Source organism: Polistes dominula, unplaced genomic scaffold (assembly GCF_049000335.1).
Source record: "Polistes dominula isolate Pdom_NZ unplaced genomic scaffold, Pdom_raw_medaka contig_32, whole genome shotgun sequence".
In the NCBI taxonomy this organism is placed as follows: domain Eukaryota; kingdom Metazoa; phylum Arthropoda; class Insecta; order Hymenoptera; family Vespidae; genus Polistes; species Polistes dominula.
In genome coordinates this window covers 1931855-2066705 of record NW_028300880.1, presented here as the reverse complement: position 1 = coordinate 2066705, position 134851 = coordinate 1931855, and the positions used below count along the sequence as shown (strand labels likewise).

Genomic DNA, 134851 nt, shown 5'->3' with positions numbered 1-134851 from the left:
CTTTTGAGAAAACTTGCTTGCTTGCTTGGATGGATCATCCACTGATGGAAAGGACCAATGACCGATCGAGAACCCATGGAAGGAGCCAATCCTACCATAGGAACGTTAAGTATCCAGGACTCTTAGTAAAAAGCATCAAACGATGCCGCCGTCCGACGTTCATGGAAAACTGCATTCACCCTCTCTCTCTCTCTCTTTCTCTCTCTTTCTCTTTCTCTCTTACACACCTTGTATCCTCTAACAATTTTGTGTTTCTTTTTTCTTCCCCCCCCCCAACTCTTTCTCTTTCATTCTCTTCATCGTATTCCTTTCCCTCCAACCACCCTCCTTTTCCTCATTCATCGTGAGCCAATGAAAAAATTACTTTCACAATCCTAATTCGGATTTATTCTATAATTTATTAGTTTTATTATATTTTTGTTAAAAGAAATATTGATTTGTTTTTTTTTTTTTTTTTATGTATGATTTGAATGCATGGGTTTTTGGTTAGGTTTGTTATAGGGGTTTATTGTATTTTAAAATGATTTGATTTTTATTTTATATAGTAGGTCCTTATTTGTCCATTTTAATATATAAAATTTATTATTGTTGTTTAATATTATTTTTAATTAATTTATAAGTTGGAAAAATAAATTGAAATATTTGTTTATACTATTCCAACAATTTAAATAATATTCCACATAAATTTAATATACTACGAAGAGTATGAAGAGTATAATAAAATAATATAAATAAATAATATTAAATAATATAAATAAATAAAATAATAAAATAATATAATAATATAAAATAATAGAAATAAATAGAATAAATGGTATAAAATAATTATATATTTAATTACTACACACAGATACACATATATACACATACACATGGACTTACATACATATAACCGTGATTTTATATTAAAATATTGTAATTATTTTTCAAATTTGAAATAAAAGAAATAATAATGATCGTAGAAAAATCATTCGATTAATTAAAACGAACTAAGTTTTATACTCTATACGAGTATATCACCCCTAATTCGTAGTATCAATTAAATCGATTAAGTTATTTATTTTTATTATACCCCCACTCCCTTCACTCTACTATCCAGTTTTATTTCTATTTATATTTTTTTCTTCTTCTTTCTCTATGAAGTTCTCTATGGAACTTCATTGCACGTTTCCCATCCCATTTAATTTCTTTGATAGACCGTTAACGTTTTATACGAGTTTCATAATTATCTCATCCCTTAAGTATTAGGTTTTCTTTTTTTTTTTACAGCATTGAATTCTTTCATTAATTCCAAAAAAAAAAAAAAAAAAATCTACTGGTATGTCATTTTTATTAAAAAATTTCATTCCTCCCCGCCCCCCTCCTGTTCCCATTTAAAAGACGTTTGAATTATATTTTCAACGATTTCTTCAAATAAAGTGTGTCGAAAGTATTTTTATTTTTCCTTTTTTCTTTTTCATACACAACCTGAATAATTTATTATACTATTATACCAAATTTATTTTTTTATAAATAATTTTTATTTTCTTTTTTTTTTTTTTGTAATTTTAATTTTTACGAGCATCTATTAAAATTTATTTTAACACAATCCCGTTTGTATCTATATGGTCTTCGTGTGTGTATGAGTGTGTGCGTATTTTTATTCGTATGCATATTCTTTTGAGAATGTACACCTTGCAATCTTTAACGACTGCATTCTTGCCGTCGCATCCATCATGTGCATCAAAGTTGAAAGCAGGATTACTGAAATAAAGACGATCGAGAGATACGATTAATAAAAAAAGAAGGTTAACTACTTTTTATACCATAAATGATATACTTATAGTTAATACGTCATCATTCATTAGCGTACTTGTAACTTAATTATTTCCTTCCCCCCTCCCCATCCTCCATTGCTATATTTTTTTCTTTCCTTTTTTTTTTTTAATTCAAAATTACTTTTCCTTCATACGATAAGATCTTTTTGAATTCTCGTATTTTTTGATAATAATTATCTTTGTCCTCGTTATTTAGTTAACATAATATTTCTCTTAATTAATTATACGACTATAGGTATATGTTTTTTTTCTGGCTAATATTTTTATTAATATTAATACTCAGTGATTGATATTTTTTTAAATAATTTAATATTTAATTAAATTTAAAATAATGTGTTCTAATTTTTTATTTATATATGTATTTATTTGTTTGTTTATTGGTTTAGACAATGAAATAAAATTACTAATCAAATTTATTTTAATAAATTAAATCATTCAGATAATCTTTTTATTAATTTATTAATATAATTAAATTTAAAATAATATATTTTATAATATTTTATTAATATATTTATTTATTTATTTGTTCATTTGAAAAATAAAATAAAATTACTAATCAAATTTATTTTAATATAGTAAATAATTCTCAGATATTTTTATAATATAATTATTATTATATATTTATATATTTAATAATATAATAATATAATATGATAAAATAAAATATTAATAATAAAAAATAATATAATAAAATTATATAATAATAATTTAATAATATTATTTTTTATTAATAATATTTTATAATTTATATAATAATAATAATTTTTTATTTCAATAATTTAATATAAAATTAAATGTAATATAATTTATTTTAATTTTTAATTTATATATATTTATTTATTCATTTATTTATTTAAAAAATAAAATAAAATTGCTAATCAAATTTATTTGAATAAATCAAATAACTCAAATTCATTTAAATTTTCTCGTATTTCTTGTTTCTCTTGTTTGTTGTAATTGTTGTTATTTCATTATGATATTTGTTAAATGATTATAAACGTTATATTATTATTGATAATTAATATTAATAATTTAAACAAATAGAAATAATAAAATAAGTATTAAATAAAATCATACGATTTGTAAACGATTGAAACAACTTGTACCGAGATAGGAATATAATATCTCAAAGAGAAAATTACAGGATGATTCTAAGTCAAAGTTGTGTCTTATAGTCGAAAAGGGCACGCAACATTTCTCCCAACGTGTACTTAGCCCTTATTAGTAAATAAAAGACCGATTATCGGTAAATAAGGGACATTAGAGCGTTTATTAAAGTCTATTATAGTATTATACCAGTCATTCTCTAAGCTAATGGGTCTTTAATCCTAATCTCGTTAACGCATATACCTGTCTTTTAATTACAACAATTCTAAATCACTTTAATTTACACATACACACAAATACACACACATATAAATAGACACAATCAACGTACAAACGTTAGAACAATTTTTATTTTAATTATAAACACAAATAAAATATTTATTGCGTATTAGAAAATAAATATTAGTAAATATTTTTGAAAATATAATTATACCAATGCAAAATTATTGATATATACATATTTAAAAATGTACACACAATCACAAACATATATACAATAGACGTACAAACGTTAGAACAATTTTTATTTTAATATTAAACACAAATAAAATATTACAAAATAAATTTTAATAAATATTTTTGAAAATATAATTATACCAATGCAAAATTATTGATATATGCATATTTAAAACTTTTTACTTGTATCTAAAACTTGATAAAAAAAATTAATTCGTACATAAAACAAATGGAATAAACAAATATTTGAAAAAAAAAAAATATATGTTTAAAATAAATTCGAGTAATATATTTTTCTTAATTTTTTTTTCTTCTTCTTCTTTTCTAATAAGTCTACGACCTTAACTGTAATTTCATGCAAAATAAACGAGGACAAAGGATACTTTTAAATACGTATATTTCAAATACTTTTCTAATTTTTTTTTCTTTTGTCTTTATTCTTTTTTAAATTTATCGTCGTTTAAGTAAACTACCATGATAAGGTTAAAACCCATTGGGTCCGGTTATTTTCTTCGACAAATTAGTCTTTAACAATAATTAGTCAGTAAAAATGTGTACACTTTGGTATCGTTTAGTATATTGTTTCGATAAACTGATATACACACACACATATGTCTGCATATACATGTGTGTATGTGTGTGTGTGTGTGTGTGTGTGCTATCATTGAACGTTTTAAATATGACGTTTTAAAACAACACAATCGATTGAAAATTACTTTCTCGTTGTTTTTTTTTTAACATTTTTTATTAATTTCTCATCTATTAAGAATAAACAAATTAGGAAAGAAAAAAAATAAAAAAGAAAAACAAGAAGTTAAATTTAAAAATATTTCCAGTAAATTATGGCCTGTGTAATATTATTATTACATTAAATTTATTTATATTTAAACGTTTTAAAAAGAATTTGTTCAACTGTCTCTAATAACACCCATAGAAACTGGTCAACTTGTTTTTTTTTTTTTTTTTATCGTATCACCAACTTATCTTGGTCATTTAATATAAGTAAGTAGATATTTTTGTTTTTTCCTTTCATTATTTTTTATCTAACCGTTAGTCATATTGTTTATTATTATTATTATTATTATTATTATTATTATTATTACTACTAATATTATTATTATTATTATTACAGAAATTGATATGAAAATTTGTATATTTGTGTAAAGCTCAAGTATAAACGCTGATTTATTATAATATTTTCAATTATTTTTCATATTTATTCATTTATAAATAAATATCATGAAATATTTTTGAATGTTATGTTTATATAAATTAATACTAAAATTATTATTAATGAAAATACATCATTTTCATAACATCCTACCTTTTACATTTGTTATTTATGTTAAATATAGTCTTGTCATTCCTAATGATTGCTCTATTGCAATTAAATTTTAAAACGAAAAAAGAAAAGAAAAACAAAATAAATAAATAAATAATAAAAATTATTATCAGAAGTCTTCCGGTTCCGTAACAATTTCAAAACACGATGTATATTATACCTCAGTAATATAATACTTCAAACACAGAGAGATGAAACATCATAAAACATATTAAAAATTACCCCCTCTCCCCCCCCCTCCTCCACCATAAAACTCTTCCCGTACGTATTCCTCTTGATTTCAAATCCCATAGAAAAAAATTTCCAAAAAGAAAAATGTAGTAATAATAATAATAATAAAACGAAGAAGAAGAAGAAGAAGAAGAAGAAGAAGTTGAACGGATCCGGTCTTTCGTTTGACTTAAACCCCATATCCCTCCCCATCCCCCCCCCCCACCCGCCTCTTCCTTCTGGTTAATCTTTCGCGGCGTGTGTCGTATATATTTATAGAGACAATAAACCGCAATTATGACCACCATAACCGACTAACTAGCCGCCTCTTATGTCAAGGATTACCCAACTTTTATTTTTTTTTCTTTTGTTTTTTTTTTGTTTTGCTTTTATTTCTTTTTTTTGCTTTCTTTTCAACTTCCAATCGAACAACCCTTAACCACCCTGTACCACATCCTTTGAGTTCTCAATTCTTAGAAATTTCTTCATATAAGGAGACTTAAAGAAATAAAACAATAAAAAAAAAAAAAAAAGAAAAATTTATAAAGGAAACAGGTAGCTTGTTAATAAATTTCGTAGAAATCGGTTCTAACCTATATTTGTTTGTTTGTTTTTTTCTTTCAAACGAAGCATTTAAAAAATTGTCGTAGATATAAATGTTCTTGTCTTTTTTCTTTTTCTTTTTCTTTTTCTTTTGAACACAAATTGCAATTTGATGATTTTTTTCAACAATGTCGTTACTCTTGTATTTTCTTTATTGTTTTTTTTTCTTTTTTTTTTTCTAGATAAGAGAAAACTAACAATAAATTATTAAAATGAAAATAATGGAATAACGGATGGTTTTAAAATAATGAAATATAATATTAATTCTGAGCTTTCAAGGAAAACTTTTCTAATTTTTCAATTGTCTTAATGTAACCAATTATTTCTTTAACTTTGAAATATTTTTTTCCATTTTAAGAAAATAATTATAAATCTATTATAACATTGACTTAATATATTTATGGGTAAATAGAAAATTTTGTATTTTTAAGAAATAATACAACAAATTTTCATTGGACAGTAATAATTATTTGAAAAAGTTTATGAACTTCAAAACAAATCAATTGTTTATTAGTAGATGAAAAAAAACGTATGTAAAAATACGATAAAATAATTAAATATAAATCGCGATTTGTTTATTCGTTAATATTCAATTCATTATCTTTAAATAATAACCTTAAAAAAAAAAATAATTTAAATTTTGTATAATTTACTTTAAAATATCTATATTACAAAAATAAACATATTAAATATAAAATAAATGTTAAAAATCTAACATCTTATAACATATAATTAAAATATTAATTAACAAAAATTAATATCTTACACAATAAATAAATTCATTGCAAAACTTAAAGAAGTTAACAATTTCGTTTAATCCCAGTACAAATAAAACTTCTTATGAAAATTGTCTACATTGAAACATTCATCCCGAAAAAATGATATTTCAAAAACTGTTTAATCAATTGTCTCACATCGTAGTATTATTTTTATCATTTTTAACAATTTGTTTGTTATAAATATTAATTAAACAAAAATATGATTAACGTAATACAAGATGACCACCTATATGCGATCTCGTTATATTTTAACGACAAGCAACAGAAATGTTGAATCCAACGAATCAATCTAACGACGAGCAACTACTCGTTCGAATCAGAAGTAAAGTCAGGATAGTTATTCATTTATTTTCTTTTTTTTTTTTTTGCTTCATTTTTTCATTCCACGTGTATCATTGTTTTTCTCTCTTTTGCTAAAACCACGTCTGTTTCCCTTACTGCTTCGGTTAGAAACGGATTTAATGATTATTACTGCGTCGATGATTGCATCATAAAACAACATATTGCTCTACCTGGAACTCAACAGAGATACGATGAAACTCACAAGCTTAGGTAGAGAGAACTACTACCTAACATAACCTCGAAGGGCGATAATAGAGTTGCCCTCGTTTCCGGTTTATATACATCAACGTTATATTGTATATAATTTCACTTAAATCATGAATACTCTCCAAGTTTTATCTGAAATAACTAAAACATTTATTTGAAAAACATATTTTAAATATTGAAATTTGATTAGAACATCAATGAAGTAATATATGAATTCATTTAGGTATGAAATTGCAATTTTATTAATCTTAAAAATTTGTTTTTATGTTTTTAAAGTGATACAAGTACTTTGAAAAATATGGTTTTGATAACAGTGTTTTTGTATTTGATATAGTCTACTAAATCAAGTTGCAATTTCATATTATAATTATATAGTTATTTTAGGGTTTAACTAGTTAGTTAACTAGTTATTAATGCAGTATAGCTATTTTTGTGTTTAACTATTAAGTTAACTAGTTATTAATGTAGTATAGTTATTTTAGGGTTTAACTAGTTAATTAAATAGTTATTATTAGGAAAACGTATACAATATAATAAATATAATTTTGATTAAATGATAAGAACATCAATGAAGTAATATATGAATTCATTTAGATATGAAATTGCAATTTGATTAATCTTAAAAATTTGTTTGTATGTTTTTAGAATGATGCAATTACTTTGAAAAACATGGTTTTGATAATAATGTTCTTGTATTTGATATAGTTTAGTAAATCAAGTTGCAATTTCATATTATAATTATTTATTTTTTTAGATTATTAATATAGTATAGTTATTTCAGGGTTTAACTAGTTACTTAACATTATAAAAATATCTACAATAATATAAATAGAATTTTAATTAAATAATTAGAACATCAACTAGTTATATGAATTCATGTAAATATGAAATTGCAATGTGATTTTTCTTAAAAATTTGTTTCTTTATTTTTACAGTGATACAAGTAAAAATTTAATAAAAGTAAAATCTAATAAAATTAAAAAAAAAAAAACAATAAATAAAAAAGAACTAAAATAAGCTTTAAAAAATTATTCAACAAAAATATATTTGAATAAAATTCAAACAAAAGAATTACAATTTAATTAACAATTCTATTATTGAACAATTGCAAATGAAATCAAATAAAAAAATAAATAAATAAAGTAATAAATAATAAAGAGATTAAAGTAAAACATCCTAAGAATAGAAACACTAAGAAATAATGTAACTGGTCTAAGGTCTCCGATTAAACGTCGAGTATTATTAAAAAGTGTACAATTACAGTAATATACATCCAAGCACTGATTATACCACTGGCAACGAGTTCTTACGCATTTACTACACTCCTTGTGTATCCTAGATCTATGTGAAGCGTTAAAAGTCTTACCCCCTGAACTCACCTAACACGCAATCATAAATATAATATCGACTTTTGCACACATATGTACTTCCCTAAGAACAACACTATATTACAAACTTGAACACAATTTAACCCTTTTTTTTCTAAACACCAACCCTAATTCATTACTATCTTTTTTTTTCTATCACACATACACACATACACGTATATTCATATGTGAATATGAATTATTGAATATAAATATGAAATCATATATGCACTGATGAGCCCAATTATAAATCATTTTTTAAACATTAATTTTAATTCATTACTATCTCTTTTTTTATCATACACATATACACACTTATCTGTATTTTTATATGTATTAATATGAAATATAAAAATATGAAATAAATATAATTTAAATGTTAATATTAATCTAAAATATATAAATATGAAATATACATATGCTTATAATATAATTAAAATATTAATATAAAATATAAAAATATGAAATATAAAAAATATGCAATCATTTACATTGATAAATTTAAATTCACATTTGTTCTTAAAAATATTTAAATTTAGAAAGAATTTACAAAAAAAAAAAAATATCATGTGGGCAGATCACACGTGTTAGAAGTGAAATCTTCGACAATCTAAGTTTCGAGAGAATGAGACGACTGCAGAATATCAGGAGTAGGATAATTGTAGGGTTTATTTGTTATAATATTATTATTATTATATTATTGTTATCACATTCAAAAATTATTATACGTTTTATTGAAAACATATATAAATAGATGACATATTACACAGTAAGCAAGTTTTCAATTCAAAAAAATTAGACGAGTTGCTTCTGGTAACTAAAAAATGCATGGTAACTAAACAGCTCTGTTAGTGTAGTAGTATAGTAAGGTTTTTTTCGAAAAGTAGTGAGGTTTTTTCCGATAAGTCCGTAGGGTCTTTCCGATAAGTCCGTAGGGTTTGTTTAATTAGGCCTCGTAGAAGAGTCTCGTAAACAAGCCTCGTTAAAATGCCTCGTAATCGAGTTTCTTATATTTACAAACTTCTCTATTTTATTGAAAAATTAGTATAAATTTCCTAAAGACGCAAACATTATAATTAAAAAACATGTCTTTGGATATTTATAAAAAAAGTATTCTACAATGTTGTCTAATTCTTTTTCTCTCATGTATCTTATAATCAATTTTTTTTTTTGTAAAATTTTGCAGACAATACAATTATTTTAATCTATATATATTTCATAATCATTAATAAGAATAATATTTACGAAATAAATAATTTAATATTAATTTTTCAATAAAATAGAAACATTTTTAAATAGAAAAGAAATGACACGTTTCGTAAAAAAAAAACAGACCACGCACCTTCTTTCTTTATTTAGACCGTCGGTTCGTTGGGGCCTTATTCTTATGTCGCATACCTACGTGCTTATCTCTGTTTATTCTTCTACCCTTCTATCGCTCCTACCGACAATTAGGTTTAGTATCGAAATAATATGTGTCCACTCTTTGTAGTATGCAGTCGCACACAAACACACACATATACAACCAGAAGCGATAACTACGAAGCATAGCATAAAGAGAAGACCGAGAATAGGAAAAACTGTACAGCTATATTCCGTCTCATTCCCTCGCAGTCTAAATCCTATGTTTGTCTCTTTTTCTCTCATTATTTAGTATGGCAGCCGTTTCATAGCTTCGTTACATAGCTCTGTTTCCGTTATTTACTTTTCAGATCACTCCCATTCTAAAGAAGTTTTCACTTAAAAAAAAAAATTGTATTCCAATTATGTATGCACAAATGAAACGTTTTAATCAACCCCATCAATTTTAATTATCAATCCTAATATTTTTTTCTTTCACTTGTACATACACACACATGTGCATATATATGTATGCACATAAGGATGTACATTATGGTTGTATTTGTTTCCCTTGATCAGAATATAGAAGGTTCAAACAATTATGCTAATAAGTTATTAAAAAAAGAGATAGAATGAGAAGAAATATTCGACACCTTAACTTCTTTGTTACATACAATGTATTCTCTTTATTCTTTTTTTATGTCTTTTTTTTTTCTTACTTTACTAACTTACATTAATTATACCACCACAACCGTATAACACGCTCGCTCTCGCGTTTTGAGAACGTGACCCCGTGTATCGTAGCTCGACAACATCCGCCCTGAATTAATTGAATACTTTACACGCGAACCCATTGCAACCCTCGTTACCATCAGAAGTTACCACAGACCATCGGAAGTTCGACTTGAAAAATGATTGGTTTTTTTTCTTCTTTTCTTTACATATTCATAAATAATTTTATTTTTATTTTTTTTTTTTTATTAAATATTCAATCGAATTCTAATCATTTTGTTAGATTTTATTACGAATTATCGACGTTTCGATTGATTGTAAATTGTAAATGTGATTATCAAAAAATTTGATTTAGAAAAATGATCAACTATTTTTTTTGTTTAATTATTCATAAATAATTTAATTTTTTCTATTAAATGTTGAATTAAATTCTAATTAAAGTGAAAATTTCTTTAGAATGGGTGTGATTTGAAAAAATGTAACGGAGCGGTAGGCGGCGATGTAACGATGCGGTAGGCGGCAGTGTAACAGAGCAGCGGGCGTCTATGAAACAACCACGATACTAAATAGAAAGAAAAATAAATAGAAAGAGAACAAATAAACAACATGTGTACAGATCACACGTGATAGAAGTGAAACCTTCAGAAAACTAAATTTCGAGAGAATGAGACGAATGCACAGTATCAAGAGTAAGGTAATTGTAGCATTTATTTATTATAATATTAATATTATTATATTGTTACAACATTCAAATAATACAATAATTATTAGATAATTATAATATAAATAAATTAATATTTTTTTATTCTATTAATATCGAATTAAAGTCTGATTGTTTTTTTTTATATTTTATTACAAATTATCAAAGTTTAGATTCATTGTAAATTAAATTATCGAAAACTAGATTTGCCAAATAAACGAAATATTAATATTAGAATCATAAATAATTATTAAATTAACATAAGATATATTTTATGAGATAACTATGATTTAATTATCAAAGAATTGTGACATACGTTTGACTTGATCATTTTTCGAATGTTCATTTATTTTATATAAACTAAATAATAATAAAGTATATCTTCAAAATACACAATAAAATAATTTATTTTAAATTTATCAAATTATTTGTATACTTTCCTAATAAAAATTAACATTAATTATTTAATATTTTACGTAACATTAAACCATCATTTTAAGAATAAACTTTCTCAACTATATCTTCAATGTGACAGAATTTTCATACGTGTATATGTGTATAATGTATAACACATTTAATTAGTATATAACTTATGGGCATTTACCTTTATAATATGTGTGTAAAGACTCCATAAAAATGTCTTCTTAATTATCAAAGAATCGTGACAGGTGTTATCTTGATCATTCTTCGAACGTATATCACTTTCCACTTATACACAAACACTAACGCACACGCGCGCATCACTATATGCATATAAAATAACTAGAAAAATTCGTCAATTTATAAACGAAATTAATTGAATATTATTTCTAATAAAATGTACACCACACCACACACACCTCTCTCAAACTAAACGTAATAACTGCGAAGTGTACCCGAAGATCATCGAATTACCTTCCGAACGAACACGAAGGTCAATGTGTTTACAAGTTCAACGTTTAGATTCTTAATAATATAAAGCAATAATATTGAAGTATAAGACAACAGCTGTGGTATGGGTAACGTATATATACATAAACAAAACATTGAACACGAGATCGTGATAACAGTTTTTCGTTTAATTTAACCTTTACTTTCTCTTCCCCTCTTCTCATTCGTCTTACTTGTTTCTATCTTAACAGACGTGTTCTAAAGTGCTTCTAATACGGGTAATATACATTTTTCTTATCACATTTATATTAAATCTATAATGTTTTATGTCGTTTTTTATTTGTAATGATGTTCTTTACTGATTCGTGCGTGCATCAGAAGTACATACACTTGTACACATATGAATATCATTTGCATAGAAAATTAACACGTACCCGTATAATTTGATATAAATTTGATATATTTTTTTTGTTTATTTAATACCGATAGATTATTATCGTTATCGAGTACACATCGTTTCGTAGTTCTATCGATTAATAGTTTTCTTTCCGGTGTCGTAGAAAACTCGTCGTAATTAGATTCCAAGATTATATGTTAATTTCAATGTAAACTTATATATATATATATATGTTAAATTATTAAATTGTTTTTTAAGGTAACTAAGATTGTATCATTTTAATATTTTGTGAATTGTATTGTGATTTGATTGAAGTGAATATTTGTATACCAATTTCAATTGCATTTTGAAATAGTTGAAAATTATTTGGAAAAAAAAGAAAATACGTTTGTGCTCGGTTCAGTCGAAAAAGAAATAGAATAAATTATTATTATTATTATTATTATTATTATTATTTTGTTCTATACTATTGTTAAAAACGAAAGCAGTGGCAATAAGAAACAGACTAATTGCGGAATTAGCATATTCCTTGAAATATTTCGACAGCACGCGATGTACCTGGGGGCTGGTTCCATGTTTCTTCAAAGAATTTTACTATCCTACCGAATTCACCATTAAAACTATAATACTATTCCAAATTTTATTCTATATTTTTAAATCTAAATCTCCCATACGTTGAAATTTCACGTATACGTTGAAAAAAATGATAATTAATTAATTTTTAAAAATTCGTATTATTCTATTAAAATCAATCTTTCATAATATTGAATATCACATTAACATTTATTGATATATTATCAACACATAATAATTAAATTTTAATTAAATATATCATTTTTTGTGTTTTTAAAATTACAGGTACACTCATATCAAGATTGTTTGTTTCTAATATTTTATTAATTAATATTAATTAATTTATTAATATTTACTAATTAATATTTTAAATTTACTTTTCAAATTGAATTATTAAATTTAATTGTATAATTTAGTTTATTTTTATTCTTCTCGATAAAAAAAGAGTAGTAATACTAGTATCACTAGGATTATAATAGTTGCAATATTGAAAATACTATTTTATTAATTACTATTAATTAATTTAATAATATTTATTAATTAATATTTTAAATTTGATTATCAAATTGAATTATCAAATTGAATTATAATTTAGTTTATTTTTATCCTTCTTATTAAAACAAAAATAATACTAGTATCTCAAGAATTATAATAATTGCAATACTTTGAAAATACTAATTTATTATTTAATATTAATTAATTAATTAATATTTATTAATTAATATTTTAAATTTGATTATCAAATTGAATAATTAATTTTACATAGTATTTGTTATCTTCTCAATAACAAAAATAAAAATAAATACTAGTATCACTAGAATGATAATAGTTGCAATATTGAAAATACTATTTTATTAATTACTATTAATTAATTTAATAATATTTATTAAATAATATTTTAAATTTGATTATCAAATTGAATTATCAAATTAAATTGTAATTTAATTTATTTTTATCCTTCTTATTAAAACAAAAATAATACTAGTATCTCAAGAATTATAATAATTGCAATACTTTGAAAATACTAATTTATTATTTAATATTAATTAATATTTTAAATTTGATTATCAAATTGAATAACTAATTTTACATAGTATTTGATATTTTCTCAATAAGGAAAATAAAAATTAATACTAGTATCACTAGAATGATAATAGTAGCAATATTGAAAATACTATTTTATTAATTACTATTAATTAATTTAATAATATTTATTAAATAATATTTTACCGAAATTTTAGTATTTAATTGAATAATTAGATTTAATTGTAATTTAGTTTATTTTTTATCCTTCTTATTAAAAAAAAAGTGATACTAGTATTATAGGAATTATAATAGTTACAATACTGAAAACATATTAATTAATTTTATAATATTTCTTAATTAATATTTGACCGAAATTTTATTATTAAATTGAATAATTAGATTTAATTGTAATTTAATTTATTTTTATCCTTCTTATTAAAAAAAAATACTAAGATTAGTATCTCAAGAATTATAATAGTTGCAATACTGAAAACACTATAAGATGACTCAATCTACGTGTGAAGAATAATTTTAACATCGTTATGTTTTTTTTTTTTTTTTTTTGTATAAATAACCGAAGATTTACGCCCTAACAATGATATCTTTTCATCCTACGTAAATACGTAGGTGTAAGTTATCAATACACATGTATGAGTGTATACGTGTATATAAATGATGGTGCGCCATAAGTTCTCAAAAAAAAAAAACGTAATAAGAAAACTAAATTGAACTCTAGTATATATAGATGTGATATATATATATATATGTGTGTTTGTGTGTATGTGTGTGTGTTCTTCACTATATTTCAAAAGTCTTTAACAAGAGTAAAAGATAGAGTGATCTTATCTATCATTATGGTTGAGCTATTACGATGATCATGTGATCATGCTATTGTCCTGTTAGGTGTCACCATCTCAACCTTTCGATCAATCGTTTTAGCAAGTTAATATTATCGTGGACTTCCTTTCTTGAATCATATTTATACTTTGATTTATTTATTCATCTTTCATTATTCATACTTTTGTAATATACATATATATATATATATATATTTTTCTTTTTTAAATTAAATACAAACGTTGAACCAATGATTGATGATAAAAGGTTATGCTTTTTTTGTAAAAGGTTTTCAAAAAAAAGAAGAAAGAAAAGGTTAATCAATTTTTATATTTTATTTAATAATTAATGTCTCAAAATCAAATCATTTGGATTTATTTATTCATTTTTTATTATTCATACTATTATAATATATATATATATTTTTTATTAAATTAAATACAAAATTTAGACCAACGATTGATGGTTGAGGTTAAGTTTTTAAGTGTTTTGATTCTAAAATAAAAGAAGAGAAGGGTTTATACACTTTTATATTTTATTTATTAATGAATATTTCAAAATTAATTCAAATTGATTTATTTATTCATATTTTATTATTCATACTATATATATATATAGATATATTTTTTATTAAATTAAATACAAAAGTTAGATCAACGATCGATAGTATAGGTTATGTTATTTTTTAAAAGTTCGTAAAAACAAAGAAAGAAGGTTTAATAAATTTGTATATTTTGCTTATTAATTAAATATGTCAAAATCAAATTAAATATTATTTCATACAATAATATTTACAACAAAATAACATTTTCATTTCATATATATATGAATTTTATATTATATATTTTTTGTTAATTCTATTATTAGAAATTTAATTACGACCTACAAATGACCGCAAATTCAAAAAAAAAAACCTAATACGTTAATGAACAATTAAACGAACAACGTAGAACTGCAACACGGTGGAAATAACAATCGAATTATCTATTGAAAAATTATTAATAAATATATATAGATATATTTTTTTTCCTTCCTTTTTAAGTATTTTTTTTTTATCCTTATACTTTTCTTCTTCATCTTCTTCTTCTTCTTCTTCTTCTTCTTCGTTTTTAGTATTCTTATTTTTTTTTTCCTTTTTTTTTTTTTATTCTTCTAGACGTAGCTGGAAGATGGTTGCAAGTGTCCTACGTTTCCCATCCGCGAGTTTCGAGAAATCGTAAATCGTAATGGGCATCAACTATCTGTAATTACTGTAGATTGCGATGATATCGATTATTATTCCGTCTTATTCTTGTCTCGTACAATTCACAAAGCTCATCCATCCATCCATCTATCCATCCATCCATCCATCTATCCATCCATCCATCCAAACGTTCGTCTTTTCTACCATCTTCGAGATCCACAACTCAACTTGTGCCGTTATTGTTGTCTCGTATATGAAATAAAAAATAAAAAAAAAATGATCGGAAGATTAAGACGAAGGTATTGAAAAGAATGAAATAAAGAATGATAGGAAAAATATGAAAGATAAGATGAACAAAAATAAAAAAAAAAATTTAAAAAAAGGATAAATAATAGATATAGAAAAATGATATATAGCCACCTATGTACACACACACAAGCACACATATATATATATACGTATATATACGTACCTAAAAACATATTTAAAGTCCTTAGTGTGATAGGCACGAAAATATGCGGTTAATAATTGGCCGATTTTCCATGGAAATAAACAGAGAGAAATATAATTTGTTTGTAATATTACAAGATATCTTCATTGATATCTAATAATGATCGATAATGATCCAAGTATGAGAATATTTTTGCTTTATGCAACTCTAACTTTAACAATACGTTCTTAATTTTTTTCTCTTTTGTTATTTTGCAATTTTTATTTTCTTCTTGTTTTTTTTTTTTTTTTTTTTTTTTATTTATTTCCTCTATCGTATTATTTATCTATCAATACCAATAGGTAGGAGGATTATTAGCCTAATTTATTCGCGAGTCTATATTTTAAATTAGTAGTCGATTATTATCATTAGTTTAATTAATTTAACATTGAATTTATTATTGACACTAATGTATGATTATAACTAAAAGAATAGGAATGTTAAATAAAATTAAAAAATGATTAAAATCTATGAAAATATATAAACAATTTTTATTTGAATAAAAATTACAAAATCGTATGTAGAATCAAGTGAAATGAATTAATATAAAATTAAATTAAATTAAATTAACAACGATTGATTTAAAGTTACAATTATTAATTATTATTAATATATAATTTTTAATATTATATTTAATATTATTTTATATTTAATTATTACTTAATATTATATATTAATATTATATTATATTTATAATATTATTTTTTTTTTATATTTAATTATTATTTAATATTATATTGATATTATATTATATTTAATATTATTTTATATTTAATTAATACTTAATATTACATTATATTTAAATATTATTTTTATATTTAATTATTACTTAATATTATATATTATTATTATTTTATATTTAATTATTACTTAATATTATATTTAATATTATTTTATATTTAATTAATACTTAATATTACATTATATTTAAATATTATTTTTTTTATATTTAATTATTATTTAATATTATATTATATATTACAAATAAATTCTCTACACGAGTGTTTGGATATTTGAAAACAAAATAATAATCAAGTTTCTTATTAATATATTTACATTATTTATTTATTCATTTATTTATTTATTTAATGAGATACTGTTTTTTTTTCTTTTTTTTCTTTATACGAGTATTATTAAATAGATGGTTTTTTTTTTTGTGTTGGTCGGATTTACAAATCGGTAATTTCATCGTTCGTACACGTCAATCGAGAAAACTTTAAAGTCCGGTCGGCTTTCACTCCGCACCATTTACGATTAAACCCAAGATTCTCCATCCTTTCTTTCTTTTTTTTTTTTTTTTTACTTCTTCTTCTTCTTCTTCTTCTTCTTCTTCTTCTTCTTCTTCTTCTTCTTCTTCTTCCTCCTCCTCCTCTTTTTCTTTCATCCTCCTCTTCTTACAAGCAACGGTGCACCTGCAACATGAAAGGACGCGAAAACGTGATTGCGATGCTGCAAACTCTTCTCTTCGATCATCTCGTGAGTATAAAAAAAAAAGTTTTATTTATTTGCAAACAATAATATATTTATATTATTTATAAATATCATATCAAAACATATATATATTAATTATCTGATAAACAATTGAACTTGTACTGAAAAATAACAATTATTCGTACAATTAATTTTTTGAACAACTGAACGAGAATCTAACCTAACAAATTAAATTTTAAAAATATAATAAAATAATAATAATAATAATTTATAAGAAAATTTATAACCTCCTATTTTTTTTTTTTTTATAAATTATCAAATAATCGTTTGAATTTACAAACACAAATTATATTTAAAATAAGTCAATGAAATATCTTTAACAAAATAAAATGAAGTTCTCGAAAATGTTGAATAAATTCGAGTTGAATTTGTAAAATAAAAATATTATATAAAATAGTTTCTTTTTATGGTGAAAGGAGGGTACATTTTGCAAAGGAAAAAAAAAGAAAAAAAAAAGAAAGAAAAAAAAGAAATAACACAAGCAAGTTCGAAGAAAAATTATGTAGGACAACATTGGTGTGTTGTTTGTAGAGAAACGAGAGTCCAGCAGGTGATGAGGCACGCGATTCGAAAATTGCTCTCTCTCTCCCTCTCTCTCTCTTTCTCTCTTTCTCTCTCTTTTTTCTCTCCCAAGAGAGAGAGAGAAAGAGAGAATCGACAAAGCTGCACGAATTCTTCGACTAATTGTCAATTCTTCACTTTCCTTCAAACGAAGGGTTTTCAACTCACCCATTTATACATTTCTATCCATTTATATGTAAACTAATACATTTAAAACATATACACACACACACACATACATATAATGTGGGTTCAAAAAACGTCTTCGAAAGTTCTCAAAAGTTAATAATAATGGAAGAGACCTTTGGAAACATCGATGGGTCCCAACAATTTCTTGGATTTCAACCATCATGCCATTCTCACTTCCCACGTCTTACACCATAACAACCCCATAATTTTCTTCCTAAATCTAAGAAAAGAATATCACTGAATATTTTGTTTTTAATATCTTACAGTAATTTTTTACACATTTTAACAAAATAATTTAACATTGTATTTAAATTTATAAGAATTTGTTAAGTAATAAGTTTGTATTTAATATAATAATTTATTACAGGTTATTATGTTTATGTTATTATATTATTAATATTTTTATATTAATAATATTTAATTATTTTTTAAATATATTGAATAATAAATTAATTATAGTAATTAAATTAAATAATTGTATTACTAGTTAGTAATGTTTAGATTAGTATTTAGTTAATTAATAAGTTTGAGTTAAAATATTATTTTACAAATTAATATATTAACAATACGTAATATTTTTATATTAATAATATTTAATTATATTAAATATATTAAATAATAAATTAATTATATTAAATAATTGTATTACTAGTTAGTAATGTTTAGGTTAGCATTTAGTTAATTGATAGTATTTAGGTTAGTATTTTAGGTTAGTGTTTAGATAATTAAAAAGTTTAAATTAAAATATTATTTTACAATTAAATAAATTAATATTATGTAAATTAATACATGTCTCAATTTGTTACAATTGAATGCTAACCATTAGTAACCTTTCAACTGTCAAAAATTACTGTATAAGTTACTAACTTATGATTAACATATAAATATTGATTAAGTTAGTAACTTAAAACCTTGTAAAATAGTATTGTATGAGTAAGTGAGTATTTAGTTGAACGTTAACGAAGACAATAATTAAACCGACGTTTATTAAACTGGGATGCTGGATTATGAAAGGTGGGGTATAGGTTAGGTTATGATACGATAAACCAATTATCTTGATAGAAAGAAAAACTCAGGTGTAATTATAAAAGAAAAGGTGATTATAACTTCATCCCGTCGCTTTCGAGTTAACACTATTACGATCATTCTTTTTTTTCTTTTTTTTAATACGATAGTTTTTTTTCGGTGTTAATATTTTTTATTATTGTTGTTGTTGTTGTTAATATCATATCTGTGTAATAAAAGTATTATTATTATTATATATTATTATTATTATTATAAGAATACCGTGGGATATTGACCGGGAATGAAAAGAATGATCGTTAAAAGTTAAATCGATTTTTCATTATAAAAAAAAAAATGATTCAATTTTCTAATTCAAGGCGTGTTTGGTCTAAATATTTGAACTAACTTGTTAGTCGAATTAAAGATCTAAATTATCATCGTGAAAGTAAAGGAATTATGATATGATTTTGAAAAGTGAGGTTAGGATTGACAGCGGTGTTGGTAAATGCGTCGGTTGTATCTTTGGTATAGTGAAATTATGCGAAGTACTGTTATTTGATAATTTCTATGATTTCAATGGCAGAATATGAGTATGATTATTGATAGGGGATTTAAACATGGTTGTTTATCGAAGAAAACAGATGTTTGATGTTATCATTTTCATCTATAATTTTATTGATAAATATTTCACCAATATTACATTCATTATCTTACATGATTGATTCATTAAACGAAAATTTCATGTAAATAAAATCAATGTTTTATTATAAACACTTTTTATTAATAAATTATTTTTAAATTAATAATGTGTATGTTTATATGTATGTGTGTTAGATAGAAATGTATTAGTTTCTTAATTTTTAACATTGAGTCAAAATATTTGAGGTATGTGTGTACCTAAAAGTTGAAAAAAGAAAGAGAATGAATAAATCAATGTTTATTAACAAATAAAATAAATTAATCCTAAACCATAGTAATGTGTATACGTATGTGTGTGTGTGTGTTTGTCATATAGTATGAGATTTCTAATTTTTAGCATTGAGTGTGCCGAAATATTGGACAGAACCGACCACTTGTTTCTCTTTAAATAAAATAACAAAAATATTGAAGTATGTGTATGTTAAGTTGAACATATATAGAGAGAGTATGTGAAAGAGGGAGAGAGGGGGGAGGGAGAAGAAATGCCTAACCTCGATCGAAGAGAGGGAGCCCCACCTCTATGAGAACGATGCCGCGTCGGGACAGGCCCGTCGAATGTTAAGGAGTCGCTGAGGGACGCTCTAGAGGTGAGGTGAGGTAAGGTGAGGTTAGGTGATTGCGGGGAGGGTAGGAGGGAGGTGAAGAGAGGGTGGAAACGGTGGTAGTGCTGTGGTGTTGGTGAGGAGGAGCGGCGTAACCTCGCCTAAGCTAACTTCACCTCCACTCTCGGAGGCCGACGCGCGGCCACCGATCCCGCGTATGATTTCCAGCAGGCCCCTCATTGGTTGACTGCTTTGAGCGCGGTTACCGCCTTCGCCATTAAACAAAACTCTCCGAAGAAGAAGAAGAAGTAGAAGAAGAAGAAGAAGAAGAAGTAAATGTAGATGTTGATGTAAAAGTTGATGTTAAAAAAAGAAAGAGAGAAAAGTCAAATTAAAAATTCATTCCGATTTCTTTTTTTTTATGTTCAATAAATTTGTATCTTTTTATCTTCGATATTTTTTTGTTTCTATATTCGCAAGAATTTATTTTGTTTCAACGTATTCTGATTTTGTTTCTTTTTTGTTTTATACGAATCTTGCAATTTTGTAAATTTTTTTATTAGATTTGTTCATGTTTGCATTTTAAATTTAATTTTAGCATTGTTAAAATCGAATGCATTTATTAAATGATAATTTTTATATTTTAAAATTAATGGAATGAAATAAGAATTATTGTAATGATAATGTTTTCTAGGTTAAGTCTGCCATTTTAAATTTTCAACATTAACCGTCATGGCGGACCGATATCATTCCCATATACACTGGAAGTATTAGTATATATACATCAACTATTTTATTTATATATTTCTATGCAACATGCGAGGATAGTTAACGTTACTACGGTCGCGTGTACTACGTCGTATTATAGTGAGTTCAGGTGTAAGATAGGTCGGTTGTGACGAGTGCATTCGGAGCATGACGTAACGCAACGACCTCGTATACTCATATCTCGGTTAATCTCATCATTAGTGTTTATCATCTGACGATAAAAGAAAAGCAAATTTAAAAAATAGTTTCAGATTTAAGGGGGTGTGTCAGGAATCCTTTGAAACGAAAAAAATAATACAAAAATGAAAAAACAGCTGGTTGGCTTACAAAAACCGAATGAAGGATGGGGGTGCATCGTCAATTTTCTTCCCAACAGATTCGCGAATGCGTTTTGCGATAGAACGATCGTCTATCTCGTTCTTTCTTCCTTTCTTTATTTCTTTCTTTCTCAGTGTGTCGGATCTTTTATCTTTTTCTATCCTTTGGCCATGTAATTGATATTATTATGGGCCTTCGGTGAGGCCCTCCCATTACGTTATAAATGTTACACGGCTCGATTACCACTCTTCGTTCCGTACATGCTTACATTGTCCGCGAACAATGCTGGACCCTCTTCCTCCTCCGCCTCTTTATCTTCTTTCTCTTTCTTATAGTAGTATAGAAGAAGGAAGAGAGAGTACCCCAAACGGGGGAAAAAAGGGTTAACCCTCTTGGGCTTAACTCGTTCGAAGATACAATGATAACGATACACTCGTTCAAATTTATGTTTGTTACCGTTGCTGTGGTTATGTTCGTATTATTTCTTTACACTTTTATAACAATTCAAGTAACAACAAAAAACATATCTATATATATATATATATATATATATATATATATATATATATATATATATATATATATTTATATATAATAATTATTATTAAATATCTGATAGACGTGTAATTTGCGTGAGAAAAAAATTCAGTTTGCCCGTATTAGACACGTTTTCTTTTATTATCCTTGTAATTCCCATTCACCTCACCCCCAACCCCTACGATCATGTCCCCCATCTCAGTTCACCCCCCGCGACCCTTCCCCCACTCTCCCTCGGTTAAAAGAACGTTCGAGAAAGAAATTTAATATGCAATTTAAAGATCGATATCGAAAGTGATTACGATCGATATCGAATATCGATTAAAAACTAAAACCGATGAGAAATTTCGTACCTTCGATACGAAACGCCATTTTGTGGATAAGTTTTATGGCGGTATATACAACCTACCAGCACCACCACTACTACAACCATCACCAATACCAGTGCGCATCTCGCAGCTATAGTTTTTTTATTTTTTTGTTTTGTTTTCGTTCATCCTCCCTCTCCCCTTTTTCTTAGGCTCACCCTTAGCCCCAACCAGCCGTTTGTCGCCCTAATTATTATTATTACCCCCGATCTCGTCGTCTCGCTCGCGCACGTAGTTTTTAGGTTATTCCTTTTTTTTACCGTTCCGTTCCGTTCCGTTCCGATCTTTGGTTGTTCATTCCTGTTGTTTTGTTTTTTCTTATGGTTTCGTTCCGTTCCGTTCCGTTCCTTTCTCAGTTCTTCTCGCACCCTTGTGCCTATCTCTTCTTCTTTTTTTTTTTTTTTGATTTTGTTAACCCTCCTCCCTCGCGAGATAGATTTCGGTCCAGCCAATTAGATTTTTTTCCTTGGTCAAAGGAAAAGAAAGAAAATAAATTCGAAAGGCACCCCGGATCTCGCTCAACAACTGGTGTTCTCCTTCCTCGTAAGTACTTAGGTATATCGGCGAATCTAAAGGTAAAATTATTGGAGATGAAAGAGTGAGAGAGAGAGAGAGAGAGAGAGAGAAAGAAAAAGAAAAAGGGAAGAAAATTTTTGGTAGAAGGCGCGGCGACCAACCTGTTTAATCCTAATAATAATTCATCTTACCTTTCCCCATTCCATCTTCCACGTTCCCCAATACCATCTCCCTAAGATCCATTATCTTCTTTCGAACTTAACTGTGCGAATTTACGATTAAGTTATGCGAGTTATTTATTATGCAATATTGTCTTCCTTTTAGAATATTTTTTTTTTCTATTTCTGTGATTTGTCTATGATTTTAAACAAATTTTTGTTTTTTATAGGTTATGTTGAATTTTTTGTCTATGATTTGCTAAAAATTTAGAGAACAAGTATACTAAATACATTGTTTAGTATTAATAATTCATCAATGTGTAATATTTTATCATAAAAGAAATTGTTTAATGGATAAATCGTATTTATAAAAATATTATTTAACAATTATAACAGATATCTATCATATAATTTGTTGCAACGTTCATTGTATTTAAAGTTAACCTCTAAAACGCGTACACAAAATTGTATTTTAAATTAATTAAAAAATAATTTAATAATAATTTTCTTTTAATGAATTATATATAATAATCAAACGTTTAAAAAGAAATTGTTTAATGGATAAATCGTATTTATAAAAATATTATTTAACAATTATAACAGATATCTATCATATAATTAGTTGCAACGTTCATTGTATTTAAAGTTAACCTCTAAAACGCGTGCACAAAATTGTATTTTAAATAAATTATTTAATAATTTAATCATTATCTTCTTTTAATGAATTATATAAAATAATTTGACGTTAACTTCTTTTTATTCTTTTTTTTTATTTTCTTATTACAAAATACTATATTAATCTGTACAATATTTCAATATGGATACTGTTTAAGTAAAGATACAGGTAATGTATTCGTGCAATTTTCAGTATGCTTCGATAGAACGTGTTTAAAAATTCTTTCAAGAAAGATGTAATACCAAGGTAAGAACGGAGACAGATGTTGTTGATAGGTAGATAGACAAAGATAGAGAAAAAGGTATATACGATGCAAGGGTGCAGTTATGTCACTATTAAAAACGCATTAATCCTGAATCCGTAGGCTTTATACATACCACATTGACTACTACGAGAAGAAATAAATGCTGGATTCACTCACTCACTCACTCTTTCTTTCTTTCTTTCATTTTTTTTTTTTCATTTTTTTTTTTCATTTTTTTTTTTCTTTTTTCTTCGTAGTACAGTTCGTAAAGATTTCAAGAAGACGTTGCTCGCGTTCGCCAGTTACCAACTGCTGCAGTTGCTGCATTATTATCGCACTCACGGTTTTTTACCCAACACAACGGCGACAACTTTAAGGAGTGGAAGATTTCGTACAACTAATTACACATTCTTTCTTTAGGGATATATTCACTTTTCGTGTCCATTTGAAACAACTACTTCAACAGACGTGGATACGTAAAAGTGTGACGTGTAACTTTATATTTAACAATATGAAATACAAATTTCTTTTTTTTTCTTTTTCTTTTATCATCTTAAGGTAGAAACCAAGAAGAAAAAAGAAAGAAATCATTTTGTTTCGAGTTTAATGCAGTTGTAAATGTAATTGTAACGATGTCAGTATAATTTTTCGTATAAATCTTTGGAATAACGAATTGTATAAATAGAATTACGTTACATGTTTCACGTTTCACGTTTCATGTGAGAAATTTTCTCCAAAAAATATAAAAAACAAAATTAAATTTTATCTAAAACAAATTGTACGATTCGTTGAACAGTGTAGGCAATTGATATAACCTCACATTTAGAAATACCAAAAATAAAATACAATTAGATTCTAACCTTAAACAAAAAGTCCTTGCAATTGTTGCAGAACGAATACGAAAATTAGAAAAAAAAAACATAAATTACATATTTAATTTAATTCCAAAACAACCCTTTCAAATATTGCAATGTAGATACGAAAATTCAGATAGAACAATGTAGGCAGTTGGTATAACCTCACATTTAGAAATACCAAAAATAAAATACAATTAGATTCTAACCTTAAACAAAAAGTCCTTGCAATTGTTGCAGAACGAGTACGAAAATTAGAAAAAAAATACAAATTAGATATTTAATTTAATTCTAAAATAACCTTTTTAACTATTGCAATGTATATACAAGAATGCGGATAGAACCAGAAACAAAGTTAGGTTATGCAATGGAAGACAAATTTTCAAAATATTCTCTTACGCCATTACGATCAATCAATCAATGAATGCATTTAGATATCCGTAAAGAAAAGAAAGAAAGAAAAAATTGAAAGAAACCTTCTCTTGAAAAAAACAAAAAAAAGAAATTTCCAATTCAATAGATATGAAATATATTGTAAAAATGTTGATCAATTCGATGAAATGTTAAAATACATGATGGTTGACGATAAGAAGATAACAACTCAGTCAGTCAACTGTATCCCACTCCTCTTCCACCCCCATCACCCTCCAGCCCATCTTTTTCTCTTCCTGAATCCTCTTTCCCTATCCCAGAACGATAAGAATCCATAGAATGAGTGCAATATCGCGAGCATCATTGACGACTACGACTACTACGACGACTACGACGACGTTGCGTTAGCATTCTCGAAAAGCACAACGGAAGAGTAGAGAAGAGAGGAAAAGCAGTGGAAGCTTCTAAAGTACTTGCCTACCGTCGCTAATGGCACTTCTAACAGTGAGAGAGGGGAAAAGAGGGGCAGGGGAGGAGGAAAGGAAGGATTTTAAGCTCGTTTCGCGAAAAAACTGTTGATTTATTTTCCGAAGGAATTACTTTTTACAACGTTGACGGTTCTTCTTCTTCTTCTTCTTCTTCTTTTTCTTTTTCTTTTTCTTTTTTTTTTCTTCTTTAAATATATATATGTATATATGTATTAGTAACGATCATAATCTTTATCTATCGATTTTTTCATTCTTTTTTTCTTCTTTTTTTTCTTTCTTTATTATTTCAGTCAAGAGGGCGTGGATTGGGAGAAGAAAAATAAAAACAGTGTTTTATTTTTTTTTTTTTTTTAATCATTGTTACATTTCTTCTCTACTTTGTTTTTCGTTTTATTCGTAGATTTTTAAAACAAAGTTTGTAATAAAAAAATTTAAAAATTACTTTTACCGTAATTCATTTAAACAGCAAGTTTTTGAGATATAGGTTAGTTTGATTTATTTTTTTTATTTTTGATCAATTATAATTTTACTTTCGTGTTACAAATGTATGTTGCAATGTTTTTAAATTTGTTGAACTACATTGAAAAAGAAAAAGAGTAAGAATGAGATGAAAAATGTAAGTAAAAATTCTACCGACTTACGTGAAATATTTGACAAGCACTTTTAAAAAGAAAAATGGTTGACATAATCAAAGAGAAAGAAAAGAGAAAGTAGTAAAAGGGTACACGGAAGGTTGAAAAGAAAAAGAAAAAGAAAAAAAAAAGAAGGAAAGAATGAGAGAGAGAGAGAGATAGATAGATAGATGGATAAACGGAGTTAGGGAGGTCTAATTATTCTTCATGGTAAAGAGACTACGTGGAAACGTAGAGTTGGCTTTGTCGGTGGTTTAACGAAGCGTCGAAAAGCCGCTTTAATCGACGAGACTCTGACCTAAATAAATATTCATGAGAGTGTAGTAGAATGGGATGATCCAACAAGTATTCAACCGAAATAATATCCTTACGAATATCAAGTTACAAATTTTGATAATGTTCAACGTCACAACCATAACCCCAATTGATTTGATATGAATTTATTATTTATGATTTCTTCGATGAATCCAAAAAAAAATAGAGTGGAGGGTCATGGGGTCTGAGAAAAATAATCCACTTGACAATAATAATAAAAACAAAAAGGATAATACTAATTTTAATATAAAAAAAAATATAACAATGGCTGTGTGATGGAAGAACGAAGCCTTGGGTCATCCAGTTTTGGACCATAAAGAATATCGTCTGATCGATTAACATAATATCTCTTCTTTCGTATTCAAAACGGGCGACCACTAGGGTCCCAATAATGATATACATATGGTGTATATATATATGTATATATAGGGTGACTTTAGATCCATGTTTATACTAATGCTAGGTCTCTAAGATCATAATGAGCCCTAAGATCGAATTAGGATCCGACTATCTACGTCTACCCCTATTCCTAATATCTCATTTCTATCGTTACCTTTTCATTTTTATTTTTATTTTTGGAAACAGACTAGGTGATAGGAATATAAAACTCAACGTTGACCCAACCGTTTTATTTATAATATTTTTTTCCTCCCCCTCTGTCGTTTATTTATTCCGGTAATCATTTGATCGTAAACCGTTTCGAAGAATATCATCGAAGAAATTTAACTCCTGTCTGATTAAAATAGAAGAAAATAAGTATTATCAAGAGTACGAAGATTATTGTCTTCCATGTATTACTATCTGTTGATCTAACAGACCTATACACGTATACACATATATAATACTGAAGTATAGTAATTTTATTGCTCGTAAAGTTCATACGAAATGATGTCAAACTGCAATATTATTTTCTACCAAGTAGATTTGAATCTATCAATGATTTCTTGATAAAGATGAAGGTGTATGAAAGGGGCCCTTATTGGGGAGTGGGGTTAGCAGAGTTTGACGTGATTGGTAAATAAATATATTACTTCAGTGAAATGGGGCCTAGTGGGGAAAGAAAAGTAGCACAATTTTTATGAAATTGAAAAAGGAATTAGTGGGGAAGGGCAACTGATAGAATTTTAAGCGAAATGGTCTCTAATTGGGGAGTAGGGTTAGCACAGTTTTACGTCATAGTTAAAAATATATTTTATTAGAGAGAAATAGAGACTATTAGAGAAGGGCAACTAACACAATTTTTCGCAAAATGGGGAAAGGGGTTAGTGGGGAATAGCAACCGATAAAATTTTGCGTAAAATGGGCCCTTATTGGGAGTGCGGTTAGCACAGTTTTACCTGATAGTCAACAAAATATTTTATTTAAATGAAATAGGGCTTAGTGGGGAAGGACAACTGGTAGAGTTTTGCGTGAAATGGGAAAAGGAATTGGTGGGGAAGGTCCACAGATAAAATTTAGTATAAAATGGAGCCTGATAGGGAGTGGGGTTAGCAAAGTTGCGTATGATGCTTAAATAAATATATTATTTAAATGTAGGGAAGGATAACTGTTAAAGTTTTGTGTAAAATGATGGGGAATTGGTACTGGCAAGATTATTGCGTGGGATAAAGAAAATAAAATGAAAGAAAAAGAGAGGGAAGACAATTATTTATCGTAGCGAGTTTACCACGGTCCACCGACATACTTGAAATTCCAGGGCACCGATTATTACGTAGGATCGCGTAGCTCGCGAAACACGAGGAACAACAACACACTAACCGTAACCGTACTTATATTATCCCCCCTCCCTCATCCTCCCTTCTTATCCTTGTATGTCCGTTGTTTTCTGTTGTCCTCCGTTTCAAGTATTTCCCACGATTCATCGAAGAGAAAGATTTATATATATGTATATATATGACATACAACTGTACACGCGTTTCTTTTCCTTTCTTTCTTAACTTTTCATTTCTTTTCTTCTTTGTTTGCTTTTTTTTTTAAATCAAGGTCCTAACAATTCTACGAAAACACATGCTTACAATTGCATGTAAGACATTTGTTGGTTTTATCGAACAATATCGTTGTTTTCTCTTTTTCTTTTTTTACTTTTTTACTTTCGTAACTAGTTTTCATTTTTATAAGGTTGTTTTTTAAATATTTGATTTAGAATTATATTTTTTTAAATATAAGTATTGTTCCATAATAATTATTTTCATGAATGCTTTGCATATTTAATTATTATTATTATTTTTTTTTTAATTAATTTGTTAAGATTAATTCATTTTATTTGTAATTTGTAATTTTCTTTTTTATGAACAGTTTTTCGTAACTCCGGCAATTTGTAGTTCACTTTTTATGATTTCTTTATTTTGTTGAATTGTTTTATTTATTTTTGTTTTAAATTAGATATATTAGATAATTGTAGAAACGATTTTATTGATTAATTTAAATATACTCGTGCTTAGATATCTATTACCAATATCTAGTTCAATAATTATCATGAATATATATATATTTGGACATGCGAACCTATCAATTATCCAACTCGATTTAATTGCCATCTTTGTGTTCTCGATTATCAATCGAAATATCTGTTATTTAGCTAAAAATTAAAATTCTATTATCCAATTCGATCAATTGCAATTCTCGTATCAATGATATGAAACATTCGAACCATTACCGTTGAATATTTTTTTCTAAATGACATTTCTTATTCAATTTTTTCATGTTCATCATAAAATAATTCGAGTTAAATTGCAATTAAAAAAAAAAAAAAAAAAATGTTAGATTTATTTAATTCTATATATAGAGATTGAAAAAGATTATAGTTAAAGATTTATTGTTATTCTTAAGAGGTAACATAGAAAAAAATGCGTATCCTCTCGCGAAAATTGCGTAGTGGCTGTCTTCGAGTTCGACCGGATTACAGGGGTGGCAGAGTTGAATGAAGGGTGTGTAGGAGGGTTCGGCTACTGAGGGATCGTTGTTGCCATGACGACATCAACCGCTCACTACCCCTCGTTGCACCAGAGGGATCCCACCAACCCTCTGTTGGAGGACACGATCCATATCTGCAAAACCACCTTTCAATGGCCATTTTGTATACTTATACATATATATATACCTATATATACATCTATATATATTCAATAATTCAGGATAAAAATTGCATGCTTCATACCAAAACTGAAGAAACATTTTTCATAATTTGTATTAATAAAATATTTAATAAAATAAATAATATAAAAATATCTATATAATATTTATTAAAAATATTAATATACATATATTTATATTTTTCATAAATTTATTACTATATATTTTATTTTGCTAATAGTATTAAATCTTACAAAATATTATTAGCATAATTATTATTGTAATTAATTGAAAAAATCAATGCATTATTTTATTGGATATTTTTTTGAATGGTGTACTAATGACGATACTAAAATTTGTAGGAGTAATCATGCATCATGCATCATGCCATGCATGCAAGATACAATTACATCTTTGTTAATTTATATTATCCTGATTATCTGTAAAAACAACAAACCTTTATGAATATTATGTGATATATATAAAAGTTATATTAAACTACCCTCTCATGTTGTGCGAGATAGTCGACACGCGATAATAATATTACTACTCTAAACGTAGTTGTGATTAAGGTAAATGGATTACTATGAATCTATGATATAAATCATAACAATAATTCAATTGTCTATTTGTTGCATGAATTTTTTTCTATTATCTTCTTACATTTTGAACTTTCACAATTTATGATTAAAAAAAAAACAAAAGTAGTGTTTCTTTTATTTTCAACATAACCTAAAATTTTAATACTTTGTTAGAAAATAGATAGAAACTAAAGGTACTTAGTAATAAAAAACAATTGTTAGCAGCGCATTAGTAAGAAGTTTCTAGAGTGCAATGAGAAGTACCGTTCGACGACATTTTAAAGAGCCCTTAAAAAAGCACCCCAAAGACCACTTCTCGTGAATCGCGAATATAGGGGTGTACTGTGGTGATACTTTACGTAGGATGAGTTTCCTACCATGATTTTATATGACAAAAAAAGTACCATCATTCAATATTTAATAAATTGTTTAATTCATTTCTTGAATCATTGTCTTCAATCAAATTTATTTAATCAATTGACACATTGATATTTAAAACAATTATTTTAATGTTAAACTTTTTCTTGTATGATTTCAATATTTGGAATGTTATAGATCGGTATGGGTTTGCGTATTGGTTGAAATATTTTAATTATTAACATTTATTAAATATTTAATTTATTTAATTATATATGTATATAATAATAATAATTTAATTAATTAATATATTGTAATTAGTATAATATTTGTTATTATTATTTTTTATATTATTTAATTAATATATAAAGATTATTATTTTTAGTAATGACTTTTATATTTCTTATTTTTTATTCGATTAATATTTTTTTAATAATTTTAAGGTTAGAATGTTTTAACGTTCTGTTACTTTAGTTAATTTATCGGTAATTATACATTTGATAAATTTATGTATGATTTTTCTATATGTTTCCGATGACGACCTTGGTAAACAAACGTAATTCGAAATATTATACCCGACGAAAATCACTTTGCAAACATGGTGGGGTAGGTTATAAGACAATACCGTCTTGTAAACAACATTGACATCAGTCTTCCGAGAATATTCAAAGTAGTTAAACGTGTAGTACGTATTCGTTTAAATTATCATCGTTTCTATTATTTAAAATAAATTCAAGCAAGTATAAATAATTAATTATTTAGTTTCTATCGTTTGTTTAACTAAGGATGTATAATATAATCACTTTTTTACAAAATAAATTATAGATGATTGATATTCATATTTAATAAGAATATAATCGAATATTATATTTATTTTTTTAATATAAATAATATATATTTTTAACAATAATTTGATGTCATATACAGTCGTTTAAAAAATTCTTAAAGATTGATATATTTAATTTAGATTGAATATTACTCAAAATTGGTTACAAATTGTTATCAAATATACAATAATTTCGATAGATCATTTAAACAAATTTCTATCAATTTAAAATAATTTCAAATGAATATTTTTCAAAATAAATTGAAAATTTTCAATTACATTACAAACGTAACGATTAATCTAACAAAAACATATGAAATAATAAAACAAAATATTACCAATACTTTCATACAATAAATATATATGTATATGCGTACATACGTGCGTGTATATGTGTATAGTTTAGAACGCCATATTTAATCCTGGCACCCTAAAAATATATATATATACGTTATAGTTTGTAAAATGAACTGCGTGGCGAATAGCCATTTGCGATGAAGCCAGAACTCCACACCCCGGTTAGGAAGGTATCTTTGGAAGTATGCGCAGACCTATGTTGAAGGGCAAAACTTGATGCACACGCATAGGGCTCCGATAGTATATACAACTATAACTATCTCGCTTACGATCGCTAGCTTATACAGGCTGAGACGAGAACGTAGCACGTCATTACGTTGCCCCCCAAAAGCAAAAAGGACCGTACACCTCGGTACCAGGACGACCAATAGCCGTTCGCGTGCTAATGAATCCAAAGGGGCCCAACCAATCCCGTTGCTAGCCCTATGTTCACGATCCTAACCCTCTTCGATACTCGTCCTTCTTCGTTTTATCACCGCTAGTCTCGTTTCTTCTCATATTTTCTATTTCTACGAAATTTTGTTTTTTATATTTCGAAAATTTTCTTTTATTTTCATTATTTTTCTCTGAGTCCTATGATTTTTTTTCTTCTACTTTTTATTGGTTAGGTTTACTGAGGTTTTTTAATTCGTATTAAATGTCTTATTTGATTGTTTGAAATTTTTAGGTTATATTTTCTATGTTCTTTTAGATATAATTCTAACTTCAATTGGTATTAATAATTAATAAAATATATATAGATATTTATTCCTTAATCACAATTTTATACTATGCATACTAAATTATTTAAATATTATTATAATTACAAATACAGTATAAATACAAATAAAATTATATATCAATTAAACAAACTAACAATAATAATTATGCTAAATATCTCATTAAATCAACAATTATAATGCCAAATAATATACTAAAAAAAATATATATATATATATAAATAAAAAAACAATAATTTCAATAATTTGTTCTAAATAATTCAAAGTTATTTCTCAGAATGTTTTTGTATTATTTCCGTGATTTTTTTTTTTTTTTTTTTTTTTTTGAAAAAGTTTCTCCTTCGTAACACGTTTTAAAGTGCGTGGACATGGATCGTAGTCGTCGTTGTGTAGAAAAGAGAACGAACGAGTGGTTATGATTGTATGAGTGTGCATACAATCGGTGCACCGTACAACACAACAGGCAAGTGCATCGCGTACCGGAGTCAGAGAGCTGCTCAGGGCTATCATTATGGCGGCAGTAGACACTCCCTCCTTATCGCAGGTTTCCAACGCTAGTACCGCTCGAACGAAACGCTCGCCATCATTATATTTTCCGCGGCGAGAAAGAACGCACACGAACCAACAACTCTCGGTATATACCTACGAAACATTTCTCCTATATATTCCTCTCTCTCTCTCTCTCTCTCTCTCTCTCTTGCATACACACACTCTTTCATTTCACCTTTCTTTCTTTCTTTCTTTCTCTCTTATTCTATGCGTGTCTCATTTCCTCTTTCTCAGATATCTGATTGTGAAACTATTTCGAATCGATTTATTTCAAATACGTTTACTTTTATTTTTATTTTTATCTTTAATGTTTAATGTTTTTAATCATTCGTAATTAATTAATTTTTGTTTGAAGTAAAAACTTTTTTTAGATTCGGGGTGATTTGAAAATTGTAAAACGGAAATACGTCATTAAAAAGAGACAAACATATATGTATATATAGGATTTAAACCTGCAAGAGAATGAGATTGAAGACAGTATACGTTTGTTTTTTATTTATTAATATTATTATTGTATTATGTATTCTTTTTTTTTTTTTAAATTATCTCAAATGTATTTGTTCCTTTGTCTTTCTTTTTAATGTTCAATTTTTCATAATTAAAATATGATAACTTTCTATATTAATTTGGTTACACTTAACCTTTACCTTTGCATTTTTATTTTAGAACATAAAAAGACTCATGGTGAAGGGTAATTTTATTTTGTTTTAATTAAATTTGATGAATTTGGTTTTTGTTTATTAATTTAGAATTAACGTTAACATAAAAACATATGAATTTAATGAATTTAAGTTATTTGTTTTAGGTTAACCGTGTTACATATTATAGATAACCTCAAAAACTTCAACCCTGTAAATTTTCGCGCCAAAATTAATGACACACCTTAAATACCGCCAGGCATCACACAATTAAACTAAAATTATGTACAAATTTTCAATGTTACTGTATTTTTTCCTTCCATGTCTCTTAAACATTCATTTTTGATTGAAATTGGTTAGAATTTTTCGATTAACCTATACTTTTTCTCATAGTTTCCCCCACCCCTATTTGATAGATCTTTAAAAAGTTAGCTACAATGTTCGTAATTTATTTTTTTTATAACATCGTTCGATTTTTAGTCCCATAGGATTAAAGTTTGTATGTTTTGTGGTCTTGAAAGAATATACTTTTGCGGTGATCGATAATATTGGAAATTATCCTAACAATTGGTTACTGCGGTTTCTAAATGGATGACCAGAATATATCTGTCGAGAATTATTTTATTCGTAATTTTACATATTGATCATCTCGCATAGATAATAATTATTTATTAAATATTACGTTTATTTAACTTTAAAATTAATTTGCATTTGTAAGATGCATTAACGACAAATGCAAACGCGTTTGTAAGATTTTTAATTAATTTTTTTCTTTTACAAGTTTAACACATTAACGACAAATATTTTGCAAATAATTTCAACGAAGTTTACGCGATTGATTTTTGTTTTAATTTTTGTTTTTCTTTCACGTTCATACATTTTCAAATGTAGTATAATATATTAAATAATTTATGGAAATAACCCTGAGTCATTTTAAAAATAATATTAAAAGTTAGAAATATATATTATTGTTAGGAAGTTTGCGCGTTAAGAGTTTTTCTGTGAGTTTGGTTTCGTGGAAAAAAATTAAAAAAAATAAAAGAAAAAAGCTTATCCTTCCGTGTTTCCTCCTTCGACTTTCCGTTCTCGCTTCGTAAATTGCTCGCAGGGTTTTTTTTCCTTTTCTTTTTTTTTTTTTTTTTTTTTTTTTACGATGCGTTTTCAACGATCTGCGGTTTCGATAGGTCGGTTTACTACGTTCAAAAGCAGTTATTCTTTTCTTTTCTCTTTCTTTTTACATTTCGTTCCGTTTTCTTTATTTTTTTTCTTCTTCTTCTTTTTTCTTTTTCCTTTCACGATCAAAGAATTGGATCTTGATAACGTAGAAGATTGAAACGAATCGATTCCGATCACGAAGCAATAAGATTTGGCGACTTTCAACACGGAAATTCCTCGATCATAATCTTAACAAGAATATCGCAATTCTAATAATAATAATAATAATAATAATAATAATAATAATAATAATAATAATAATAATAATAATAATAATCAAAAGAAATATTTGCAAATGTAATAATGCGTGAAATTAACGAGAATTCTTTCACCCGTGACATTGTTACTCATGTTTTGTTCTTTTTTTTTTCTTTTTTTCTTTTTGCACAATAGTTTCTCATTTGCTATAATATTCACGCATTTAGTTATGACTCGTTGATTTATCTTTCACTTCATTATTTTAAGGTTAGTATTTTTACTTGTACGTGTAAAGATTTATGTTTTAAATCGATATTTTATTTTGTTTTGGTTTTTTTTTCTTTCTAATAATTTATAAAAGAGTTTTTTTTTTGTAGAACGCTTTCGCATCATTAAAAAAAAAAAAAAAAAAAAGGCAAGATATTAAAAGTTCATTCACACGTGAGTTTAATATAATCGTGTGCATCCATCTTTATAATTTCACGCTTGCCGCTAGCCAACGAGATAATTTCAACGTTTTTAGTATTAAGCGTAACACAGTAAGCCCCCGAATTAACGATTAGAAATTTTTTATTTTAATATATTACTACTCCTACTTCTTTTTTTTTTTTTAAATATAATTTCTAACAATTCCCACAAATTATATCCCATACATTAGTAACGATTACTATCTTTCTCTTTATACGAATATTTAACGAAATTGTTAATGAAAGTAATTGAGATTTTTATATCTTTTTCTTGTTCTTTTTGTAAGTAATCGTAAATAAATTCTAATGAGTAATATGAGTATTCATTTATTCGATTTAAATTAAGGTTATAATTTTTAATTGATCAATTTGTGTCGATTATTATACAAAAACAATTGCGTGCAATTAATTTCAATATAATTTTGTTGAAAATTCAGTTTTACAATAAAAAAATAATTCAATTATTTTGTCCGAATTCGATTATGTTACTATATAATACTAATTGTAAAAAAATGAATTTGTCAAGCATAATAAAAGTAAAAAAAACAAAAACATAACCTATAAGAAAATGCCGTATACATTTGTAAAGATTACTTTTCAAATAATTATCCGTTGGATAAGTTTCAATCAGAAATAAATCGATTTGTAGAGGACAATTAAAGTTCGATTCGTAACAGTATTGAAGTTACTCGACAAACTTGGCAAGACTCCAATGATTGGTCAGAATCGGTTTACAGATATACAGTGATTACCATCCTTAATTGATAAGATCCAATACAATTCACAATGAAATAAGTATAGTCATCGATCAAATAAATACCCCATTCACATATATCCAAAAAAAAACAACATATATATACATATACATATACCAAAATGTGATTAAATCAGCAGACAATAATACTCACATTCGTAAAACTTTATATCACTTAATAAGTTAATTAACACTTATATAAATTCCTTATTAAATAAAATAATCATTGTCAATAATAAAATTTTTTCATAATTCACATTCCAATGAGACAAATAATAATAAAAAAGAAAGAATAATAGAAAAACCAAATTTCACTGCTTGATAACTGTATGCAAAACAAATACCAAAATGATTAATCTTATTGTAATAATATTAAATAAAAAAATGAATGATAATATTCATAAATATTAAGAAAACTTAGGTTAGAATGTAACGCGACTGTTCACTGGGGATTGCATGTGACAATCCGTTCGCATCGAGGACCGAGGAGAGACTCTATAAGGTGCTTTCCATCCCCCGAATAGCACTCGGCTCGGTCGGCGGATCCGACGCTGCAATCATTCTCAGTAATGATTGTCATTACCGGGAACAGGAGGGCGAGCGAATACCAGAGAAAGAGAGAGAGAGACAGCGGGTGGACGAACAAGCCAAGAGGGATTGGCCTGCATTGCGATTGCGTTTCCGGCTGGTCCCATTGGCCGACAAACTACCAGCGACCTTACGACCAACTTCAGGGAGGTACACTCCTATCTAACCTAAAATCATATTTATTTTAATTATTTAGAAAAGTATATAGCTAGAAATGATCTTTGATTGTTTTTGGTATTGATCATTTTTTGTCTGTTAAGTTAGAAAGATTTTATGATTACTTTTGTTTCATTTATACAAACTACTAGCAACCAACTTCAGGGAGGTACACTACTATCTAACCTAAAATCATTTTTTTTTTTAATTATTTAGAAAATAATTTAGCTTAGATTGTTTTTGGAATTGGTCATTATTGTTTGTTAGGTTAGAAAGATTTGATGATTGCTTTTGTGTCATTTAGAACTGTTCATTTTAGGATTCACTTTGTGTTTCTTTGAACATTTCTGAATCCAGTTACGTGTTTTCTTTATTTAACAAAGATACCAGGTGCAGATAGTCCTTTGTTTTGGTCTGTTGATTGAGTCAACTGAGTCAACTTAGTTTTACATTTTTATTAAAAAATTACTCCACGTTATTTTTCATTTAATCCTGAAAATCCTCAATGATCCTAAAAAAAGCACTGATAATAAATATAATTATTGTTTAAACATAGATAAATGCAATAACATTGAAAATATCGTTTGTAGTTAGTTAGATGAATACTGTTGGAAGGTTTAGACACGATTAAAATTGACACCCTCGACCTTTTATACAGTACCCATTCATTAGAATACAGTACAGTGCTTACTCGACTACGCGTGTCCATTGAATAAAATGTAAGTAGCAAATTACGCGTAGAAGCTTGACTAAGTTTTCTCAATGGAATATTAGGTCCGATTATCCTAACCCCTTTTCATTAGCTTCCATATACTCGTTAATGGTTTTTAAAATATCATCTTACATTATTATTAATTTAATCCTACCGAAAATCTATCCACCATTAATCATCCATTTATACATTTGTAAATACTAAATATAATTTATTTCAAAATCGTGGAAACATTTTAGTAGTAACCAAAGTAAGGTTAGGTCTGTGTGATTTTCAAATTGAGTAAAATTTTTGTAATAAACGTAGAGGGAGGTAAGTTGAATTGAAGTGAGGGGTGATGTTGAGTTAGGGTGATTTTAAAATTGAGCAACATTTTTGTAGTAAAAAGAATTTGAGGTTAGTTGAGTTGATGCGAGGATATAAAAAAGAAAAAGAAACAATATCAATGATTTGTAAAGAAAGGAAAAAGAAAGAATGTGTGTGTATGTGTGTATGTGAATGAATGAAGGGCTCGAAGGTATATAGAAGAGAAAGAGGACATCAAAGCGCCAGATATCACGGTGGGGCAGCCTTTCATGGCTGCCATTATCGCGTTACTTCCGCGTGGTCGAACGTCATTTGTCTCACACTACCGCGATGATTTGAGGGCAACCGAGCCACCGACCCAACCCCTCTTGGCTTGTTGAGGCCATTATGTTGCGCGGTGCGCATTCGTTGCGCTGCGGGCAACGCATATCGAATGCACTCAAGATGATCGAATCTTTATCACGCTAGAGTTATGTGTTACAATATATTGTACATGTATTTAAAGTCATAGATGAATTATTATTATATATTGTTAACGTTAAACATTTGTTTCAAAATGTTATAATTAATTGTTTAACAAAATAATGGTTTTTTTGTTTAAGTGTTCAAGTTTTATTAACTATAATGTTTAATGTAGAACATAATTAACATATTTAGCTATTATTAATTTACAGTTATTTTTAGTATGTCTGGGGATAACTTAAGTTGCAAAAATATTGGGATTATGTTTATACTGAAATATTTATATAAATTTAAACTTTTACAATTATTTATTATTATTATATATAATATTGCAATAAAGTAATATATAATAAAATATATTTTTGATAATACTTAAGAATATATATTAAATGACAATTATAACCTAAAATATTTAATCGTACATTATTCCAAACAAAATAATGAATCACTTAACATGAAATCTACTAAAATGAGTAACAAATGAAAATGTAAGAACAAGAAAAATGTTTCAAGATAAAGAATAAGAAACTCATTCCAGTGAACATAGTACAATGAAGTCTACCAAAAGTGCAACAAATGTGTATGAACAGTAACGTTTTGTCACTCTCGATTACACTCTTCTCTCATTCTTATCTTTTCTTCCTAAAACTAGAGAAAATGGTTTCTCCTTGTGAGAGTAGAAAGAAAGAAAGAAATATAGTTATGCGTGTTCGTTCAGTATGAAAAAAAGGGTATGGGGGAAAGGTGGTGGTAGTAGAACCGGAACGAAAATGAAGAAAAGCTCACGACCAAAGATCTCTGCTCGGTGGAGTCGATTATCTATCTGTCTCTCTGTTACTCTCACATTGTCATACACTTGGTTCATGCAACATTACGAAACCATTAGGGTGATGTAGTAATACTAGCAGTAGTAGTAGTAGTAATGGTATTGGTGAGATGCCTGTCGTTGTCCTTTTCGAGCTGCTGTCAACGTTTTCATCGTTGCCGCGTTGTTGTCGTTGCTCTCTCACGATTTTCCTATGGTTTCTCTTTCCCATCCATCTATCCATCTATCTATCTATCTATCTATCTATCTATCTATCTATCTATCTATCTATCTATCTAGCTATCTATCTATAGATATCTTTCTCTTACTACAACGTCAAGCAAATCTCGAATTCCGTTAACGTGGCCTGGTGGGGTGCGAGAATCCTCGTTGAAATGGGCTCCTCGTCATCATCATCCCACCACCACCACCACCACCAAGTCGTGTTGTCGGGTAGTTGTTGTTGTTGTCGTAGTCTTCACTCCCTTTCTAAAGAGCATTCCTCTTCCTTCTTCACTTGCAAAGCATATCGACAACTGCGAACGGGCACCAACCACCACTACCACCAGTAGCATAACCCATCACCACCTTCTGAAACCTCGTCAAACCTTCTCCTCTACCTTCTCTCTACCTTCTCCTCATTCTCATCCCCCTTACACCTCCTCCCCCTCTTCCTTCTACTCTTACTCCTACTACTCCTACATTAAGCACTTCGCAACGACAATTTGCGATACATTTGCAAGAGCACGCTCTGACTTCTACCAGCGGGATCCATCTTCCTCCTCCTGCTTGAAAATTTTCCTTCGAAAGGAGAGTGTTACTACTGGTATTACAATCTCTCATTCTATCTTTTGTCAAATGCTGTCACCGTTTGTCTACTTTGTCTCTTTCTATCTAATATCTATTCTGAATACTTCGTTCTCTCTTTTTTTTTGTTCATATTTTGTTGTGTTTCTTTTTTTATTTCTTCTTCTTCTTTTCTTTTCTTTGTTTTGTTTTGTTTTTTTATTTTTACGGTCACACCCTTCCAACGTTGATGAAATTTCTTTCTCCTTCTCTTTCCTACAAATGACGGATAATATTTAGTTTCAATATCGACCTGACTCAGTGAATATATATTATTATATACTTATGCTGTATAAATTATAATTTTTATCCTACAGAAGAGAGAAAGTTAGCCTTTGATCGTAGATTTTATTTTTTTTTTGTTTTGTTTTAAATCGAAATACCAAGTTCTTTCGTTAAAAAAGGGGGAATACGTGTGTACGTGTAATCCTATTTTTTATTTTATTATTAAAAAATAATTCATGTTACAAATACTCGTATATATTGTATAATTGATCGTAGATGTATATACATTAAATCTTATTTAACATATTGCGTTATAATTAAAATTATTTAAACAAAATAACAAAACGAACATTTAAATGAAAGATTGCAGATATTATTTAATTAATTTTTATTAAAATTTATTTATATCATATTTACAAACATTAACTATGTTAATTTAAATGCTATAAATTTTTTAATATCCACATTTGATCCTTCATTTTTCAGTCACCATAAAAAATCAATTAATTGCATTCCCATTTCTTGTTTATTTTAGATTCCTCATTCAAATGACAAATATTTTATTTTTATTTTTAAGAACAATTGTAACTACAACAAAAAATAATAACGTGTATCAAATTTTTAATTGTAATATAATATCTAAAAAAAAAAAAAAAAAAAATAATTAGAAAACGAAAAATGATAATAGGAATCGTATTTAACACGAAGAAGGGTAGAAGGGTGGTGGTGGTGGTGGTGGTGGTAGATGGAGGAGGGGGAGTTAGAGGGTGTTTCGAGGTACCGTGTACGAAGTCGATTTATCAGCAAGGCCAACCGTTGTCATGGGGATGCGACCCGCCCTTTTAACTCCACTTAGGGTTACCCATGCAAACCCTGCGCATGAAGTCTTCTTCGATGGATAACAGTAATCGTTTCGATTCGAGATATCGAGTTTAAATTTGACAAAAATATTACACATCAACAATATTTTGAACAATTCAATTTTTAATCAACTTAGTTACCCTTTTTTTTTTAAATAATGTCTCAAAAAAAGAAACAAAAGAGGAAATGTTTCTTGAGAAGGAACATCGGTTGATATTTAGGTTTCTCATTCTCATACACACAGATACTCACGCACACTTGTAAAACAAAAATGATGAGGATGAAGGTTGGAGGAACGGAGAAAAGAAAAGAAAAGAAAAGAAAGAAAAAACAAAACAAAAAAAGAATCCCTTCGTCATAGAAGAACAGGAAGTTGTCCTAAAAGGCACTTCTTCTCGAAACCCCCTATCCCCCACTCTCTGGTCACACCATACCACACCACGATATTCCCATCTACTACCCCTTACAGGCACGTTTAAGGACCCTTAATGATCTTCTAGGAAAGTCAACGTATTGGTTTTTGGTTCTTTTAAAAGAAAAATTCTTTTTATCGTATTCTTTCATCTCGTTCACACGAGGATTTCCTTTTGTTTCTTTTTTTTTTTTCACTCGAGATATCGATCTATGACAACTCCAACAGATCAGTCGAGTTTTTAGATCTATTTTTATTGTATTTTTTTTCTGTTTCTTTTTTCTTCAAAAAATGAAATGACAAATTGATCTTCGTTTAAATTAGATCTGTAAAAATTGGATTATTTGTAATCTAATAATGTTCAAGGACAATAAATCTTGAAATTCTTTTTTGAAAAAAGTATATAAAAAAAGTTACAGATCGGTAATTGTTCAAATTTTTATCGGAAATAATTTATTGATCTTTTGATGATCATAGGATATTATAAAAAAAATAAAAAATATATATTTACATGTATTAAATATATTGCAACTTTAAATGTTGAACTTTTTATTAACAAACGATCACATTTTTTGATTGTACAGCTATCACTTAAGATCGATAAAAATCGATCATTTTTGTAATTAATATTACGCAATATTAAAGAACAATTAATCGTGGGATTGTTATTTACAAACAACAAAAACAAGCAAGATGTACGATATGATCGGTAACTTTTATTGGTTATGTTATTATTGTCAAATAATGATCACGAATAATCATTTAATCTTACAACCGATTTTGCGGTCTTTCAGAAAGAAGAAGAAGAAGAAGAAAAAGAAAAATAAACAGAAAAAGAAACACACGTGTAGAAAATAATCGGTAATCATTTAATGCACCAATCATTATTAACAAATGATCAGAGAGAATTGGTACCATGATTATACCATCTTGATGTGAAGATCGTCAAGATATCTATTCGAAAGAATAAAGATGTAACACAAATAAATCGTATTTTAAAGAGAAAAGATGCCATATCCTTAATTACAATTACACGTCGTCAACGAGTGGGCAAATCGTCTTTCGAATTAGCTACTTCCTGTAACTTTTTCTTTTTCTTTTTATTTTTTTTTTTTACGAACAATGATCCATCCTCGATCCTAACCTATACGTTCGAAGGTCGTTTACCGATCGTTACCTTTTTTTTTTTTTTTTACTTTTATTCTTTTTTATTTTGTCCTTTCCTTTTTTTTTTTGCAAGAGTAATTCGCGACCATTCTCCCACGATTCGTACAGTTTGTATTTTCCATGAAAGGTATCCACGAGGCACTCCTACTTAATTGCTGTTTATATCGGGCAACTTTTTTTTTCTTTGGTTCTTTCGTTTTATCTTCTTCTTTCTCTTTCTTTATTTTTTTTTTTTTTTTTTTTTTTAAGCTCACAATCTGCTACCACGATTCTCTTTGTAGATACCAGTAGTTGCATACGTATGTATAAATGGGTATGGGTACGTATGCGTTACGTATACTTACTCTTGTGTATACTAACAGTCTGTAGAGTACTGCAATGTAACATCAAAGGAACCTTCGCTCGTGTTTCCTGTAGATTCCTTCCTTTGTCATAGGCTACTACCGTATTTTTAACCTTTGAACTAACACTTCAGTTATTTCTCTTTCTTTTTTTTTCCTCTCACACTTTTGTACATAGTTATTGTCTTTTTTATAAGACGTATTTACCTGAGTTTCGTTACTAGCGTGATAAATATTACGTCTTACGCTAATTTTCCTATTAAACAGTCTTCTTTTATTTTTATCTTGGATTGAAATAATTGTAGATTGTTATCAAGATGTTTATGAAACTTTTATATTTTTAGATCAGTACAAAATTTAATATCATGAATTTGGAATAAGTATAGTAATTGAAATCAGTTTTACATTACATTAATTTTATTTGTTAACATATTATTTTGTATTCCTTGTATTTATATGATTGTAAAAGGTGTATTTGTATACAGCAACTTGTACAAGTTTAAATATTAGTAATAGATATAGAATCATGAATTTGGATTAAGTATAGTTATTTAAATCAGTTTTACATTACATTAATTTTATTTGTTAACATATTATTTTGTATTCCTTGTATTTATATGATTGTAAAAGGTGTATTTGTATACAGCAACTTGTACAAGTTTAAATATTAGTAATAGATTTATTATCATGAATTTGGAATAAGTATAGTTATTTAAATTAGTTTTACATTACATTAATTTTATTTGTTAACATATTATTTTGTATTCCTTGTATTTATATGATTGTAAAAGGTGTATTTGTATACAGCAACTTGTACAAGTTTAAGAATTAGTAATAGATTTATTATCATGAATTTGGAATAAGTATAGTTATTTAAATTAGTTTTACATTACATTAATTTTATTTGTTAACATATTATTTTGTATTTCTTGTATTTATGTAATTATAGATTGGTTTTAAGGTGATAACTAAAAGTTAGATATTTATGCAACTTTTACAGGTTAGACATTAGTATCAAATTTAGTATCTTGAATTTAGAATAAGTATAGTTATTTATAAATCAGTTTTACATTACATTAATTTTATTTGTTAACATATTATTTTGTATTCCTTGGATTTATATAATTGTTAAAGTTTGTTTTGTATACGGCAACTTGTACAAGTTTAAAAATTAGTAATAGATTTATTATCATGAATTTACAATAACTATAGTTATTGAAATCAATGTTATATTATTATACATTAATTTTCTTGTTAACATATTTTTTTTGTATTTTTTAGATTTATATAATTATATATTGTTATCCAGATGACAACCAAAAGTAACAGATTTAGTATTATGAATTTACAGTAAATATAGTAATTGCAGTTAATGTTACATTACACTAGTTTTCTTGTTAGCATATTATTTTGTATTTTTTGAATTTATGTAATTTTTAAAGCTCGATTTTTATGCAACAACTTCTATAAGTTTAAACATTACTAAGAGATTTAGTATCGTGAATTTGCAATAAGTATAATTATATTGAAGTTAATGTTACATTACGTTTGTTTCCTTGTTATCATATTTTTTTTTTTGTATTCTTTGGATTGACTTGATTATAGATTATTCTCAAGATAAAAAAACATGAAGGATATTTTTATGTAACAATTGAAATATATATTAAAAAAAAAAAAAAAATTACGGTATTGTAGATAAATATAGTTATCTTGTATTTTACAAGCATGATAAAACATAGAATAATCATTTTATAATTAACATTTTTTTCTTTCTATTTCTCTTGTTTACTCAATTTACAGATCATTACATAGATTGTTAAGTAAAAAGTTAACATTATCTATTTAATAATATAAATTAAACTAAAAAAAAAATGCTTGAATACGTCATAGTGAATTAATAATAAATATAGTTATTATATCATTTAGATAACTTATATTTATTTAAAACGTTTTAACAATTACATTAGATTATTATTTTACAATAAATGTTGGTATCCAATAAACATCATTCAATTAAATTAGTCAAATATTAGTATGTAAATTTATTCTTACCTAATATTATCTATTTTAATAATATAAATTAGACTAATGATTAAATTATACAGAATTAGTAATAAATATAGTTGTAAATCATAAATAATATGTTTATTTTTAAAACGTTTTAACAATTATATTAGATTAATATCTTCTAATAAGTGTTGTTATCTAATAATCATCTTTTGATTGTATTACAACTTGAATATAAGTATGTTAATTTATCCTACAATGTAGTATAGTATAGTATTAAGGTAGGAGTAGTAAGAAAGAGAGTAAAGAAAATAAATAAAGAAAGAGAGATATAAAGAAAAGTGAGAAGAACCCCCTGCTGTGTGTTGTCGGCTACCTGGCTACCAGCTATATTTTCAAAGTCTGCCTAAGGCCTTCGCATTCATCATCATGAGACCACCTCCGGTGACACACGACGAATCGAGATTAATACCAGCTAGTCTACATTCAAACTTGAATATAATTCAAACCTTATCTTCTATATATAACATACATATGTATATATGTATTCAAGTACTTGGATCAGACAAAAATATTCTTACTGATTTTTCAACATATTCTTTTCTTTTAAAACCAATACATTAACCTCATATAATATCAAGTATATTTAATGTACTTAATGGTTAGGAGAGTAATAGGAATCAAATAATACATAATTAATACATTTATTCATGATTTTGTTCTATACAAAATACAAATCAAGTTTTACACCTAAACAATTGTCAATTGATTATCAATAATCATAAATATCATAAAATATGGTATTAATTTTATTCACAGTTGTATCAAAACGTGCTATTTAAATAATTAACATTCCTGTCATTCTTAAAGACAAGACGTATTTATAATTATAATAATTATTGTAATCAACTCGATCTATACATTGATCTTCACGATAATTATATTGATAAAATAAACAGATCTTGTTTAGATTATTTGTTTATTAAAACCTAAATATAATAAGACGAGAGTCAGATGCTTATGGTAAAACAAAAAAATAAGTTATTTTCTTGAAGTAATAATAATAGCTGTTAATAATGATTAAGATTACGATAACCATGTTGGATAAAGTATAATTCGCGATAATATCTAATAATATTATACGGAAAAGATTCACCGCGTGCGAAACCGGTTGATGACATAAGAACCTTGTCACGTTTTAAGATTGATGCACGACAACGTAGTTTACCCTTTTTGCGCTCCCGATATCGTGTATCAGCTAACTATACATATACATACACACACACACACATATACAAATATATATATATATATAAATATAATACCTACTATCTCGTACGTGTAATTTCTGATATGCATAAACAAGATTGATGATGAGTAGTAGACCCCACGCTTATGTTCAACTTGAAATATTTTTTTCCACGACAAATAAATAAATAGAAAAATAATATGAAATAAAAATTAAAAAAAAAAAAACAACAACAAAACGAATAAGAAAAAGATAATACAAGGTAGTTGTAATAAAAAGAACTAAAAAAAAAAAAAAATGTATGAAAAATCTTTTCACAGCTGGTAAGAATATACCTTGAGGATATTTCTTACGACGTCAAAAGAGAATAAGAAAAATGCAAAAAAGAAAATGAAAGAATGTGAGAAAGAGAGATAGATAGAATTAATCCTTCTTCTTCTTCTTCTTCTTCTTCTTCTTCTTCTTCTTCTTCTTCTTCTTCTTCTTTCAGAATTTTTCATCGTCGACAGAAGCAAGAAGCAAAAGACCGTTTCCAAAGACTATCACATAATTATACTTCTCGATTCCATCGTTGGTGGGCATAACAAGAAAGGATTGCAACGAAAAACCTAAAAAAAAAAACAAAAACAAAACAAACTCGATAAAAATGATTATTAATGATACACCCCATACACAACAAAGTTATCTTTCTAAGGGACAAAAATTAGACCATCATTGTACATCTCTTTTGTATTCTCTCGTACAATTTTGTAGGATTTTTTGTTACCCCCTCTCCTTCTTCTTTTTATACTGAAAATAATCATTACTACCAATAGGTAAAATGTGATTACTAATTTAACTCGGTCAACGATGGAACGAAACGTAAAATATAGGAACGTTTTGTTAGACGGGGTGGGAATGGGACAGGGAGGGGGGCAGATACGCAAATGAACTGCATCGAATCATCGTCAACCCTTTATTCCCCCCACCACAAGTTCTTCGAACCCCCTCCATCGAACATAACCTACTGTTTCTTCTTCTTTTTTTTTTAAAGAAATTGAGTTTCTGTTAAAGTTGAAAAAAAAAAAACGACGAAAGAAAGTCTTTGAAAGGATGATAGAAGAGAAAAATGAAAAGACTGAATAAAAAAGTAGAGACACAAAAGATCGTTGCGCTGTTTTAGTTACGCATTAGGTCAATAATTGTTCCATCTCTTTCTATCTTTCGTATGAAGTAGAATTTACGTATCCCCTTTTTTCTATCTATGATAATGAAGAATAACGTCGCGTATTTTCATCCCTTTTTCTTTTTCTGTTTCTTCTGTTTCTTTTTCAACTTGTTCATTTTCTTCTTGATCGTGTTATTCTTCTTCTTCTTCTTCTTCTTCTAAAGATCTCCACCATCTCGCGTTTCCGCTTGAAGATAACCCGCGGTGTGTCCGTGAAGATTCACGGACGATGATGATGATGATGATTAATCGTCGCACCTTTGTCTCGCGATAATGAGATTTTGGCTTACGCAACTTGACTCCACCTGTGCGAGCATATTTTCCCCCTTCTCATGAGTTTTATCTAAAGAAAAAGATAAAAAAGAAAATATATATATGTATATACATGTGTCTGCGTCTGTATGTATGTATGTATATATGTTACACGTATAGAATGAAAATAAAAGAGAAGATATAAGAGGATTTTTATGGATTGTACGATTGATTTTATGGGGTGTTGAGTAGATAAGTCACTTTTAATTATAGTTAAGTTTAAAATTACTTATTATATTTCTAACACGATTTTCGTCATCTTTTAATATGTCCATTAATCTTCTGTTATTTGTCAAAAAAAGAAAAAAGAAAGAAAATTTGTTAATTAAAATTCAACCATACAATCCAATCTTAAAACTAACCTATTATTTTCTATCATAATAGACCTAACCTCAATAATTTTGATCTCACGATATTTTTATATAAATGTTTCATATATCCAACAATCGGAAAGTATAATTGAAATGTACGAAAAAAAAGGTATTTACTTAACTAGGAATCATTGTCCTGTTGTTGACTTTCTTTTTTTTTTTTATTCTTTTTCCACGTTAATTCTATGAAACAAGTGAAAGGTCCCTTTACTTTAATTGTAGCAACACGTGTGTATATGTGTGTTTCTTTTTCTCTAATATAAGCGGTATGCGAGAGCTGCTAAGCATAAAAGGAATTACTGTTAGGGAAACAGGCGTGTGCATAAGAGGACACACTGAGCTTGTGGACTCTTCTTTCTCTTTCTTTCTCATTCCATCTCTTTCTTTTTCTTTATGGTGACTCCGAAGCAAGGAAGCGTGGAACATTTGACTACGGGCTGTCAGAGTGTCAGCCAAGCCCATCCTCTTTCACAACGTAGGAAATATTGTAATTGCCTTTGAGGAGTTTCCTCCGTGACATACACCGACGACTTGGTGTCTTATCCGATTCGATTCCCAAGGGGTTCAGAAACCTCTCGACCTTGAAACCGGACGAAACTTGGATCAACGACTCTTTTCGGTTTCTCGTACTTTACTTTCTCCAATTTTTTAGGTTATGTCTTCTCTTTTTCTCTCCCTCCCCCCCCCCACATTCTTGTTAATCAATTTGCATTTTAATATTCCAATTAAACTGTACTGAGTTATATCGGAAATATAAATCTTTCAAATATTTTAAACGTCGAATGATTTTCTTTTTCGGTTGCCCATATTTATATTAGTTTTTTCTAACCTAATTGATCACTTCTTTTTGAATAATGCAATATTTGAGTACAGTTAGGAATAAAATGCAACCCTTAAAAGGTATTGGAACAGCTCTATTAACATAATTTAATTACAATTCAGTAATAAACTAATGGTACATGGTAGAATTGTGGTTCTTTGAACTTTATTGCAACGTATTAAAAAAAAACCAAAACAAAAGATAAGCAATATCAATGAAGTTGTTAACATATCGATACAAATTTATATTCAAAAGATGGAAAATTTATTTGAATAAAGCAAGGTGGGGCAATTTTTCAAATTTGTTTATTCCACCCTATCCAGTTGAAGGTCAGGGCTTGCATTTTAAGAACCACTGGTGTAAAATATTGTCGAAGAAGTTTCTTCCTTTCCCATAGACGTAGATCGGGAACATGAATCACGTGAGACATTGGTAAAAAAAAAAAAGAAATAAAGAAAGAAAGAGAAAGAAGACATGGTGGCATGCCGAGGAACATGGGACCCGCTTGTAGTGGCATGTCGTTGGACCGATTGTTCTCTTCTTCTCATGCCTTTTCCTGAAACAGAATCGCCAAGTTAAGAGATTCATTCGTTGGCTTTGGCGGATGCAACCAAAGCGATTCCTTGAGCATTGCAATCGATTGTCCCGATAATATCAGCCTCATTTGTCAACCCTAGGCAGCCCGTTTAAATGCAAATAAGTAACCTTAAAACGATCTTACAATTGCAAATGTTCAATAAGTATACCACCTAATTATTATTTCTAAAAAAGAAAAACAAAACAAAACAAAATTTAGAATTTCTTTGAGGTTATGTTCGTGCTTCTAATTCTTAGGTTTTTTAGAACAACGATTCTAAAAAATAAATGTAAAAAAACAAGGAAATTATTGTTGTTTATCGGCAACGTTTCATCTTTTAACGCGAATCCTCAAGTTTTCGTTTCTACTACCGATCACGACAGCACACGCGTTTCATTTTCGTTTTAGTTCTTCTATGTTTTGTAGCCAGCCGGGCCTAAAGGCGTTTGAAGAATGACTGATGTGGGACGAACTGAGAAGCAAACCCCCATGCATACATGGGTCTATAGGAGTGATGGATATACCATAGAAAATGAATCTCTAGATCGGTTATATAAAAATAATAAATTAACTTAACCTCGCGGGGGTTCTACTACTATCAAAGAACTGCCGCCATTGTCCTCGCTTTTACCATCTCGGCTACTGTTAATTAACCTTTATATATGTGTTGTCGAGATACTGAAGATCTCTTATTTCTTATGGTAGAATTATTATCTCTTTCTCTTTTCATCTTACTCTTTCTCTCTCGATTTTTCATTTTCAATATGTCTCCTGTAATCAAATTATTCTTCATAGGTCCAGATTTTTATTTTTTGTTTTTTCAAATGGGGTTAAATGTAAAATATATTTGGTCACATATTAATCATTCATTCATTTTTTTTTGTTCTGTTTTTATTTTAATATTCATAAATTGAGAATAGAATGAACTGTTGGTATGTTTAAGGTTAGGTGAAGTAATTTTGACTAATCAACGAGTTATGATTGCATCCAATTGAACGTGTTTTATAGGTTATCAATGTGATATTAATTGAATTCATGGTTTTAATCTTTAAATTGTCATTTAATATAAAATTATAAAACCAATTTAATGACACAAAAAATTTCATACAATCAAAAGGCATATTTCATTTCGTAGGTCCTACATTTTTGTTTCTTTTTAATATCACGATGATGATCAAATATCAACAAATTAATTCAACAATTAGATAAATGATTCAAATTCAAAAAGTAATAATTTATTTTCAAGATAAAAAGAGATAGAAAGAGTTGTTGGATGTTAGTGGGGATGAGTAGGGTGAAGGTGGGGGTGGGAGGGGAATTTAGGTTGGATGCTGGCAACGTCCGCGGCTCGATTGATTGCACTGCAAGAAGCCAAAGCCTTTACCTTCCCACCGATGGCTACTACGGGTACGGATGCGGACAGATGGACGGACAGACGCACTGTTATGCGTTACAGGTGGTGTTGAAAGTTGCCAGAGGCAACTCCCTCTTCCTTGATCCTGCAGGAACGCGAGATCATTGTGCGTTGGTGCTATCGTTCCCTACTACCTAGTAAAACGCCGACGGTTTTTCTGAGTCTTCTTCTCCCCACCACCCCCATCCCCATCTCCACCCTACATTCCGACCAGGTTGGATATCCCTAAGGGTTTATTTTACTTTTCCGTCAGTAATACCTTGATCCTTGTTTTAAAACATATATACAGTATATGTACTTTCGTTTACAATATTTCCGATTATTAAATCATTTGGTTTTATTTCGAATTAGTATGGGAATATCGGTTTTATGGGACACTTGCTTTAAAATTTTGTTTTTTTTACTGTATTTAAATATATTTCTTTTTTTTAGAATATGGGTAGTTAAAAATGGTGATTAAAAAATATATTAATTTAAAAAATATTTATGGGGTCTGATTATATTTTATTTATTCAATGTAAAATAAATTGAACAAAAGTTGAATAAGAAATAAAAAAAATATAAATAAATAAAAGTACAGAAACGTTGACAAAAATTCGTAGAACACGTTGACAACCCTTTGAAAGATAGGAAGGGTTAGCAAGGGGGAGTTGGGAGAGGTCGAACGTGCGGAAAAGAAGAGGGAGGGAATAGGAAGAAGGGAAAAGGAAAGAGAGAAATAAAAGAAGAGAAAAAATGAAAAAAAGAAAATGAGAGAGAGAGAGAGAGAGAGAAAGAGAGAGATAGATATATAAAGGTATTCAGGGTGGTGAAGGTAGCGGCGTCGGCCACATCAAAGCATCCACCGACTGCTGGTCTTTCAACGTGTACGTTTACGTATATACGTATATACATATATATGTATTTGTGTAAGTGTTATGTACGTGTGAGATCGACTACTCCTGGACTCTTCGATGGAGTTTCGATTCCGGTCGAACCGGTGAACACGAAGAGGCGCGACCATTCGTGCTTCCTGTATAAGAATATAACCATGGTTTTAATACATATTGCATGGTTTTAGACATAGAATTTATATCGATAGACATTGCATTAATCACTAGTGATTTATTACTTATTTTCTTTACTTTGATATATATCTAATTTTATTTTATTTTTTTTTTATAGATTTTATAATGTTACGAATATAGGTTAGGTTTTTAAATTATGTATTAGTTTATGGTTATTTTAAAATTTTTTTTTTTTATAATGATTAATCCAATTTCTTTGATTAGGTTTAGTAGAGTTATTAATGGTATATTTTTGTAGGTTAATAATTGTTTTTTTTTTTGATATTACATTAAATATTGATACAGTACAATTATTTTTTATTGATTTTTCTATATTCTATTTTATTCGTTGATTAATATTTCATACGCTTAAATTATATACTATATAATATACAATAATAGTATAGTATTTATTTTGACTAGGTTAGTTTTACAATTAGTCTAGGTTATATTTTCTTATATCTAAATTACAGTTTTTTTTTGGTATATTACAGTAATAATACTGTAAAAATATTTGATAACATTCATTGTATTTTTCCTATTAATGTTTTGTTAAATATAAGATTACTTTAATTGGATAACTTTTGATCGATCTAATAATAATAATAATAATAATAATAATAATAATAATAATAATAATAATAATAATTGAAGAACATTTAAAAGGAAACTGATTTAAATTTTGCCTCATTCGAAATCCAAAGCGTCATGGCGCTTGGTGCGTCAAAAAGATTACGGTAACTTGGCGGTGGGAAGTCGTAACAATAGTAATTTGCCGTAATAGCTCATCCGCATAGTAGAAACACTTCGTGTAATGCTCGTGTGTGGGCGCACAGTAAGTAGTTTGGAGAACGTTAGAATTTGTTCGCGACACAACACGAAGATGCGTCTGTGTTTTCTTAGATATAGTAGTCACCAAGACACTCACCTAAACTCCAATCAATTTCAAACGATATTAACCTCAAAAAAAAAACATACAAAAAAAATAAATAAATAATTCCTATTATAATCATAAATATTTAATTAGTTTTTTATTTCAAATCAAATTTCTTCATTCTCGATCGATACAACCAAATAACGAATAATTTATAATTCAAATATTAAGAAACAAAATTATCATAGAAATTTGATTAACTCTTTAAGAAATGAAAATGAAGTATAGGAAAGAAGAAATCAGGTTGAACAAAATAGAATCCCATCGATCGAGGAAGATTCGAAGGACTTGATCCTGACCACCATGGTGGATAACTCTCGATCGTAAAGTAACCGAGGCGCAGAAACTCGACGAAACGTGCAATTGAAGCGTCGAGCGAGCGTGATTACCGTCATCAACGAAGTTCAAATACCGGTGTAAACGCTTCGCACTTTCGACTCGCTTGGATATGCGATTGTACAAGATCGTGAGCGGCTAACACACTTTGATCAAGAATTTGCATTTGCTATTGGGAATCGAATAACATTAAGTTTTTATATCTTAACAACAATATTTTTACATTATAATAAGCCTAAGTGATTTGTTTTTTCTTCACTCCTTTAAATTCCAACCTCAAAATCATATTTACAATACGGAGTAACACTTAAATGTAAGTACAATACAATTTTGTATTCCAGTCATTTGAAATATGTTCTAAGAGTTGTTTTATATTGGTATTTGACAGTCTGGAATTTTTTGAATCATATAAAATTATTCTATTATCATTTTATTGGATTTAATACAAAATGATGGGTTGTTGATGTAACTACATATTGTTTTATTATATTATTTTCAATTGAATCATTTTTATTATTTGTAATTTAGTTTCTATTTAGGATTTTGAAATTATTTGTTGGGTTTTTAGTTTTTGCATTTCTTTTTTTTTCTTTTTACAACTAAAAATAACAAAGGTATCTTTTTCTTTTTAGAGAAATTAGAACGGTGTGCAATAATTTGCATACCGTTTCGTTTCTCTTTATCTTTAAACTATGCATAGTATAAACACTTTAACTGTCAACTTACGTTTATTGTTGTCGAGAGCGCGCTAAGTCATTCGATTTAATACGAACCCACTTACAAGTTGAACTTAATGGCTAAGGTGATCGCGAATGTGGACGATATGCGACGTATCGCGTTTTATGGTCACGCAAAACTTGTCTGACTTACCTTACTTTTTTTTTTTTTAATTTATTTCTTTTAAGTATATAATTTTTAAAAAAATAATTTTCGTTCGTATAACAAATAAAATGTTTCAAATAGTTTAACAACAATTATTATTACGAATCTAAGTAAACGTAAACTGAGATACTTCAAATTTATTTAAATAACAATATTTTTCTTGTTGTTCTTTTAACAATTAACACTTTGTTGAATTTTAACGTTAAATTATGATAATCATATCTTTTGAGGTTATGAAAATTAAATTTCGCGGTATTAAATTTAAAAAAACTGATATGAAATTGGTAATTAATCGATCTCGATCGAATTGCGATACATCCTACGCCATCTTCATTCTTATCGCGAAAGTCCACTAGTTTGAATGCTGAATTATGTTGCGTGCTGACCTCTCTCGGAATTCACTTGAACTCTTTTACCCGCAAATACAATCGTTCAAATTTTGTCCGCGAATTTTACTCACTGTTCATTTATATAACTCAAATATTGTTTGTTTATTTTTATATTTCTTACATACACGTTCAACATATAAATACATACACATACACACATGCACACAGTTGAATAAATTTAATAAAATTAAATACGTATCATAAACTTAATAAGAATAATAATTTAAGTTTCTAACACTTGTAATGTTGATGTGAAAATATTGTAATACTTTATAGAATTTTGAGAAGGTGTTTAAAGATTAAACAGATCAATTTAGAATCCTTAAAAGGATTTCATCCATTTTTATCGATATAATTTAAGTTAGATTGGTTAATTATTCCATTTGAAAAGAAGAAGTCTTAAGAATTCATTTTCTTGAATTTTCACACTCTCAGTCGCATTCTCTTCTCTCTTTCTTTTCCTCTCTTTCTCTCTCTCTCTCTCACTCTCTTCTAGACGATTCACACGGAGCTCGCAATTAACGTCCGGTAAGCTGCTTAATAATATAACGGTCAATTTGCTACGATTAGCTGGCCGGTAATGATAGCTCCCGGAGATAATTTATTGTTAATTATTCCCCGTATGCGTATAATCCGCTCGCGTTCATCAGGCGTCGACAACTAAATTGACAACTAATTGAAATATTGCTCGTGACCATAATCGAGCGAGGGATGATAAAATAAAAACGACGACACAACAACACAACAGCAATAAATAAAAAAAAAAAAAAAATCAATGAGAGGGAAATTATTACGAAAATAAAAACAAAAAAGAACGAAATTAAATAAAATAAGAAAAATAAAGGATAATTTTTTAAAAAGCACATACACACACACACACACACATACACACATGCTCATAAATATTCTCCTTGAAAAGATAACCATCGGATTAATTTTTCTCTTTTCATTTTTTCTCTTCGCAAATGACGAACGAAAATAAAAACTTTTGACTGAACTTGTTCGCGTTTATTTTTTTTTTTCTTTTTCTTTATCGATGCTTCTTTTGCAAGGTTTTTTTTTGTAATTAAATTGTTAGTTATTTTTTTCTGTTTTTTTTTTTTTTTATTGGGTTGAAAATTTGGTATCAAGGATGATCGTAAGGATGATCGTTCATTATTGATCGAATATAAATGTCGATCAATTTAAATATATTTAACCTAACCTAAGACTATCTCTCATATTCGACTTGTTTTCGTGTCAAAGAGAAAAAGAGAGAGAGAGAGAGAGAGATTGAAAGAGATAAGAAATCGGTTGTTTTAAAAATCTAATCCCTGAAATTATATTTAACGATCGTTACTTTCCATGTCGAACAAATTGCTTTATTATTCAGCGAGATCAAGATAACCTATTACACGTGTAATACGTAGACATATTGTAGTATTATAATACATTACATTTTCTTTCTCGTCAACAACAGATACAAAAAAAAATGAAAGACAGAGAGAAAGAGCGAAAGAAAGAGAAAGAAATTTAATAAACTTAGTACGAACTATATGAAAGTTTAATTAAATGAAAGACATAACCTAAATAAAAAAAATCAAAATATATTGTATATAATCCAACGATAATTACAATAATATACAAAACATTGGGGGGTTAGAACTTTGCAAATACAAATGAGAGAACATTTGAAGGAAGATTTCTTGAAAGCAAGTTTGTTCGATGTATCTCTTCTGTGTCTGTCCACGTAAAAGTGGTTGACCTTGAATCCATTTTTCATTCTTTCTCTATCTCTTTTTCTTTCTGCAAAGCCCCTAGCTAGCATCAAGTCATGGAACTGATCGACGTTGTGTTCCAAACGAAAAATCATAACAATAATAATAATAATAATAATAATAATAATAATAATAATAAAGAAATAAATAAATAAAAAAAAAAGTAAGAAAGTAAGAGAAAAAAGTGTAGAGAAAAATAAAATGGATGAAGAGAGGGTTCAAAGAAAGATCGAGGGAATCAAGGGAAGGGATAAAGGGTAAAAAGGGTAGGGGTAAAAGAAGAAGAAAAAAAGGAAAAAATAAATAAAAAAAAGAAAAAAAAAGAAGGAAGAAAGAAAGTATCTGGCATTACACGAGGCGAGCATAAAGTTTCCTTGAATTATCGCGTTGGTTGGCATGCCTCGAGAAAGTCTTACGTGTTCGGGGAAGCAATGCTCCTGCTGGTACGTACGGCTCCGCGAGATGGTCGGAGAGAACCGTAGATCTAAACCTATACTTACCGTCACTGAGATAATCTAGCCCTGGCCTAGCCCACAGTAATCCGCTTGGTAAGTCTTGGCTAAGGGGAAGCCGCAAACTCGTGCCGAACGACCTCGCCTTATACTCCTTTTTTTTTTTTTACTTTTCATTTTTTTTCCTTTTTTTCAAACTCTAAAGTATCGAGAACGTGATTCTTTTTTTATTTTTTAGTTTATTTCATTTTTTATAAAACAAAGTAAGAAAATGTGTATCTCTGTTTATTCAAATTCTAGTTCTGGTTATCATTGAGGTTAGTTTTCTTTTTCTTTTTTCTTACGTTTGTTTTTTTCTTTTTTCATTTTTTTTTCAAATTCTAAAGTATTGAGAACGTGATTCTTTTTTTATTTTTTTTTTTTTTTTAGTTTATTTTATTTTTTATAAAACATAGTAAGAAAATGTGTATCTCTTTTCATTCAAATTTTAGCTGTAGTTATGGTTAAGGTTACTTTTCTTTTTCTATTTTCTTTTATTTTTTTATTTGTCTTTTAAATTTTAAAGTATCGAGAACGTGATTCTTATTTTTATATTTTTTAATTTTTTTTTAATTGTATTTTATTTTATTTCTTATAAAAGATTTGAAATTGAAAGATTTCAATTTGTAATTCAAATTTTATCTGTGGTTATGATTAAGGTTAGTTTTCTATTTTCTCCCTTTTGTTTGTTAATTTTTGTATTTTTTTTTTCAAACTATAAACTATTGAGAACGTAATTTATTTTGTATTTTTGTATTTTATTTCATTTTATTTCTTATAAAAAAATTTGAAATTGAAATATTTGGATGTGTCATTCAAATTTTAGTTTTGCTTATCATTAAAGTTAGTTTTCTTTTTTTTCTTCTTTTTCATTGAAGCAATTTTTTAAAATGCAATATACGAGTTTAATAAATTTTTAGTTACATTGGTTTTAATTGAAATGAATTATAAGTTCTAAAGAATGATGTTACAATGATAAGTGTTTCAGTTAAATTGCAATTATAGATTTTCGTTTTAAAATTCATATTTATAACATTATTTTTTAATATAATTAATCGAGAAGATTCAAATTCGTGCTATGGTTATCGTCATTGTCAATGTTTCTTATTTTTTGATGCAATTTTTTAAGTCAAAGATATGAATTCAGATTTTGTTACACTAATTTAAGATTAGATTGAATTATAGGTTATAAAAACAATGAATTTACTTATCCAACAATTTAATATAAATTATAATAATAGAATTACTTTAAAAACCTATCAAAATCTTCTTATTCTCCTAATATATTCGAGTTTTGCATACAAAACAAAAAATTGCATTGCAATTACATATTTTCATAACAATTGCGTTACATTAAGAACACAATAGGTCATCTTCTTTTCGTATCATTTGCCTTATTAATAAATCATACGTTTCATGATAGAATGTATTTAAAATTTCAATTACAAAAACCATATTTAAATTCATCTCTTAAAAAAGTATAATTCAACATGAATAATCATCTTCATTTCTAACCTAAAACATTAATTTCTATATTTACCATTGAAAATGAAACACATTGTCAAAGTTGTTATTAAAAAAAAATCATAATGAGTTATAATTATTAGAAAATGATTGAAAAAAAAAAGAATGTTTAAACATTGATAGAAAAAAAATATGATAGTTTTATAAGAAACACATTGTATAAACTCGTCAGTAAGGTACATGAATTCTTGACTCGTGGGTGGTGTAGTATTCCATGGGTGAGAACGTTATACGACCAATGGGATTCGAACGTGGGTGGTTGTCGGGCCCTCGGCTTTTCTCGAACAACTCCTCTCTCTTTCTCTACCTTTTACCTTCTACCTTCTACCTTCGCGTGGGTGTACTTAACACGGGCCGCAGCGTGAGCTATCTTTCAAAATGGTGGTCGGCATGCCCCCTTTCGAGGCTCACTCTTATAGGTTGAATGTAACATGAACTTGAACCGCCATTGGTTAAACACATTTGTTTTCAACTCTATTAATATAAAATCTGAATAATATTCTTTTCAATTCTTCTTTGCATAAACATAAAAGTGTCACAGAATAATTTTTATTTATTATAATTAAATATTAATGTAAAAAAAAAAAAAATCCCAATAAATTGCAATACACGTCAAATTATGATACAATTATATTCAATAGGTTGACATATTTTCTTTCATAATTTATAAAACAAATCACAAAACATCGAATGAAAAAATAATTTATTAATTATTCGTAAAAATGTGTATATATAAATTTTTTTATTTGTATTAACGTATTATTACAACTACAACAACAACAAAAAGCAATAGAAAAAATATTTACGTGAGAACAGAATAAAAATGAATGACGTAAAAGAATGCACAAGTAAAGTAAAGTAAAGTAAAAAAAAAAAGAAAATGAAATGCAAAAAAATGGATTATTTTTTTTGAAAGGAATGATTATCATTGATTGACATTTGCGACAAGATACGTGATCTTTATCTTTATCTTTGGTAGATCGGTAGGATCGACACGAGGCAACCGGTGGCATAATTAAACGAGATGATCCGTGACTAGCATGAATGCGTGACTATCACCGCGTAACGAAACGTTCTTCCGCAATGGCAAAGAAAGAAACAAACAAAACAAACAAACAAAAAAGAAAGAAAAATATAAAACTTGTGGAATACATTTTTCTCGAATTTTAATTATCATTAATATGCATGCTTGACCACGTAATCCTAAGGATACAGAGATAACTCGTCTATGGATATGGATATATATATATATATATAATACATAAACATGTACATATGTAAATATGTATATAAATATATGTAGAGCAACGTGTATTATAGGTGTGTCAAGATTAATATAGGATTACCCTTGTTCCGGGTTCATGTTGAAACATTTTTTAATGTTTTTTAATTTTATTTTATTTTTTATTTTATCTTTTGGTTTGTTTTTACTTTTGAATTCAACGAACTAACAGTGGTGAAATTATGATTGGGAAAAAAGATAAGAACAATTGATCTTTCGTTTCATAATTATTTTTATTTTTATTTAGTTAATTAAATAAGTACATATTTTTTTTACAATATTTTTTACATTAATTTATTGATATGTTCATTTGGTTGAGATAGTCTTCTCCGTGATATCTGTAAAAGGAAAGAAAAATTATAACGCAATTATATTATTTGAATTTAATAATTTAATATAACATATTATTTTTTATTATATTATTAAATCTTAACTATTAAAATTAAATATATTTATTGTAATATATAATATACAGAGAGTTTTAAAATAATAATTTGTAAATATGAATTATTAAATTATTTATTAATGTTAAATTTAAAATATCTTTTTGTTTGTTTTTGTTATGTTAAAATTTAAAAAGTTAAAACAGGTTTAAATTAAAATTAAATATATTTATTGTAATATATATAATATACAGAGAGTTTTAAAATAATAATTTATAAATATGAATTTTTTTAGTAAATTATTTATTAATGTAAAATTTAAAATATGTTTTTGTTTGTTTTTGTTATGTTAAAATTTAAAAAGTTAAAACAGGTTTAAATTAAAATTAAATATATTTATTGTAATATATATAATATACAGAGAGTTTTAAAATAATAATTTATAAATATGAATTTTTTTTAGTAAATTATTTATTAACGAAATTGTAACAAAAATATGAAATGAAAATGAAATGATTTCTTGTACGACTTCACACAAGAATTAATCGTAAATTAAAAATATAATTTCATTTTAAATTATTGAATGCATAAATAATGTTGAATTAATAATAAAATATTTCTTACCAATTTTGGCTGCAATTCGTTTAATAAAAAATCCTAAAAAAGACTTTACAGTTGATCTTTCAAATAAAAAGTGAGGTTAAAATGTGTCATCGATGTATTTAAATAAATTTCATCAATCTGTTCATATAAAATGTTTCAACGAAACATCAGTTCATTATTTATTCATATTTTTCTTAAAAATTTTCTAATACAACATTAGATTATTATTTTGTAACTTTACTAAAATATTCTGATAATAAAAACACGAACACTGAGTACATTAAATGTTCCATGTAACGTTAATCATTTTCACAATAATATATAATTATTATTTGATCATGTTTAATGAATTTTAATTATCATTTGATTAATATATTATTTAAATAAAATCTTAACAAAATAAATAAAATAAAAATTGTATTACAAATAAATAAATAAACAAGTGAAAAATATATTCCAAGATAATGAAATGAATCAGAATAAAATGGAATAACATGAGATTTTAATTAAGAATTTTCACACGTTCTCGTGATTCCATAAAAAAAAGAAAAAGAATAAAAATAAAAATAAAAATAGAACTATATACAAAGGACATTTAATATTCACTGATGTTAGATTAGAATCTATTCTGTTGAGGCTCGTGACTACAGGTACTATCGTTGAAACGTCCTGTATAAATGGCTTCTAACACCTCAGAGTTCCCATGGCATAGTCTTTTCCATGTAAGTCAATTCCTTGGAAACAATTATGTCTCTCGTGAGTTATAATAACCTATCATTCATCTACGATCCTATATATTACAATATTCTTTTATTTATATGTATATGTGTGCATTGGATGCACACAATATTACGTATTCACATATGTATATCATTTTTATACGAATATATATATGTGTTTTTTCTCATACATTATGGGGTGTGCCTAAAATGTTCATAGTGAAATTCATATTTTTAATAATTTTATAAATACAATTTGTTTTCAAAATAAGTATGAAATTTTTGGCAAGTCAAATTAGAAACTAAATTTGTATTTTTAGGGAATTGTATATATATATATACATATGTGGATGTAATATATAAATGTGTGGGTGTTTAGGTAGACCTGCTTTTATCTCGAACACGTTGCGCGAAATGATCATCAGAAAGACGGTTAGGCTCGTAAATCTATTGGCAGAATGTATACTCTAGTGTTTTTTGATTCAACCTATTCTTTTATTTTCTCCCTAAGACCCCCCATTCGATGATTTATTACCTAACCTCGAAATTCCTCAAGGATAACCTATAGGATGCTTCGAATTTCTTTTTAATTAGATTACAGATGGTATATATATATATATATATATATATCAAAATTATTGTGATTAAAAATACAGAATAATGATAAACATTAATTAGGTTTAATAATGAATTTTTATTGATTAGTATTAAATAAAAATGTTTTATCATTTATTACCTAACCTTCAATTCTTCAAGGACAATTTCATAGGTTACTTCAAATTAATACTTTTGTAATTAATTAAAAAAAATAATAAAATAATAAGAAACAACGGTGTGAAGTAATATTTCAATGACAATGATGTCACTTAGTTTAACAATACTAATCAACAAAATATGATCATCAAGTATTATTTTCTTTATTACATAAGATCAATTTGTAATTTACGAGGATCGTGCGAATGATACTAACTAATACCAAAATAATTCGGTATTACGTCATTAATGCATTTACAACGCAAATGATATAATAATAATAATAATAATATTAATAATGATAATAATCTAGTAATATTATTTAATATCACACGAAAGAGAGACTAACAATTTTTGTTGGAATAATTATTGATCAATAATCGTGAACGTTTATGGTGTATCGTTCAGAAACATGCGATATTCGTAATTCATTGGTTGATATCATTCGAAAAATAACAGAATAAAAAGAAGAAAGGGGTGGAGACTGTTTTTATCCTTTTTTTTTCCTTCAGCTTTTATCCTGTCGATGTAATACGACACCCGGTATTCGAGAGAAAGAAAAAAGAAGGAAAAAAAATAATAATAAATGAATGAAAGAAAGAGACAACTCGAAATGGTTGTAACAAACTGAACCATTGGTATATTATTGCAATAATGGCGCCTACCTGCTGTCAAGAATAATAAACTCGCTCACATCGGACACCCTTCTTTTCAACCTTCCACTAAGAATGACAAAATTGATAGAATTTCGTGTTCTCTCGAATGATATACACCTGTCACTTTATACCAGCACGTCGTCATTTTCAAACGTACGTCTCGCATGACTCGAATCATTTTCAAAAGAAACCAATTTAACTGGTGACCCTTAAGATGTATTCCTTTGTTAGGATTTTTCCCTTTTTTATTTTTTATTATGAAATTAGAATCATGTTTGTCTTTATACAAAAAAAAAAAAAAATGAAATCAAGAATTGTATATAATTTTTTTTCTGCAACTTTGTGTTATGCCGATTGTACAAATTGTAACGAGGATAGTTTTGTCAAATTGAATTTAATAATGATTTAATTACAAACCTTATAGTTTGTGGTAAAACATGTAAAACGAAGTTTTTCATTTGATTCAAGTCATTGGAAAATTGTTAAATGTAATTGTTATGTATTGAAATTGTATTTTTTAGCATAAAAGTTTCATAGGGTTTTATGTTGTTTCAGTTAATTGCAGTGTTTTTTAACAAACAAATTATTTTGTTGTATTATTGTCAAATAATTTCAAGCTTGTTTAGATCTCAAAATGATTCAATCAAAAAGATAGTGAGTTATTGATGTAATATTGGATTTGTATTAACTTCTGAATGAATTTTAACCTAGAAAATTAATTTTATAATGATGCTAATGCTTATAAATTATTTTCAAACAAAATCAAGTACAAGTATGTTAGTTTAATTTTAATTAACTGTAACATATATTTATATATAAGATCAGATCTAATAAGTATTGTTATATTTGTAAAAGATAAGAGAAACCAATTTTGTGTAACTTAAACTTGATTCTTAAAAAGTAATCCACACACAATACCAGTTTAATCAAAAATATAAATTTCTTATGGTATTATTCCTCTTGCAATAGAAAACTTCTCAGAAAACTTCAATATCCACTTTTTACTATGTTGCAGTAAATAAAAACAAAACAAAAGAAATGCAATCATCAAAATTTCTTGCAACATTTTTCATGGTAAATTTAAGAGAGAATATTTATATCACGTTAAAAAAAAAAAAAGAAGAAAAAAAAAAGTGAAGAAGAAGAAGAAGAAGAAGACCCCCATATACCACGTGCCCTGGGTTCTCCTTGCTCGGCTTCGGTAATAAGCCAATAAATCAGGTTGTACCTGGCGGTACAATTACGTCTTGTAGCTGAAACTCTCAGAACCCAACCCTTCTCGTAAATATTGCCCTCCATGGTATCTTCTTCTTCTTCTTCTTCCGCAGCCTCCACTTCTTTCTTTCTTCCTTCCTTCCTTCCTTTCTTCCTTCCTTTCTTTCTTTATTTCTTTCTTTCATTCTTTCTTACTACCACCATCTTCTTTTTTGTCATATTCTTTTTATTTTTCTGCTCTCTCACGACCCTGTTGGTGGATCACAAGAAAGAATTTCTTCTTATACCCCACGTGTTGTTCATGGGGTTACCAATGAAGCTCTCTTCTCTTCTCTTCTCTTCTCTTTCCACTTTGTACTGAACGTCCATTTCTTTTTTTATCCTTTTATTTTATTTTGTTTTTGTTTGTTGCTTTCTTCCAAGCTAGCCCCAACCATGGGAACCACAGTGAGAATCTTTTCTCTCTTACACTTTTCTTGTTTTTTTTTCTTCTTCTTCTTCTTCTTCTTCTCTTTAGGAACTTTAATTACTATCACGAGAGACTTACTAATTCGCTAGTGTCAGTATCTTTGAAACACACGATTGGAGAAAAAAATATATATCATCTACTTTTTGTTAAGATCAATCGATTGCTTTATTGTTTTATGTTTTTTGTTTTCTTAACATGTCTATTTAAATAGTTCAAGTAATGTAGTATAGTCTGAAAGTGTTGGTGTTACAACTTATGTCTTTATATACACTTAGGGAATCCTCTAAAGTGAGGTATCAAAATTAATATGCAAGGTATTATCTTGGTGAACGTGACATTTATTACTTCAGAGTTATATACCTTGTTATTTTAACTGTCGATAATATATCTTTCTTAAAAAGATGTTAAGTAATTTGTAAACTGTACTACTTGTAAGTGTATTATGAATAACCTAATTGCTATTAATTCTTCCTAATTTGCCTCAATTTCACAGTGATCAATAATCGTCACCTTGTTCATTTTTCTATCAACATGTTATACATGTATGATTAATATCATCATTTAGATTCATTTTTCCCAATTTGACCAGAAGAATGTATGATGAGTTTCATTATTTGTATTAAGTCATCCTAATGTGTTTAGTATTTCAATGAACAAATATTATTAACCTGTTCATTCTTGTATTCATAAAAACATGTATTAATTTCAGACATATATGATGAGTTTCATTGTTTTAATTAATTGTACTAAGAGAAATGTATAATGAGTTTCATTATTTCTATTAAGTTATCCTAATTTGTTCAGTAATTCAATGAACAATAATTATCAACCTGCTTCTTTTTGTATTCATACAAATATGTACTATTTCCAGACATGTATGATGAGTTTCATTATTTAAATTAGTTCTACTTAAAGACATGTATACAGTGTTTCAATGAACAAGACTTCATGTTCAGAAATCAACCTGTTTATTCTTGTATTTATACAAACATGTATTACTTACAAACTTGTATAATGAGTTTCATTATTGAAATTAATTCTTCCTAATTTGTTCAGTAATTCAATGAACAAAAATTATCAACTTGTTCATTCTTGTATTCATACAAACATGTATTACTTACAAACTTGTATAATGAGTTTCATTATTGAAATTAATTCTTCCTAATTTGTTCAGTAATTCAATGAACAAAAAATTATCAACCTGTTCATTCTTGTATTCGTACAAACATGTATTACTTTCAGACATGTATGATGAGTTTCATTATTTGAATTAATTCTTCCTAATTTGTTCACAGTGTTTCAATGAACACAATTTCATGTTCAACAATCAACCTGTTTATTATAATACATGAATACTCAAACAAACATGTATGATGAAGTTTCATTAGTTGAATTATTTCTTCCTAATTTGTTCACAGTGTTTCAATGAACACAATTTCATGTTCAACAATCAACCTGTTTATTATAATACATGAATACTCAAACAAACATGTATGATGAAGTTTCATTACTTGAATTATTTCTTCCTAATTTGTTCAGTGATTCAATGAACAAAAAATTATCAACCTGTTCATTCTTGTATTCGTACAAATATGTATTACTTTCAGACATGTATGATGAAGTTTCATTACTTGAATTATTTCTTCCTAATTTGTTCACAATGTTTTAATGAACACAATTTCATGTTCAAAAATCAACCTGTTTATTCTAATACATGAATACTCAAACAAACATGTATGATGAAGTTTCATTATTTGATATTAATTGTTCCAACTTGTTCAGTTTCTTACCAAACATGAATTATAATCCTTTTTGTATTTTGATAAACACTATTTAGTTTGTAGGGGGTAAAGGAATTAAGAATGTAAAAAAAGAAAAATATTGATACGTGAGAGTTATTTTAAAATCGCAAAAGTAACTTTTCTTGATCTTTTTCTCTAAGTGTGTTGGCGTGCCTAACAGAGGTAATACTTCGCGCTAACGGGTAGAAACCCGTAGAAGGAACTTCAGGCCTCGGGATATAAATCTTTTGCCGACAGATGCGCCGCCCTCGACGTTCACCATCGACCAACCAACCGACCAGAATTTCCTAAAGGTAACGCCCTGAAAAACCAGGCTCACCTTTAATGCCCATTGCATTTGCATGTCATTTCAAAATACGATTACACACGGCACGTACTCTTTGAACCAACTATAATATACTACGAATTCTTTCTTTTTTTTTCTTTTGGACTCTTTTTTTTTAGTTTTTTTTTTTTTTTTGTATTTCACAATATCTCCTTTGTTTATTCTCATTTTTATTACCTATTTTTCCAGTAAAACTTACCCACCCAATTTGCTACACAAATTATTTGCCAACTGAACGAATATTTGTGACAAAATAATTTTTATTAAAAGTTAGTTAATAATAAAATTTAAACAATTATTTAAAATGTAATGAAAAAATCATCTTAGGGTAAACACGTTTGATCTATGAATCTTCAATGTGAGACATTTTTATTCAAATGAATTTAATTTCAAACGTAAAATGTTTTATATGGAAATAATACGAATTAAGATAAATCGATTAATTGAAACGTTTAATTTGAAAACTTTAATTGACATAAACAAACGAGGAGAGAGATCGTCAAATTAGCAAGTAAAATAATGAATGTGAGCAAAGTAAACTGAAAAAGGGGGGGGAGGGTTGTAAGAAAAGGGGAGAAACTTTAGTAACTTTGCGTGATTGGTGAATTCCCTGCGGTCTAAGGTACTCTATCTATCTATCTATCTCTCTCTCTCTCTCTTTCTCTTTGTGAAGGTAACGCGTTATACTTGCATTTCTAATGAAGTTTCGCACCGTCGGACACGCGTGCATAGATGTATACGCATAAAAAGTGCATTGACGCACGCCATCAACGAATCTACTACTCCTTTGTTACATAGAATGTACGATAGATCAAACGAAAGTACACCGACATGTAATTTTATCTAACAATTAGATATAATAACATTTTTTTTTAATAATTATACCATATATATATAATATTAATATTAAGTGTGCATATATATATGTGCTTATTATTTAAATTATATTAAATTTTAAATTATTTATTAATTATTTTAATTTGTTCAATATTTTATTAAAATTATTTTAAATTATATATTAATATTTAAATTACTATATATATATATATATATATAAGTTAATACTTGTATGTTCGTTCAATATTTGTATTATAATAGATTATAGTAATTAAATAATAATTAATGTAATATATTAATAATTTAATATTAATAAAAATATGATACATTATATTAATAATATTTATTATATTTTGTTATAATAATTTTATTAAAATGTATTTTGTAATTAATTATTTTCTTTTTTCTTTTTTGTATTTTAAATATAAAATTACGATTTTTTAATTTATTATTTGATTAAATTAATTAACAGAAGATAACAAATATTTTTTCTTTGATTTATCAAACTATTAGTTGAATTTATATTAATTCAATAGAATTGTATAATAATATAATGAAATATTGAATGAATAAAAAAAAATGAAACGTTTCAATGTACTTGATTATAATTTGTTATGATTTTAATGTGTATTAATTAAATATTATTTATTGACAACCTTGATACGATAACAACGACTCTCTTGATCTTGTTGCGATATTTTAAATATTTCTATCGTGATAGGAGGAAGGTACATATATATATATATGTATATGTATATATGAATATTCAAAAGGAGAACGAGCTCGATCACTCTTTCTTTCCAGACGGTTTTAACTTATGATACGTGTATGCATTTTCATTATGCTGCTATAAACCCGAGAGCTTTCTATCATAATTCTTATTCTACCTTGATAATACCAAGTTATATATATATATATAGAATTATTATATGAATATGAGTATATTCACTTGTCACATGTTACAAAAATAACTGAAGTTAAACTGAGGATAAACAAATAAAAAAAATTATTATTTATTTATTATAATAATTTTATAAATATTCGATTTTATTTTGAAACATTTGTGACAATATATTTTTCAATTTTATTTTTTTATTTTACTGTATTTCTTTTTTTATTCTTTTATTTATTTTTAATTGTATTTTGTAATGTGTACTTTTAAAAAATTTTATATTATTAATTATTATTAATGCAATTTATAAGAATACAATTTTTTTAGTAGAATAACTTGAATAAATGGTAATTCAATTATCAAGTAATTCAATCATCATAAAAATATTTAATAAAATACAGTCTGATTATTATTTTAATTTATAAAGTATTAAAAAATAAGATTTATATAAAATAATTATATATCAAATAATTAAATCACATCAAGTATAAAAATATTATTATTATTATTTTAATATATAAAATATTAAATACATCTACACATTTACATATTTACACACAAAAAATTATGAAATATACCACAAATATAATAGATTTACATTAATATAGGATTCCATGTGAATCTTGATTTAAACTTTACTTTCATCAACAATAAAACACCATAGAAATTTTCGTGCACGACTTGGTGCACGAAGAAGGTAAAAGGGCTTAAGGTCCAGTATTGGACCCATGGAGGTCGTGCATCACAACAGTCTGGCAGGATAATAACCCCTTCTTCGAGAAGTCTTATTGCCGGACCATGAGCCAAATGATTGATAGGTACCGAACTATAGTCCAGGACACCATAATATTTCCAAAGATTCGCACTTGTGTTAAAGAAAGAATATCGGTTCATTCGTCACTGTATTTTCTTTCTCACGTTAAGAAATTTATCTCAACATTTAGCCTCCTTTTTATTTTATTTTATTACATTCAACCAAACTAAACCACAATTTTTTCAAACCCCATCACCTTCATCTAAACATACATTTTAATTCTGTACAAAAATTATATCAATGAAACCGGTTATATTAAGAATCTTGTTTTAAATAATTAATTAAAATAATTAGCATTAAATCACAATGCTATCTTTCAAATTATGGTAAACAATTTATTTGGTTTGAACCAACCATGTAATAATAGATATACAATTTTGTTTTCGCTATTTTTTGTTTAAGCAATCTGTAGGAAAATAGCGGAAGCAAAGTTGTACACCTAATAGTTGCTTTTTATTTAATTTAAAAGCACAATATTGATTTTAAATATTGTTTAGGTTAATTGTCGATTAATGTATTTAATTAAAACAAAGAAAGAAACAAAGCACCATTGTTTACCATTGGTAAAAATTGTTAAAGATGAACAGTTTAAGTTGTTACATTAGAAAAAGAAGTTTTGGTAAAAGTAGCATAAGTTTATAGGAGGTTATTATAACGAATGTTAGACATCGGTTGGTCATCGGGATGGTCTGTCTGCATGTTTCCCTCAAAACGCCAGGTGGAAACATACGGTATATGTATATCTACCGTATTCTCTCTTTCTCTTTCTCTTTCTCTTCGCATATCATTACGAAAATTGTATTCAAAAGGTGTAACGCTTGAATCGATTCCGGCCACTGTTAGTTACCACACACACAGACACATATATAAACACATACTTGTATACGGATAACACCTTAAGTGAAATTCGTATCGAGTATGCTACACGTCTGGACTCCTCCTGATTGAAGGCTCCAAGAGAAATGTTAGCTTCCAGCGTAACACATGGTTCGCGATTACCAAACGAAACAAAAAAAAAAAAGAAAAAAAATACAAGCAAGAAAATATAAACGCAAGAAACAAAAAAATCTTAAGAAGAAAAGAAGACAAGAAGGAAGTTGTAACTGGTAATCATGTTAAGAATCTTTCTACGTGTTTAGTAGTATCTGCTTTGTAATTGAAACTCTTGCGTTATAAAGTACAAATAAAATAAAAAAGTAAGGATCATCAATGGAGGTAACTTTTAAGAAGAATTTTTGAACGAATTATCTGATAAAATATTTTCTTCAGTTTTGGTTTTATAAACGAATGAACGTATGATAAAAAAGAAAATGTAATACATCGTTGCAATTTTATTTTCATAATTATATTTTCTTCGAAACGATTCAAATAGGATTACTTAGAAATCTTAGAAGTTGATCTACGATCGCGTTGGAGTTTAATATTCGAGGCGTCGGCACGTGTATCAGTTCGGTGGGTGTACCTATGGTACCCACATAGTCTAAAGAAGACTATGAGCTACCGTCGCCGGAAACCATTCTTCCAGCAACCACCCTCACGGTACCCTTTCCGGTCTAAAGACTGTAAATCTTTCTTAGCACGCTAACTCTGGCTAGAGTACTCGAAACTGCCCTATTTTCATCAGCACGATGATCTTACTGAAAGGTTAGCAAGATGGTAGTTTCTTCTATCGAACCCTCGAATCATACGAAAAATTCGAATTGCAAAAGGGAGTAACCTATACTGTCATTATTACAATATAACTTGTTATTATTTTGATAACTTTGTTTTCAAGTATTACAAACATTTTTCACGTAAAATTCATCTGGAATTGGACCAAATGTTTAATAACTTTAATTCAACCTTGTTTCTTTAACGTAATTCTAAAGATTTAATTTAAAATGTCATTCTATTTTATTGTTTGTAATTTAAAAATATAATTTAATGAGTATCCAACAGTAAACCAAACTTATCTGAACATGTAACATAACCTTAAATATTTAACAGTGAATGAAACTTATCTGAACATATAACATAACCTAAACAGACATTCCAACCGACTAGAAAAAAAGGAAGTAAAAAAAAGAAAAAAGAATATTCGATCAGCGGTCAGTAGAATAGTAACATGGGTATTGTAAGTTGATCCTTTTGCGGTGTTATATGCCTTGCGGTAAAACGAAAAAAGGGCACATAGGACGAAAACGTTCGAATCGATCCCGTCGGCAGACGCCACATAATGGGGATCGACTATAGGTACACATATACAACCATATATACTACACCCAAAACTTCTACCCATAGATATTCTTTTCTCTTTTCTTATAACTTTCTCTATACTCGATATATAACACAGTATAGTAGAAAAACGGCTTTCTTGTCTCTGGGCAAATTTCGCGAAGATCGAGCCCCGTGGACGTTCGTGGATCGCGTTGCCTCGTGGTGGCTGTTGTTGGTTGTTGGGCCCTCGAGGGGTACCGAAAACCTAACCTCAAAACGCAAGCGGATAATTGGAGATAATGTTGGGGTTTGCCGAGGCACCGTAATTGCACGAGGCCGGGCCCTTTCGAAGCATCCATCCTCTTCTACACTCAACCCCTCACCATTCTTCACCACCTAACCTCCTCCTCCTCATCCAACCACCACCACCACCTCCTCCCTCATTCCTCCCTACGCTATCTTCTTCCTCATGTTCTTTCGACTCGACTAAAACTCGATGAGGTTAGCTGTCGGTTCGTCCTGGTACGTCCGTCTGTCGAGTTCTCTTTCGCAGAACCCCCCGATAGTAGTAGTAACTCCTAATTCGTCGGTTTGTTTCGTGCGGTGCCGTGTTATTACGCGGGGTCCTGTGTAGACGGGGTCCTACGTAAGGCCCCATCGGCTTCTCCATGAGCATTCTCCCCAAAGCTCTCTCTCTCAGGTCTTATGAAGACCAGTTAGCCCTTAGGGCTTTCTCAATACAACCATTTCTTCTTTTATTCAATATTTTCTTTTATTATTCTCGTTCAACTCAGAAATGCTATAAAAATGATTGACTTCTTAACTTCGTGGATAACTCGCCAGGTCCCATCGTGCCGAAGATTTTGTTTTGTATTTCTATGTTTTATTAAGCATCATTTTGTGAACAATAATATTTCTTGTAATTATTCAATACATTTTTAGGAACAAGTGAGAAGATTTTTCACGTGGAATATGAATGATTTTAAATCATCGTTTAACATGAAAATAAATAATTCATCGGAATCTGTTGGATTCTATCATTTCATACGAACAAGATAAATTGCAATAGTTGGGATATCTTATACGTCAAAGATAGTTTATCATAGATAATCAGAATGTTCGTTTTCTTATCTTTTATAACGTCTGAAGAATTTTCCTCTTGCATCTATTTACATCGTAAATATATCATGAATAACAACCATAAATTACGTTGTCCCCTAGGTCGTAGTAGTTTGATTGAAGTACTCAATCCACTATGCATACGCATAAGTTCAACTGTTTGATATTATATAAATTATTTAATAAAACATTCTCATTCTCCTTTTATTTCAATTAAAATATAATAAGATGTAAACAAATAAACGTTTTAAATTATTCTTATCAACGAATCATTTTTTGTTCTTGTATAAACAATTAACGAAACTTTGAAAGATAATAGTAAAATGAAAAGAAAAAGAAGACAAGAGGGGGGAGAAATGGAGAGAATGAAAAAAAATTGTCCTTCGGAAAAAGGAAAGAAACCGTCGCAAAACGATTTTCAAATATAAACTCGGCATGGATCTAAACAGGGAACGGTTACAAATTAGCAGATAATCAATTAGCTCGAACTTCCGGCGTGGCTTGAGCAAACAAATGACAGAACAGAACGCGCGGCTCGTAAAATTTTGGAGTAATTAAAGGCCGGTAAAGGTGAAGGGCGGGCATTTTAGAGGCTCTCGATTCCTTTGGTTCCTTTCTTTTCTTTTCCTTTATTTTCCTTTGGTGGACAGAACGGGGTTCTTCGTCGTTTAGACTTTCGTCCTCGTATAGAAAAAAACATGACGACTCTCCTTAAAATTAAATTTCAAGGAAAGAGACAAAACCCAAAGTAAATCTGCATATAGATGGAATCTCGTTCGAGTAATAGAGACGTACGAAGAAACAAATTTCATTCGATATTAATCAAATCTAATTGTTTATTTTATTTATAAACAAATAAACAAAATTATATATTGTAATATTAATTTAATATTTAATCAAAAAATAAGAAAGAGAGAGAGAGAAATTTGGATAATCGTAGATGTGTGATGAGTGAGAATAAAATATCGAAAAAACATAACCTCAAAGTTTTCAGTTACGAAATGTAAAGGTGTATATTTTGAAGGTGGTATATCCCGTCGGCATGGATCAGAAAAGTTAAGTTTCGATAAGTTCGATTAACGGTTGGTAGAAATGTCTGATCGATGGCGCCAGAATCCGTGGAACTCGGTTTCCTTTGAAGGAGGACACAGATCGGCGGATTTGGGCTATCATTATCCACATCTGCCACGACCACGTTCCTTCCTATCGAGATACAGGGAAGAGGCTGTAATTAGGGCCTTTAAATGCCGTATATTCCGTCATTCTTACGTCTTTGTTTCCGTAGCCGCGGGTTCATCGTATCGTCGTTAGTGTTTCCTCTATTTCTTTCTTTCCTTTCTATTTTTTTCGTTTTCTTAATATGATTTTAGGGTCTAATCTACTTGAATCATTTTAGAACATCTGAGACATCAAATTGTCTCAGTTTTTTAATAGTTTCCTTCCTTTTGTTTCTCTTTTCAGGAAAATGGTAATTATATTTTCAAAATTTAACTATTTTTAGGTTATGTTGATATTATAATTATTGTTACTGTTTCAAACTCATTTGTTGCTATTTTAAAGTATGGTTAATTAAGTGTTTATTCATTAAACATTTAGAAAAAATCTTATGAAACGTTAAATTAACACATTTTTATAAATAATATCAATTTTTAAATCTGATTTAAATATTTTCTCGTAAAAAAAAGTTGCACACATCATTTTTTTTTTTGTTTTTAAAATATCTTCTATAAAATTTCTTCATTCCAAGGAAATAACAGGAATAAATCTTACCCTCCCTTTCTGATTTGTTGCGTTGATTGATCAAGGTTGACTGATTGTATCCAAGTTAAGGTATGCCGACGGAAGAAGAGTTTCGATGAAGAACAGGAGTTAGTTCGATAACTAGGAGGATCTTATCTCTTGTGCTCCCAGTTTCGAGGGTTCTTCTCCTACCTTAGGGTTTTTAAAAGGTACACCCTCGAGGTAAGAGATCATGCTTTGAGGGCGCCGCATCGCGCCAACCACGCCTACTCCACCGTTATTTACCTCCGTCCTTTTTCGCCCTTGCATTTTTATTACCCTTCTCCTTCTCCCCCTCGCCCGTTTCCCTCATCTCACTCTCTCACTCTTTTGCTCTATGTTTTCATATTTTTTATTTTTTTACTTTTTTTCAAGGAACGTGGACGTTGGTCCTTCAAGCCCGGGAGCGATAGATACCCTCGGCATCAATAACGAGTTAGGTATCTTCACTTCTATCCTACCATCTTTATGGAGAATCCATTTTTTTTTTCATATATGCTCACTCAAATTCCTTTCTATTTTTTTTTTTTTTTTTAATTAATTGCAGAAAGAAGTTTCTTTGTTAGGATGATTAGTTTGATTATTTTAGAAATACTGGCAAATATTTTAAATGTTTAATTAACACTTTTGATATTTTGTAAAAGAGGGAAAGTAACACCCCTAATTGTCCTATTAGGATGACTACTGTATTTGGTTTATTTGGGTTACTTAAATATTGCACTTCAGTTTTTATCTAATGTAGGGTTCAATTGAAGATTACAAGATCACTTATTGGACAATCATAAATGGTCTTCTTTTTTCCAATTACTCTGAGATATTTTGTAGATGGAAACATAACAACACCCTTAGTTGTCCTCTTCTGACTACTGTATTTGGTTCATTTGGGTTTAATAAATGTAATTGTTACACTTCAGTTTTTATCTAATATAGGACTCAATATTACAATATTATTTATTGGGCCACCATGAATGGGCTTCACTTCCAATTACTCTATTTGGTTTATGTTTTGTTTCTAAATACAAAATTTCAACAATCCCAATACATTTGTTGTTTATCATTACACTTTAGTTTTTATCCAAAATAATGTTGTAATATCCAATTCAAAATTATGTATTGGACAACCATTAATGGTCCTCTCTTCCAATTACTTTGAGATATTTTGCAGATGGAAAAATAACAGCCCTAATTGTCCTCTTCTAACTACTGTATTTAGTTTATTTAGATTACTTAAATATTGCATTTCAACTGAAGTTTTTATCTAACATAGGGTTCAATTCAAAATTACAAGATTAAGTTATTGGACAAACATGAATGGGGTTCTCTTCCAATTACTCTGATTGATTATTGTTTTGTTTCATGATTGTATTTAAACTTATATCATAAAATTAATATGATAATATTTGTGGTTAGAGCTCAATACAAATGTAAGATCAATTTTGAACTTAATGCAAATAACCATAATAAAAAATATATTCAGCCAACGTGCTAGAAAGATGTTTATCTTGGGATACGTTGAATATTTATAAGTAATGAATTTAAACATCTCAGGACTAGAGATACTTTATGGAGTTTAATTGATACCGCTCTCTCTGAATACTTTATGATAAAGATAATAAATTAAAAATAGTTATTACATTATATTTATAGATACTTAAACCTGTAATAAAAAATTTTCTTTATATATTATATAAAATGGTTTTTTTTTTTGTAATATACTAACATTTTTCCTCATATCTTATAAATCTAATAACCAATTTCTCTATAGAGAGAATTATTGTAAAAGTAATAATTTTCTACTTTAGATAAACATCTTTTCTATACACTACGGTCGAGATTTTAATAATTATTTCAAATAATCTTCTTTTTTATATTTTTTGATATCCTCGATGTTATTATATCCCACGCTGTCAAACGAAACCTTGATTTTTAATCTTAGCAAACAGGTTTCTCTGTTGAATAACTTAAAGGTATTATCAAGTTACACTGTTAACTACCGGTAGCAACGACCAACTAATGATCAACGTTAGAACGTCAATCTTATCAGATTTTCTAGGCTAATGTTTAGTACGTTAGAATATCAACGTGTTGAATATTTGCTAGTAAAATAAAAAGGATAATGTGTGTGTCCCCAGTACTGTTGACATCGTCAGGTTTGATCATGTCGTGACAAGTGTCGATAGAAAATTGAATGGATAAAGGATTAGTGTAATATTCAGTTCATAAATTCTAATCATTCATATTTACATATTAAATACTCACATTCTTATCATTTCTTTCCAATGACCATAAACTCTGGTTACAGAGTAAAGTATACGTTCCCCAAAATGGCGACCGGTAAGTCTTCGAAATCACACTTATCGAATCACATGTTTCACTTTCTACGATCAACACACTTAGTAGAATAAAATTGCAAATAAAACACCTACATTGATAGATGAAATTGAACTAATCGTAAGTTTGTTGATAAGAAATCTACAAATGATAAGTCCAAGGTTACCAAAATGGCGCCGGACTGAAGCAAGGAATCCATGATTGAAATGAAATCCATTCGAATGCAATGATTCAAAGGGATTCTTTTAGAACAATAATAATAACAATAATAATAAAAATAGTAACATAAGTTAGATTTTGTATGTGAAAGACGCAGGAGGAGAACGGACAGGTGTAACGCGTAGCGGCAGTAGACACCAACTGATCTCACATAACAACGGCCGATAAAATTGTTGCGTTTCCACCAAAAATTATCCTCTTTTTTCCCTCGCGGTATAAAAAGTACAAAATTGTGGTAATTTAGCCCCCACCGCGCGATACCCGGCAAGGCTCCCTCCGCTCATTGCCCACGGGGAGAGAAGAGAGAAGAGAGCCCAGAGAACATAAGAGGGATGGGAGAGTGAGACAGAAAGAGAGAGAAAGAGAGAGAGGAGAGAAAGGTAGGGGAGGAAGTAAAGGAGATGGCGAACCTCGCGAGATTGCCAGATGAAAAGAGAGGGAAGAGCCTATTTGCCCGTGACTACGACCACAGCTAACGATTATAGACATGAGACGATTATACTAGTTTGATATGATAACTTAGTATGTATGCATGTACACCAACCATTGGTCACGTTAACAGTTACATAGTCTATTCCATTTTTGTTATTACTTTATCGTTCATGTTCCAAATAAAATGGGAATTGGGTGCCACCTGATATCGAACAAAACTACTCACGATTTACTTCTAATTTACGATTCGTAATAATCGAATGTAAAACACTCCATGAAAAAATATTTTCTTCTTCGTTATGGGGAAAATAAATAATGCTCTTTTTTTCTGTTTTTCTCCGAAATAAAAGCACCGTGTAGTGTGTTGCATATCACGAGCACAAGTTACTTCTGTCTCGTGGCGTTATTCGTGTGAACTCGGCCACACGAGTGGTTAAGCCACCGAGAAGGGGCATACTATGAAATTAGTATAATCACGATCAAAATTACTCGTACCTTGGTCCGCTGGTTGAACCACCAACCGCCGCTCAAATAGCCCGCTTTGCCGTCACCAATCGGAACTCTTCAAGCGGCGGCCATCTTGCGCGAACTTGTGTGCGCCTTAGAGGACGGGAATTACCGCAAATGTGGATAATCTTGAGTTATTTAAAGTGTCCTTAGTCTTAGGAAAAATAATACATATTTTTATTTGAATATATTTCATAGAAATTCAATTACAGTTAGTTTGTTAACGATTGCATTCCTAAAGCAACAAACTAGGATCAATTATGTTCATTAACAGTTAGTTTAAATGTTTGATTAAAATCTATAATGTACATTTGTTCAATGTGTATGCACCTTAATGTACTCACCCCGGTAAAGGCATACATCATGAAAAGGTGAATCCCTCTCAGTTACGTTACGTTACGTTGCGTTACGCGTCGAGTAGGCCGTTGATTATAGTTCGTTAATTATCGCCCTGACCGCGGCCAGCCAAAATTAGAGGATTCAGAAGGTCACAACTCTCGTTCTCGCGAATTAAGTCGAGATAATAACGAAAGGGAAGAAGAAGAGGATGAGAGCTGCAATGTAAGAGAAAAAAATAATATTACATGTATCGGTGATGGTAAGAAAAAATCAAGCTCGAACATTTACGTGTAAGACGCATCATATGCGCACGGAGATCAAGTAAAAGTAATCAGGGCTTCACCATAATAGAATCCTCTGTACGTATGCGTACGATCACGATAATTTATCGAAGAAATCTTTCGTAAAATATCAAGTCAAACGTAGTTCTTCTATTTTCTTAATGACTCTACCAACGGATAATAATCTTCATGCATAATGCAGTCACCCTGCTTGCATTTTTGAACTATCCCGATATTTTATTCAATAAATGTATCATTTACTCTTCTTTATTTTATTTTATTTTTTATTCAGGATTCCTGAAAAGAAAAAAGGAGAACTAGAAGGGGGAGAGATAGGGGGTGGGCAAAAGAAAAGAATCAAAAAATACGAAGAAAGAGGTGGGTCCTGAAAATGTTGAAGATAAGAAGAAGAAAAAAGTTTATGGGAAGGGAAAAATCGGTAGCATAAAAACACCAGAGCAATTCTTCTTACCTCGTCCCTCTGTTTTTCACCCGAGGCACGAATAAGAATTAGGAACGAGTCGCGAAAGGATCGCGAAAAGGATCGCTAAAAGAATCGGGGGGCCTCACCGATTTGGAGTATACTTTTGCCTCAAGGCAACGTTCAAACTTGCTGCAGTAGGTCTAGCCACTGCACTCTCTTTCTTTCTCTTTCTATCTTTCTTTCTCTCTCTTTCTCTGTCCTCTGTAATTATACACCCATGTATACGAACCCACCTCGTTGCTGTCTCTTTCTTCCATCTCGACTTTCCTTGGTACTAGCTGTCTTCTTCTTCTTTTTCTTCTTCTTGTTTAGTTTTATTTTTATTCTTAAGTCCTTCTCTCTCTCTCTCTCTCTCTCTCTCTCTCTCTCTCTTTCTCTGGGTGTCTTTTTTTCACTGCTTGCTGATCTTTCTCTTCGTTTATGCCTCTGGCTAACTTTGCACCCGAACTTCTTCAGACTCTCTACTCTTATGATGATTATTATTATTATTATTATTATTTTATTTTATTTTATTTTATTTTATTTGCCTACCTTTGTCTTTGTTCTACATCTGAATGTAGAAGACTTGTGATTTTCGAATCGTTTCGTTGTCGATAATGATTTATCAAACAACTTGAGATTATCGAACTATCAAAACTGGTAGCAACAGGGTACAAATACAGGGTTGATCAAAAGTTATTAGAAATAACCTTTTTCAAAATCAATTTTAACTCTTTATTATTCTTTATGAAATTGTAAAGTTTACAAAATATTAATCGAAACTGTGGTACTATTTCAAGAGCTTCGAATTGGTTAAATATTTGATCCACTTGCATGAACGTGATGAAACATGAGAAATTGATTTGCATACAGGTAAAAGTACAATAGAGAAACACAAAAGGTCCTGACATATGAGGAACAGGCCACGTGACGTTTTGACCACGGAAGGTTTGCGTGCAGTGAGAAAAGCAGTCAAGCCAAAGCCAAAGCCCCGAGGAGTGTTAAAATCAGGCGTGATACCGCTTTTTGCGGGTTAACCAACGACGATACCACTATGGCATGGTTAACGGTCATGCAATATGTACTAGGTCACGTACGTATTTCATGAAAGTTCTTTCACAAATGCTACAAGTTCAGAGACCAAAGTAAAATACAACAAAAAATATTCTTCTTCTTCTTCTTCTTCTTCTTAGAAATTGATTTTCAGCTTGAAAATATTAATAAAAATATTGATATTGATCAAATCTCGTTAGGAAAGAATGAAAAAATAATCATTAGTCATGTTTAGAAACGTATCAGAAATCAGTATACATTAAATGTTGTAAACCAAAGTAAGAATATGTCTGTTCAGTTAGCCAGGTAATTTATCAGACGTTAAAGAAAGAGGGGGTGGTTCATTCGTATAGGAGAAAGTCATTCTTGATTACGACGAAGTAAGCAAGTTGGATAACACGCCGAAAGTAATCCACTTTAATCCGTCACACCTCGGTAGTCCAAGTTGAATATTGATTTTGCATTAGGACGAGGCGAGTAAACCATTTGACTTCCCTTTTCCTTACGGCAAACGCGATTATTGGGAAACGTGGGTGTATGTATATAGAGTGTACTCGCATACGTGCGTGTCTTTGGTATAAAAGGGAAAGGGTGGTGGAACACGCGAACTTTTCGAGGGTGCTGCTAACCGCAATGTTAGATTAATGGCGGATGTACTTCACTTTCGGGGATAGCCCATATCTTTCCTTCCTTTCTTGGATTTCGGCGGAAGCGAAACCGCTAGGGTTTCGTACAGTTATATATCTAAAGTATATAATACCAATATGCATACAGATCTGTGTACATGTATCCTAATTTGCTTAACAAATTATCACGTTATTACTACGAATTAGAACAACAAAAAATATAACCTAAAACTAAAAAAAAAAGAGAGAAAATATTTGAATAGAACAGAAGTTGATTTAAAAATCAAATTCATACGAAGGAAGGAATAAATAAATTATACATTGATTTCCTTATGCTATTAACCGTTTATGATTTGTACTGATGTAAGATAATATGATAAATACAGTAAGTAAAGTGAATGTTAGTTGGATATCATCTACCAAAGAAACTTAAGATCCGACAATGATCATAAGATTGATCAAATCAATATATTCCGAGTTCTCGGTTACACATTACTGAGGACAACAACGGAAGGAGTCGTGTAAGTACCTCTAACGTGAAAGCAACGTAAACTAGCCTGTAATAAGAAAAAGAAACAAAAAAGAAGAAACAAGAAGAAAAAGAATGGGAAAAAAAAAATACTGAGGAAGAGTTATGGGTGAGGTCTGTAAGTACTCTTAGAACGAGCGGCAGCTCGAACGGCCAACGATGGCCTAAGGGTTCAGAAACGAGGTGGAGAAGCAAAACGGGTAGATCCCAAGTCTCGATCGTGATAAGATGCAGCGGCGTTGTCGGTTGACAAAGGGTCGTTGGAACGCCCCTTCAGATCGGACGTGCAACCGCTTGGGGGAGGCGTCCATATTAAAATCGGCTCTACCTCATTCCACCATCTCTCTCTCTCTCTCTCTCTCTCTCTCTCTCTCTCTCTCTCTTTCTTCCTTTCACTTTCTTTCTTTTTCTCTCTTCCTGTCGCCGATCTTGTTTATTACCGTTGCGTAGGCGGCCAGTTTGCCAGAAAACATCGTATTCGTTCATCCTTCCTAATCCTTTTCTCTTCTTTTTTACCAACTATTATTTAACATTAGTATTTTTAAATTATTCATTGATATTTATTGCTTTTTCTTTGATATTTTTACTTGATTATTGTTTAATCATTAACTGCATGTTTTAAGATTAACTATCAAAAGTTTGATGATTAATTTTATTTTTTAAGGTTATATAAAATATTGTTGGCAATTAAACAAATGAAATTTAAAAAAAGAAAATACTTTTATCGTTTAACAATATAGGTTATTATTATTATTTAAAACAATTTAATTTGTATAAATTTGAAATACAGGTATCGATTATATCGATTTGTTGAATGTCCGTGACAATTATCAGTGCTGCCCTCTAGGCGTATATTCGTGGAAATACATAGTACTCTTCGAGCCAGCACGTGTAATACCTGTCGGCGACGTCAATTATTTTTATACATTTTTATTTAATTTCATTGGAATTTATTTTGTTCTTCTTTTGTTTCGTTTAATATAAGAAAATGTTTCCTCAAAGTTCGCAAAAAAGATTTTGGATGTTTAAAGATGAAAATGAATTAAATGCTTTAAGAGAAAAAACAAATGCAGAGTTCATCAATAAACATGGTGCCAATATGACTGTAAGTTTTAATTATTTTCTTAAAAATATAGTATTATATATTAATTAAGATTATTCATATTGTATTATCTATCGTTTCTAACCTCATTGTAAAATCCTAACCTTACTTATTTCCATAATACAAATTTAGGGAGTATATTTTAGTAATAAAAATAAATTAATGTTCAAATCGTTAATTTCAAATGTCATCGTTGTATACCTAAATATAAACGAATAATTTGACATTTAAATTCAGTAATAATAATAATGTCATGTTTACAGTTGACTCTGTCGGTAAAACAGAATACAGAAGTACTTTTAATATTAACATTTTTATTTAATTTTTTTTTTTTTTTTACAAAGCCACAGGAAAGAGAAGCACATTTTCTCTCAGACAATGAAGAACGTACATTACTTAGATTTTATGAATTACAACTGCGTGATTTCTGTCGTCGTTTTACACCACCAATGCCCAAAGCTACAGTTGCTACTGCGCTGCATTACTTCAAGAGATTTTATTTGAGAAACAGTGTAATGGATTATCATCCAAAGGAGATATTGGTAACATGCGTGTACTTAGCTTGTAAAGTAATTATCATTTTATACCATAGTAAAATTAGAATTAGACTATAATTAATACATATACAGTGTTATGTATTTGTCATTTTTACAGGTAGAAGAATTTAACGTATCAATATCTCAATTTGTTGCTAATATTAAAGGCGACAGAGAGAAAGCATCAGATATTATTCTTAACAATGAATTGTTACTTATGCAACAATTGAATTATAATTTAACAATTCACAATCCGTTCAGGCCAGTTGAAGGATTAATGATCGATATTAAGGTGTATTGATTGTTCATCACTGATAATAATTTATAGATGTATTTGCTAACATGTTATGATGTATTCCGTATAGACTCGATATACTTCGTTAGATAATCCAGAGAAATTGAGGCCACACATTGATGAATTCTTAGAAAGAGTTTTCTTAACGGACAGTGTTTTAATTTATGCACCAAGCCAAGTTGCTTTAGCTGCAACTTTGCATGCAGCGTCCAGAGCATCAGCAAATTTAGACAATTATGTTACTGATATATTATTTTCAAGTGAACAATTAGGAGGCATAATAGAAGCAGTTAGAAGTAAGTTATAAAATAATCAATAATATGTCATCGAATAAAGTAACATATTGTTACATGTAAATATTGCAGAAATAAGGTCAATGGCTAAATGTGTGGAACCACCTTCACGTGATGTTGTAAGAGCGATAGAAAAGAAATTAGACAAATGTAGAAATCAAGAAAATAATCCTGACAGTGAAATGTGAGTAATGCATTTTCAAACATTGACATTTGTGAAAATATGTTCTTGTATAAAATACTTTCTTTACAGATACAAGCAAAGAATGCAAGAAATGTTGCTAGAAGAGGATCTACAAGATGATGAAAAATATGCCAAAATTATACAGGATCAAGCGGCTCATGATGAAAAAACTTTAGGTGTTAATAAACTCTTATCTTCTCCATCCGCTTTATGAAATAACTCTTTGTGTTGGTATTCATCATTAGTAATACTTATAGGAATATTAAGTTACAAATATTTCTATAAATATTTTAAAATGTCTAACAATTAGATACCTACACACATTCGGATTTGGACTAAAGATTTAAAAAAAAAAAAGTATTCTATTTTTTTTTTGTACTTATGCATATATTCTAATTATTGTAATTAGATTATTTTTATTTATTTTTTTTATATTCATATTTTCTTAATATAAATGCAATTATAAAAAGATAACACGGTGATATTGAATTTTTCTAATGAACAATTTCTGTACACACTATCACACACACATATTTAACCTCTTCAATATAATAATTAATAAATTTAACTTAAGGTTCCTGATGCCTAAAATCTAATCTCTGAGTAAGATGATGCGTGGGATGACTTAGAGGAATATTATGAAAAATCGTAGATTGTTGTCCAGTTTGTAAATTACTGGGTAATGGTTGTACGATTGGCAAAGCTGGTGGTAAAGGCATTGGCGTCAAATGTTGGGGAAAAAATGTAGCACTTGGTTGAGATTGTGTTGGATAATTAAAAAACCTGTAAACAAAAATATTCATTCATTTTTATTTTGCATTAGATTTCCTTAGATTTATTTATTCAAAATTTCATTTACCATAAACGATCTCCAACAAAAATTGGCCTAGGTGCAGGTATACCCAAACTCGAGTAATATTGTTGAGCCAATAATTCTACGTCGTTGGTATATTTTCTCTTCCACTTGGTTCGCCTATTTTGAAACCATATTTTAATCTGTAAAGAAAATAAAAAATTTTTTGACTTAATGTAAATGTGAAAAAAAAATGCCCCGGGTGAGGATCGAACTCACGACCTTAAGATTATGAGACTTACGCGCTACCTACTGCGCTACCGAGGCGGGTGAAAGCGAGGGTCGAATGGTTCATTTTATTTTCGTCAGATAAGACCTAATAGTAAAACTTAGAAAATCTTTGGCTTACCCCACTGGTAGTAAAGGGTAGCAAAAGAAAAAAAATTTGCCCCGGGTGAGGATCGAACTCACGACCTTAAGATTATGAGACTTACGCGCTGCCTACTGCGCTACCGAGGCTTCTTTGTGAGCTTCTCCACGTTCATTTGATTAGATCAATTGTATTAATAATATAATTTGTTATTAAAAATAACGTTCATAGAGTTCATCATTCAAGTAATCATCAGTTTAAAATACTTCAAATGTTAATAATTATGAACTATTTTATTTATATTCATCTAATGAGATGAGTTTTATATAAAAAAAGGTTCAAAATAATTGAGCTTTGTTTTATATATAACTAAGTGTCCCGGGCATGACATTAAACTGCGTCCACAGGCCAAGAAATGGTCTTCTTTCAATCAAATGCAAATAGCATTTTTGGAAAGTAGATAAGGGTGAAAATTTAAGACACTCCTATTCCTTTAGAGTTAGATGATGAATGAATGAAGAAAACAAAAAGAAATCATCACATCTTTTGAATATCTCAAATATATCAGGAGTTATAAAATTTATGATGAAATCTACACTAAAGGGTTTAAGTTGCTTATGAACTTTTACAGATATGAGAGATTAATTGAAAAAAAAAGGTTGTATATCAATTTTAGGATTATTAACCAAAGAAAGTTACATATTTAAAATATTGGGGTTGATCGTTGTTTGATATTTATGAAACTAACATAAAAGAATGTTCAATAACAAAGGAAGTATTTCAAGAAACTTAAAGCTTAGTTACTTTGTGTGAAAAACTATAAAATGTAAAACAACAACAACCACACCTCCCAAAAAACGTATATATTAAACTATGTAAAATTATAATCAAAGACACTGTTTTAACCAAAGAAAGTTACATAATTAAATATTAGGGTTGATTGATTTTGATTTCTTTTTTCAAATAAATTTGATTTACAACCTATACAAAAATATTTATGAAACTTAACATAAAAGAATATTCAATAACAAAGGAAGTATTTCAAGAAACTTGAAACTTAATCAATGGTTGCTTTGTGTAAAAAAATATGAAATATAAAACACAACAGTAACAACCCTTCAGAAAAAATATATATTTAACTATGTAAAATTATAATCAAAGACACTGTTAGGAAGTATAAGTAATGTAAAACAAGATTAAAAAGAAAATTGATGAAAAAAAAAAAAAAGAAGAAAAACATGAGGATAATTTCCCTCATGAAGAAATCTTTAGAAGTAGCAGTCCGTTTAAAACGTGACATTCGGTTGGTAATATATCCTAATTAAAAAATCGACGCCTCTCCGGTCCGTCGCCTCGGATGGCTCATAGCATCCGTCGGTTTGCTGTGTAAGATTCTTACTTGAAGAAAAGGCTAAGAAACGATGGAACGTTCTATGTAACATCGTGCTTGCAAGAGAAAGATAAAGTAAAAGCAAGAGATCAAGAAATACATAAAGAGTAAGAGAGTAAGATGAAGAAGAAGAAGGGGCAACACAACTCGGTGCTGGCTCGTTAACTCTGAGAAATATTGTGACAGTTACGTCCGCGGTACGACACGTCTCCTTCTTCTTCTTCTTCATCTTCTTCTTCTTCTTCTTCTTCTTCCCTCTGATCCGTCGTCTGATCGTCTTCCCCCTTTTCTCCTGATCCTCCGGATAATTATCCGTCCCGTTCTAGATCTCTTGCATGAATATTTCGACCTCTTTCAAAAACAATTATCGAGTCACCGGATATTTTGTTTCAGATACTTTCTTTTACGTTTGCAACACTTTCTTATTTAATTATTATTTTTAAGGGATCATCGTAAAGCAATTAATTTTATTTTCTAATTAGTATTATTAGCAAATATATGATCAACATAATGAACAATGAACATTGTGGATAATTGTTTACCAAGTTTTAGATTTAACGTAGGATAATTTGGACATCTTATTTGGGGGGAGGGGTTTACAATTTTTAAATGATTTTTGTTTCAAATTTATTTTCAATATTTTTGAAAATAAATGATCGATATTTTGAATATTATTGGGTTGGCAAGGAAGTAATTTTAGCTTGCACCAATAGATAGCATTATGTTTGTTTCGATATTCTTTTGTTAATGTTAGAATTTTGTTCTTTTAAAGTTGGTAGTTGACACTTTTAGGTTACTATAGAAACAAATTCCGTGTAATTTTGAAAATAAATGTACAAATAAACAATTGAGTTTTGTTTTACACTAGAAAACCGAAATTACTTTCTTCCCAACCCAATAATTATCGGAATATTTTTAAACAAAAAATAAGATTTTATTTGATATTTTTTTGTTATTAAAATCACGAGATTTTAAACTCTTTAGTCTAAGGACTTTCATCAAAGAATATTACTTTCTAAGAAATGAAGAAAAAAGATTTAAAAAAGGTTCACTCTCTCTTCGTTAGATGAATGAAAGGAAGAAGGGTGGATAAGTGCTAATTGGTCTTAAAGGGCAATCCTCCCTCTTGGCGCCATTCTATCGGCGCCTAAACACATATGGTCCGTGACTAAAACTACTAACTAATAATTTAGAGTCAAGTTGATTCCCTTAGAAAAAAATCTGGATGTGCATGCAAGTTAAACTATTTCAGGTGACGTACTTTGAGGAAGTTGGTGGAGACATTATTGCGATTTATTGGTTAGAATATCCTGTCTCTGTAAATTTGGTAATTTTTAATCTACTTTTTTTCTCAAAATTTATCTTCAACTCACACCTTGCTACACATGTTATACATATTTTCTTATGAGAACTAAAAAAGATAAAAAAGGACAACATTTACCTGAGTTTCGGTTAATTTCAAAGTCTTGCTAAGTTGCAACCTCTTCGCAACGCTTAGATACTTGTTCCTTTCAAATTCAGCTTCTAATGACTTTATTTGTGCAGCTGTAAAAGCAGTACGTGGTCTTTTTTTCCTCTCATCGTCGCTAATCGCGTTGGCAGTTCTTTCTTGAATTTCTCTTTCTACACCTGTCGTAGAATTGGCTCCGCTGCTACTTGTACACGCTTCTGTAAACAAATTAACACGATCAATCAATGAATTTCTAATCAAATAATCAATATTCGAATTATTATGAAATATTTTGATAAATGTTGATAAATTGAAGAAAAAAGTAGGTGGGTAGAGAGGTTAGGAGTTTGAGGGTTGGGTTGGAAGTGGGTGTTTGCAGTTCATCGTTAATCTTTCCAATTAACTACCCTAAAATTGCCTTACCCTCATTAATCTTGAAACTTTATATCCCACAAACTTGTTTATATTTATACTTATCCGAAGTGTTACAAGACGGTGGTACAAGACAAGTCTCACGGTTTAACCATGAGGAATGTCTTCCAAGTTCTCTTTTAGTATTCTGGTAACAAGTCTGTGAGATCTTAAACGGTGAGGATCATCTTCTAATTATCTGCCCATTCGTCATCCAAAGTAAAACCGTCTTTTATGTATTCCAATAGTTTTACACATCTCGTGTTAATATTCCTGTTATTTATATACAATATTTGTTTATAATTTTTAAATAATAGACACATTGATAATGAAAATTGATAATAAATATTTGTTTTTGTAATTTGTTGTTGAATTGTAATTGCAACATTGTGTGCATCTGTTAATGGGAGATATAATTTTTAAAGATTTGTTTTTAAAATAAGATTTAAGTCATTTTGTAATGCTTATAATTTTTTCTTTAGGTAATAGAGTCTTTGAAGAATGAGAAATTTTATTTGATATTGCAAAATGATTGATAAATAAAACAGGAAAAAATAATAATCAATTACAAGTACTTTCCTTATCTTAATGTGAAGAAATATACTTTCTAAAGATTTTAAAAAATATTATTTATAATTTTGTTAGGTAATAGACTTCTTAATTAAACAGATTAAATTGTTTAAAAGTACTAACAGATAATAAATTAAATAATAAATATTTGTCAGTAAAATATTAAAGGATTCTATGAGAAAACACGTGCCCACATTTCTTAAATTATTTATAATTTTATTATAGTTAGGTTAAAAACAAATAAATGAAATCAAAATTAGATCGGTTGCTTTAGAGATGGGTAATAAATATTTCGTTAGAAAGAAAAGGAAAGAAAAATCAGTAGAAAAAAATCGTAGTTAACGTTAACCGGGTACTAATTGTCAGATGGGGGGACGTAATTGTCGCGTTTCTCGCATGTTTCTCGAGAACTTCGAACTCAGGCATGTTGTAGAAACTGGACGGAGTCATTCCGCGGCTAAAATCGTACCCGTGTCTTTGATTCGCTTGAAAGTTCGTACGAAATTGCATTCGTACTCTGTGTATATGTGTGAAAGTATCAAATCACATTTCTACCTCTCTTATACGTTTGTATATATACATTTCATGTATATATGAATGTATACATATGTGTGAGTGTATGTGTGTGTGTGATATCAGAGAAGAAGTACTTTCTCTAGTGTATAAGAGGAGAAAGAAACACGTTTGGCTCATTTGTCGTCAAGTTTCTGACTCGGTTGCATTGACGAACGAGCTCTAAGAAGAAGAAGATGAAGAAAAGGAGGAGGAAGTAAGAAAAGGGTTGTGTCGAGGGGACCAAACTGAGATGAGATAAACGGCTGCAAAAAGATACTCTTAAGACTAACGAAAGAAATCTTAGAGAGAAAAAAAAAAGTATAAAAAGTATAAAAGACTTGAAGAAGAACGTCGCGGAAATAGAACACCACGCCCTCTAGTTTACCTAATTGCTGTGAGCCACGGTGAACTTGTCTTCTAATTATTTGGTGATGAATGACATTAGAATCTTGAAAAGAGAAAAGATACGCAATAAAAGTTTTGCCTAATTTTCGATTCGTGAAGACAACGTATGGTATGGTTAATTAATTTCATAAAATATCGATTAACGTTGTATTTTGACTTCGCGTATATGTTTGTTTTAAATAAACAAAAAAAAAACGTATCGTTAATTATTCATCCGTTAAACGTTCGTTTAACATTTTTAATTAATCGTAGGAAACGTTCAAACACACGCGTATCGATATTTAATTAAATAATATCATAAATTTTCATTTCTTTTCTATTTTGATTTATAAATCCTTGATAACGTTGAATTCCATTATTAATTGACGATCATCGCAAACATAAAAATTCGTTCGATACGTTTATATTTTTAATAATAAAATAATAATATATAATAATATAAAATACGTTTATACATCTAATAATAAGAAAGATTTAAAATAAAAAAATAATACAAAATTTTAATTTTATTTAATATTAAATTCTATTTTAAAAGAAAAAATATTAAATTTATTTTAATAAAAAATTAAAAAAAGAAAAAATATAAATTGTTAATTATATTTTTCAATGTGACATTTTCGTTTCTTTATTTATCTTTTTCTCAAATGAAAAAAATATTTAATTTAATAACCATAACTACAAAAGAAATGAGAAAAAAATTTATTTGCGATATTGGAATATATTTTGTTGGTTTAAAATAAAAAATAATATGGAAATTAATTTTTTGGGCAAGCATGAAAGGGGAATAGTTATTCTCTCTTCTCGTTTCTTCAAGTTGTTCTCGTTTAAGATTTACGTATCACGTTGACGGCTTTGTGGTTGAACGTCGACGTCCCACATATCTCAGTCCGAAGCTCATGGCGCAAACGAGAATTGTCCTTTCCTTAGATCTCGAATTTATTGTGCCGAGCATTACGCCATGTAAATCACGAGAAACGGCACAATTCGGGTAGAAATTAGTCGACTTTAAAGTTTCTCGTATGAATATGCTACCAAGAGGAGGGTCTTGATACTAAACCATCTTATTAATTATACTTTAAACGTTTAACCATAATCCTTTGTCATTTTATTACCAACTAAAATTACATTGAAAACATTCGACCAATTATTTTTTTATTTTTTTCAGAATATGTTTTATTTCAAATATAATTTGTATAATTGGTTCAATACTGTTTGCCAATTCCATCTCGATTGATTGTGAAATATTTTTTTTTTAAATAAACTGTTTCTTTTTATCTTGATAGAATTAAAATATTTTCTAAAAATAAAATAGTATTCGTTATAATATTTTTTTTCTTTCAATAGGATTGGAGTTTTATTTGCAACCAATATGGCTAACCTAAAAATTCACGAATACTCGTAGGATTTTTGTATATCCGTGTAAAGTATTAAATCTAATACTTTTGACATTTTGTTCTTCAAATATTCCATGACAAATATTTAAACAATCTTATAATTATATATAAAATAAAGTTGTTTCAATGATAGAATTCGAATTTAATTTGCAACCAATATGGCTAACCTAAAGATTCACGAATACTCGTAGGATTTTTGTATATACGTGTGAAGTATTGAATCTAATACTTTTGTCATTTTGTTCTTCAAATATTTCATGAAAAATATTTAAACAATCTTATCATAATTATATTTAAAATAAAGTTGTTGCAATAATAGAATTCGAATTTAATTTGCAACCAATATGGCTGACTTAAAAGAATTCATAGTTACTCGTCTGATTCTTATGTGTGTACATGTAAAATTATTGAATTTTAAACTTCTAAAAATTCTATGAAAAATTCTTTTTACATTTACATATTTTCTATAAAAAAAAAAAAAAAAAATGTTTTCTTTCATCGTTAGAATTCGAATTGAATTTGCAACCAATATGGCTGACTTAAAAGAATTCACAGTTACTCGTCTGATTTTTGTGTGTGTAGTATAAAATTATTGAATTTTAAACTTCCAAAAATTCTATGAAAAATTTTGTTTACATTTACATGCTTTCTAAAAATTTAATTTCCATTCATCGATAGAATTCGAATTGAATTTGCACCCCAATATGGCTATCATGAGAATTCATTGGTACTCTTCAATATATTTATTTATTTATTTATTTTGTCTTTTTGTGGATAAGTGTGTGTAAGGTATTGAAGTAGTATAGTTGCATTTCCATGGCAGAATTAGCAGGAGACAGATAAATAGTGGACGAGAAGTAGGAACATTGAGTGGGCGTGGAGCCCACAGGAAGTAATGGATCAAACTCGTGAAACCATGTTCCTTCTTACTAACCTTACGTATTCGTTACTAGAAGAACGATAACTTTGAATTTAGTATCAATTACTTGGTCACCTAAGTTAATTGAGATGTTTTAAGTAACATCCACCATTTTCAAAACATTCAATGATAGTTTATTTCTTATTATTCAAAATAAAACGAAATATAATTATTATTCATTTGCAAAATATATTTAAATGTTAATTCAACATTTTTGTTTGAACAAAATAATAATTATATCGAGCATAAAATTATAATCATTTAAGTATAATCAAAAAAAAAAAAAAAAACAAAACAAAAAAAGAAAAAACAAAGAAGTGAATAATAATTAAATGCCATTTAAAAAACTGATGATGAATTTTAAATCGATAAAGGTATATTTTCAGATAATACTGATAAGATAATAATTTTGAATATCGATTTAAACAATTTATTCAATTTGTTTAATTAAATGCTTGGCCTTTCTTTTTTCTTCTTACTTTTTTTCTTTTTTTTTTTTTTGTGTGAAAAAACTCAAACGCATGCACACACGTACTCAAAGCAGATTTTGCTTTTTCTTTTCTATATTTAATGTTCTTCATTTACTGAATTATAAATGTTATAAATTATTATCTTTTCATCATCATCTTTTCTCAATATGTCTTCATTACATCGCTGATTTAACAAGGTAGACACAAGTGTTTACCATCTGCGTATACATTAATTTCCTACTTGTTTCGAAAAGATTTTATTAGCCAAATAACATGACGTCAAATATATAAAACGAATATTTAAAACATCATATCAAAATTAATGAGAAATCAAAACTAGTGAAACACCTTTTAAAAAAAGAAAAAAAATAAAATGCAAAATATTGATAATTATAATTTGTAATAATCATTGTTTAATATTTAAAATAACAATTGGATACGTACCATAACACATTTCTGGTTCAGGTGAAGTAGAACAAACCATATCAGTATCATCAAGTTCAATTTCTTCCGCCATTGAAACCGACGAGTCGGGGCTTACCAATATTTTGGTTTCTGAATCATTTGCTGTTAATTCAAATATTTAAATAGTTTAAACAATTGTAATGTTTGATTTTTTTAATGGAACCTAATATTTATTAGACTTAATATTATTGATATTATTAAAAATATGAAATAAAAGTAATAATAAAATGTTGATTTGTGTGTAAATCGTTTGTTGTTAATTAAAAAAAAATTATAAAATAATTTAAATTTATTAACATCTATATTAATATATAACAAAATTATATATTAATTTATTATGTATATATATAAAATAATGTAAAATATATATTTATATAATTTTAATAATTAATAATTTATATAAATAATATAAATAATAAAATAAAATAATATAAAACAATATAAATATATATTATATATTAATATTATTATTATATTATTAATATATAATAATATATACAATTATATATATACATATATATATATATATATGAAATATATAAAATATTTAATATTATTTTAAATATCAAATATTAATAAATAACAACGTGTGTTTAATATATTGTTGTTTTTCTAAATAAATAATTATTAATAACAAATTTATATTTTTTTAATAACAAATATACTTGCATTAAAAAATTATTAATTATTAAAAGTAATTACAGTTACACGACGATATTTAAAATATTAAATACAGGATAGTAAAAAAAGAAAAAGAAGAATACGATATTTTAAAAGGGCTTAAGTTTTGTATCAAAATAAACATAAAATTATTATTAATATTAACAAAGATTATTCAAAGACACATCAAAAATGTATTTGACATTTTATACACCCTCTTGAGAAAAAGCAAAATATTAATATACTTTAATTATATTGAATAATTTTATTTATTATACTTACAATTGCAAACACGTAAAGAAAACTGTGCCCTTTGCAATAAATTATTGTCATCGTTAATTGGTTTCACAATAGGTGCAAGTAATCTTTCAATACTAAAAGAAACTTTCGAAAGATCAACAGCATTACTTCCAGTTTTCGAAGTTTCCGAACTAATCGTACGTTCTTCCGACATAATGAATAAACAAAATCATTTATCGTACATTTAAAATCATTTCATCTGACATTGACATCTGATCATGTCAATAGCAATTTCATTTAATTCAAATACATATCACTTAAATCTTCATAATCACACGTAAAACACTGTACTCAAATATTAACACTAAAACATCATCAACATTTCTTCATTAATTTAAATAACACACAAAAATAAATGAAAAAAAAAAACAAATTAAAAATTGTATAAAATAATTTATATAATATTTATTAAAATATAATAAATTCAATATAAATGTTGAATGAAATAAACCAAAAAAAAAAAAAGAAAAATGTAATATCGAATGTAAATTGAATCATCGATGATCGCGTCGTGATGATTCGTTCGTGAGATTAGACTCGACAGAAACGACTGTTTGTCGAGATAGTTCGAGGTGTGTAGAGGATAATATTTTTTTTTTTTTATCTTCTTCTTCTTCTTTCTTTTGATTTTTTTCTCTTTTTTTTTTTTTTTAGTCATTCTCTTTCTCTTTCTCTTTCTTGGCGACCAAGAAGTAGTCAAATTCTTCGGCGGTTCTCCAAGGCGGTGTCAAAAAGCCACGTGCTCACAACGTCATCTTAAGATTAACCAATAGCAAGTTAACTTGGGCGTAACTTGGCAAGACACGTGGGTTTATTCCAAAAAGAGAACAAGAAAATAAAAGAAAGAGTAAGAGAGTGAGAGGTAGTTTTAATGATCTCGTAGAATACGACGGTAGTAGAATCCACTAAACGGTGGTAATGAGCCGAACATAAATTTCTGTCAACTATTATACACCCGAGAAGGTCGTTTAATCAAATTTTAAAGGATCGATTTATTACTTCATTGTTTTATTACAATTTACAATTTTGATTTACGTTTCAATCAAAAAAAAAAAAAAAATATATATATATCAATTATCTTCATAAATTTCAATGCACGTTCACTTTCTTTTTATAAATTACAATATATTTCACTTTTATATTATCATTAATTATATAAATATGTATTTAAATTAAATTAATTTAAAATATTTTAATATTCATTCATTGTCAGTCGAAATTTCATATTACTTTCTTTTCTTTTAATCAAAGTTATTGAGATATCAACCAGTAAGGGTTGTTAAAACACCCAACCATTACAAAGTAGTAGTCAACATTGTAAATATTATAGTACAATAAAGTAAATATTATATAAAATAGTATAGTAAATCTAAATATATAGTATAGTAAATGTAAATAAATTCAAATTAAATTTAGTATTTTTATTATATTATTTATAATTCAAATAATTTTCAATTTAAAATCAAAATAACTTATATTACAAAAATATTTTACTTTATAAAATATCTCGAAGTATTTCATTTAAATTAATAATAAATAAATTCATCATAGATCATTATTATTATTATTAAAAATATTTTAAACAAAAGTTGTATAACATCAATTACACCATATTACAATTTACATATAAATGAATAAATTATTTGAACAATTTTCAGTATAACATAAAAACAATCTGCTCTATTTAACTTTAAACATTTCTTAAAAGTTTCTTTTTGTTTATTGAACCCCAAAAATGTATCAAAAATATTTTTTAAATATTTCACATTTTATTATGAAGATATTTAGATTTGAAAACATTTGTTCAAATAACTTAGGAATCACACCTTGTTGAATTATCCTTGTATTTTATGAACATGCAATGCATTTAATTTTATGTTAAAAGTCTTTACCTCTTCCCTTTCTTCTCACCCTCTACACATACACACATACACAAACCAATTTCCATTCGTTTAATCTTCGAATTTGAAATTCTTGCAAATCGGTTTATAGTACGAGTAATAGAATAAATCAGTCAAAAAATAAAATGTATTATTAGCTTGAATATCTCTTGTTGTTGATATGCATGATTCGTATTAAATAGTAGCATGCAAGTGAGTCAATTTATGAACCTACCAGCTGTACGATAAAGTACCATTTTAACGACATTTGTAGAAATAGGATTCTATAATTTTGTCTCTTACTATTGCGAACTATAAAAGAAAAGAAAATAATAAAAATAATATGAAGAAATTGATACAATCAAAATAATATTCATTAGTATATACGAGATGATAATTATCATGAAAATGAATCTAATTGTTAATCATTTGACATATCAAATTACTACCAAATAATTTACACATGTTATACAATAATTATGATATTTACAGCAATAAACTTTCGAGTTCCTAATGCTAATAATAATATACAATAATTATGTTTCTAATTATAGATATATTTATATACTTAAATTTGTTAAGTTTGTTTTATTATAAAAAAGAAAAATACTAATAATAATAAAGCAATTAAAATACGTGAACACAAGGTGGGGGATGATAGGAAAAATTGTAAACTTTAAAACAATTGTTTAATTGTAATTATCAATTATTTTTGTTTATTTGTTTTCTTTTTCTCTTTTTAGTTAAGTTATTTCATGAAACGTGGTAGTATCTCGTAGAAATGGTGGGTGTGTGTCTGAAAATATCACGTTACACTTAGAACAGCCGAAGTTATGTCTAATTCTGGAAGAAAGTTGAGCCCCACAATTAGAAACTTGATTCATATTGAAATTTGTTTAATTTAACGCATCATTTCATTTTTTCAATCACGATCAAGAGTGCTTCCACTTAAATCATTCCCTTCATTAGGATTACATTTGTCTTATTTTTTAATAAAATTCATTTTAAATACTCAATCAGTATTTAGACACACACACAAAAAATACTTCATAATATACAAGATAAGATTCGTTTATTGAACACTCATCTACAATATTACAATAATTAAATACATTGAAATAAAAATTAACATTCGACAAAGATAATAAGATATTACAGATATATTTATTATAGTCGGTAAGATAAATTGACAGATAAAAATGGTTTTTGCCATTAATTTGCATTTATTTAAGTTAATTATATATTTGTAAACATATATATATATATATATACTTATACATATACATATGCATATACATAAATATATATACATATATGTATTACTTTGAAAATTTATTACAATAGATTATATTATCATATAGTATAATCGTTTCTACTCATATATAGTAATTATAGTAGTAGATATAATTACTATATTAAAAAAAACATTGAAAATAGAAGAGATAACGTTATAAGAGTACGTAAATATAGTACTTTTTACAGTTTAATTAGCAAGATTTGTTACTTTCTTTTTTTTCTTTCTTTAAATTTTTTCATTTCTAACATATGTTCTCGTATACGTGAGCACAAATGAATGTTAGTGTGATTTATCACTAATAGTAAAAGTAATCAATCAGGGTGTGATGATTGCACCAAAATGGAAAATAAAAAAAAAAGAAGAAAAAAGAAACGATGAGAAAAATGGATAACACCAATAGTCAAAATTTATTATTTAGCACCAGTTATAGAAATTGATTATGCGCAAACTACATATGTATACATACATATATATATATGGATAATCTATTAATTAATTAGTTCTAAAACCATCTCGACAATATCTGCGAAATAATCCGTTCGCTATTTTTGGTCCTTATATCATCCTTTGATTGTTTACATACACATTCTTCATTTTTCATATTTAATATAGTAGACTTTCATATACCATATATAATTAGGCCGAAATGTTGTTCTTTAGTATAACGATACAAAGCTAAATACATATATATATGCACATGTATATATACACGTATATATATATGTATATATATGTATATATAGAATCAAAAATAGAACGAAATAGATAACAAAACTTAACATTTAAATATGCACATGTTCTTTTTCCGCATAATTCTTGCTCTAATGGAGATATTAAATGTATTTCATATATAAACTTTATTTTCATTCGCATATATTAATCTTTTGCGCGTTTTGATACCATTTGAATATAATTCTTTTTTGATAAAAAAAAAAAAATAATAACATTTATATACTTATATATTTATATATATATATATTATATGGATATGGATATACATATAAATATAAATATATAAATAAATAAACATATGTTATATAAGAAATATATATAATACTTACTGATGACCGTATTAAAATCTAGATACTCATTAAAAATGAAGTCGAAAGAGTCATTTAACAAATTGTTAATAATAATAATAATAATAATAATAATAGTAGTAATAGTTATAGGTAGTACACTTGGCGCATTGTAATTTTAATTCTAAATCATTCACATTTGTTGCGTCGAATTGCCATTCCAAGTATTATTTTCATCATTATCATCTCCATCAGTATGTAGTCTGTGTATATTACCTTGAGCTCTGATCGTTGCACCATTTAAATTGCTAAAATTTCGTCTAAATTGAATTAATCCCCGACCCCACCCATAAAAAAAAAGAAGAAAAAGAAAACAATAATAATAATATAAGTTATTAGATAAAGGATTTTCTAAAAAGAAATGTTGTTAAGAAAATATTAAACCTACCCTGTTGATCGAGCTATATGTTGTAAGTTTGGAAAAGTTGATTCCTCATTGGTGTTAGAAACATTCGAGGTATTAGCAGAGTCTTCGTTATTTGAATCTGTATTGCCATTTAATGTCCCATTAAAATATCCCATCAAATAATTGTATATGCCAATTACAGGAGCAAATAGAGACCACATGAAACGCGAAAAGAAACCAACATCTTGAGCCGATGTTACAGATGTTGTATTTGCTTTCGTATTATTCTGAAAAATATAAAACAGATATTTTAGTAAAAATGATATTTTTAATTCTACAATATTTTACTTATATGATATTTACAGTTTTTAACGGTAGAATTAAAATCACTGCTCCTGGAACCAATTCCAATTCTAAGAGAGTTTTCTTATCGTCCTCTTCGTTTAAATTTCTTCTAGGAAATGAAGTTGACATGACAAATTGACGGAAAGGTAAGTCAATATTTTCAGTAACATAAGTGCGTAAAACACTTAAAGTATCTGATGGTGAAAATGGTGCCATGTGAGGATTACCGGATGGTAATCTGAATTGAATTCTGGTAACAGTAGCATCAGTTACCCAAGCTGGTCGTGGATTTGATTGTTCTGCAGGTGCTGGTGATGATTGTTTAGGCTAACATTGTAAACAATTATTATAATTATATAATATGTGTGTTAGATAATATATAGATTTATATAAACGTACTTACTTGCAAAGCTAATTCCTTTTGTTTTCGTTCAAGTTTATCTTGAGCTATTTGTAATCTTACTTTTTCTCTGGCAGCATTTTCAGCTGCTTTTTCCTTCCTTCTTTCTTCTTGAGCTTTTTTCACTTGCCAATCTTGTTGCATTTGTTTCATCTTTTGTATTTCTCGTCCCAACTTACGACGTTCCAATTCTCTTTCCTTAAGTTTCTTTTCTTCCTCTTCTTGCCTCTGCTTTTTCTGTGCTTCTATCAATTGTCTAGCTCTATCTAACTTTTCCTGGTATTGTTCAATTAACAATTGATTATATTTTGTTTTTTATTTAAATAAAAAAATAATAGTAAAATTAAATTATATACCTGCATCGTTAAATCCGTATCACTTTCTTCCTTAGTTTCGTTACTGGTAGTTGGTACATCTGTTTCTTTTACATCTGTTTCCTTTACATCCGTAGATGCATTTTCTTCTGGTTTATTTTCAACCTCTGTCTTTGTAACAGTTTCTGTCAATTTTTCTGGTACATCTTCCTTTTCTGTAACTTTTTCTGTATCAGCAGTTACTTCACTGGTAGAAGTATCCGGTGTGTTAGTCAAATCTGAAGATTTTTTTTCTGATTCAATTAAATCAGATGAACTATTTGAACAATTCTTTCCAGATTTAATTAAAACAGATTCAATTTTGGATATAAGCTCAGTTGTAGTAGTACTACCAACTACAATTTCAAGTGGTATACCATTGACACCGATAAAGAATAAAGATGGTACTGGAACAAGGTGATCTGTCGTTACAATGTTTAAGGACAAATATTAAAAGATAAACAGCCTTGTTGAAAAAATTAGTTTCCATTTGATATAAAGCTGCAATGTATACAGTTAGTACTTGGATCGGTGACTAATTTAGAACACTGTGTACTATTGATTTCAAAGAGTTATGTAAAGGCTGCACAAAAGTATTGTCAAGGTCTGTAAAACCTTTAAACGAGAAAGCTATTAAGACAATGATAATCAAAAGTTAGATTAACAATGAATCAAAGGATACAAATCTGTGCAAAAAATCTGTATTGTTCGCTACCACTTTCTAATCTAACAGCAACAAAATTTTCATTATCAAAACATTTTGAAACTTCGGTAGCATTTAATACTTGTAAAAACTGAGCCGAGGCATCATCTTTTCCTATAAAAATAATTATATAAATGAGAATGAGATATAATTAGTTATACATATATATGTATATAAAAATAATCTTGATGACTATGAAATTTATTTAAATTTCTGTTAACATAACCTATAAATAAGAAGTAACATATTCACCTTCGACGAAAACAACGAAAATTGCTTTGGTTGTTTTGGATTTATGTACAGCAAGATGTATACTTTCTTCGAACCACTTCATTGTGCAAAATGAATATATTCAATTCGACTAATTTTACGATTTTTAATATATTTTTATATGCGCCTGAGAAGATTAGTTTGAACGAGGAGAACGTAGTGGGAAAAAAAATTTGGTTACTGTAAAATACTAGAAATTTTCTCCTAAGGTTAATATATTTCAAGATACAAACGAACTTTAAATGTGTCCTTTTTTCTTATATACGCACACACACATAGAAATATTTACGCATATTAAAGGTATCAAGGACTACGTGACATTTATTTAATTATTGAATATATTTGTAAAGTTACTAGTACTATTTTAAGTTGGTAGTTCGATTTAATTAATATTATTATTATTATTAGATATTATTATATAGTATTTATTGATATATTTTATATTAAGTTTAATTTATAAAATAAAAAATTTAAGTTTTTATTGATAATCGATATATCGAATTCATTAGTAACAAGTAAGATTAAACTTCGATTGAAAAGGAACCTTAAAGTTGGATCTTACGTTGGTCGAGAGAATCAATGGATTTGGACCATTCCTGTTTAGTTAGGGAATAAATAAGGATGGAGTGTTAAGAAGAGGATAAAGTAATCGTACACACACGTGTATCTTCGATTTAAATTAAAATCTTCGAAGTAATTTGTTGTTATTGAAAAATGGCGCGACTTTTGAATAAAGGTAATTTATAATTATCATTAAATTCGTTAGAATTATCGATTAATTGATAATATAATATCGACGATAGCGTTAGCGGCACGTTCTATAAATGAATATTTTGTATGTTGGCTAACCTGTCAAGTGAGATTTACGTTTCGTTTCGAATTCCTATCGTTCCGCGTGTACGGAACATTGGAACAAAATGTCGTAATGGCGAGTGCGTCTGTTCGGTGTATTTGATAGGATCGTAGTATTTCGAAGATTAAGTGTCCGTTTGACGATCAAACTAATAGACAAATATTTGTTCATTTTATTTACATTATCCAGATTATTATTATTTTTCTTATAAATATATGTAAAAAAAAGTACGGTTATCTTATCGATGATAAGGATTATACGTTTGTCAAGTATATTCTTAAAACATAGTGATTGCTACGTCGATGATTCACTCGGAAGATATGGTGGTAAACGGAGCGACTACAAGTGCATTATGAGGATTTTAATCTTGAATAAATGCATTGTGCATTTTGCATTATGATAATAGTACCGACGATGCACTTTAATTGAAATTATTTTTCCTAAATAAACGAGTATTTTTATCCAATTAATTATTCGTAATTAAAAAGTTAGTACAAAGTGATATGATATTAAAAACGCTAATGTCAAAAGTAAGATTTTCCTAAATAATGAAATTAACGCGATGAAGGTAACTGTGTGTTTTGAAAACGTCAGAGTGGTAGTCCCATGTGGAAATGGGACACTGCTTGTCAAAGATTTGATGCATGAAGCAATATTAAGATATAAAAAGGCAACTGGAAAGAATGACACTGGCATAACCATTAATAGTTTATCAACGTTGACTGGTGGTGGATTACTTGATCCTGATGATAGGTTATGCGATGTTGCTGATGATAGAGAACAAATTGTTGCACATTTTACAAGCAATGATGTTTTACATGCTGGTGGTGATGGAGCAAGCTCGGTTGGTACCAATAGTCCAGACTTTTTTCATACCGATGGAAAAGATCAAGGTTATATAATTGACACTCATATATCGGTATCAAACAGTAGTATCAAAAGAGAAGGAGCTAAACGATTATCTATGCATGCACTTTCTAACAGAGAACCTACATTAACTACGTACTCTGCTCAATCTTTACCTCGAGAATCTCGACGCAGAGAACCTTTAGGACAAGATGCCAAAGCTTGTTACGATTTTGCAAGTGCCAATATTGATCCATTGGATCAAGGAGAGATTCGTGAAATTGTGATTAAGAATGAGGCTGGCCCATTAGGATTACACGTCGTACCATGTTATGATCTTTTGGGTAATGATCAAGGTCTCAGAGTGGAAGGTATTGAACCTAATGGACGTATAGCTCGTGATGGTCAAATAGATCTACATGATAAGATAATTAAAATAAATGGGCATAATCTATTACACATACCATTTTCCAAAGTTCAAGATATCTTTAGAACTTGTATGACTGAAAAATGTTTAAAGATATCTGTTATTAAGCATAAAAAATCTCACAATGATAAATCTATTAGAAAAAATCATTCCAATGCTAATGAAAGCACAGACAAATCTGAGAACGAAGACAATGTTAAGAGATTGCAATGTAGCAATTATAATATATTACAAACAGCTAATACCAGGAAGATTGGTCGTATGATAGAAATAGAATTAACTAAAGGAAATAATGGATTGGGCTTTAGTGTAACAACACGAGATAATCCTGCGGGAGGACATTGTCCAATTTATATTAAAAATATTTTGCCTATGGGTGCTGCTGTCGAGGATGGTAGATTAAGGCCTGGTGATAGATTACTTGAAGTTAACAAAAAAGAAATGACTGGTAAAAGTCAAGCTGAAGTTGTTTCTTTATTGAGAAGTATTCCAGCTGGTGGTAAAGTTCGATTGGTGGTTTCACGTCAAGAAGAAATCGTATCTTCGAGTTCCTTGGATTCACATTGTCAAACGTCTCCTGTTAATCAACCATTAGAAGTATTAGAAGGTTCCAAATATTGGAATGCATTAGATAGATCTCCGACGAATAAGAATAATGATTTTCAAGAGAAATTAAATGTACACGATTATGAAAAGTGTACGTATAAAGCTGTCAAACCTTCAGAAGATATTGTATTGTCTCCTCGTAAAAATCGTATGATATTAACATTAGATATTCCAGTACATGATTCAGAAAAAGCTGGCTTGGGTGTCAGTGTTAAAGGTAAAACGAGTAGTACAGACGACAATACTAATATGGATTTAGGAATTTTTATCAAAAGTGTACTTCATGGCGGTGCAGCTTCTAGAGATGGTCGTTTACGTACCAATGATCAATTACTTAACGTTAATGGTGTATCACTTTTAGGATTATCAAATACTGATGCAATGGAAACATTAAGAAGAGCAATGCTTAATACAAATAGTTCAGTCACCGGTGTTATTACTCTTACAATTGCTAGGCGTTTATCATCTTATGATACTAATGATAAAAATATCATCGATAATATGTCTTCTCATTGTAAAATAGAATCTCCTAATTCAATATACATTTCAGATTCCACTAAAGTAAATGACGGTAGAGTTAAAGAAAAAAATAATTTAAATTCACAATCTGAAACACTTGATAATGCAGGATTATTATCTTGTGTAACAGCTTCCCCATGGAATCCCGTTATTGATAGATTAACAGAACAATATAATAAAAATAGTTTAAGAAATGAGAGTTATTGTATCGCGACTAATAAAACATGGATTGAACCGGTTACCGTGAGCAATGTTAAAAAAATAACTATAGGACCAAGAGAAGATAGGGTGGAATCTGTATTATTAGAAGAATCTAATAACGAATGTTCTCAACCTGCAGAAAATAAGAAAAATGTTGATGATAAAGATAGTCAGTATTCTGGTGATCCAACTTATGATAGTCAATTGTCATTAGAAGAATTTAATTCTTCGTCTAATAAATTTTCACGTGATGCTTTGGGTAGACAAAGTATGTCGGAGAAGAGGCATGCTGCCCTTGATGCTAAAAATACAGATACTTATAAAAGAAATAAAAAATTACGAGAAGGTAGAGAAAATAAAAATGTAGAACAACCAAACAATCAATCAGGAGATGTGGAAGATGGTACAAGAAAAGAATGTAAAACTGATAATTATGATAAAGGTGGTATTAAAATAACGGTAACTGAAAGTACCTCATGTGATAATAATATGAAACCTTATGATAAAAAATCAGTAGATCCAACTCAATCAGAATATGTTTATACTATTCCTGGATGTAATAATAAGTATACTTCACCAAGAAAGCATTGGCTTGTTGATGATGTTCATGGAGATATATCTAATACTAATCATTTCAAAGATGAACACGAAGGATTTTCTAATACTCGTGGGGATGTTAAACAAGCGTCACTTAATTCAGCTTTAGATGATAGATATAAACGTTCTAGAAAGAAAGGTGTAATTCGTTCAATGTTAAGACTTGGTAAAAATAGAAAGTCGCTTAATTTTGGTGACAATATCGAAGGTCGTCATGAAAGCAGTAATTATTGTAGCGGAACAATTAATTATATTGCATAATACTAAAGACAAAATAGGATTAAATAAATAATTAAGATTAATAAGTAAAACACTGTTATACATATATTATATATTTAGTAATTTTTATTGCACACAACACATACACACACACACACGTATCAAATTAAATACATTTATATACATACGTACATGCATACAAATATGACACCACCTATTCTCGTATATGCGTATATATATATATATATATTTTTTTTTTATTTACATGTACGATTTTGTCCCAAAGTGCCTTATAACGTTAATAATGAAATAAATCATTCTGTAAATAATTATTTTACATTCTCGTCTACTTTTTACATTCTGTATTAACTATTTAATTTTTCAGTCGAATAAATAATACTTAAGAACATTAATTATTTTCTTGTTACCAATATTTATAATCTTAGATTATTAAATAGTTATTGTATTAAATTAAATTGAATGGGATCCAAATAATAGTACTGGTGGGTAGTACTATAATACTTTAATAATAATGAATATATTTAATATAATATCGGAATTAATGATTATTATTCATATTTTGTTTCAGCATTTCAGATTTCATTACCAAATCAACTTTTCCTACAACAAAAGCGTTGTAAAGGGAACATTAATTTAAAAAAACCTAGACCAACGCATTACATCAAAGCATTACATCAAAAATTTCTCACGCCATTTTTTTCAAACCCTAACGAAGGCAAACAATTGATAGATTTATGCAGTAATATTAAAATAAAGTCTCAAGAAAAATACACCAATCCGTATCATGAAATTTTGGCACGAGAAGCTTTAAATTGGTTTGATAATTCTAAGATGATAGCTTTCCTTCATAAAAATTCAATCAAAGCAGAGGACGCATTTGATTTTGCTGTATTATTGAAAAAAAGAATATGTATTTGAAAGGTTATCCGTCTTCTGTTTTAAAATTGGCATTAGAAGGTACGACGTATGAAGCTTTAAATATTTTATTTCAAGCACCATTTTATTTAGTATTCAGTCCAGAAAAAAATGTAATAGAACTTGAAAAAATTGTTAAAAAGACACCAGAAGTTATTCTAATGGGTAAGTATTATATATTTAATTTTATACAAGGATGATGATTATTATTATTATTAAATCATTTTTAATTTATTATTATAGCTGGTATATTAGATGGAAAGTTATTGAACCTTAATGATTTTATACTTTATGGTAAAATGGATCTTATTTCTGCACAAGTATCTTTAGTTCAATTATTACAAAATGCGGGTGGTAATAACTTAAATCAACAACTCATTCATTATCCATCAAAATTAGTTAGTCAATTGCGACAAATTGGTACAAGTGATGTACCTTCTCAAGAAAATTAATTCTTAATCTGTTAGGTCAGATTTACAAACATTTTTAATTTATAATTTATTATAAATATTAGATTTGTAAGTGAAGCTTTAAATAAGAGCTATTGTTGATTAACAAGTAACTTGTAATAATGTTAATAATAAAAAGAAAATGTCAGTACAATAATGATTCTTATAAAACATATCATTTGCAGAGGTATTCTAGTTTTTTTTAGATTTAATACGGTTGGTAATTCATCGATTGGAATTACTCAGTCGGTAAGAATTATTCTACAATTTTCTTTGTTCTTTGAAATACAATTAGCATTAAAAAATTAAATCATAAAAATCTTAGACTATTAAATATTTTTGGACAAAAAAGTGATTAGTTTTGAAATTATATTATATATTAATTAAACTGTTATTTATTATAAAATTATTCAAAATGACAGAACAACTCTTAATTAAAAATTCAAATTCATACGATAGTAAAAATATCTTTGGAATTAGCAAATATACAAAATAATTAATTGTTAAACATTATATTTTTATATACTATATAATGTTTTCACATAGTAATAGTAACAGTATAGTTTTTATATATTAATTATTATACTAAATATATATATATATATATATATGCTTATCTTATAATTCGTATACTTTTGAATAATTAATGACAACCCTGACACAATGGATCACACTTTTTATACGCAGAACATTGACACCCTCCGGAAGTATCACCAATGCCCTAAGGTTAGTAAAATTAATTAGTAAATTTAATTCATCCATTTTGGATATTTTTTTTTTTTGTAAATTGTTATATCAATAAATAGGTTTGTAAAAAATTTGTGTTTTGAAAATAAAACTAACAATTCATTAATCAAATATTATTTAAAATCACTTGTTGGTTCAGACTGTATTTAAACATACATGCATTAAAGATTATTCGTAAAGTAATTTCATTCTTTTTTTGTTCTACTCATTGATAGTTCCAAAAAAAAAAAAAAACAGAAAATTATACAAAACTGTTCAAACTCTTTATTTAATTAAAATTAATATATATTTTTTTTGTTATATTTACGACTACGTTTTATATTTTTCCATGAGTGTGACGACCCATTACTCAGTCATATTATCATCAGTTTAGTTTTTAGTCAGAGTTTACATTAAACGGAAAGATAAGAAAACTCTAATCAAACAACAACTACCATTGCGTATTTTAAAAGCTCATAATGATGAACAAAAGTAAGCTTTTCTATAATACTTGGATTTGCAACAAAAAAAAGAGACTTGAATGGCCTATTTACCAACACTCGTCCCACAAAGGGGGTTGTTGATTAGCAGTAGCAAGGTTTTTTATGGTGTAATGTTGGTGTATGTGTGTACATGTATAAATATTGGTGGTGATTGACGATTGAAGAAATGAATTGTTAGCTAAAAAACGAAATTACTTAGCGAATAATCAAAGATAATTAAATTACTTTAGGACCCCAACGCAATCCTCGTGTTCGCCAGCATAATTGAGTTTTGCATATAGTACAAGTAATACTATCACAACCACTTATTTTCATAACCACTGCTTGACATTGAGGACATAACATTGCATCTTTCTTATCTAGCATTTGATTTATCAATATATCAGATTTTTCTATATTCGACAAAGAGGAATCAAACTGATCTTCTGCACAGCTTTTTTTATGTATCATCTATCAAAAAAAAAAGAAAAGAAAAATATACACAATTATACATAAATAATAAACTTACAAAAGGAAAGGGATGAAATACAGTAAAACAAAAAAAATATGTTAAATTGATTAATTACATTACCTTACATCGAAGACAATTTGTTTTCTTACAAACTGGACAGGTAAAATTATCAACATCTGATTCATAAATGCACCAACCAGGACAATTCGGTGTTTTGCAATGAAAAGCTGATTTTCCAGCTTTAGCTTCAGCATGGATTATTGATTTTTCTAAATATTTGTTAAAATCAATTGGATTTAGAACCTGTAAAGTTAAAGTTTGACAATGACTTTTTAATCATAGGAAATTAATTATTAATTTAATATAGTTTGAAAAAGGTTTATTGTTTTTGTTTTTGTACTTCTTTGATTTCACATTGTCCAATAGTTGCGTCGCAGGAATAATTTTTATCACTGTATGGACATTTAATATCAACGTCTGTAGAATATTTGACCGTGTTGGAAAGACATTCTCTAAAGAAGAAACAAAAAGAAATATAAATATATGAATAAATAGACAAATTTTCAATTTTAAAAATAAATATGATCATTGTGTGTCATATAGAGAAAATAAAAACAAAGGAAAAACATGAAAATATGATTAAATGACTTACTTGCAAAATGTGTGCAAACAATTCTTTAATACTAATCCCTCAAATGGTTTATAAGAAATGAAACAAATGGGACATTCGAATGGTTCGAAATTTGGCACAATATTATTTTCTGTTAATGCTACGAGCTCTTGGTAGCTATCAATTTGTACTGGATCAGTTATTTTATGTTCAGTTTGCACATTCTTAAAGAAAAAAGAAAAACAAAAAGGAACAAAAGAAATGAAAAAGATTGAATTGCGAAATAAACAATTTAATTTGAAAAAATTATTTGAGAAGATTTTGCTTTTTGTTTGTTTGTTTGTTTGTTTTTTTCTTCATCATTCTTTAATACTTACATTCGAATGGACATTATTATATTTCTTACATATTGGACATAAAAATTCGTATACATTGGAACCTTCAATAACACACCAACCTTCGCATTGAAAAGTTTTACAATGAAATATTCTACTAGTGGTATTATTACTCGATCTTTCAACGCATACCATTAAATATTTTTTATAAAGAATCGGATCAACTATCTGAAATATTATTTTTAACATGATTTTTGTTAATTTACACAATAACGTAAAATGATTTGGTAATGTGTTTGTTATCAAATTTTGTACGAAATAATTGTGTAATTTTTAAGAGTGAAGAAAAAGATATAATTTATTGTACAATTAATTTATTACTTCATATATATATGAATATTTATTTTTTATTTAAACTCACCTCTTCAATTTTATATTTTTCTTGATCAATCAATACGTAGCATTCTGGATACGGACATTGAAGTTCTACCTTTTTGTAATTAATTATATTTTTCAACAAATCTTCTATACAATATCTAAAGATAATAATTCATTAATATTATTACATTTTTTTATCTTTTTCTTTTTTTTAAATCAATTCTTACCGGCTGAAAAGATGATTACATCTATCAAGAGTAATTGTAACTCCTTCACCGTACCAAGGTAATTCGTTATTACAAAGGGGACATGTATAACATTCAATTGATTCTTCATTTTTCACCTGTAATAAATAATTAATTGAGAAATACAATTTATATATATATATATATTACAATAGAAATTAAATATATTATATTATATTTTAGAATTATTTATATTATTTAATATATTAAATATTATTTATAATATTATAATAAATATATTAGAATTATACATATTATTAATATACCTATATATATATTTTATATTATTATTATATATATATATATCTATTATAGTTAATAGAATTATTATATAATTATATTAAATATATATATATATATATATATATATATATATATATATATATATATATATATATATATATATATATATATTGGAAATAAAATAAAATATATTTAATTTACCTTAGTCATAAATTCCACGACATTTTCTTTTTTGTTATTATTACTTTTATTTTCTGTTACTTCTTCACATAAATTATTTTTCGTATTATTGGATTGTTCGATAATAGTACTCTCATGCGAGGAAGCATCATCTTCTAATATCTTGTCATTTGGTTCATCATTTACCAATGTTATCAACTCTTTGGAAAATATTTTAAACTCTTGTCCTTGCTCAGCTATTTGATGTTCATTTTGAACATTCTTAAAAAAAAAAAGGAACAAAAAAATACAATAGATTTAATAATTATTAGAATTTAAATTGAAAAAATTATTTGAAAAGTTTTGCAAACTTTTTCTTTGTTTGTTTGTTTGTTTTTTCTTTTTCTTTCTTTAATACGTTGAGCGTCATATTAATCAGTGACTGACACTAGACTTTTCGTGTAGGCCATGTCCGTCACAAGTGACCGACACGTTTAACTATTTTCAATACAAAATAACGCCTATGGCCTGACAGAAATTTTCATAAGAATTCGTGTGATACTCAACGTGTTAATAATTACTTCCTAATAGACATTATTATATTTCTTACATATTGAACATAAGAATCTTCTAATATCTTGTCATTTGATACTTTATATCCTATTTCTACAGTTTCTTCCATTTGTCTCATAATTTCTTCATGTTTTTCATCAGTTTGCGTGTAAGTGTTTCTCATCAATTTGGGTTTTTTAAATTTACAATCTGTTTCCTAAGTTTATCATTTTAATTTTTTATAAGATAATTGTGTAATTTTTAATTGAAAAAAACAAAAAAAAAACAAAAAATTACAAGAGGAAACGAAAAAAGAAAAAAAAAGTTCAATTTACAAACTAATTATAATTGAAGTATTTATTATTTATATTATTACTTACATAATATTCCGGTGATCTCCTGAAAAAAAAAAACAACAAAAAATACAAAAGAAATATTGTAAAAGAATTGTATAAAATGTATATAATAATAAAATCATAGATATTTTAATGGTGTTATTCGAATAACGACAAACTTTTAATACACAAATGAAAATTAATAAATATTTCAACATCACGTTGGTACGCTTTTTATTTGTTTATTAATTGATCAGATATTATGAATAAAACTTAGATTTTTTTTTTTTATTTTTTTCTATTCATAAATATCGCAGTATGAAATAAAAACCAAAAAATAAAAAAGACAATAAATTATGAATTACATTAATAAATTAATTTAATTGAATTAAAAAAAAAAATACTCCACTCCACTTGCACTCAAAAAAAAAAATAAAATAAAATTATTAAGATAAAAAAAAAATGAAATAGCATACCTGTATTGAAGGTCACTTCTTTGTAAATTATTCGAGGAAATGCTCATCTTTAATATCTACTTTTATCTTCTTAATGTCTTCGTTTAACAGAAAACCTTTTGGGTACATCAAACAGGACCATGCGCACCATTCAACGTGGTTAAACTACGAATGCTATGATGTTATTCGGTTTCCAATATACATAAATCTTCTTCTCTTTTTTTTTTGTTCAAGCTGAATTTTGCAATGGTAAAAAACAAGAAAAAAAGAAGAAAATCATAAATGCAAAAGTATGTGTGTGAATATGTGTTCAATGTTTTCAATGTATTTGCATTAAACGATATTTTGTTATTTTCCATAGCAACAAATATTATCGTCTTTTATTTTTATTTTTATTTTCAACAGTAAGTAAAATTCATCATAAAATACATATCTTCTTTAATTATATATTCTTTTTTAATATATACTTTAATATATATATATATATATGTATGTTTCTTCTTTTTTTTTTTTTTTTTTTTTTTTTTTTTTTTTTTTTTTTTTTTTTTAGATAGAAAGAGATACTTCAGTTTATTAAAATAAAATACAAATATTCGATATTATTTATAAAATAAATATTGAAATAAAAAGTATGACAATTATTTAACGTTACAGATAACGAAATTGATTGTCCAACGAATGAATATATAAAAATGAAAATAAATATAAATTACAGTAAATTAAAAGACAAAATAATAAATAAATTTGTTGTAAAACGTATATAAAGAATATATTTTATTGTATTACAATATGTTTAATAGCAAATATTAAAAATAATTCATAAAATATTAAACGATTGTCTTCCTCTTCTTCTACTTTTTTGTTTTTTATTTGTTTTTTTTGTAAATAGAAAATGTATTAATTGTAAAAATTAAATAGATGATTGTAATATTAAATTAATTCCTCATCATCTCATTCCCCCTGTGGGTTGGGGGTGTTAGAATACACCCACAGTATCCCCTGCTTGTCGTAAAAGGCGACTAATAGGGGTTGAGTGTTAGGCCGATAACCTAACCTCGTAAAAAGCCACTCACTTATTAGGAAAAAGATTAGAAAATGAAAGCTCGACTGAATCACACTGATGTTAACTTTTTCAAGAAGATCAAGAAAACTCATTCTGAATTTGTAATATGAAGGAGTTAATTATTATTTTAATAATAATTATTAAAAATATTTACAGAAGATCGGAAATATTTTCACAATGGAACAAACACAAATACAATTCAATTGAATCGAATTTTAATCTTTACAGTATATCTATTTATATTTATATTAATATATTTCTTTTCATAATATATTTATCGTTTAAAATTAAAATAAAATTCATTATAAATTTAATTAGGTTATAATCGTATTTTCAAAAAAAAAAAAATTTTGTTGAATATTAATTTCGTGAGGTGCAGAAATAAAAAAAAAATACAGACGAACACAGATACAGAGTACATATATATATATAATAATAATATAATAATAATATACATTCTATTTAATATGTTAATTAATATGTATGTCCAGCGATATTTACAGAAATGACGTAGATGCAGAGAACAAAATACAGAAGAATTAAGAAAACTTATACAGAATACAGAAAAATGGCAGACTTTCTAACTTATTTACTTTCACATATTTGTATCAAAAATGTATTATGCCCTTTTGGAAAGGGAAAGGAAATAAATGAATCTTATTAGTCTTCAATATAACTGGAGATGGGTGGGAGCTTTCAAAAACAAAAAACAAATGTATTTCCCTTCCCCTCCCCCCAGAGATTCGTATCGTTGGTTTGAAACGCAAAAAGAAAAAAAAAGAGAATAAAAACAAAATAAAAAGAAAAAAACAAAAAATATACCATCAAATAAAAAGGGGATTCTCTTCGATGCTATGTCGATTCGAATGTTTTCACGAGAAGTAAAAATGCACAGAAATTCGATTACACAATATATATATATATATATGTATATATTTCCTGTTAGTAGTGTGTCGGCACACACTTTCATTTCCCAATCTCGTCCATTTCAATTGTACGAGGTAAAATACGTAAAGCATAACGCGTTCAATGTTAGGATTTCGAATTCGATGACAACGGGACACCATATATACGTACATCTGTTACACAACATATACACAAATAAAACTCGTTATCTATCCATGTGTGTGTGTGTGTGTGTGTGTTTAACACGTTACACGTACGATTGTTTTATTTTTTTTATTTTTCTGGTATTTTATATTATTTACAACATTTTCTACGTGTGTTACAATTAAATTAGTTTATTTCAAAGATCATTAACTTCGTAGGTTTTATAATACTGTTTAAGGGTCTATCCAATTTCAATCAATATAATTGTGGTTATTCAGTCATCATTGGGATCTTTCATTTATTTTATTTATTTTTTTTTATTGAATCTAAAGATCAATCTTAAATTTGATTGAAAGATAACTTTTGAAACATCCTGTACGTTGCAGTAAAAGTTTATAAAATTAGTAATTGTATGCAATTTCAAAATTAAATTTTATATTTGATTAATTATTAATATATATTTATGAAATATAAAAAATATTTATGCACATTAGTATACTCGTGAGTTTACAAAAATTAACAATTTATTACAATGAATAAGATGAATGGTATTATAGGTTATGATTAAAAATGATATTTTATGGTGTATCCCTTTATTACAAATCTTATTAATTATAAATGGATAATGACGTGTGTTTAATTGTTCTCATTGTTTCTCTCACATTCTTTGAAATCAATGTATACAATGACGTGTTATTATGAATCACCTAACGTCATTAGAACATCAACAGCAATAGTAGTAGGTTGACTTGACGTTTTTGAATAGATAAAGAAAGGTGCATTGTGTTTGTCCAGGTTGATAAGGTAATAAGCAGAATACTTCCAATGGTTCTCAGTGACAGTAATTGCAACGAGGATGACACTTGACTCCATTTTCTCCGCACCTACAGCCTCCGGATGTGTCACCCTTACCCTTTGGGGTTTGTGAAAGACAAAAAAGGATCGATACAAGAAAAATGTTATATGTATATATATATATGTATATATGTTTCATAGATATTTTAAAGTTATTTCTTGCAAATGTATTTGAACTTACTCCTGGTCCCCAACGTGGTCCTCGAGTTACCCAACATATTTCTGTTTTACACATTGAACATTTCAACCAATCGCAGCCCCACTTTTTCATGAGAACAACTGCACAAGTAGGACAAGCCAATGCTTCACCCCTGTCAACCATTTCTTCAAGCATTGCTGCTGTCCTTCGAGATTCTTGATCGGTTTCTTTGGATAATCTTAATTCTTGTTGATATTGTTTACAATTTTTTTCCAGTATGTGCGGCCTGATGAAACACATATTAATTTATTATCATTATATTTTCTTTTTTAATTGAATTAAAAAACAATATTGTTACCTGACAGGTTAGACAATTATTGACACCACAAACAGGACAGAGAAAATTGTTAACGTCATCGTCGTAATAACACCAACCAGGACAATCAGGTGTTTTGCAATGAAATGCATTATTACCAGCATTGTTTTCTGCTTGAGCAATCGACTTAGCAAGGTGTTGCTGATAAACTTCAGCTTCGACGAGCTAAAACATTTTATCATTGTCAATTTGGAATTTTTAATTAATGTTTAATTATAATCAACCAACCGCTTTTATTTCACGTTCCTGAAGCGTTGACTCGCAAGTATACTCGGTGTCCCTGTATGGGCATTTTACTTCAGCATCTTCACAATATTTTATTGTGTTTGCTATACATAACCTAAAAAAGAAAAAAAAGAAAACAAGTAATTATAGGATTATTAAGTGAAAATAATTGGGTTTTGTTTTATAATAAAACATACTTACAAAACATGTGTAAACAATCTCTAAGAATTACACCCTCACGTGGACCATAAGTTACGAAACATATTGGACACTCGATAGCTTCAGAATTTGGTATAACATCACAATTTTCTAAGGATATTAATTCCTCGTAACGTTCCATTTTCACTTCCTCAGGCGTCTGTTCTTCCTCAGGTTCAACCTGTTCCTCCTTATGACAGAAAAATAAGAATACAGAATTGGAGGTGTATAAAAATATGAAGTTTTGAATTCAATCGATAATGTTAACTCTCTTCTATTGATTCACATATTTTTTTCATTTAATTAATGTTAAGGTTAAAGTTCGAAATTGGGGAATGTCAAGATTCACATGGTGAAAGACCGAATATTTGGATTTATTTTTACTCATTAATATTTGAGATATAAATGAAGCAATTATGTGAATCTTGACATTTTCTAATTTCAGTTTTTTTATTAAATTGATAAAATCCAAAGTTAATCAATTTTACCTGTTTATCATAAGGAGTGACAGTAGTCGGTTTAACTTCCTCCTTCATCGTTATTACTTTTTCTTCCGGTTGACGTATTACCTTCTCAACCTTCGAAAGTTCTTCCAGGGAGTTTGATTTTCCGGCTTGCACTACTACGGAATCCTTTTGCAATTCTAAATAAGTTGGGGAAGAGGAGATGTGTTTTTTTTTTGTATTCTTTTCTTTTCTTTTCTTTTTTTTAGCTAGCTAGTTGGTAGTTAATTATCCAGAAAAGTGATCACTGATATTTTTATTTTTATTTTATCTTTTGTCTTATTTTTTCTTTTTCCTATTTTAAAACTTACCCGGTGCAACGAGATATAAGAAAATAGGTGAACCATCGATCGCCTGTAATTCCTCCAGCGTAGTCTCATCACGATCAGCTAAATTCTTTCCAATAATCCAACGTTGCACGTTAGTTGGTATCTCGAATTCCGTGTAGACTTTAATCTTCAATTCGGCGACCGTCATTCTCGTTGGTAGCTACGATAAAGGTTGTGTGTTGGCATCGTTTACTGAACTTCTAAGTAATGTTATTTAATAAATGACTTCACAAATACCTTAGATACCCCTAGATCAAGCTATTGGTGATGGTGGATGTTGCACAATTACACACGACTTACCTGAAGAGGTATAGGTCCTTGATGAGCCAGTTTATCTTCAATGTACATATTAACCTTTATCGATCGATCTTTTAAACGTGCTGTACGTTGTCGTATAACTGAACAATGAATCTTTAATCTTGCCAATTCCTTTGCTAATCCTGCAGCTTGCTGATGATGACCCGAAGCTATTGCTGCTTCCAATTTTCTCAACAAACGATTTATTGCCAATGTGTTCATATTATTGTTCGTTGTCTCTTCTAAAATGAACAAAAAAAAATAAATATTAAAATGTTAATCAAATAAATTCACATCTCTCTTGGGATTTGTGTATTTGATTTGATTTATTTCATTTTATTGATTAAAACGAGCTTTCTAGGTTAGCTTTAATTATGGAATTATTAATTATTGGATTATTATAGAATAAATAACCTTCTTTAGGTTCCTCGTCATAATGTATAAATGGTCGTTCGTTCGAAGGAGATATATTCGATAATCCTGGATCATTCTGAGAAGAGTGAACCCCCTTAACAGAACGTGAAGGATCTTCCTCATCACGTTGGTGCTTAGTCGTGGGTGGAACAACGGCGTTAGCGTAAAGTGATCGTTCGATTACATTCGCGTAAGTGTTTTCCTTGTGTAACTGTTGATGTTGTTGTCCCTTGGTTGTCTTGATAGCTTCTATCACAGCGAAATCACGAGGGCGAATCAATTGAAAAGTGTTTTTAGCTAAAGCCAAACCCGAGACAGCTTTACCGGATGTCCTGTAAACGACATCTTCTTGTTTCCATCCTGTAGAGGAAGAAACTGAAGAAGAAGAAGAAGTAGAAGAAGGTGAAGATGAAGATGTTGACGGTTGATTCAATCGACGTACATTTCCACTCGTTTGAGAGGAAGAGGATACTTTTTGCTTTTCAATCTCATAATCTAACTGAGGAGTTTGAGTTAATGGGGCTGCTTCCTTTTTCAATACAGATTTAGCTATGTAAGATATTTTGCTAGTACTTGGCAAGTAATCTTTGTTTATCGATAATACTTCATCAGTTGACCTAGGTTTCTTAGGTTTTGGACGTTTCGGTAACGAATGTTTCATTTCTTTTAACATTTCTTTTAAATCTGTCGTAGAACGATCTTCCATGGTGTTCAACAACGATGTCACCGGTGTCTTTTTATTTGGCTTGAATTTATTGTAAGTTGGTTCGATCAAACTACGATGAATCTCATCATCCATCGGGATCGATTTCGTCGTAGCTCGCATAATCGCCTTCTTTGCTTTCCCATCTTTCTCAGCTTCCACTAGGATGTCGAGCACTTTAGTCACTTTACTCGATATTCCTTCATCTTCTTTTTCTTCTTCATCTTCTTTTATTTTTTCTTTTTCTATTTCCTCTTCTTCTGCCTCTTCTGCTTCTTCTATAGATAATATCTCCCTGTCCTTAGGTACCTCGAGATTGGAAATTGGCGTAAGTTGAGCAACATGTTTCGGTTCTTTTCTAGTACGCAATTGTCTTTCTATTTCGTCGAAAATATTAGAAAATTCTTTTTGAGTAGTTTCGAAATTACGTTCGGATAATTTTCTAGGCTCTTTGGTTAATACATTTTCCATGCTTTTAGGGTTAGTTGAATCACGTGAACGAGATAACAAATATCCTTCACCCCCACTAACATTTCCACTGGAAATAACATTATCCTTTTTCCTATCTTTTTCCTTTCTTTCGTTGCATCCAACTTGTTCGTTCTTAGATTTCATTTTTTCTTCCATCAATGGTAGAAACGTTTCTTTAGGTAGAAGTTAAAGGCTCGTTGTTCATTCGATTTGCAACTAGCTGACTTTGTAAGAATGATATCCTACTGGAAGTTTCTTTTATCAATCTATCGTTGTTATCCTTTTTCGTTGTTGTCAATAATTTATTTTCTACTAAATCTTTACTGTCGACTTTTGTCGTCGTCGTAGTCGTAGTCGTAGTTGTAGTTTTTTGCTGTTGGGGTAAAAAATATTTGGAAATATCTTTGTCGTATACTTTGACATTTTGTCCACGATTAAATTTGTTGGAATTTTCTTTAAATTCCGTTTGTTCAACTTTAGCCTTTCTGATAACGTCCTGTTCAAATTTGGAACCCTGTTGATCCCTTCTAGCGAAAAAATTACTGTTAACAGTGACCTTGGTTATATTACTGATTGCATTGAATTTTGATATCAATGCACGTGTACCACGTTGTTTGGGGGATGAATTTTCCATAGCTGAGGCAATCATATCTTGAACGAGTTCTTCGTTAACGTCACTTGTCCTTTCGAAAGCTTCAGTGAATCTGGAAGTTTTTAAAAGCATCGATGCACGTGCACGTGCTTGTTCCTCTTGCACGATAGCTGCTGCTTCCTTGTCAAGTTCGCTTATGTTTGTTAAAATTGATAATCCTGATTTTCTTTTAACATCTCGTTTTCGTTCTTCCATCTGTTGTCTTTCACCACGATGAAAAAAACTTAATCTGGATAATGAAGTATCCATGGAATAAGCTGACGAGGATGTTAAATTAGATGACAATGATTGAGCACCGGTTATGGTTGTTTCCTCTTTAGAATCTATAGTTCCGATCGTCGTAGTTGAAGTACGAAGTACATCGGCCTTTCTAGACGTCGTGGAATCTCGAGAATGTTCAAAGACGCTACGTTTGTACCAAGGTCGCGGCATGGCCGTACAAATTGTTCCCGTGTCTCCGACAATTCGAAAATTCGTAGTATCCTGTTGAATATTTTCTAAAGTTGTAACAGTATTACCACCACCAGCTGCAGTACCACCAACACCAATAAGACCTAAATTATTTTTATTGTCTTTTTTAACAATACTTTGCTTTTCCAAATCTTTTTTCGAATGCAAAAGACCACCCTGTAATATCAAAGTATCGTTACTGATAACTTGTCCCTCTTCTTGTTTATTTGTATAATATTCTTTCGTATCCATTCCAACATCTGTGGTGATATTTGTGAGATTTCTTTGTAAAGACAAAGAACGGGATAAAGTATCAAGATTTTCTGGAGGTCTCGGTGCTGGTCTCTTTCGTCTGTTGCTATTTTTTGATGGCGCTACTAAGACAACCACTGGTGGTGGTAGTGGTGGTAGTGGTAGTGGTAGTACATCGACCTCGGTGATCTTTGTTGATAATTCTTTTTCCTCCGGTGGATTAGGTGCTCTTCTTTTACCTTTAACGTGTACCTTACGTCTAACTGCGTTTATTTCTATACCATCCAATTCCTTTTTATTTTGATTATGATGATGATGATGATGATGATGATGTCTTATTCTCAAGGAACCGGAAAGTGGTCTTTTCTCCGGTAATGGTAAATTATCGCAGGAGGAATAACTAGTCGTTGTTGGTTGAAGGGAATATCTCGCAGTAATATCCCTTCTACGGGAATGAACGTTAGATGGCAACGTACAGGCGACATCCGCGACTGTGTTCTCTTTGTTAGCAACCAATTTCGAAGCACCAGCTGCGAATGGTCCTACCTCAGCTGCCTGCTTCAAAATATCCAATGACAATTCTTTACCAGTTATTAGTCCACCACTATGAAATGCGAAACTTCGTACAGTTGTTGTACTATAAAACGTGTCTACACTTTCCGCGCTAGAAGATACGCTCTGTTGTCCTCCATTTTCTTCTTCTTCCTCTTCTTCTTCTTCTTCTTCCTCTTCTTTCTTTTCTTTTACTTCAGCTGTTACTTCCTCTTCTTCTTCTTCTTCTTTTTCTTCGCTACGAGTAATCTTATCCAGTATCTTTCTTCTTTTTTCAATCGTAGCTGCTCGACTACCGGCACGTTTGAACCATTTGAAAATAGAAAATCTTGCACCACTTGCACGACGTAAACTCGTCAATTCATCCAGTCCAACACCTTCCTCGTAAACTCCACTTTCACGGACAACGTTTGACACGCCATTTAAAGACACGGTATTGATCTTATTCACGTTAGTATCGTTACTGCTGTTACTGTTATTACTGCTGTTGCTGTTGCTGCTGTTACTTGTGCTGTTAGTGCACGCGTTTCGTTCTACCATTCTTACTCACAAATCCCTCTCTTGGAACACCGATGACTCCCCCACTCTCTCTTTCTCTTTCTCTCTTTTCTTTCTTTTCTTTTCACTCACTCACTCACTCACTCATTCCTAACTATAGTTCTTTATTTAGATTCGCACCAACGTGATTTTAACTTAGTTCCAGTAGCAACGGCTTATATTGCTGTAGCAACCTCCGAGAATCATCCCAAGTTCAGTGTCTTCGACTAAACCAAATTCTATTTCTCTGTCTTCGCAAAAGTCTCTTCTTACGTCTTTGTCCAACTATTCAACTTTACCTCCACCCTTCTTCTTCTTCTTCTTCTTTTTCTTCTTGTCTGACTTCTTAGTTTTCTTCTACTTCAAACCTCAACTCCAATTCCCTAGATCTATTTTTGTAACAGTCTAGGCACATCGTACATTCACCACTAGACCTGCTGCTTGTTTCCCTCAACAGTAGTACCAGCACAGTAACCAGTACTCGTTAAACATTATAATCTGATAGAATTATCAATTGTTGAGATTAGAAATTCACGAAGGAAGGGGGAATCAACAAATATTTATGATGTATATTTTTCGGATAAAAACTGTGGAGAGACACAGGGAATACCAAACTCACGACAAAGATGCTCTTCTCTTCTCTGCAACTATTAATAGACGTCGTTTCTCCTGGCCCGAGTTATTTCAAGTCCACTCTCCTTCTCTTTACCTTCTCTCTCTCTCTCTCTGTCTGTCTGTTTGTCTGTCTCTTTTTCTCTTACCGTCAGAAATCAAAACAGAGAATCGCGATGGTCTCAACGGGTGACACGATCGTTTGGTGAAAAAATATTGTGTCAGTGGTTCAGTGACCATTCACGTTATCAACATTTCCACTATTTAACGAGGAATATCTATTTCTATGGCATATACCCATAATATACTTTCTACTTTATCAAACAACCCCCGCTTTGAACTTTTGTGAAATTCATTAAACATAGAAGAAGACAAATATATATATATTCATATCTTTTAGAATAAATTTATCGTAGGGGTTGTCCCAGTTCATTTTTGACGATTTAAATATAGAACAAGTTTGGTGAATGCTTTTGTTTTTCTTTTTTCATTCTCCTCGTATACTTCGATTATTTTTTGGTAAACTAATGGAATTAAAGCATTGAATTGTCCAACAAAAATTTTGTGATTTTGGTATTAAATCAGTATTATTACCTTCGAAGTATGAATTTTGCTAATAATCCAACGAATTCCATAATTCCGACAGGAGGTGTTAGCCAAACGATTCGATTATTCCGTTAGGAATTAAGCATGCGTTTGTCCTATAGGATTCGAACCTCGAAACCATAAGCGCGTCCCATTCAATCGGTAGGGGATATTTGCTTAAGAAAGCGTAGAGCTCTCTAAGCTGTGGTAATGTACTCTAATTGTATTACTGTGCTGGGTTTCTATTGCTACGACGTTACCGACATCGTTGTCGATTAGATCGTTCAAATTCGGTGAGGTGTACGAACTAACAGAATGGGTACGGGGCTAGGAAAGAGAATGAGGGATGGGAATGGGGGTTGGGGGTGGGATTTAAAGAGAAAGATGAAGATAGATGGATAGATAGATGATAGAGAAACAGAGGAAACTGATTTACATTGCTACTGCCATTTGTGCAGTTGCACGGTGGTACTGCTCGCCCACGGTATTATTTTGGGATTTGACTAATCCTCCTGAGAGAGGCATGGACCAGTAAAGTGATGACCACCAGTAGCTCATTTCGAGATTAGATATACCAAACTATCTGCACAATCTTACTACTATTTCTTTTTATAAATGAATCATGACCATTTATATATACACACATATATCGGTGTGTATATCTGATAAAATACATTTCTATCTTTTGTAGATTAATTATATTGTATTTAATTAACGAATTATTTTCTTCATTTATTCGATTATCAATATTTTGTTTGAAATATATTTTTTCTTGTCTTTATCCAATTTCCCCCATTGGATGACATATCGAATGTCATTCCAAAAATAACTACGTTGGAAATTACCGTTCGGGATTTCGTAAGGAAAGATGGTTCAGTTGATATTAGGAAGATATAAATATTTATTAAGATTCTTTTATTCTTTTTTTTTTTTTGGTAATATTAACAAACTTTTTGTTACCATGCAAAGATTTATCGATTTATTTAGTTGGTTGTATTGTTTGAACAAATACGCATTTATGTAAGAATAATTATATAATTGATATATGTAATAATTAAGTTGTATTATTAAAATTTGGTAAAGTATATTTGTAAAATAAATTAATTAACTTTATTTCATGCACGTTTTCTAACCTAGAAAATTGATATGTGTAATAATTAGGTTATATTATATATATTAATAAAATAAATTGATTAAGTTTGTTTCATGAACATTTTCTAACCTAGAAAATTGATACTTGTAATAATTGGGTTATATTATTAAAATTTGATAGAATATATTCGTAAAATGGATTGATTAAGTTTATTTCATAGACGTTTTCTAACCTAGAACAATTTTCCCCATTCGTTCTTTCGCATTGACGAATTTATTTTACAGCGATCTCGATAACCCCGAGGCAATCAATCAGTGTCTCTCTTTCTCTCTTTCTCTCTTGTTCTTCTTTTATCGTTTAAAACAGATAGACGTAGCTCGCGAGGTGTCGTAAAGTTCGACAGTAATTAACCCGACGTTTCCCTGCTATCGATGGTAGACGTGCCAGTAAAAAGGAAAATGATCCAAAGCAACGGGACTTCTATTTGCTGAACAGAATCTCATTTCCGTCTTTCTCTTTCTCAAGCTTTTATTATTGTGTCCTATCTATTCTCAACTATAAAATAAAACTACGATGATCGATTAGCAAAAGACTCTTATCACGTTTTCCCTTTAAACTTTTATTTTATTTTTATCATCCAACATTTAATTTAACATCAAATTTAAATCGTGATTAAGATCTTGTTCGTTTCACCACGTTACAACTTTAATCTTAACCTATTTTTTTTTTATTATAATATATTTTTTTTGAGGTTATAATGCTGCCGCGCGACATTTTGATACCACGTGATCGACATCTTGTTTTTGTTGTCAACCATTTGTCGTCAATGCAGATTTTTCAATATTATTTACCCTTTTATTTTATATTTGACATGTTGAAAATTCTACGTAAATTTATAAGAAAATCCTCGTTACTTAAGTATTAAAAAAATAAAAATGGTTGAGTGTCACCACGAACGGTGAGTGACGTGGCCTAAACGGAAAGTTCAGTTGACTGACGTGGCACACTCAACTTGTTAATTGACGTGTTTACTTGAAAAATCAAAATTAATACTCTTTGTATTTTTACCAACCCATATATAAATCTCAAAGTATCATTAAGAATGGGTTCATAATTCTGTAAATTAATTTGTTAACTTATTATAAAAATATCGACATTATTTTCGAATGAATCGTACGTATTATTAGATTTGATGTATTGAATTTTTGGCATAAATTCTAAAGATTAAATATATATATATATATTGCATTATACTTACTGTATATGGATGCGTGTATACTTTTAGTATAAGTCAAGAGGCTTTAGACTCCTTAGTTATGCTTGTCCCTTTTCTAACTATTATATATATATATATATATATAAGGTTTCATAACATACACACGCAATACGTATGCTTAGTAAACTCACGAGAATTACAAACTAGCTCAAGTACTTGCATGAAATTAACATGTATAAACTAACGAACGCAAGTACTTATATACTCCTCATACGAAGAGACGTAGTTTACACGTGATAATTTAATACGACTACTTGTATAGTTTTCCCTACTAAGCATAAATCAAAATCTTAGTATTACTTTTCGAAGAATCGATTAGTTTTTATCTTAATTCTTTCTCTATATTTTTTTTTATTATTTTTTTCAACTTGTTTATTTAATTTCATTGAGATTTATCATTTTACTAGCTGTATTTTCCTTTTTTTTTTTTTTAATTCAACTTTGTATAGTATTCTGTTTTTTTTTTTAGGTTATGATAAAGATGATGTAAGGCATAACGAGACCCGACATCTTGTTTTATGTCAGCCATTTGTAAATTATTCGAGTGAACGTTTTTAATTACAACTGACGAACGTTGAAAGACTTTCAAAATATAAACGTAAAACGTGTTCTTTTTCTGTAAAGTAAAAAAAAAACATAAAAAATGTGTGACACTTTTTTATATTATAATAAAACAACATTTTATACAAATTTTCTCTCTCTCTCTCTCTGCATAATTTATATAATAGGAATGAATATTTTTTTTTTGTTCGTTGAAAATCACGTCTTTGTGATGGTTTTAAGATTAACAAAGGACATTTTGTTGAAACATTTTCTAATTAAATGCTAATATCGATAAATGATATGATTTAAAATTAGAAAAAAAAAATGTTAACATAATTTATGTGAATATTTTTGACATGTGTACGTGTATGTGTAGATATAAGTCAGATAAATCTATCAAATACAAATCTATGATAGAAAAGTTCGCATTTTTGTTGTGTTTTGTTTTGTTTTGTTTGATCGTTCAGAAAGAAACATCTGTGTGGGGGTTTTAAAAACGTGAGCATGCAAAATTCTAAAGCTTTAGCTATTTTCCTCGATGTTGATCGATAAACAATAGATTTGAGAATATACATAGATAGATAGTATAAAGAAATATTTGATAGATACGAAAGTAGGAATATCGTAAGAGAGAATAGCTCAGCATTTCCTAAATCGATAATACGAAGGACATTTTTCAGCATCCTGAAAGTCTATGGGAAGTCATTTCTCCTATAGAACGTGCATTCAAAATTCACAAGGGGTAAGAAACACACACTAAGAAAGAAAAATATCAAGATAAAAATAAAATGTATTTTAACGTTGTTCATTTGGGGGTCATTCGATACAAAGAAATCACCTATTTCGATATTTCCTATCCTATCCTCGTGTTTTTTTTTATTTATACATCGATTTAGTTCGATTATGGTGTTCAATGAGCCACAGAAAGAAAGGAAGAAAAAGAGAATAGTAACGTCGCCAAATAAAGTCTTTTAAAGGCCACCCCCTAGAATGTTAGCATAGAAAAAAAAAATAGAATGAGAGTACAAGTACATATGTAGCGTTATGTTACGTTCATGTTAAAAGATACGTGTGTGTACGTTGGTTGGTCTTAGCTCACTTTTATCGTCGGAAGTTGGAGCACAGGAACGACGACCAACCTACCAAAACTATCCCCACTTTTTAAAAATTTTCCACAACCCCTTAAAATTCCTGCAACCTCAACAACCCCCAGCCCAATTCATTCCCGTTTCTATACTTTAGCAATCCTCATCGTTACAGTTTATTTCGCGAATCCACCCCTGATTTTTTCAGGGGTTGAGGATGGTTGAAGAGTTGGGTAGAGGGTGGTGGTGGTGTTGGTGGTTGTGGATTGAGACTTGGCTCGAATCTTGTTCCGTGGTATGCTTTTCTTACTAACTTACTTACTTACTTTCTTATATAGATATACACCTAACCTACAAATTCGGCCATATCGTCGTACTGAATACAAATCGTGATGTTTCCTTTCGCGAGTTCACGAAGAAGTCTTCTCTAGAACGCGATCATTATCATTAATGAACAAGTCGCAAATTCTCTTTTCCTTTCTTCTTCTTCTTCTTCTTCTTCTTTTCATACTTTTTTTATTTTTATTTTTTTATTTTTTTATTTTTATTATTAATGACTGAAGTGTGCACGCGCGTTTTCTCAAATGTTGAATTTTTTATATTCACGTTCGAAGTTCTCCGCCAAGATTCCCAAAGCTTTGAGCATAACTCAATAATACTTGAGAAAAGTTTTACGAGACTGATACCAATGTAAAATTGCAAATAATTCATATCGATGTCTTAAAGGTTTTTTTCCTCTTATTATTTTATTCTTTTAGATTATTAAGTTGTTTTAAAATTGTTTTAAGGTAGTACTTTAATGTTATGTACGTGTTTGTTGGATTAAAAACGGAACAACTAGTCCAATTATTAATTATTTAACATGAAATCAAGCAGCCATATTGATAGTGTATTTTTACCAATAAGTATTTCTAGTTTTAGGTTAGGATTTTAAAACTTTCATGTTGTTAAATATTTCTGTATAAGAAAAGTACAAATTTCTTTTTAAAACTACACACATATACACATACTTTACAAATACTATTATAGATAAGATATATTTCTATATATAGGATGAACTAAAAGTAAGTGGACAATAAACGATAAAAATACATGTACAGTTATATACATATTAACAGATACAATTACATTATTTTACCATTATGACCAATCTTCTGAAGATATCTAAAAAAAAAAGAACAAGGGGGAGATTAAATTTAAATAAAATAAAGTTAAAAAACAATATAATACAAAAATTATTATATAAATCTTATGATTTATTGTCTATATATTTTTGATTCACCCTATATAAGTAAAGTCAAGATAGCTTGTATAACTTGTAACAACTTCGGTACGAAACCGAACGCGTATTACGAAAGTAAAGTCCGAGAAGTCTCTCTTCTCTATCTCTCTCTATCTAACAACCTTTCCTTGTCACATTTACTATAGTGAGAATTCACGAAACACTAGGAAAGATAGACAGACAGATAGAAAATGAAAGAGAGAGAGAGAGAGAGAGAGAGAGAGAGAGAGAAAGGTCTTGTTCACCAGTTTGAGTCTACGTGCTGGATCTTAGAAGCCTTCGGCTATCATCTTCATAGTTACACACATAATCTTTCCTTCTCTATTCTTACTTAACTATACCTACTATGTACAAGATAGTTGGATTGTCTTCACAAAGTTATCAAACTAACGTGAGATTAGACTCGACTTTTATCATTCTCATCTGTTCATTTATTTACTTGTATTTATTTTAATAATAATAATAATATAAATAAAAATAAAAATGATAGAAGATTGTAAAATATATTTAACATGTTTTATGTCACGTGAATACAAGCTAACATATTTATTTAATATACGTTAAAAATAATTATTATATTATTAAGTTAGCAACTAAGTCATTGGTGATCTTAAAAAGCCATCTATCGACAAAAAACCGCAACCACTTGGTTTCTAACCGAATATAATTGTGATGGCAATTTAACAAAAAACAATAAATAATAGGTTGTCCGAAAAGTTCGTGCCGAATTCCGATAGATGGCATTAAAGTTCTTTTGCTAAAAAAATCTGAAAAGTTTTAGAAAGACAAAATTTTGAAATTACTTTTAAAGATGGAGAAAGTTTGTATACAATACTGAATCTATTGAAAATTCCGGTAGATGGCATTAAATTTCTTTTGCTAAAAAAAAACCTGAAAAGTCTTGGAAAGACAAAATTTTGAAATTACTCTTAAAGATGGAGAAAGATTGTAAAACCAAATGACACTTATATACAATTTAATAAATATATACCAACAAAAAAAAACTTAAATTACAAAACATTTCAATCTTCCATCAAAATCTGCACGAATTTTCCGGACAAGCCAATATAATATTTAATTGAAAAACACAAGAATTTTGAATAACTTTTAAATGAAATATTGTTAGCTTAATTTGTGCGATTATTGAGAGAAAAGAAATAACAAAATAATATTAGTAATAATGTAAATGAAATATCTAAATTTGTAGAAATATTTTTTACATATATCTGTATGTGTGTGCATGCGTGTATGCGTGTAACCCAATATAATCCATTTCTCTTTCTCTGGTATTCGAAAATTCATAGGCACGTATCAACAACGTTCCCAGCCAATATCCCCGGCTAGTCAGTCAGTTGTTCGCTGATGAATATCCGTTAGGAGGTTACACGCAAAACAGGAAATTTTGTTAGGGACGGATTCGTGAAATAATTAACAATACGCTAACACCACGACAAGCCGAGATTAGATTTCAGAATGAACGAGGCGACGAGGAGAAGTAGTGGGAAGGGCGGGGGTGTTGTGAAACGGGGCTGGGGGAAGTTTAGGGTTGGCTCGTACGAGCATTGGTTGATGGTATACGAAGGTGTTATGGTGGTGGTTGTATAGAGAATGAAGGAAGGGTTTGCTAGGGGAAAACTGGGTGTGGGGTTAGTTCGTATTGGGTGTGTGGCCCCTCTTCCCCTCTTCAACCCTCCTAGAAACCCGAAAATTTATCTCTACTGCGTCGCGAGATACATCGCGAAACAAATATAATCCACTTTGGTTATACGTTGTAAACTCAATTTCTACGTTCCCATCACCCAACTCGGTTTTCGTTCTCGACTCACTTCCTCCTACACCCTCCCACCCCCCGCCCTCCCCACAACCATCACCACTACTTTAATATCATCTGATGATGCATCGAAATGATCTTTATCATTATTATTATTAAAATTACTGGTCTCATCGTTTCATCCTTTGTGATTGTACGAATTTTTGTTGATTCGTTTGAATAATTGTACCTTTTGTTTAGTTTACATTCTTTTATATTTATTTTTTATTTATTTTTAGTAATAATTAATTTGATCATTTTAATTAGCGCTAATAATTAATGTTTTTCCAGAGTTATAATAATCAAATTTAATTATTATATTAGTATTACAAAATATTGCTATTAATTAATTATCATAATTAAAATATATATACAGTAAGATAAATTTTATTTTGGTTTTTCAAAGAACGTGGTAGCATTTGAATCGATTTGTTAAATCGCAGACTACCTTGTAAAAAGTTCGGCGCCTCTGTTTCACTTTATCCAATATACAAACACACACACACACATACATATGTATATATATATATAGATAGATACTAATATTTCTACGTCGAGTTATAAGTGCATGACGTGTTGTTCGGATAGATTACGCACCTTTTTCTTCGGTTTATTCACGTGTATTCGCATTTCCTAAATTTCAACGTTTTCCATTTTCTCAAACGTTTCAGTTCTTATCGAAACAGTTAAAAAACATAAACTAAATCCTTAGTCAAGTGTTCTTATTGTGTACACAAATCCGATCAAATTGAATGTGTTTCTTTTTCTTACTACAGTATTTTCATTGTATCGTTTAATATCATCTAACTGATTGTACAAAAGGTTTACGTTTTAATCATTTAATCACTCAATGAATTCTAACGTTGGTGTTCACTATTATTCATAGTATTCGAGATACGTGCACGTAATTATTGAGTTAGATGAATGGAAATAAATTTGCATAGAGAAAGATGAAGAATAATTCAAATTGAATTCATACATTTCTATACGTTTACAAGAATTTCCATCAAGAATGTTTAATGATCATATTTTTTTAATTCAATTATTTATCCAACTTTTATATATTGCAATATATTAAATTGTTATACTGTAATTTATTTAATTATTATATAATAGTATACTACTTATGTTAGCTATTATACATTGTAGTATATTACATTGTTATACTGTAGTTTAATTTAATTGCTGTATTGTAGTAAATTCATTGACTATTCTGTAGCATATTACATTTGTATACAATACTTAATGTAAATGCTATATTGTACTATTGTAAATTATAATACTGTATTATATTAAATTACTATATTGTAGTATATAAAACAATTCAATATATATATATCAAATAAAATAATAAATGAACGTAATATTTAAAATTAGTTTAAATATTAATACTATATTCAACTGTTTATTTAAGTGAATAAAAAAGAAATGACAAACATTCTGAACACGTATTTAAAAAAGAAAGAATATTTTTTCACACTAAACATATTACATAAACTATAATTCCTTTTTTTATTATTATTATTATTATTTCTACGAACACATTGCAAATTGTACTCTCTACAAATTTGTGACAATCGAGTTAATATTTTTTTATTTCATAATGAAATTTTGCGAGCGACGTTAATCACGAAAAAGGGAATAATAATTATTTATAATTTTTGACAAAAATGTGAAATGACAAATCATAAGCAAACGTCGAGTTGCGTTACCTCGTTGCAAAAATTCGCGTATCTGGCCCCCTCTCCTATGCCCCTTTTTTATGCGCCCGCGCGTGCGGTATGTTACCCCCCCCCCTTCTCGTGCTATCTTTTTGCTTGTTACTCCCCGCACCCCTCATTGATCAGCTTTCAATCGTTTCTTTTTTTTGAAATTCTTTTTCTTTTTTCCTCGATCGAGCATAGAGGTTTTTTTTCGGTTAACTCGACGCAGTACGTTTGACGTTACTACTACTACTACTACTACTACTATTACTAACTGTATAACAAAATTTTCGTAGTATCGTATAGGATGTTTTCACACGTGTTACACGTTGTAAAACTAACTCGTTCGGTTCTTCTTTTAACATCGTCGTAACTACATTTGTAACTTGGCATGTTTCGAAAATGGGCTTTTTTAGAAGAACTAACCTCAAATAGTATCCCATATTAATCATACAAATATGAACTGGATAGATTTATTTACATGATTGATTCACTTTTTATAATCTATTAAATTTATTTTTATTTTTTTATTTTGCAACGTTCGATAAAAAACAAACATCGTTTTAAATACATTTGGAACTTGGAATGTTTCGAAAATGGGCTTTTTAGAAGAACTAACCTCAAATAGTATCCTATATTAATCATACAAATATAAACTAGATAGATTTATTTACATGATTGATTCACTTTTTATAATCTATTAAATTTATTTTTATTTTTTTTATTTTGCAACGTTCGATAAAAAACAAACATCGTTGTAATTACATTTGGAACTTGGCATGTTTCGAAAATGGACTTTCAAAAGAACTAACCTCAATTAGTATCCTATATTAATCATACAAATATAAACTAGATAGATTTATTTACATGATTTATTCATTTTTTTACATTATATTTCAATATTAATGTTAAATGTTAATGTTGTATGTTAATAATTGTTCGCCATATGTCATTTTTGCAACACTTAGAATTTAACCTAAAAATTTTATACGAATGTAAACAAAATTATACAATTTTGCTTAGACATAATCGAAATTGTTCCATTTTGTTTAATTTTTATTATTTTTTGTTTATTTTTTTCGTATGTGTTTTTTTCTCGTTTGTTTTTTTTATTGTTATTTATGTATAGTTAATAACTAGTTGTGCGTCTTGATTTATAGCGTGAAGCATTTTTTTTTTTTTTTTTTTTTTTTTACCACCGACACATGCCACGTACATGCTTTTCACCTCGACATAATGAATTGATCTATCCGGTTTTTCTTCCCCCTCTTTCTCCTCCTCCTCCTCCTCCTCACCTGTTTTTTGTTGCTTCTCAATTCGTTTCGCTTGTCAAATTTTCAAAATTTTTCTCCTGTTATTTGTATATGAATTATTTTATAATTTATCAACCGATTATTTTGATAATCTTTCGATAAACATTCGAGGATAGCAATTTTTTCTTTTTTTGTTTTGTTTTAATGTAACTGTAAAGATTGATTTTTATTTTCTACATTTAGTTTGTCAATAAATAGAAGACCACCATTTTGACGAAATATTTCACAAGTTGTGCGACATCTTATCAAATATGTCGGATTTATTGATTCCGCCATTTTGTAGGTTTGATTTTATTATAAATTTGTTTAGTAGTTATCGATGGATTTGTTTAGATTTGAAAAGAATAAATAAGAATTTTATCATTTAATGATTATTTCCGTTTTCATTTTGTCCAAGTTGGTAAAACGTTTTTGCAATAGTTTGTTATATTTAATTAATTAATGAATAATTGTTTAGTTTATTTTTTTTTTGTTAAATAAATGAATAAATCTAATGTTTCAGATTAAACTGATAGATCATCTGAAAAGTCATAGAACTCTCTTTCTGGTATGGGTTTCAAGAGAACGAGTAGTAGATCCTACTCGATTTAAAATATCGTATTACGATTCGATGCGATTCGATTCGATTCGATTCGATATAAGAATATTTTCAACAAGGGGAATCCCTTTTCAAAAACCTTTCCTAGATTTCTTCCTTTCTTTTTTTGCCTTCCTTTCTTTATCGCCCTTTCTCTTTCTTTCTTTTATTTTATTTACTTCATAATGTTTCATAACCTGAAAAAGATTACTTTAACATAACCTAGAAGTAAATAAATTTTAATATAAGTTTATATTTTTAATATATAATTTATTAGATTATTTTTTAAATGATTAAAGCTTCAATCATTTATTTTTATATTCTTTACTTCATTTTTATCTTTGTTACCGATATAACCTAAAAAAGATTATTGTATTATACCATAACCTAAAAGTAAATGAATTTTGATACAAATTCATATTAAATATATAATTTATTAGATTATTTTTTAATTTATTAAAACTTATATCATATATATTTTGATATTCTTTACTTCACTTTTATCTTTGTGTTACCGATCTAATCTAAAAAAGATTATTCTACCATAACCTAGAAGTAAATAAATTTTGATACAAATTCATATTTAATATATAATTTATTAGATTATTTTTTAATTTATTTACTATTATCTTTGTTTTCAATCTAACCTAAAAAAAGATTACTGTACCATAACCTAGAAGTAAATAAATTTTGATACAACTTCATATTTAATATATAATTTATTAGATTATTTTTTAATTTATTAAAACTTAAATCATATATATTTTGATATTCTTTACTTCACTTTAATCTTTGTTACCGATAACTTGAAAAACTTGATTCTACCATAACCTAGAAGTGGGTATAGTAGAAACGGTTTTGTTCGGTTACATGAATCGATTCGATGCTTTTTCTCGCAGTTGTCTCTAGTCGATGTTCTAGATCTGAACATCCAACTTGATAGAGAGTAAAGGAACGGAATAAGATAAAAAGAAAGAAAGATAAAGTGAGAGTGAGAGAGAAAGAGAAAAAGAGGGAGATGGAGAACATGCTTTCCCCCCAGTGCAATCTGATTTCCAAAGTGCTCCCATTTGTTTATTTCCATCTTGCATACCGGAAAGAGCCTCGTAGAGACGTTCCTGTAGAGTTTTCTAAGTGTGTGTATACATATATTTACACGTATATACAAGGTGTCCCAAAAATTTTTTTTACTCAATTAAACATTTTTAAAATACTAAAGTCCGTAAAGATATAAAAAATGAAAACAAAAATTTCTATTTTTGTAATGTACATTATACAAAATTGGAAAATCAGAAAATCCTGAAGGTGAAACAGATAATAAAACAAATCTATTTCTGATAAATATTTCTGAAAATAATATTTCAAATATGATTTTAATAAATTCCTAAGAATAAAAATATGACTGATATAAAAAGTAAAAATAACCTAAAAATTAATATTTCAACTCTTAAATCTGCTTTCAATTAAATATTTCAAAAATCTGTATAATAAGCTCGTATATTTTTTTTTAACGCAATACTTTCTAATAATACTTACTTTTAATTTTAAAAATAAATCAATCAATCGATACACGATGTTTAATTTTAATTTTTATTTTGATGATAAAACAAATTTTTCCAATACGAGTACCATTGATAATACATACATGTACATACACGTACATACACATGTATGAAACACCGAATAGGGACTCAATGCAACGGAATTTTCTAGTGTTTGGTTTGCAGATTGAGCATGAAAAAATTTATAAAAAAGGGGATGAGAGATACGAGAAATCTAAGGAGGGGAGGGGATGATGTGGAAACTAGATAAACGTTGGCATGAATAAGATACTAGATGATATAGATGAAAAAAAAAGAAATGACTGACTCTGAGTTGGGGTTGACGAGTAGGGAAAAAGGGTCTAGCAGGATATGAGGATGGGGTAGAGGGAAGTTAGACCATCTTTCTGTCCAGCATCCGTAGAAGACTGTCGCTTCCAATAACACGCAATCGTTGTGGATCGATTTTCAATCCAATCATCGTCAGAGAATGCAACGTGTTGTAAACCATGGCGTAAAGTGCAATATACTTTCATGAGTATCCACCTTGAAAACCCCCAGCATTGGAAAATGACCCAGGGTAGTAGTACGTTGCTTATGCCATCCCCCACCACTTCAGAGAAGATATCAACGAGAGAAAGGGGAGATGGGAAAATGGAAAAGCTAGAAACGTCTGTAGAAATGGTGGGTGGGGTTGAATGGGGTATTTGTGATGGTGGTGATGGTAGATGGAGAATAGAAGATCGACTAGAAAAACTAGTGTTTCAAAATCGAATGGGTTCGATAGCAAAATTCTCATTGCAAAAACCAAGAAAAATC

At 28.5% G+C, this 134851-nt stretch overlaps 7 protein-coding genes, 2 long non-coding RNA genes and 2 other non-coding genes across 13 annotated transcripts; 3 read left to right on the top strand and 8 right to left on the bottom strand.

Moving 5' to 3' along the window:
- Window positions 1-17426: 17426 nt before the first annotated feature.
- Window positions 17427-22494, bottom strand: LOC149033556 (uncharacterized). The gene is made up of 2 exons (XR_016177578.1): window positions 20816-22494; window positions 17427-17791 (listed from the first exon to the last, which is right to left on the bottom strand). It is a non-coding gene; the product is annotated as an uncharacterized LOC149033556 (long non-coding RNA).
- A 2012-nt stretch (window positions 22495-24506) lies between these two features.
- LOC149033555 (uncharacterized) lies at window positions 24507-40388 on the bottom strand. The gene is made up of 3 exons (XR_016177576.1): window positions 40204-40388; window positions 37000-37600; window positions 24507-30159 (listed from the first exon to the last, which is right to left on the bottom strand). It is a non-coding gene; the product is annotated as an uncharacterized LOC149033555 (long non-coding RNA).
- Window positions 40389-82525: 42137 nt separating this feature from the next.
- Window positions 82526-84872, top strand: CycH (cyclin H). Of its 2 annotated transcripts, none has more exons than XM_015321634.2 (7): window positions 82526-82771; window positions 83113-83337; window positions 83423-83596; window positions 83670-83895; window positions 83965-84076; window positions 84146-84252; window positions 84651-84872. In XM_015321634.2, exons 1-7 carry the CDS (start codon window positions 82655-82657, stop codon window positions 84656-84658), a joined length of 969 nt encoding a protein of 322 aa, XP_015177120.1. In that variant the 5' UTR covers window positions 82526-82654; the 3' UTR covers window positions 84659-84872. The 2 variants fall into 2 exon arrangements, with proteins under 2 accessions (XP_015177120.1, XP_015177119.1); XM_015321633.2 differs by having other exon boundaries at window positions 84146-84303.
- Window positions 84646-94443, bottom strand: LOC107066680 (uncharacterized). Its single transcript, XM_089176748.1, has 5 exons — window positions 94211-94443; window positions 93248-93370; window positions 88071-88297; window positions 84936-85072; window positions 84646-84859 (listed from the first exon to the last, which is right to left on the bottom strand). The coding sequence occupies exons 1-5, from the start codon at window positions 94380-94382 to the stop codon at window positions 84646-84648; spliced, it is 873 nt and encodes a 290-aa protein (XP_089032874.1). The 5' UTR covers window positions 94383-94443.
- Window positions 85124-85196, bottom strand: TRNAM-CAU (transfer RNA methionine (anticodon CAU)). The gene has a single exon. It is a non-coding gene; the product is annotated as a tRNA-Met (tRNA).
- On the bottom strand, window positions 85316-85388 carry TRNAM-CAU (transfer RNA methionine (anticodon CAU)). Its single transcript has one exon. It is a non-coding gene; the product is annotated as a tRNA-Met (tRNA).
- Window positions 94444-97793: 3350 nt separating the features above from the next.
- Window positions 97794-101254, bottom strand: LOC107066697 (UBX domain-containing protein 4). Of its 2 annotated transcripts, none has more exons than XM_015321573.2 (7): window positions 100884-101254; window positions 100611-100745; window positions 99932-100350; window positions 99579-99851; window positions 99194-99502; window positions 98873-99117; window positions 97794-98732 (listed from the first exon to the last, which is right to left on the bottom strand). In XM_015321573.2, exons 1-7 carry the CDS (start codon window positions 100963-100965, stop codon window positions 98618-98620), a joined length of 1578 nt encoding a protein of 525 aa, XP_015177059.2. In that variant the 5' UTR covers window positions 100966-101254; the 3' UTR covers window positions 97794-98617. The 2 variants fall into 2 exon arrangements, with proteins under 2 accessions (XP_015177059.2, XP_015177058.2); XM_015321572.2 differs by having other exon boundaries at window positions 97794-98744; window positions 100884-101252.
- Window positions 101255-101477: 223 nt separating this feature from the next.
- LOC107066698 (large ribosomal subunit protein uL10m) lies at window positions 101478-106711 on the top strand. The gene is given in 4 exon segments (XM_089175060.1): window positions 101478-101637; window positions 105759-106079; window positions 106082-106270; window positions 106349-106711. Coding segments are annotated over 4 exon segments (741 nt in total). The 5' UTR covers window positions 101478-101615; the 3' UTR covers window positions 106558-106711.
- On the top strand, window positions 101664-105506 carry LOC149033552 (partitioning defective 3 homolog). Its single transcript, XM_089175044.1, has one exon. It carries the CDS (start codon window positions 102317-102319, stop codon window positions 105209-105211), a length of 2895 nt encoding a protein of 964 aa, XP_089031170.1. The 5' UTR covers window positions 101664-102316; the 3' UTR covers window positions 105212-105506.
- A 109-nt stretch (window positions 106712-106820) lies between the features above and the next one.
- On the bottom strand, window positions 106821-109509 carry LOC107066679 (ranBP-type and C3HC4-type zinc finger-containing protein 1). The gene is given in 6 exon segments (XM_089175068.1): window positions 106821-107275; window positions 108009-108233; window positions 108355-108537; window positions 108635-108746; window positions 108887-109034; window positions 109170-109509. Coding segments are annotated over 6 exon segments (1005 nt in total). The 5' UTR covers window positions 109429-109509; the 3' UTR covers window positions 106821-107197.
- Window positions 109510-112307: 2798 nt separating this feature from the next.
- LOC107066703 (uncharacterized) lies at window positions 112308-122524 on the bottom strand. The gene is given in 11 exon segments (XM_015321588.2): window positions 112308-114572; window positions 114696-114923; window positions 114925-114939; window positions 115012-115194; window positions 115258-115369; window positions 115452-115642; window positions 115941-116095; window positions 116267-116444; window positions 116585-116823; window positions 116996-118346; window positions 118348-122524. Coding segments are annotated over 11 exon segments (5001 nt in total). The 5' UTR covers window positions 120616-122524; the 3' UTR covers window positions 112308-114491.
- Between the last annotated feature and the right edge of the window lie 12327 nt (window positions 122525-134851).

Coding starts and splice junctions, on each gene's coding strand:
- LOC107066680 (XM_089176748.1), bottom strand. CDS start 94,382: ATGTCGGAAGAACGTACGATTAGTTCGGAAACTTCGAAAACTGGAAGT. Junction 93,371..94,210: donor TTCTTTACGTGTTTGCAATT/GTAAGTATAATA, acceptor TTGAATTAACAG/CAAATGATTCAGAAACCAAA. Junction 85,073..88,070: donor TGAAATTAACCGAAACTCAG/GTAAATGTTGTC, acceptor TTTTCTTTACAG/ATTAAAATATGGTTTCAAAA.
- LOC149033552 (XM_089175044.1), top strand. CDS start 102,317: ATGAAGGTAACTGTGTGTTTTGAAAACGTCAGAGTGGTAGTCCCATGT.
- LOC107066697 (XM_015321572.2), bottom strand. CDS start 100,965: ATGAAGTGGTTCGAAGAAAGTATACATCTTGCTGTACATAAATCCAAA. Junction 100,746..100,883: donor TTTCGTTGTTTTCGTCGAAG/GTGAATATGTTA, acceptor TTATTTTTATAG/GAAAAGATGATGCCTCGGCT. Junction 99,852..99,931: donor ATACGGATTTAACGATGCAG/GTATATAATTTA, acceptor GAACAATACCAG/GAAAAGTTAGATAGAGCTAG.
- CycH (XM_015321633.2), top strand. CDS start 82,655: ATGTTTCCTCAAAGTTCGCAAAAAAGATTTTGGATGTTTAAAGATGAA. Junction 82,772..83,112: donor AACATGGTGCCAATATGACT/GTAAGTTTTAAT, acceptor TTTTTTACAAAG/CCACAGGAAAGAGAAGCACA. Junction 83,896..83,964: donor CATAATAGAAGCAGTTAGAA/GTAAGTTATAAA, acceptor TAAATATTGCAG/AAATAAGGTCAATGGCTAAA.